The sequence below is a fragment of the Oreochromis aureus genome, linkage group 13 (genome assembly GCF_013358895.1).
Source record: "Oreochromis aureus strain Israel breed Guangdong linkage group 13, ZZ_aureus, whole genome shotgun sequence".
NCBI lineage: Eukaryota > Metazoa > Chordata > Actinopteri > Cichliformes > Cichlidae > Oreochromis > Oreochromis aureus.
This window is the reverse complement of record NC_052954.1, coordinates 18,317,415-18,447,817: the sequence shown is the minus strand read 5'-3', so window position 1 is coordinate 18,447,817 and position 130,403 is coordinate 18,317,415. Positions and strand designations below refer to the sequence as shown.

General features: G+C 40.2%; 5 protein-coding genes and 1 long non-coding RNA gene across 10 annotated transcripts in view; 2 read left to right on the top strand and 4 right to left on the bottom strand.

Moving 5' to 3' along the window:
• efemp1 (EGF containing fibulin extracellular matrix protein 1) overlaps window positions 1–14,633 on the bottom strand; it is a 20,050-nt gene extending 5,417 nt beyond the window's left edge. The window contains exons 1-6 of the mRNA XM_031735187.2: window positions 14,425–14,633; window positions 13,721–13,824; window positions 13,528–13,573; window positions 13,065–13,313; window positions 1,007–1,129; window positions 799–918 (exon numbers count right to left, since the gene is read on the bottom strand). Coding sequence (XP_031591047.2) covers window positions 799–918; window positions 1,007–1,129; window positions 13,065–13,313; window positions 13,528–13,573; window positions 13,721–13,801 — 619 coding nt within the window. The 5' untranslated portion in view covers window positions 13,802–13,824; window positions 14,425–14,633. The remainder of the gene's footprint in view (window positions 1–798; window positions 919–1,006; window positions 1,130–13,064; window positions 13,314–13,527; window positions 13,574–13,720; window positions 13,825–14,424) is intronic.
• A 15,613-nt stretch (window positions 14,634–30,246) lies between these two features.
• On the bottom strand, window positions 30,247–31,026 carry LOC116316573 (cystatin-D-like). Of its 2 annotated transcripts, none has more exons than XM_031735154.2 (3): window positions 30,691–31,026; window positions 30,468–30,618; window positions 30,247–30,346 (listed from the first exon to the last, which is right to left on the bottom strand). In XM_031735154.2, exons 1-3 carry the CDS (start codon window positions 30,883–30,885, stop codon window positions 30,285–30,287), a joined length of 408 nt encoding a protein of 135 aa, XP_031591014.2. In that variant the 5' UTR covers window positions 30,886–31,026; the 3' UTR covers window positions 30,247–30,284. The 2 variants fall into 2 exon arrangements, with proteins under 2 accessions (XP_031591014.2, XP_031591015.1); XM_031735155.2 differs by having other exon boundaries at window positions 30,249–30,346; window positions 30,508–30,618; window positions 30,691–31,021.
• Window positions 31,027–35,373: 4,347 nt separating this feature from the next.
• On the bottom strand, window positions 35,374–38,406 carry LOC120443401. 2 transcript variants are annotated; one of them, XR_005615417.1, is made up of 4 exons: window positions 38,330–38,406; window positions 37,731–37,747; window positions 37,557–37,597; window positions 35,374–37,463 (listed from the first exon to the last, which is right to left on the bottom strand). It is a non-coding gene; the product is annotated as an uncharacterized LOC120443401 (long non-coding RNA). The 2 variants fall into 2 exon arrangements; XR_005615416.1 differs by having other exon boundaries at window positions 35,374–37,597.
• Window positions 38,407–41,693: 3,287 nt separating this feature from the next.
• LOC116316635 (exportin-5) lies at window positions 41,694–53,731 on the bottom strand. Its single transcript, XM_039622158.1, has 31 exons — window positions 53,468–53,731; window positions 52,837–52,958; window positions 52,676–52,748; window positions 52,465–52,602; window positions 50,849–51,031; window positions 50,727–50,753; window positions 50,441–50,626; window positions 49,425–49,501; window positions 49,293–49,337; window positions 49,093–49,183; window positions 48,927–49,010; window positions 48,701–48,826; window positions 48,523–48,613; window positions 48,297–48,425; window positions 47,797–47,912; window positions 47,544–47,699; window positions 47,311–47,352; window positions 47,135–47,224; window positions 46,813–47,012; window positions 46,631–46,733; window positions 45,746–45,927; window positions 45,537–45,637; window positions 45,351–45,447; window positions 45,102–45,238; window positions 44,809–44,906; window positions 44,669–44,715; window positions 44,331–44,440; window positions 43,473–43,532; window positions 43,274–43,368; window positions 43,080–43,187; window positions 41,694–42,182 (listed from the first exon to the last, which is right to left on the bottom strand). The coding sequence occupies exons 1-31, from the start codon at window positions 53,567–53,569 to the stop codon at window positions 41,955–41,957; spliced, it is 3,444 nt and encodes a 1,147-aa protein (XP_039478092.1). The 5' UTR covers window positions 53,570–53,731; the 3' UTR covers window positions 41,694–41,954.
• Window positions 53,732–55,624: 1,893 nt separating this feature from the next.
• Window positions 55,625–94,770, top strand: tp53bp2a (tumor protein p53 binding protein, 2a). Of its 3 annotated transcripts, XR_005615376.1 has the most exons (21): window positions 55,625–55,762; window positions 56,086–56,253; window positions 67,875–68,022; window positions 68,987–69,100; window positions 71,009–71,079; window positions 71,733–71,834; window positions 73,142–73,316; window positions 73,508–73,689; window positions 73,781–73,945; window positions 75,646–75,693; window positions 76,925–77,108; window positions 79,149–79,271; window positions 79,417–79,538; window positions 79,666–80,056; window positions 80,522–81,363; window positions 82,072–82,209; window positions 82,318–82,451; window positions 82,624–82,790; window positions 82,908–83,107; window positions 83,197–83,341; window positions 94,755–94,770. XR_005615376.1 is itself a non-coding variant. In XM_031735164.2 (20 exons), exons 2-20 carry the CDS (start codon window positions 56,227–56,229, stop codon window positions 83,236–83,238), a joined length of 3,375 nt encoding a protein of 1,124 aa, XP_031591024.1. In that variant the 5' UTR covers window positions 55,625–55,762; window positions 56,086–56,226; the 3' UTR covers window positions 83,239–84,409. The 3 variants fall into 3 exon arrangements, 2 of the variants coding, with proteins under 2 accessions (XP_031591024.1, XP_031591025.1); XM_031735164.2 differs by lacking the exon at window positions 94,755–94,770 and having other exon boundaries at window positions 83,197–84,409; XM_031735165.2 differs by lacking the exons at window positions 75,646–75,693; window positions 94,755–94,770 and having other exon boundaries at window positions 83,197–84,409.
• On the top strand, window positions 89,598–119,354 carry LOC116316597 (semaphorin-4G-like). Its single transcript, XM_039621880.1, has 16 exons — window positions 89,598–89,897; window positions 95,387–95,706; window positions 102,959–103,107; window positions 106,052–106,114; window positions 106,244–106,342; window positions 106,548–106,641; window positions 106,732–106,845; window positions 107,887–108,041; window positions 108,953–109,128; window positions 109,738–109,882; window positions 110,666–110,888; window positions 112,220–112,335; window positions 112,448–112,602; window positions 113,098–113,156; window positions 114,421–116,688; window positions 118,447–119,354. Exons 2-15 carry the CDS (start codon window positions 95,574–95,576, stop codon window positions 115,416–115,418), a joined length of 2,679 nt encoding a protein of 892 aa, XP_039477814.1. The 5' UTR covers window positions 89,598–89,897; window positions 95,387–95,573; the 3' UTR covers window positions 115,419–116,688; window positions 118,447–119,354.
• The last annotated feature ends 11,049 nt before the right edge of the window (window positions 119,355–130,403 follow it).

The window sequence follows — 130,403 nt, the reverse complement described above, 5'->3', positions numbered from 1 at the left end:
TTTGTTAAATCACATACACATGTTTCTGCATAGATAGGAGCTGGCAGCCAGTCACAGGTTTTCTAAATATGCTTCAGAGATAAACATCTCTCTGTGACACACTCAACAGCTTCCTTTGACTTCAGGAGATTTACAGTGTGGATTCAGGTTGCTTGATAGCACGTGCACCTTTTGTTTGGTGAGGTGACTTCCTCCAAGGGTCTGCATGTCAGACTGAGGAGTGAGACAAACCCAGTCAGTGTGAACACTGGACTTTTTAAGCTAACTCTTGAGCTAACATTCTTCTACTCACATCTACTTAGTTACTTAACTTTATTTAGGTCATTATTAGCCGTATAGTTATATTAAACATCTATTAAATTGATCAGTCTAGAAGAACCACTCATCCAGTTCCAGGTCAAGAGGGCAGCAATGCGATCTAAGCAGAGATGGTTAGATTTCCCTCTCCCTAGCCACCTCCTGTAGCTCTTCTGGGACACACACACACACCAAGGTGTTCCCAAGCCAGCTGTGAGATGTAATCTTTTCAGTGTACCCCAGGTATCTTTCTAGGATGACATCCCCAAAAACCATCACCCAGGAGACATCCAGGAAATATTCAGATGCCCAAGCCACCTCTATTGATTATTGATTGTGTGGAGGAGTAGCCATAGTTGTAAGTGCTATTAAAGGTCAGCTTGATAGCCTTTACTGTATACATTACAAAAGTACAAAGTCTTGATATTGATGCCTCTGCAAATGAGAAAACGATGCACATACACACATACACACGAACAGCATGGATTTTCAGTGGCTTACCAACACAGCTGTGGTTGTTGCTGGCCAGCTTGTAACCTGCGTTGCACTCACAGTAGTATGAGCCTGGGGTGTTCACACACCTTTGCATGCAGTAGTGGGTCGTGGCACACTCATCTCTGTCTGAGGGTACACGAGAGTCATGCAGAACGAGTTTAAGTCAGTTAATAAAGAATCAGTTAAAAAAGCATTTTATATAATAAAGACTTACCGACACAGAGGTCTCCATTCCTTTGGTAGCCTTGAGCACACTGGCACGTATAGGAGCCTCTGGTGTTGTAGCACACCTGTTCGGGATCACAACTGTGACTGCCTGTCACACATTCATCTATGTCTGCAAAAAACACACACACATGCACACACAAACTGAGACAAAGCTGCATGCATCGATTATACAAGAACATATGGAAGACAAAGCAAAGGGACGTGTCTGGACCGCATGAGCTCTGTGATGTGTAAACTGTTTTCCACAGGCAGCAAAATGTGTGACCACTGACACCATCACATTACACACATGGGCATAAACACACATGTTCACACAGAGAGCAGGCGATTACATAAAGAAGGCTTTCATCAAGCAGCTCTGGGTGAGGGGAAAAACACAGATCATATCTTTAACTAACAAGACAGTTATTTGAAGAGGGAAGTATGCATGCGTGCGTGCGTGTGTGTGTGTGTGTGTGTGTGTGAGTGTGAGTATGAAAGAGGGAGAAACACCTCTACTGATAAGTCATGTGCTGTCTACCATAACGCTTTGCTCTCTCAACAGACATCCATCAACTTAAAACAGACCCAAACACATTCACTTTCTGTTTCTCAAACCATAATTCACATGTAGTGAGATGATAAAAGTACGGCAAGCTTTAAAGGGGGTGAGGATGAATTTCAGGAGCGCAAACCCAAAAATGACAAACCCACATTTACCTCCAAGATGTCTTAAAAAAATGTTGTCATATGTACAATCTGCATGAGCTGTAATCTGAGCTTCTCTGTTTAATGTCTTGGTAGCAGCTCTGGCCGCACGTGCATGTTAATACATGTGAGTGCCTCCCTTGAAACTGTAGGCCTTCCTGGTGTTTATAAGGAGGATGAGAACGTGACCTCCCACACTGTGTGGTAAAAGGAAGATGGCAAAGTGCAGGCTGCGGTGTTCAGCTTCCACAGGCGACCTTCCAGAGTTTACTCTATGGAAGAAACAAAAGCTAAAAGCACTTTTCTGGCATAGATAAGGAGCAAAGGTATCACTGTCTGGATTTTGAGGCATAAAGAGCTGCAAAAGGAGCTCCAAGTCAGTTTCAGTTTTGGTTCTTTTGTTTTAAGGCCGATGCTCTAGTGTGACATCCACTGGTTCTGAACATCATGTATAACAATTTTAACGACTGATTAAGCCTCCAAAACATGAGACACCAGTGAGACGATTCTATGTTTAATGCTGATTCTACAAACACATTTCCAACTTTGGTTAGTTCAGAGCCAGATCTGCTTAAAAAAAGGCTTTTCTCATGGTAACCTCCCAACATATACACACACACATACGCACACAAACTATTAATATGCCAATGGTGTATACTCTCATCTCTGAGGCCCACCAGCAGGCCTCTTGGGTGGTCTGATGCAACCCATCATATGCAGACAGCCACTGGGAATCGGTTTAACAGCATGACAGACAGTTATCCTCAATACCACACACAAGGGAAAAGAAGAGGGTACTATTACTCCATCGCTGTTTGGCACGTGTATAACTTAACAGTAGTCACAAGAGCCTGGAAGGTGTAAAGCTATATGAAAAACCTATAGTTGCACTGTGTCCTCTAGAAGACATGACATTACTAATCTCCCTGCAGCCTTTAGATGAAATCAAATACAACTGAAAAATAGAATAAATGATCAGTCGACACATTCAAATCAGTGCAGGACAGTTAAATGTTCTGTTGAACAAATAATTCAACTCATATTTCCCTTGAAATGTTTCATGTGATAGACCTGAAGAGGCTCATGCCCTTCCCTGAGTGCCTCAAATGCCTTATATTCCAGCCCCACAGCTTCCTCAACGAATGGGACTGATGCCGGTGAGAAATTGGCTTGATTTGCTGCACAAGAGCCCATGAAAGAAAAGCCAGACAGAAGGTAAGTTGTCTTCACTCCCTAAAGCAAAGAAAGGGAAGAGGGCTGAAAGGTTCTCAGCTCTATGGGGGCACAGTGATAGGATGAACTCAGTACATTAGGGACAAAAGCAGGGCTTATCTAAAGGTGCACCTTAGAGACAACAGGTGCAAACTGCATAAAGTGTGGAATGCACACATAAGGATTGTTGCTCATTGACCCACTTAGTAGAGGACAAAGATGAAAGCAGTGCTGCTCTGGAAAATCTGTGTTCTGATGTGGCTTGAAAGACATCTAGGAAAAGACATCCGAAAACAGCACCAAATGTCAGCAAGAAAGCAAATGCCGGGATACTGTCCCAATATCCCAACTCAAAGGCTCAATGACACTGCTGTCATTATATTCCAATGCCTCTGTCACTGTTAGTGCAGCATCCAGGTTTAGCCTGTTAAAGAAATCTAACTTAACCGATTATGGACAGCAGATTTCACACATGCAATGTATGTAAACACCCCCCAATTTGATCTTTGTGGTAATACCAATACCAATGGTATTACCACAAAGATCCAAAGGTCATGGGTATAAATACTGGGAACAATATATAGCCTAAACCTGGCGGCCAGCTGGGTTTTGCATGAGACTCCGGCTTCCTCCTAAAGTCTAAAACCATGAGGGTGAATGGTTGTCTGGTGACCTCCCTAAGGTGTACACTGCCTTTTGCTCAATGGCAGCTGGGATAGGCTCCAAGAAAATGGATGGATGGAGTAAAAAACAATCACCCTGCTATACTGTTTAAACCTGTGCTAAGTAGCGGGTAGTGGGCTGACTACGAGCCTTGACAGGTAAATATGCAAAGTAGCAACGCTGTGCGAGAAAAATTAGGTTGAAGTGGCTGTCAGAGAAATAATGGAAATGTAATCTTGCATATGTACAGCACGAAGAAAACGTCTAAACGAATGTCAACAATTACTTAGACAGAAGACAGCAGTCAGAAGCCAGGATCAAGTCCCTGTGACTCATAACCACACCTACTTACTGGAGGTATTTGGTGATTCATTTAGACTGGAAATGCCTTGCCTTCTGGCTATATAATAGATTCAGACAATACAAGTCTGAAAAAGCAGTCTTGTGTGTTCATGCTATCCTACCGCCAGACATCAACAAATCCGTGATATCAGTGAAATGCTCTACGCGTCAATATGGCAACTTGCCACCTCACCACACAGTCAGATTCACTCAAGGTGCAAAAGCATAGCTGTGTTTGCTTGGAACTAAACACAAACTGGCAATGCCATTATTTTTACAGTCATCTGAACATTAATAAATAGTAATAACAAATCAGTTCACAGTTTAACCTCCTTCTGATTGGTCCACACTGCATCCCCAGAGCCAAAGGTTTAATATTCAGGCCTGAAACATGCAGTTCCTCAATTGACCACTTGAAGCTGGCTCAAAAATGAGTTAATCCCCTACAGACTGCCGTATTAAAATACTCTACTTTGAGTAGAGAAACCTGCAAGCTGGAACTGAAACCTCTCCAAGGGGATGCCTACTGGATATTTCAGTATATCGTTTGCAAACAGTGTATCCACAATGATTAAATAAGGAAATGTTGTTCTGTATTTTATAATTATTATATGGTGTGCACGGACATGTCTGTAGTTCTTTGCTGGGGATCCTAGGACTTCCATATAATTTCTGGACACACATAGTTCCATGCAATTTTTCACCTGTTAATGGGTTTTCAAATGTATACTTTGGTCATCACTGAATGTGGATGAAGCACATTATCTCTTTTGTTAATGTTGTTGTATACATATATGTATCAGAAATGCCATGGACAGAAAACCACAGACTAAAACGCCCCCATTTTTTCTTACTGCCATGGCACATTAAACGTATTATATATGTATTTTGGAGTGCCTAGCTTCTTATTAATAGTTCCTTAAAGATCCTTGTTTGAGACTGTATTAGAGTTTAACATTATGAGAAATTAGGGGAACAGCCACTGTGACTAACAAAGCAGTCGCTGTTCAGTATTTAATGGGAAATATATTTTATGGAAAGCCTGTTAATATCGGCATTGTATTTAACATCAAAGTGAATTAGGACTATACCAAGCTAACCATTGCAGCTAGCCAGTATTAGCACTACTTTCATGTTCAAATAATGTGACATTAGCGCCAAAATGTTAAACTAGAATCATAACAGCAGTTCGCAAACTGACTTCAGGGGATAAGCCAGTGCTCATGGGCAGAATGAGCACCTCTGACTGAACTTAATGTTGACTTTCTTATGACTTAATTCAGGACAAATCTGAGCCTGAGCTGCTCCACATGTGCTAGCAGCTTCAAGGCTAGATGGCCACTCCTGATAGCAGCATTTGCTCATGTTCTGCTGCCAACAGGAATTACATCAGTGGATTTGGACTCCTTTTAGTGCGACTTAGCTGGCATGAGTCCAGCAACATCTATGCCACTGTTGGTCAGAGTGGCTCTGGCTACCTAAGTCAATGAACAAGGTGTCTGGGGTGTACAGAACATATGTTTGATCTGTGTCCCAGCATTTTCCTCAGCAAGGTGTAGAGACCATGAACTTTTCTAGTAAATGGATATGACTAAGTAGTTTGAATGTGAACAGTGTAGCTCCTATGAAAATTCTGTGTGCGGAAAAGTCAGAGTCATCTTCCCTCTCCTGGAAGAGAGCTTGGAGAGGTCTAAATAAAAGCATATGTGCTGAACACAATCCAAAGGTTCATTCACAGGAATATCTTGCGGTAACTGCTACTTTGTCACTAAACCTTTAAGGAGCTGCCAATACAAAGTTCCCCAAAACTTTGTGTAAGCATGTGCGTGTGGGTGTGTTTGGGGGGGTGGAGTGGGAGTTTATCCCACATTGGCTGGCTCCTAGGTCCCATAAAGTCTCCACAGTTTGCCATGCTGCACACTCGACAGGAAAACTGCAACAAGCCATCAAATGTGATGATGTGTTGCGTGTGGGGAGAAGTGACTGTTCCCCGAGGTCAGATTTTTGTCAACGTTTATTCAACATAGCTTGCAAGTTTCTTCCAAGAGCGATCCTGCTGTAACATCACAGGGAAAGATAAGGCTGTCCAGCAGGAGAGTGGAAGATGTGGAAGGAAAGAATGAAGAAAAAGGGTGGAGGTTTTTTTTTTTAAACAAAAACGGTCTTTTTTTAAGATTTGAAGTTAGATTTATGGCCGTGTGTGCATATGTGATGTCAGAGTTAAAACCTCCTTGCTTTTCAAGGAGATTAATTCTAAATGCCTTGTGGGAGCTGGGGGAGTAACGGGAATGGCGGCAGCTCAAAGAATGTGAGTGTGTGTATGTGTGTGTTTATGGATGAGTGGGTGTGTGTGCATCGGAGGTCCTGTTTGAGGTGCTCATTAAATGGCCTTTTTTAGAGCTGCTCATGTTTTATGGAATGGAGCGATGCACTCTAAAAAGGTGTATATATGAGTTTTAGGGGGGGGGGAATTTAATATATATCCAAAATAGGGACTAAAAATTATTTGGCTTGAATTCAGAACAATGTGTGGCGTGCTCCAGATTTATACGGACATGATAGGGCTTGTTGTAATTATCACTTGAGAGCGTTTAATCTTGTTTTCACTGAACCACTGCAATGGAAAGCAGGAGCTGATCCAAAAAACAAAACAGTTGGAGCCATCCTGCTGTTGGACAGCATCTCTGTTTCCCTCTGATTATTGGATAATTCAATCTTTGGGAAAGCAGGGGGCAAGACGCGCGATGTTAATAGCCCATAAAATTTCACAACGTCAAATTTATCAGCATGTCATACACCATCCATTGTAATATCATCTCTCGCTGCACTGCACGTTGTTTCATTTGTGTATAGTTCTCTCTGCAATGCAGTGTGAAATGCAGCTATCGCTGGCTTGAATGCAACCCCAGGACGAATGGGAGTGGTGGTGTTCCCCTTTCAAAGCAAGTCCAAACACAAAGCAGATAAGAAATCAAAGAATTCAAGACACTAAAATCATATATTCCGTGTATTTTCATCCGTATTAGGGCATGAAATATTTCTATGCTCTTGCTGATAGCACCACTCCCAAGATTCCCCTCTCATCGCTCTCATTGTTCAGGAGAAACGGGAGTTTTAGTCATGCTGACACTCACTAACTGATTTGTGAGTTTGTTCCACACGTTTGTAAAGGTCGGGCACGCTCTTGACGTTCTTGAAAATCCGTCCAGTGTGCCAGCCGCATTCCCTACTGATAATAATCCTTCCTGTTACTCTGAAAATGTCTAGAAAAACAACCAAAAAAAAGAAGTGCTGAGCAATTCTGCTGCTTTTCAGCGTGAAGAAGATCAGTCACTCTGCTCGCCTGACATGCCAGGAGCTGGGCTGCAGTCATTTACAGCCCTTAAAGGTAATTTCCGACACTGAAGGAGTGAAGCTGCAAACACGGAAAAAAACATGTTCAAAATAACAGCGGGATCATTCGAAGAAAAGCAGAAAAAGTGTGTTAAACATGGCTCGCGATTGCATGTGAGTGTCAACCAGCTGAGAGCGAAGAAGTGATTTATAGCAGCCCTGTGTCCCTTTCCATCATGAGGTAAACGGAAAGATCAACACATGTAAGCACATCAGAGGAGGAAGCAGCTGGCCGCTGGACAGGCACCGACCTCAGGGAGAATAATAACAACAACATTAAGCGCTTGCACCGAGGAGGCACGGCAAAGCTGCTTCCCCCTTTTCTCCTCTCTGCCATTGTTGATGTGATGGCAGCAAGGAGCCAGTAGCAAACCATAAGCAATAACAGCATACTGTACAGCAACACGGCTGAGGCCAAAAACAGGGCTGCCTGCATGATGGTTTGATTATATTCACAGAGGCTGAAAGACACTCTCTGGCAGCGTAAGGAAGCTGATGAAATACTGTCACCATGGTATACCCATTAAAAGATAGAAAGGCTGGAAATCATTCTGCAAAGTGTATTTTTAGATTCCTCATGTTTATTTTTCGTGGAGAAAGGGGGGGTCAAAACTAAGGCTGTAGCTGTTTAAATCGTTTCTATGGTCGAGAAATAGAAACAGTGTTAAAGGAGCTTTGTGTCATTTAACCGAGGCTGAGAAGTTGCAACATCAGCAGGCCTCCTGGCACTATTTACTAATGGAAAGTGAGTTTTAACTGTCAGAAATCTAGCATCTCTGAATCACTACTGCTGACTCTGAAACATAACTTGTGAAAGTTTTGTGCAGATGACATAAATTACCTGGCTTACACATAGTGTGGCCATGGAAGATCTCTCTGGTGGTCACAGTATTGCATGGTTTCAAAACTGCCTTTGCCATTTCTGTTCTGACATTACTTCTTACTTAATAGCCAGGTGCTGATTCGCTGAGCTTATATCCAATGTAGAGCAGTAACATGAGCTGGAGGACTGATCTCATCTCTAGGGAACAACTTGACTTCAGTTGTCTTTCAACTTCCAGAAGAAGTCATATTTTCCCTCCTCTATGCAGCACTAAGCAAGCAGATAAAGAATAAAACCGAAAGTCATGTCCTTAAAAAAGGGAGGGGGGGTCGAATAAAGACCTGACACAGGTCTGGGAAATGTATACTGTGTGGAAGGATTAACAATGAGAAAAGGCCGAGGCATGCCAAATTACACAAAAACCTAATTGAAAATCACTGACAACAGGTCTTATGATGAATACAAATCTGAATTTTTTGGTTAAAATCATCATCGGTATGTGTGCTGGAAGTCAGGAGAGTGATAACAACAGTGAATGTCTACAGCCATCTGTTAAACAGGGTGGAGGCTCTGTCATGGTTTGGGGTTGGATTTTACCTGATGGTGTTGAGATTCTTGTACTATTATTCTTGTACTACTATTCCATCGTTTAATACCATCTGAAAAACATCTGACTGGCAGCAGCTTTTTTTTCAGAATGACAATGATTCCAGATACACTGGCAATGCAGTATAAATATACCTAGATAGAAAATCACACAGTGGAACACAACCAGTCATGGATTGGCCTCCCCAGAACATTATTAAAGGAGTGTCAGATTATCTTGGCAGAGATCAGAACAAAAAGCACCTATTTCCTATTTTTAAGGAAAATACTAAAAATTAGGGTTGGCACGAGACCTTTGCAGAGTAATATACAAATAATCATAAAGCTAATATGAAGTGAATAAAGTATTCAATGGCTCAACACTAAATAATCCATTTAGAGCCTGACTCTGTAATTCTGTAAGGCTGTACATGCAGGCTGAAACACTTGCAACTGTAACAGAAATGCCAAAGTTATTACAGCTCATCCTGACAGGAAGTTGGAGCAAAACGTCTGTACCAAATTTCATGGTAATTCACCCATCTAATCTATCGCAACAACAAACTATTTTTGACCCAGAAAGCATGTGCAGTTCAAGAGCCCAAAGGTGCAGCTGCAGTGTAACAGGTGCAAAAGAGCCGGGCAGTAAAATCACAGGGCGCTAGGACAGCAGCATCGTGCAGACGAGTGCAAATCACGAGTCTGGGAACAGGTGGAAGGTATGAGCTTTGCTGGTAATAGATAGGTTCAACGGGGACAAAGGTGTGCTTCAGGTGTCTTACTGCCTGAGTAAACAAAAGCAGGTATGTTTTCATTAAACAAATCCTTTGTGTTTGATCCAGCGTCCTCCTGCTGAGCAGCAAAATTGCTGCATAATGTTTTAATCTAACATCTGGCGTATACTGTATCCGTTTGATTTTAGAGTTGAAGGCTTCATTCTCTGTGAAAAAAAATACAAAAACAAAACAAAAACAAAACGTTTTCCAAATTTCTGTCGCTTATTTTTGGAGGGGAAACAAACACTAACAAGATAACATCTAAAGGAATTTCCTGAGAAGGAAAAAAAAGAAGAAAAGCATTACAGCAATCTGTGTATCTTCACATCTTTTTACATTGTCCGTGGCATGGCAAAGGCTCATGGCTTGGGCTTGTATCATCAAGTGCAAATGCGAGGATGAGCCAACAATAAGTGGAACTGTAGGAATTAACTGTAAAGGTCAAATAGTGAAGCCTGTTGGCAGCATCACGCTGTGCTTTGCAACCACTGGGCTCTCTTTCTTCGCTCCGCTCCCTGCATTCCTGCTCCTCGCAGATCGATCCGATGCTTATCTGTCAAGGTGGTGAGTAATTCCTACCATCACAAAATATGGGAGCAAACGGAAAAAACAACCACGGCTAACATTCCAGAGATATTCCTCCCAAGTGCATTGCATCTGTGTGGAAAAATGTTATTGCATGCGCTTGGCCTTGTTCGGAAAAGTACACAAGTTCTCTGTCATGCCGGGCTTAACGGCCTTAATAGAACATATTTAGGAAAAATTTCCAGCCTCTGCAGGTGAAGAGCGTACAGGCAAAGCTGAAATTAGTCAGGCATGTAGGTGGTAATGTGGCCTACATGACCTCAAGAAACCAGACAGGTAAACAGGAGTGGCATGTTGCTTCATACTGCAGCTCATGAGTATCTAATTTAGAGATGAAAAATAAATAGGCTCCAGCCAAAGTATGTAAACTTAAGACCTGCAAGGAGAATAACACAACCCGCAAAGGCATAAGGTATAATTATCTGTCAAACATTATACTGAAGATGCAGTTAAGCTGAGATTTCTAAACTGTGAGGGTGTATTGTCATACAGTACACTTAAAGAATCTAGAAACAAGAGCTTCACACTTTTCTCCTGATTTATGACCGATTCAGCTGTCATTTGTCCGAGGAAGTGATCTCACTTGGAGGCATCACCTGGCGGGGTACACAAGTGAATGTATGTTGTATGTTTTTTGGAGGGTGGGAGGAGGTCGTGGAAACGTGAGGAATCATTAAGCTGTCATACATATAGTCAAGGTTCACAGCTTCTCTGCTTGGCTGGAGAAAGGTGCCAAGTTCCCCTACACTGTGTCACTACAACAACAACAACACACGGTTAAGCCTCTGTTCTCACTCGGGACCAAAGGGCTTTATAGCCCCCCTTTTGCAAACATTTTTCCACACAGGGATGACTGCTCAAGCTGCAAATCAAACAAGAACACGAGGCTGAAGAGTGTTATATATTCTGTGGTTTGTTTTGCTTTTAATCAGCATAAAGAATAACGCACTTAAGAGAAGCTTTTTTTCTGTTTAATTTGCGCTGTGGAAAATTGGCTTCATTTTTTGCAGCGCTGGTAGCTGACCTCTCTGCTATTCGCCACACACTCAGCAGTAAGTCACTGAAACAGCAAGCAGCTGCACAACCCATGACGCTGGTGCAACCTGGCTTGGTCAGTGCTCCGGCACTTCTGTGGTTATTTAGTCAGTGTCCGCCTTTCATCGTCCCCTTTGCCCTACCTGACTCTGCACTCCAGGTTTCCTCCGCAGAGTGGTGAGTTTGCAGGGAAGGAGCCTGATGTAAGCGCTATTTGATACACTGAGGTTTCCCCCCATTGAAAGCTAATGGGAATTCCTTTGGTAGCAAGATACGTACGTAGCTGTTCAGAAAGGCCACTGCGGTGCAAAAAAGAAAAGATAATTCTGTGTCCAAGAACAATTGGCTCATTGTAGCTCTGTTAACTGTAATGACAGAGAAACTGGAGACTGATGTAAACATGGATTATATCATTCGAGCAGTGAAAATATACGCCCACATAACAGCATGAGACGCCTTCCAGTTAAAACTGCAGTCATTTCAAAGCAATAACACTGACAGCAACAGCCTATCATTGTTTAGCCCATGCACTGAAACAGCTCACCAGTGAATAGGTATTATACCCATGCCAGCTCGCTTATGTGGTTACTTTAACTGATATGCTGCCATGTTTTACACTCTAATAAACCCTAATTGGGTTCCAATTCAGAGAAACACATAAAGCACCTCACACATATCTTTGCCCCAGGTGTAAAATCAAATTTGTTACTTTCACTGGAGCGCTGCGACCGCAAACCTCACCAGACAACCACACACCACATGGTGAGAGGAGTTTTTAACCACTGAACACATGTACTGTACTTTACTGCACTTTGTTTTTGCATTAGATTTATAAAGGTGCGTCTATCCCACTAAACTCTCGCACATTAAGACAGATGGTAACTAGAGGTACTGTATAGGGTTACAAATGATTTCAGATATTCTCTCTCTTCTGTGTGGCACAAAGTAACAATTAAGGGCACTATTGTGTGTGTGTGTGTGTGTGTGTGTTTGTGTGTGTGTTAGTGAGACAAAGAATGATTCTTCAAACCACTCCCTATTTGAGAAGATCAAAGAGTTTTTCTCAAACACAAGATCACACCCACACAGTCTTTGCGCAGCTACCAAAATCACAACCTAGTCAAGGCCCAGGGGATATCTACTGTAGGTGTAAGGGGTACATGTGAGCACATAGCTCGCCGCAGTTTTACAAAAGCGGCTTGATTTTCCCCCCGAAGCAGGACTTCAACACCCAAAACAAGAAGAATTTAAGGAAGAAGCTGAACTCTGGCCAAAAACATCACGCTGCGAGCAACCAAAGGGTTTTGAAAACATGACATCAGAGTGGAAAAAAAACAACAAAAAAATGAGAAGCTTGCAACACATCTGGCAGCTATGCATAGTTAAGCTGTTGATGACTGTCAGACAGATGGATGAACAGTTCACCTTTTGAGCTCTCAGCTTACTGGGGCTCTAAAGTCGTTAGCAAGTAATTATCAAATACCTGCGTAGCCCTGCCAAGTGTAAAAAGAGCATACTACTCTTTTTAAGGAGATAAAAACACTTTGAAAAACAATTCTGCCACTACACTGCAGAACACAGCAGCTAGGAAAAGGGGGGTGGCTGAAAGTGTATCTATATTTTTAGGGTGTAATCTGTCTCACAAAGGACAAAGACCTATAATATTCTGGAAGATTTAAAAACTCTTGAAGATAATGTGGCAACCATCCTTTTTAAACCTTTGGACTTTATTTCATGGTTACACCTCTAGTGCTGCTGACAGAGGCCAATTTCTCTCTTGAGGAGTATGTCAGCACCACTTCCTGAGATAACCGTGTGTTTACACCATGTGTTGCTGTAAAGCACTTTAAGAAAAAAAGGAAGCCAATTTTTCATGGTACCTCCCATAATCATATATCTGTACAGAGAGAGAGGGGGAAAAGTTTCTGGGTTGCTGATATTACCTTTGCAGAAGTTCTGCTCATCTGCAGCAAATCCTGGTGGGCACCGAATGCTTTGAGAAGGACCCCTCGGGGGCTGAGGCTGGTCTGGTGGGACAGCAGGGACAGGACTGTCCGGCAACGGCACCTGCTCACCGTCCTTACTAATATAGATGACGGCGCTCTTTGGAAGGCAGAGGTATCCACCAAAGTGGTTGATACACTGCATCCCTCCTTTGCATGCGTCGTCATACAAGGCACATTCATCAATGTCTGAAAGAAAGAAAGAAAGAAAGAAAGAAAGAAAGAAAGAAAGAAAGAAAGAAAGAAAGAAAGAAAGAAAGTAAGAAAGAAAGAAAGAAAGAAAGATATGCTATTTATGCTATTATTGTATTTGGATAAAGTACAACTTGCATTAAGTTTACATGGAAAAACGTTTAAAAAAAACCAAGAGCATAAAAAGCTACATAAATGTGTAATTTCTCACCTTTACATTGCTCTCTGACTCTGTCGTACTCATAACCCTCTGTGCACTGTGAAGGACATACAACAACGCATTGTTTAGTATCCTTTCAGGAACTCTCGAGCTGTACATCAGTAAATGAAAAGTTGAGCAGCATGCATATGTCAGGCTGTATTAAACACAGACTGACAGGTAGAAAAAAGGTACGCTCACTCACTGTAATAGAGATCGGCTCTTCAGCCTCCTGAGAGAGAACATGTGCAAAAACCGCACAAAGACACACACAGATCCCCAGCATGTCGACCAAACGTCGGAGAAGTACTGTAACGGGATGCGGAGACGTCAAGTGGATTGAGTGTGCAGGACCATTTTTGCCTGACATGCCGACGATTTTTAGTATCAATTATAACATTACTGATGGCATTGCTTAACGAGTCCCAACATTTCCCCCTGCTGACGTGTTGTTTATGTTGGCACCGCTCCAGGTAAAGCGACTTCAACCGAGTGTTTTTCTGTTGTTTCTTTCCTAAAGGATTAGTGCGTAACACGCGTAAAGATCGTGCGTAAACATGCCCCCTCTGTGCCAATCGGGGTTATGAAAATGAAGGCACGCAGACCTCGGGTTGATTAATATTTTGTACCTGCCAAATACACGTCTTTCCTCACACAAGCTGCCTAATCACACGGTAACAGTGCGTGTCTATTCTTGATTTTGCTTTGTTCATCACAGTTCAAGATCCTGACACTTGTTACTGGACAACTCCCTTAAACAAGCGAACTAGAGGAGAAACAAGTGCCACCGGAGTTTTACTCACTTGTTTCAACAGTTTAACATTTTTCACATTCGATGAATTGATTTCATTGTTGGTAAGAACGATGTGTGCAAGTGCTTCGTCATCCCGTGATGTCTTAGCTACATACCTGCAGTTACCTGCGGATATCCAAACTCTCCCGGCAAGCCGAACAAAACGTCCCGGCGTCTTTGTTGTTGCAAGTCCGACTGTGCGCGAAGCAGGGTGGCCTTTATCGTGCAAACGGTGTTGTGGATGTCAGATGCTTGGCGGAGTGCAAGCAGCGCTTAAATGATGAACATGCGGTTAGTACAGTATGACACACTGGGGGGCGGTGTACCGGGCAGGTTGACTCCGGGCTTTTCTCTCACCGGGGTGCAGTAAACCATCAGCAAGTTTCAGTGGCTCCCTCTATAGACTGATGAACAGTGAGGGAAGTGGATATTCTCAGAAAAACAGATAATACGGTATTATTATCAGCCAGTCATCTATTAAAACTCTTTTGATTGTAAATTCATTAAGAAAAATTCCTTTCACATTTTAGGTTACATGCAAAAGTTTGTGTTCATGTAATAACATATTATACACATAAGGACATCATAGCGGTATCACCCTCATTTCTTAGTTTGTTTGTTTTCTATGAGCCAATGTGGAGCTATAAGTCACTACATTTGTAGAGGCCTAAACTATTTCTATATTTTACTCTAAAAATGAGCCTCAATTACTTTGTTGGCTGTTACATGCAAACCCCTCTCATCCTGTGAGACCTCAGTGCCAGTGTTATGTACAGAATGTGTGAGCAGCAGGTGGTAAAATCAAATCTTGTGTTGAAGAACTCTGTCAGCAAGCACTACATTAGCCTCTAATACATTTCATGGTGTTTACAAGATGCCTGCGTTTTAGGAACATCTGCTGGATTGGCATGGCTGCTGGGATTTCCCATGGGGGAAGAGACAGCAAGCGATTGTATTTGTGTGCATGTACACATGCATGTGTGCCAGGAGCTAGCTGATATGAGCAGGGCTAAAATGGACTTGGCACCAGCCCCTTTAATGCTGACCCCCTGACCCTTTCCTTCGAGGGTGTTCATAAAAGAATTGAAGATATATTCTGCATGGCACAATATCCTCATCCTTCCTTTCTTTTGAAAAAAAAAAAGTAGATTCTCCTCAACCTCAAGAAACTAATTATATGAGTCATGTAATCACATTAAGATGTTCATATAAGAGCTGTGTTATTTCCAGTAGGTCTCTTCACAGGACTACTGATTTGTTTACAGATAATAATGCATTGGGGTAAACATTAGGATATGCACGCACACAACTTCACAAACATGGACAATCAAAAACAGAAATAACTGTACAAAATGTTTTACTCTTCAGTAGAATTTTATTGTACTTGGTAAGCTATTCAACACATGCACAAAAACAGTGAGATAAGACATTTCATTAGTAAGAAGCATTTTGAAACCGTTTATAGAGATTAATAGAAGATTTTATCCAAGACTGATGAAAGAGAGGATGAGAGAACATTCCCTTTGGTCCTGTTCCTCACTGGAACAAAATTAGACAGTCATGCTTATAAATCACAGAGGCGAGGCTGAGCTGGTTAGATCTCTAGGTGTGACCAAGTCTCCCTGTGAATGTTACTTAAGTCAACGAGCCCACCCCTACACCCCCACCTACCCACGCACACACACACGCACACCCACACACACATATTACAAAAGTATTATTCTAAGTAGTACAGTGCACAAATGTATTAAAAGAGAACATGCGAAAAACAAGTATGACCTACATTGATGCAGGTGTCCCGTTTGGACTCCAGTGAACAAGAGGGGAACATTATATGAACATAAACATACATTTAAATGCCAGAGTGATAGATTGGCCCTCAGCTTAACATAAGTACTGCTCTGAGTTTCACAACATCTCTGTGATCATTATTACCTAATCCCCAGCCCTCAGTGGTGACTAATATACATGGACGCACACACAAACATACACACATTCATTCTTGGGAACTGTGTGAAAAATACTAAGAATCTGTTTATTTTCCACATTTAAGAAGTGCAAAAAAAGTAAGAAAAAATCAAATTTAAAACCATATTTTGGGTTCATAAACGAGAAGAATATTATTCCAGGGGAAAATAGAGGAGCCAGCACTTTGTGACGTTTCTTTCGATGCTGAAGGCAATGCATCAGGTACTGTTGGCAATTGAGCATTAGCCAATCAGTTCCTGATGCAGTATCATCCACATCAGAAAGCTCTTCCTTCACTCCGACATCAGTGTAGGGGTAGCTGAAGCTGAATAATTTACAACACATTTTGATCTCACGCCAATATGTCCTAGTGGTGAGAGGAGCAATGCAAAATAACCCAAACTCATAACAACAAGCCAATTATTATTCTTTTCATCCTATGATAATACAATAGCCAATACTGTACAGTACACATCATCGTAAGTCAAGATGGCAGCAGAAGCATCTGGAAAGTGAATTCATGCAAATTCCAAATGGGCATGCATTATGAAAGAGCTGCAAGAGATGAGGCTGCACTTCAAAAGACTGTCGAAAAGAAATTTTTAAAAAGTGGGGAAGGGGGTTGTGAGAGAAGGAAGAGCAGACACAGAGGGTGTCTGTGAAATGCGCTTGTGTAATTGCAGTGACATCTTCATTGAGAGTCCTCCATCTCTTTCCTGTGTGCTCCAAAGGGCGTCGTTGACGCCGGTCGATGTGCAGAGCAGCCGAGGCGCTGTGTTTAGCATAATCCCAGAGGCCATTGTGAGAGCAGCTAGTGAACGACTCACAGTTGCCAGCTGAGATTTCACCAAAACACAGCAGAACACAAGGAGAAGGGGATGAGACAAGAAAATCAGAGGTGGAGGAGGGGTACAGAGAGGGGACAGGAGGGAAGGTAGGAGTAATGAAGAAAAGAATGCATGTGCCAAATATTACATTACTCTAAATCTAAAGGGTGATATTGTGTGCATTAGTGTTGAGGCTGAGGGTGGTGGTTGTCTGTGCTGAGCATTCAGCTTTCACAGCATCAAAGAGGAAAAGTGTGAAACATGCTTTCCTCCAGGTGGACTGCACCTGTTGGCCCTTATTCAGCACTGCAATTCAGTGTTTGCCCCCTTTTTTTCTTCTTTTAACCAGTCACTAAGTGTTTTGACTTGTAACAGTCAGGCATACAAAGATTAAGCTAAACTATTGCACGGCCACATCTGTTGTGTTGTGCAGTGATCATCACCCAAAGCTAGAAAGCAAAACCTGCTTTGATCACAGGTTCAGGTAGATGGACATTTTTTGAGCCAACCTTTGTGTAAACAATGTGGTGATTTGTGAAATGTTCAAACAATATAGAATTTTTCTTAGTTTGCATTGTTATTCATATAAGGAGAAAGATGACACAGTTTTAGGGCTGCTTTTTAAAGGAATATTAGACAAACTGCAGAATCTCTCCAGGTGATTGTGAGAAAATAGAGCACCATCACAGTTGCCTGCAGAGATTACTCAGTCAGCCTCAGAGTTTTCTCTCTCGAACACACATGCACACTCTTCTGTGGCGGGTATGTGTTATACCTATAAGAGTCAATTGGCAGCAGATGGTTAACACTGATCAGGATAAAGGATGAGGTTTGACCCCCCCCCACCGTTTCCCCAAAGGTCTTGTGTTACCATGGTGACTAGTCCAGGGCACGTGCCTCCCATTGTTGAGCCGTATTCTCCGGGGTCACCCACACGCCCAGTTAGAGGTCAGATGTCACGCAGGCCTCTCGCTCCGGTCACCACTCCGCAGCTTTCAGCCTCTGACCCCAACAAACACTGAAACAAATTAAGAGATGGGGAGAGGGGAGAAGACGATGACAAAATTAACCACATTTACTCAACAAATCTGCACGATCACATTCGGGTTCAGGTTATCCTTACAAAATCTGTTCTGAGTGCAGTGCAGTTTTCCGGGGGAGATGTACAGTGTAGTGGAGACTTCCTCTGCATGTTACAGTATGTCTCCCTCTTGTGGTGAAGTATGATAGTTTGAAATTTCTACATTTTATGTGGACTTGGTCTACACGTTGAAACAAAAATGCACAATATGGGGACATTCTCGTGGCTGAGGGGTTAATGCCTCACATGTCTCTCTTTCAGTGTTTCCCCTCTATACCAACACTGCACACACAAACAATAATATTGATGGTGAGATCTGAAGAAATCTGTCGCATGAAAAGATGCATACGATACTTTTTGACAGTTACTCGACACTTGTTTCTCGCCATTTTACAAGTAATATGACCACATTCTCATTCATGAAGCCACGAGGCTGAAAAGACTTTCTACCAAACCTTATGTTTAATTATCAAATAACTATCAAGCTAATGGACATTTACTGACCAGACTGGACACATTTTTGTAAGTTTTTTTGCCAGAGGTACCATTTTTTTCTTCTGAGTCTGAGTTGGGATATTCAGGTCATCGAGTTGCAAAGTGTTGCTCGGGCGTTGACAAAAGAAAAATCTTAAGTTTATTAAACGGAACAGGCTGACAGTCCACACTTTGTTAGGCAGTGAATGAACAGAGTGGTTTTGACAGGCCTAACCTCTTAAGCTTCGGGTCCCACTGAGCTCGGCGCAGCTAGAGCTAAATGCCATCTGTCCCAACATCATGAGGCCCCCCAACCTGTCCCCCAACAGTTTAGCATAAAATCATGCATTGCTGCTATTAAGAAAGGACACAAGATCATTCTAATCATCTGACATCAAAGTCCACAAATTAAAAAATTTGCCTCATTGCCAGCAGAAGTTTAGAAAAAAGTTTTAAGGCTCTTCAGGTTAAAAGCTTTGCATACAGTAGTGCTTGTAATCCACTTAATTTGGTTTTCAAAAGAAAACATGTAAGGAATATGCACTATGGATTACAAGCAAAACAGATGTCTTTGACGAATTCAATAAAAAAAAAATTAAAATTCTTTCAAGAGGTCTACACTCTTAAAGTTAAATAATGTTGCTGTTGCATTTCCCTCCCTGCCTTTATCTGCAGCCTGGGGCTTTTGGGTGCCTGCTACCTCTGCTGTGGGTTTACAGCTAAAAATAAAGAGCAGAAAAGTCAGAGATGTGGAATTAGAAGGAAAACCCAATGAAATAGTAGCTCTGAACTGATACCAGCGACCCCTGAATACAGTCTGTCCTGTTTTACGACTGCTGCACAAAAGTCTTCACAAATAAAAGTTGTTTTAAAAGCTTTTTTTTTTTTAATGGACATTTTAAAAAGTAAGGAAATAAAATGCAGTTCAGTTGTGTCAACCACAAATTACTCTTTGCTTCAGTTAATCTCTGACTGTTTAACAGTTTTTCAAAAATAATTTTATGCTTTACTGACTTCCACATACAGCACTGAACAATAAAATAATATCACGAGATGAACTTTGGTCCTCGTCCTTTCACAGTGTTGTCTGCTCCATTAGCTGTCATCTGATGTTAAGAGCAGAAACCAACCTTTGCGCCCTGTAGCTAGTGTGTGCGCGCTTTAGTACTTCATTAAGGTCTTGGACCTTAGCTGTACAAGCAATTGTCCTCCTCCAACAAAAAGACTGACGCATTGCATCAGTTGGAGGTAAATTTATCAAAGGAGGCACATACAATAGACACAGCAGCACAAATTATGAAACAGGTCTGTAAGGGGCCTCCTGGTGAGCCATATTGTACTGATTGTTGATGGTCCAGTTTGGACTGAATGACATGTAGTGACATTCAGATGGAAAATGACAGAAATAATGCTATACATGTACAGCATGAGTCAGTAAATGTGCAGTATGGTGAGCGGTGTGAAACGATGTGGCATTGGTGTACACGAAGCCATGCTGAGTGACACAGACAACCCATAGACCTCTTACAGTTGCACATTGGCTAAAAACAATTGGGATCTCCATGAACTGAAGTGACATGAGTATTTGTTCCAGCCTTTCCGTTAGGAGCTCTTCTGTAGAGGTGAAAGAAAAAAAAAACTGCACTGAGCGAGGGAGGGTAAGAGGGATAGTAGGATAAGGCGTGCGTACAACGAGGTCTGGCAGAGTAAAAGGGATCAAACTGCAATAGCACGAGCTACACTGAATTTGAGGGTGGGTTTATCTACTTACACAGCCATTTTACTCAAGCCACATAGCAATGTTAACTATCATAAAACAGGCAGAACATGAATCATGGCACAAAAATGTAAATGCACAATTGATCAGCCCTGAGATATTTTTTTTCAGTGCTAGCTGTGAAATAATTATGTGCTTTTATAAAACAGGATTACCAATTTTAGAGCCGCAACAATCGGTCAATTCCTCCACAAGTCTATTAGCTGAAAATTCAGCAATTATTCTGATGAATCTTTTTAGTAAAAATCACCAACAGTTCTCCCCATTAGGATGATTTGCTGCTTTTCCCTATTCCATGATGTTATTTTTTATACACTGTTTTAGACCAGACAAAAATAAATTAATTAATTAAATTAAATGAGTTAAAAAATAAAACAGATAACAAAACAATCTACTGTGAAGCACGTTTACTAGACTAGTTACTTAATTTCAGATAAAAAGGCTCGTGTACAGTACTGTGGAGACCAGTTTTAATTTGCCTGTCGTTCCCTTCAATATGAGCCTGGCTGCCATTTAGCCCCTGCACTGCAGTCTCACATGAAATGGACCGATGGCACATCAGACTGACTGTCCTCACCATATTTACATCCCATCTCCGTTATTGGATGCATAATTCCTCCACACATCTCTTCAATCTTGTATCACCCCCTGCTCCACAGACACACACACAACTGACGACAATTATAATTTCATATGCCCCAGTGTATCGGCCACCCAAGCAATTTTCTGCCATTTAAATGTGAATTTATGTCTCATGTAAATGCGCAGGGATTCGATTTAGGCCCATTGGAGGACTGGCCTTTTCCCCAAAGAGCTTACTGTTATAGACTTCTGGTCATTTCAAGGTCTCCGTTCATCACCTCGATTTCACAGATTGTATCGGCACTGAATGACATGGCACCACCTTATCAACTTCTCTCCTTACCCATAATATGGTTTCAAAAAAATCTGAATATTAAGTCAAACCATCTCTTACCTTGATCAATGCATCACCCTTCTGTTTTCAACCACCTGCTCTGCAGGTTTACTATTAATGAAATGTAATTAGCTCTTATTCGTGACTGATTTTGAATAATTAAATACGTTTTCATTGTCTAATATCAATCCCAGACATGTTTATGATAAAACTTTCCTGTCAACTTGAGCACTGCACTCCCTGACTGCGTGTAAATAAAAATGTTGAGTCATGTTTTAGAACGAGCCAGAAAAAAGGAGGATTCTCTAATGAAGAATATCATCTTCTCTCTCAGTGGGGATATATACTTTCAAGTCTGCACAATAAAACTAAAGCAAAAGGAAGAACAGTCGTACCTAATCATCAGTTTATTTAATAAACTTCTAAATTATGGGCTTCTGGTCAGGTAATTTCCCAAACCTATAGTTTCACCATTTTCAAATGAAGCTAGAAGAACTTTGCTATTTCTTTAAATGCCCGTTTTCCATGCTGACGATAAAATCTGTGAAAAAACATTTCAATTAAGTTCATGTTTCACAGGCGGTAATTGGCTGTTTTATTGGCCACATCAGAACATAGCAAGCAGTAATACATGACCTTTGTAAAGAGCATTTCTTGACAACCTGTTACTGTTTTACTTCAAATAAGTTTCTTCTTCATTCATTTAGAAAAACAAAGACTCAACACACTTCTAACTATACGCTGGGCAGTTTCAATTCCTTAATAAAATGTCTTCTCTACTAACACAATAGAATGAGCACATTTAAGAAGGCAGGTAATTTTTTACTTCATTTACGTACATGTGTGTGGTTGTTTTTTTCTGTGAGTGTAAGTCAGCTACTGTTCTAGTTCAGGAGATAAATATGACGTGAACCTTTCAGCTGCTCAAACTATGACTCCAAGATAAGACCATGACCACATGATCAATTTCCTGCTCTTATCACAATAATAACTAGTCCACCTGCTGCTTATCACATGCACCCTCCAAAACCCTCACCAATACTGCAAAATGCATAGCACCATCAGTCTACATTCCCTCATCTTATCCGAAACCCAAGGTCTTTACACTCAGTTATCAAATACAGCTGGCTGTTGCGCAAACCATCGAGTGACACTTCTTTTGATGGCACCTTTAGTTTCACTGTGAAGAAGAACGCTAATATTGATAATATTGGTCAAACCTAAGAGCAAAAATAATTGGTAGCTCATATTTGAGTCACTTTTTAGGCTGATGCCATGTTCAAGCAGACAAAAAGCAGCACTACACGGAGGCCAATAAAGGCCTACAGCAATAGTTAACGCCCCAGAAGCTGTACTCAGAAAGCTTACAGTACCTACAAGGAGGTGATGTTACAAAGCAGAGACAAGAGGTCTCCTCCATCTTTTACTTTCTTTTCAGAGCTACTGAAAGACCCTTTGGACACCACTCTAAACTGTTGTCTTCACTTTCATATTCAATACAAATTCACATTATAAACAAGAAACTGTCTACCAACTTGGGCTGCTTTAAAAGTTACACCATATAATTGTTTAGTATATAAAGTGGACTTCAAACGTTTTCTGGCAAGTACCATTTCAGAAGCAAAAAAGAAAAAAAGAAAAAAGAAAACTGAGATCTACACTATTTTTTTTTATCAATACAATACAAAAAGAATTCAAGATGAATTTTACCTAAATAAAGGTCACACAGCAGCATCAGAAAACTCTTGTTTGTTTCCCCATGAATTATTCAACTTAGTTTCACTTCATATTTTCACCTGGTTGTCTGCATCCCACCTGAAGTGGCTTTGTGCCCCACAGTTTTTAGAGCCGCTGGTTTAACAAGACATGGCACTGCACAAATGTGTTGCATGAGTTATGGTGCAGGGTTCAGACAATGTCCAGAAAAATGCAGTGTTGCAGGTAAAGTGCTGTGTAATTCCAACCCAGAGAGAGAGGACTTGAGGGACCAGCAAAAAAAAGCAATGCAGCTCACTGTGCATTTGTGATTGATGGTCTCTGTCTGTGCAATAGCTGACTGAGCAACATGTACATCTCTCTTATTCAAACACTTAATGCCATGCACACTTACAATAGTGTGCTCATACGGGCACATATGTATTTCAGCACAGTCATATGCGTCAGGCCTGCTATAGTGGCTAATTTAGAAGAGGGACCTACTGCATAACTACCATGTCTTAGGTTGGCGTCCGACTTTGGATCTTTGTCACACGTTCTCTGTCATCCACTGCACCCTGATTCATCGTGGTACACCACTGAAAGAAAAAAAACATGGAGAAGAATATCTTTAATCTTATGAAACTCTTATGAAATGTGTCCAGCATATATACTGTCATATTTTGTTGATATACAGGTCAACAACACCGCATACTGTAAAAGCATATTTCTGCCAATCCTTGATCCTGTCACGTCTCTGTTGTCTGGTGCCAAGACATGTCTGGTCTGGCTTTTGGCCAGGCTGGGCTGGTCGCCACCACGGCCCCAGCAGCCTAGCAGGCAGGCCTAGCTTAATGCTGACACATCGCTAACATCAGCCAGGGAGAAGAGACCTCTGGGAGATGCTGAAACATCAGCACAGCACCATTTCAGATATACAAGGAGGGATATACGTGCTCATCTACAGCAAAATTTAAGAAACTGCCACAGTAACACATAGGGACATTTTTTTAACACACAACATCCTCTTTGAACACTGAAGACTTGACAAGTGAGGCTGTTCACACTGCGTATTACGCACACTGACAGGGAAACTGTGGAAATGCACAGAAAAGGCCACACCCCTACAAATAAACCTATGATCATTCACATGAAAGCGTCCGATCATACTTTCCTTCCCCAACAAGAAAAACAGATGAAAATATTCACACGGCCATAACCAGTCACATTTTGCTGAAACTGGTGCATTATTGGTTTAAATTTGTGAATATTAAGAAAAGCATAATCTATTGCAATATTGTGACTTTAGGCACAAATAAACATTAAAGGTATTAACAACGACATATCACAACACCTGATCCCTGAAAAGACAATATATTTTCTTTTTTACGGGCATGTTTGGGGTAAACTAATCAAGCAGTGCTATTATTTCTAAAGGTAAAGGGCAATTCTAAACAATCACAAAAAAAAAGAAAATTACCTCTGAGCTTAATGAGGACAATATTGTGTAAACTAGAACAGAACTAAAAAAACGGACACTACTCAAACTCTTCACAATAGTGCTGTTTTTTCATTCACGTTAATACGATCATAACGGCTGCCCTTTGTGCTTAGCAAGCCATGCAGATGAGATTGGCAGCAACGAGCATGTCATCGATATGCACAGATATAACCAGGAGTGCCGCTGATTGATGATGCAAACCTTCTCCCTATAGCCTTGTTTGTGACCTCTGACTTCTTACCCCTTGAGGGGTTAAACTTATTACCCTTTGACTCATGTGACCTCTTCTTTGAAAAGAGCTAGATTGAACGATGACCACAGCTCGGGTCCTATTGGCCACTCGGTCTCCAAACTGCGGCCAGAGGGCTGACCATCCAAACCCTACAGGGATGTGACCCTGGCCCTGCCACACGCTCTGTGGATAATACTATTAACAGGTCAATACAAGCCTTAAAAGAAGGGGGGAAGCAAATGCTGCTTTAACCTTAAGATGAGCAGAAGAAAGGGATGAGGGGGAGATATGTGGAAGGAACACATTTGCAGGATGTATATGAAGGTTATTTGTCAAGTCTATTTGAACAAATGGTCACCAATTTGATATGCAAACAGAGATATAATGACCTCACCTGGACAAATTTTGGAAACCACTGAAAGTACATATCAGTATGGCTGCTCTGTTAAAAAAAACCAAACCCTGTATGGTCATTCACTGAAGGTGCGGCCAAAACTGTGTGCAGGAAAGCAACAAAAGTGAGCAAAATGTGTTCAGTTCATTAATTCTCAACTTAAATAAACCTCAGTGAAAGAACATGAGTACTTTATCGTATCTAATATAATAGAAAAATCAGTATTTGATTATGTGTAAATTTAGGATTCAAGATTCTGTTAAAAACAAAGAAATTGTCCAAGTGAACATTTTCATTAGTGTATAATATGAATGTAATAATTAAATGTAGCTCGATCTCCAGCATGAACCGAGGAGGGGTGTATTGGATGTTTGCCAGTAAACCACGCTACATGCAAGACATGTGCTCTCCCTCTCATACACACCCTCTACACGAGGATTGTTAGCTGTTTAATACCCATTACTGTTATTTCTCTCTAAGAAAAAGCATATAAATGAGCTTTTGTAGAGTGAAACAGTTGACTTATTGGTTAAAGATCTATTAGGATTTTAACCAATATGTCTTTATACTACACTTAAACTTTTTATGATGAATCAAACCAATATGCAGCATCACCTATTTGAAACTGTTGTTCTTAATTAGGATACTTCAAAATGAATGCTGTGCATTATCAAAATCATTAGCTAACTAAAGAAAATCCCCAAAATTCACCATGTTCATCTCCAACTCTTTGGCAGTCTCCACGGTCACTATCACAACCCCCAAAAAAAAAAATGAAAAAAATGAAAAAAATTCCTATCGCTTTAAAGACAAGTATATCTACTAGACTTGATTTGACTGAAAGCCTGTACTTAAACATAATGAATACACATATAGAGGGTGTACACAGGGCATACATAATGCGCTTTGTCTACCTCCACCCTTAAGAATTGAGTGCCAATAAAAATAATAAAATGCAAAAATAAATAATGCAACAAGCAGCCAAAGCCATGACCCCTATAAAATTTGTTTTGAAGAACGCATTACAGGATAATAAAATAAAATCGAGCTCAAACACATGGAGAGAATTCACTCTGCTAAACTTGTCAGACCTGCGGCTACAGTGCCGCTTGTAAACAACCCTACAAGCACACATTCAGCCTCACGCAAACGCACATGCAATCTCACACAAACAGCAGAGGCTCACGGATTACTCTGAAACATGAAGAGGGGGAAATCTTCAAACGGAGAGGGAGAAAGAGGAAACCCAAAGAAAATTTAAAAAGAATTTGCTCACAAGGCAGAAAGGGAAAAGAAAAATAATCAAACAGTACCTCCTATAGCATCCATGTCAGGAGAGAAGGGTGGGACACCTGCAGAACCTCGCATGTCTATCCAGAGCTCTTCAGCGACTGCTCCCTCACGGAGCAGAGTGTGTGTATGAGCCAGAGAGAGAGTATGTGTGTGTTGGTGGCTGAGGGAGGGGATCCTACCATCCTACCCCTCCTCCTTCGGACTGTGCCTCCTTAACAGGATGGAGGGGTAGGTGGGGCCACCGCAATAAAGCAAACACATACACACACATTTCTCTATGGTTGTTATGTCCTCGCATCTCTCACTCTTTCCCGCCTCCACACTTCCATCTTTCTGTCTCTTTCCAAGACTTGCTCTCTCCCTCCTTCCCTCGCACACTTGTTCTCGCGCTTCTCACCTCGTGTTTCCCTCTGAATCTCGGTCTGTCTGCCAGGCTCCTACACTCTCCCACTACCTTTCATCTCCCACCCCTCTCTACTCATTGCCCCTATCCCCTCCTTTCTCACTGTATCGTAATACTAACATGCATGCTCTCGTTAATCTGGAGGGGAGAGGGACATATGCTGTTTCTGGCTGGTGGTCTACAACCTGCTAAACTCCTGGTGTGTATGGCATGTGTGTGTGCGTATCCTGTTGGTTTTTAGTCTCATAATACTACAGTGCTAGGATTAGGCGGGACAGTCAGAGAGCATTGTATGTTGGAGAGGTGAAAAGAGAGAAGAGGGACAGCAAAAAAAGAGGAGCGGTGCCACGATCAAGAGCAGCAAAAAACACTTTTTTTAACCTTTTATAGTTCTTTTTCTGGGTCGCTGTACCAGCACCCCTCCTTTCCTTCATTCATCTGGCCACACAAGTCCCATCTGATTCAGGGAGTAGCCATCCCTACATAAATCATTCTCTTATTCCATTGGCCACACATTACATTCAAAGTATTGATTTTTTCTTCCCCCCCCCCGCTGCAGCACTGATTGCAAGGAAACCCTGCTCACTGGTCACAAACAGGAAGTGGAAAAACAAACCACGGGTGTGTTTCGATTGACCACAATGGCGGACTCAGAGCTTTGGTCACAACACTGACGAGGGGAATCTATGCCTTTCTGCACAAATAATGGAAATCCAACAACCAAGTAAAACAGAAAAAAATGGCAGTTAAAACCAGTTCAGAATGATTTATAGCCACATTATCCTCAAAACAACCCAGAAGGCACCACTAGGAACCATGACGTACATCTGCTTTTCAATATTTTCAGTCTACAGAGTTAATGTCTTAAGATTATTTCTTGTTACATAAACCATGCACTTTTGAAAACAAAACTCAGTTTTAAACAAACCATTGTCCTTGAATTCAAACTGACCATCAGAAGGGCAAATGCTGCTGTTTCCATGGCAGCACAGCTGACGATACTTTGAACTCTGACCTTATACTCCTGCCTTTTGCTCGGAAGCGGTGACCAACCCAAAGGGTCAATCAAAAAGGAGGTCAGCAGAGGTTGAATGGTAACGACTTCTCTCTGGTTACGCAATCACACCGTATCAACCTCCACCAAACAGCATCTAAGCATCATTCATCCTAATCAGAGCAGTGCACCTTCCAGGAGCAAAGAAGGGGGGATGCTGCATTCAGTATTACGAGACAGGTGAAAACCCCTGGGATCACACAGGGAAGAGCAAATATGAAAATCTGAAATAAGAAAAGAGGATAAAGCCACAACAGAAAGGAATCACTTATACTTGTGGACTCCCATTCATTCATGCAGCAGGCCTGTATTGATGTATTAATCGGTCTGTCACAGACCACTTTATGTAGTCATTTAGAAGCAATTTTGATGTAATTATCTTATATTATTTTGCAATTATGTGCAAGAAATTGCAATAAAATAAGGGAATGAGGTCAGTGAGCATGATTCAGCTGCATTTTCAAGAGGAATATGCACAATGTAATAATGGCAGGAAGGCTCTTAACTCATGGCATGCACTGAAAAGCCTGATTATTCGCATTACTCCAAATGAGAAGTATAAGAAGTTATAATAAGAACTATATAATAATTTATCCTGTAAGGTTCACACACAGGTATACCAGAGGCCTAAGATGAGTCAGCAGTTTTGTGTGATTTTTGTTTTTGTTTTTTTAAAGTGTAGCGACAGATCCCAACAACAAAAAGGTCTCATTCATCAGAGGGGATGGCGGACAAGCGCACCAACTGTATTTTATAGAGAATGTGGTCACATCTTGAAAGACAGAGTGGTAAATCTTTAAGAAAGGATGATACCGTCTTCTGGTAGAGAAACTGGGTTGGAAGAGAAGGGGGAAAGACAGATGAAGGGGTGGAGGGACTGATCAGAGGGGTGCCAGACACAAAGAGGCCAGGCCATGGCCGGTGGCACGCGATGGGCAGATTAACCAGCGTTTCCTCCCCTAACTGAAGCATTAGGACACCTGACTGAGTCCCGCCAATGGCAGCCAGCCAAGGATTTGTTGGGGGGGGGGGGGGGACAAGCTGAGGCTCGCCTTTCAGCACTCAGGCTCTGCAACTGCACAAAGACGGGTGGGGTGGTTTTCGCAGGGGGGGAAAAAAAATAAGGGGTGATGGGCTGGTGGCTTGGAGTTGGGAGGGGGGCCTACAAGCCTTACCCCTCACCATCTGCTGAACAGGCTAAGTGAGGACAGGGGTAGGGCCAGAGTGCGGGTGGAGTATGTGAGCGCGTGCATGGAAACTACGCATGTATCTGCGTGCACGCACCTGTTAGTGTGTCAGTGGGCGGGTGAGTGGGATGGCAGATGGACAGGGCATACTCCTGGCACTACAGCTTCAGTGTTAGTCATCCCAAATTAAGGAGCATCCCCCCTTCCCCCACATTCCTAACCCCTGCTACCTAATACACAGTGCCAGCCAATTCTTTATGTTTTGCTCAGTTTGATTAAGACATCCATGATTAGAGACATTATGAGCTGGGTGAGAGGGTGTGTGAACAGCTTATCCGTGCGGCTCTTTACTGTAATCAAAGCCAAACAGATGCAGTCTCATTGGTCCCCACGCCACTCAGGAATATCTCAGATTCTGACTTTGCAGACACATTTTATCCAAATTTCATCTTGAGCAAAATGCAGCAGAAATATGGATATATTTATACACACTAGCACACCACTGCTGCCCCAAACGACACATTTTCATACCATAATTTGATAATCCCCCTACCAGCCCCCTTGTTGCTTGCCTGTATTTACTCTCACACATGGTGATCTGTTTATTTCCCCCCCACATTTAGGAGGAAAAAAAAAAAAAAAAAAAAAAAAAAAAAAAGGGGGTCAGAGTGGCAGACAGTTCAGTCTTGCTGAGCAGTAATCTGAAAAAAATGCCTGTAATCCTCCATACAGAGCCCTTCTGGAGACCGTGGTTGTATGTGGAGGTGTAGCCTTGTCTCAGTTTAGCAGCCATGTGTCTGACCAAGCCTGACACGCAACTAGGTCCTTACAGCTGCCAGGACACACACTGAGAGATGAGGCACAGTAAAGCTGCCCCGGTCACTCACTGGAATAATTATGCCCTTTTTTTTTTACCCCATACAATGCCGAGGGACCGCAGGTCACTGAACTTATTCATCTCGGTGTTGGAACAAGTGGCATAAATGAGAGCCAATGAAATCATGGTTTATGATCATGCTATTATAAATTTATAGTGGGCACAGTACGCCAACTGGCACTCTTTCTGAAAGTTGAGATGACCAGACTAAAACAACGCTCACTGATAACTCTTTACTTGGAAACACCAAAAGTAACAGTATGAGTGTATTAGCTTTTATTTTGGTGGCACTCATTTTTAGAGAGAACACGTGATTTCTCCCAGGGGACTTCTACAACGACGAAGTGGCACTGGTACTCCTGAAACAAATGGCAAATTAGTACATTTAACTACTATGCCCATTTGAAGAAGAAGAAAAAGAAGAAAAAGAAAAAAAAAGGGGGAGGGGGGGTGCTTTTAGTGGGATTATGATGCATTTACCCCCTCGTTGTGTTATGCACCACCCAGTTCTTGAACTTGCCTTGCGTCTAGACTGGAAAGCACATGGCTCGCTGTCCGCAGCAGCGTGGCTTCTGCTGCACACAGTCTGCCCCAGCAGCATGTCCAGAATGTACTTTATTCCCGCAACTACCTGCAAAAAACATCAGCACTTATTCGTATCTTTTAAGTGAAAATTGGGTTGTGACTTCTGATGAAGTTTTACCTGAATTTTAGCCGATGTTATCGCCACAGTTTTATAAGCGAACGTCTCTCCTGCGTTGACTTTGTTGAATTCAGCCACAGCAAAACGAGCTGCCGTCAAAACCCTGGTGTCGTTAACCGGAACACTTCGGGGCTCCCCGGTCATGGTTTGTCCGGCGGCCGAAGCACAAACAAAAACACAAAACCAGGCAAACATCCTGAATCAAAACAAGTGGCTCCAAAGTTTATAAAAGACAGTCTCGGCTCTGAGTGTCTAAATTCGCGTTATATGCCGGGTTAAAACTTGCTAGGTAAACGCACACCTGCGTCCAATCTGCTGATTAACTGAACGTAAAAGAGACACGCGCCACTCAGAACAGTAGATTCGGTGTTGCGCGGCAACCACGTTGCTGAGCTACCGAGAAACACAAGCTACTACAGACTAAAAAAAAAAAATACAATGAATTTCCGTGGCATATTTATAATTTAAAACAACAATGTCACTGTTATAAAGACAAAGTATCAGTGATTACTTGACTATATGAAGGGTGACAAGGAAAAAACATAACAGAAACGCCAATAAAAGGGATAAAACCCCATTCTTCCTAAAGTTATTCACTCATTTTGTGTTTTGATCATGTGGGTAAGCCCAAAATCTCTCACGGGTGTTTCTCCTCAGACCTCTCCCCTTGAATCTGCAGGTCTGGATCAACTTGATCCTTATTTTCACAAGCTGACTAGAGATTTTATATTAGAACTACTAACTTCTATTTTTAATATTCTCCTTTCAAACAATGAGATCTCTGTCATATGGAAATCTGCCTATGTTCTCCTTTTATTAGAAGGAAATTACCCATCAGTTACAGGTCAATATTTAAATTTTAGCAAAGGTGTTTTAGCAAAGGTTTTCCAAAGACTTATCAATGAACAACTAAAATATTTTTTTTTACAAAAATTCTACTTTTTTCCAACATTAGTCAAGTTTTAGAAAGCAGCACAGCAAAATAACAGCTGTTGTTAATGTGGTGAATGTGTAATGGTGCAATGGACTGCAAAAAACATTGTGCTGTTCTTTTTCATGATCTGTTTTGACACAATTGATCATGACACCTAAATTGACAACCCAACACTGGCGTGTCTGCAAATGCTTAAGTTGGCTTTTACATTACTTGTCAGCTAGAACATAGTACGGCCCCTTTACTGCATTTCTTCTTCTTTTCTCCCAGTATCCAGTGGAGTTCCCCAGGGCTCCATATTAGCACCACTCCTCTCTTTCTCGATGCAATTAACATTAGCGAAAATTTATAAAATGTTGCATTTTCTTTTTATGCAGATGACACAGTTATCTTTGAGATCTTATATGACTCCTTGGCTTATATGACTCCTTGAGTCCTCAAATTTCAGATGCTTGTTAAATGAAGGCAAATCCAAGGTGGTGATGTTTTCAAATAGCAAAGAGTTAACAAATTTGCCTAAAATCAAAACCACTCAAGGGGGAAAATTGAAATGGTCACAATTTAGGCAAGTATTTAGGCATCATTACAGATCAAAAATTGTCTTTTAAAACCCAAACTGAAAAGCTTGTGACCAAGCTGAAATATAATCAAGTTTCTTTTTAGGAATAAATTTTATTTCTTGCTCCTGGTGTGGAAACACTTGATTTCTGCAACTTTTTATTTTTGTGATTATGGTGATGTGCTCTTTATGACCAGTACCATTGTTCTTTATGCTTTATTATTAGCTTGAAAATCATGGACATCACTGCTGGTTTTTGTAAATAAGTCTCTGCTTGGGCTAGTTATACAACCAGTGCCCCTATTTGTGTGTGTATATGTGTAAAAACCACAACCATTACAGGCTATGCCCTTGCAATAAATTTGAGCCAGAATATAATTAGGAAAAAAAAGGCTTTTAAATACACTGTCTCTTTATCCTGGAATAATCTACAAAAGGAGCTGAAACAATCAGAACTGAGGGAGTTAAAATCCATTTTAAAGGACCAAGTAAACTGTTTTCGTGGGTCAGTGTAACTGATATTGATGTTGCTCTTACAATGATCTGTTATTGTGTATGTTTAAAGATGTTAGTGTTTGCCATTTTTTTCTTTGTTATATTGTTATATGTTCCTCCTGCCCTCTTTGCCAGGTCTCTCTAATAACATTTACCTAGGTAAATCAAGGATATATACGTAACCAAGCTGAATGAAGGTCTCTTGTGTAACATTTTACTGGTGTGGTAAGCGATTTTACTTTAAATACTGCAGGGTCAGCTACTGGTTTCAAAAACTACGAAACACAAATCGTCAAACTCTGAGGCCACATAGAGCCCAGTGTGATTGCGAGTGAGCCCAACCAGTAAAATAATTGCATTAAAAAAACAGCATTCCAATGTTTTTTCCTATTTGTTTAAACAAGTAAATACTAAAAATGTCAAACTAAATAAATAAATTTTTTAAAAAAGTTTTAAAAAGAACTATTGACATTTGGAGCTTTTATACCTAAACAACAACATTATTTTATGTCTTTACTAATACTTTCCATATAGGTTTACTTCTATGTAGTAAAACTGGCAATACAAAATGAATAAAAGTGTTTTTTATTGAAAAATTGAAGTAGGTAATGACTTCACTGCACAAAGTTTTTACAATTTACAAAGCTATGCAGTGGGCCAAACTTAACCAGTTTCTAGCCTCTGGGTCGCATATCTGACGCGACTGTACTAAAACATTTACACAACAAGGTTATTAAAAGGCAGCCTCACCCGGGCAGAGAGAATTCCTTGAAATGGGGATATCAAAGAGCATTGCTGTAAATCCATCCTCAAAACTTTGAAGTCTGTGTTAGAAAGGGTACAAGCATGACAGTCCGGCATAAGACATACTGCAACTTTAAAGGGGCTGCAGGGTTACCATGTTAAATGCAATATCTGATAGAAAGACTGCAAAATAATGCAAAGCACACCTTGCCCGACCCGAAGCCTGGCAGCAGCATGTTCATGCTTATGGAAACGCTTCTATGTGTTTTAAAACGGAATATTTCATCAACTGCCAACTGTGACAAAAACACACAATAAATTATTTTCTTTTGTTTCGTTTCCCAGTATTATCACACACACACATTAATGGACATAAACTACAAAGTTTGTGAGTTGCATTTAAAGATACTACCAAATTAATACCAAAATGTGAAAAAAAAAAATACTTTGTTGCACTGCGAACTTCCCACAAGGCTGTGGTAATCCAAAATGTTGAGACAGTGTGTAGTGTGGGTGGGAAAATAGCATACTGAAGGTGGGTGCTCAGTTTATTTCACAGAAGCAAATGATCTTTTCAAGGCCAATATGAAAAAGATAAATAACTGCAGTAGTACTGCAACTAACCAGTGTTCCTACTTCCAGTTTATCTGCCGATTACCTCCCTGTTAATCAATAAATGGGTTTTCTTGATAAAATATCCAAAGATGGTAAAATGGTAAAAGGAACAAAACATGGAAAATCCTGACAACCAAAAACACGAAACCAGGTAACGTTTGGCATCTTTTCTTGTCAAATAAATGATTTAAATGACGAATTGCTTAACAAAATGACTGCAGAGTGATTTTCCTCTTGAACAACCAACCTCTTATTCCTGTCAGCTCTACACTGGCACAGCTAATAACTCTTTCAATGGTCACAAATATTGTATTAAGGTTCACTCAAAACGCAATCTATCATTTAATGAATCTCTTCTCCTCCTTTTGAAGGAGAAAATGTTTTGCAGCTGAGCTTTAAAAAGCTTTTAAAACTTGAAAATACTTCAGCAATTAGTCTCCAGAAAGAAATCAAAGGCAAACATATAAAGTTAGGACGTTGTGTAAAATGTAAATGAAGCAGAATGCAGTTATTTTCAGAGCATTTAAATACTCTAATTGTAAATAGCATAAAAGATAACATTTGAAGGTGAGAGCAAAAAACAGGGAATAAAAAAATGTATTTGATGCCGGCAACATATTTGTTTAGATAGAACAAGGTTGTGTAATGTTTAAAAATAACCACCGGCTGGAACATATCACAGCTAATCAGGTTAAACAGTAACACGACTGGGTGTTAGCTTACCTGCTAGGGCAAATGGCCAGCAGCTCCCGCACCTGTCCAAAAGAGTCAAATAATACAAAATGGTAATTTTCATCGAAAAATAACATGCCAGAGAGGCTGACGATTTTCAGAAGTAAACATGTGGAGGGGTTTACCGTCCCATGAAAGAGTACTCAGAAATTTTTAAAAATCAAATTTATTACTCAATTTAAACTTGCAAAGAATTCCCACATCTACGGTTCTCAGATAGCGTCCCACAGGCAAGTAAATAGTGCACTTACTCACATTTTATTCATTCGTACATGCACTGTCCACTTTGTTAGGTTCAATTGCTTGTTAAGGCAAATATCTATCTAACAACTCAGTGCATTTAGGCATGTAAACATCATGATCAAGACGACCTGTTGAAATCAAACGGACTATCAGAAAAGTGATTTGAGTGATTCTTTACTTGAGATGGTTGTTGGTGCCAGACGGGTCTGAGTGTTTCAGAAACTGCTGATCTGCTGGGATTTTCCCACACAACCACTCCTAGGGTTTATAGAGAATGGTCCAAAAAAGAAAAAAAAAGAAAAAAGAAAATATTCAGGGAGCAGCAGTTCTCTGTGTGAAAATACCTTGTTGATGCCAGAGGTCAGGAGAATGGCCAGACTGCTTCAAGCTTATAATTAGGACACAGTAACTCAAATAACCACTCGTTATAACCAAGGTATGCAGAGAAGCATCTCTGAACACACAACATCCTGAAATCTGAAACAGATGCTGACCATGTCCATCCCATGACCACAGCGTTACCCATCTTCTGATAGCTACTTGCAGCATTTCACAATGCTTAAATAATCTCAAACTATTTTCTTTTGAACATGGGAATGACTTCACTGTACTCAAATCATGTCCACAGTCACCAGAGCTCAATCCACATCATGGATTTACAGACAGCACATCTGCAGCGACTGAGTGATGCTATCGTGCCAATATGGATGAAAATCTCAGAGCAAATTTTCCAGCACCTCGTTGAATCTATGCAAAGAATTAAGACAGCTCTTAAAGCAATGCAGTACTAGTGTGCTGTACCTAATAAAATGACCAATTAATGCATACTATGACATAGCAGCATGATATGAGTGACAGTTATAAACATAAATGGCAATCATCTAAAGAGACACATTAGCATTTTAAAAGTGTGGCCTTTTTTTTTCCTTTTGTTTCCTTGCTTCGTTATTTGGCATGTGATTAAGGGCCACACATGAAAAAGACAAGATAAAGAAATGTTTATATTCCCCTGATACACGCCATGTTAAACCATTAAAAAATTAAAGAACTCACAGACTGTAGAGAGAACTCTATGCATAAGGACAAGGCCTAAAACCAGTATTAAACAGCTGTGATCTCTGGGTACTCAGAAGGCCCTGCATCAGAAAACAGATATAATTCTGTAGTGGAAATCGCTGAATGGGTACAAGAACACTTTTGAAAAACTGTATTTACCTTCTCATTGATTGCACTTTGTCCCTACAACAAATGCAAGTTAAAAGTTTCATCATCATCTGATGACAGAAAACATAATATAAACATAATATAGAGCTCATTTAAGATCGACAGACACAAAGAGGAAGTCTTTCATGTGGTTTATCCAGTCAAACTTTTTTGTTTTTAAAAATCATGGACAAAACATCGATGAGACTAAAGGAGAGGGACCATCTGGCTTGTCAACAGCCTTGGGTGTGGAGAGGCTTTAGTGAACATGGCACATTTAACTTGCACATCTGTGAAGGCACCATTATTGCTAACGATGTACAGAGCTTTTACAGCAACATATGCCGCCATCTACGTTATGTGTTTTTCAAGGATGGAGGCTGATGGCCCGTGACCCATTGAATTGGCCAAAAAGAATCAAACTTTAAGCAGTTAAAAGAGCAGAAAGGGTGATGCAGCACTGGTGGACATGCCAGTTTTTTACATTTAAATGTGTTGCTGGTATTAAATTAAAAATGTGCATATATTATAAATAGAAATAAAATACATGCCTTCAATGCTAAACAATTCAAAACTGTCTCAATAAATGCATTCTGTTTAAGCTGCCAATAACAGTAGTTAATTATGAACTATAAAAAACAAATAAATGGAAGAAATGTCCTAATCCCTGAAATACAACTGAAAGAAAACAAATATGAGAATTTAAATAAACCCCAGTGCTACAGAAGGATACAGGGAGATCTGCGACCAACTAAAATTCAGCTCTACCACATTTTCAGCAGTAATGAGGAAGCAGAAAATGAAGCGTAGCATTAATCACAGATCCTGTAATGATGCCATGGAAATGTGTTACTTGCACCGTCTAGCTCTGAAAAACAGACGGGCAAGACTTGACGTAGCTCAGACAGTGGGAAGGACAATGCATAACACTGACCTTTTGTCCGTTAAAAAAACAAACTTCCAGATAAAACTTTTACTAAAGAATGTGAAAGTGAAAAGAAGCCTGTTCTATACTGGGAGTGCATTCCTTAGGCAGATGACACCAAGATTAATTGGTTCCACTCATACAGGGTCGAGCATGATTGGATTTAACCTGGCCAGCACTACCACAGTGAATGCATAATCCAGACAACAAAGCACAGAGGTGGCAGTGTGATGATCCTGGGCTGCATGAATGCAAAAGGTGTTGGGGAAATGCCGTTTATAGATGGCGCCATGAATCGATACGCCTCACACGCTTCTGTTGGTCTACAGAAAACAAGCAGATGACGCATATTCAGGCACCCTAACGGTCCAAAGCGGACAGTTAAATTCACGGAGAAGAAAAGTGAAAACTTTGACCTGGCAAGTGTGCCGCTCTGCTTGAATCCAGCAAAATGCCTCTGGGGAGGAAAACAGAGCAACACAACCTCTTCAGCAAAGAGCAACTGAACAAGACGAAATCTGTCACCAAGAATGAAGATGGACATAAAAAGTACAAAAGAAAAACTGCACTGTTGCCAAAGGTGTACTGACCTTAAGATACGTTTCTGCTGTGGAGTTTTACAAGGAAACGGTTTTTGCAGGGAAATTTGGAGGATAAAAATTCAGTGTTATAAATTCAATGTCTAAAAATAGTTGGATTCTGATGATACTATATTTCTTCCATAGACATCCTACCGCTCATTGTCAAATTTTGCCATAAGACTTTAAAAGTAGTTAAAAATAGTCAAGCAGCAGCGGAAGCAGCTCTTTAGTGCATGATCATATTTTAGCATCACTATTAGTGATGCGCTAACACGTAAGCTGTATTTTGGTGTTGTAGCTGGTTTAGTCAGAGGTAACGCTGACTAAACCGTTTTATGTAGACATTTTATTGTACGCAAAATGCTATTCTGTAGTTGTAAAAGAAAAAGAAGTGTCTTAAAAATTCGCTATGAAATTTAAAGGAGTGGAAGTATGCGAATTAATGAAATAAATGTAAACAAACTTTTTTAAAAACTGTTTAACGACGGTCTCGTGACAAGTTTGGGAAGTTTTTTTTATTTGCGCGACATTAAACTCTTGGTGGCACAAAGGCCTGCACTCCTGACATATTAAGCCCAAGTACGCTTATTTGTTCATTCCTAACAAACCTCATCAAAACGGTAGAAACCACAAAACGCAATGGGGCGGCTGCCATCGATTCTTTACTGCTCTTCTTCTTTCCTCCTCAATGAGTTTTTTTTTTTTTTTTTTTTTACGGCAGCTGGTACATAGCAAGTGCTGCTTTACCGCCCCTACCGGTCTGAACGTGAACTGCCTTTCCTTAAGCTGCTGAGGCCAGGGGGATTTGTCTAAATGTGATTGCGAAATCTCTCCCGAATGGAATATTTCTCCATAATACATGCACCAACAAGATTAATATAGCGACTGATAAATGTGAATGTTTAGGCAGTTTTGAAGGACTATAAAAGCAATTAAACTAACCAAAGTTTGATGCAGAATTGAAAAGTACAGATTTGGCAATATAATGTGATTTGTGTTTACAGTCTCTCTCTCTCCTTCTTGTGTTTTTGGAAAATTCGACTACAGCGTGAGCATATCACCCTGCTTGTAAAAATCTTACACACCTTAAAAGCAACAGTTAATCGTATATTGTAGTTTAATATGCATAACAGACATAAATGAAGGTCTAATGGGTCAAGTTATGTTCAATATCCATGTGATTAAAATATTTGCAGTATTTGTTCACCTCAGTTTACTGCTTTACTACTAGATACTAGATTTGAACAGGAGATTTAATAAAAAAAAAATTAAAGATCTATTGATAGATTTTAAGTCCAAGCACAAAGAACATGGGAGTCTGAAAACACTCCCCATCTTTCAAGTATTTTTTCCCCCTTTCAAGATTTAGTTTCAGTTTTCAAAGCGACATCCCCATTAAGGTCATTTTAATGTTTTAGATGCTGCATCTGGAAATTAATTTATAGAAAAATATGTGAACATGTTGTAATTGAGAAATAAAAATTGATTAAATTAAAACAATCTTATGTACTATAAATACAGAAAAAAAAATGAAGATACTGGGTTTTTGTTTTTTTTTTTAAATTTATTCAAAAACAAAAATATAAACCACACTACACTTTTAAAAAGCCTATTTTCTCCTTTGTACATTACATTTTAGTGTTGAACACATTTTAAAAATAACCACATGTGAACAATCAGCACAAAGACAGGGAAAACAGTTTGATGATAAAAGGAAAACAGTTTTGATAACTAAGCAAGTACTTAAGCTTGCTTTAGGTTCAACAGCATTCAAGATGTAGAAAAAGTCTACATGCATTTGAAGATAGTTTAATTTAAAAAACAAAACAAAAATAAATCTACACTGCTTTGATGGCTCCATAAGAGCAAAACTCATCCAACAAATTATCCTGAAAAACAATTCCTTGGACAATAAAGGAATGTAGTGCTGGTTCACCTTTACAAGAACAACAGGAACACTTGGATTAAGCTACACATTAGTTGAGTCCACTGTTAAATACTCCTTAAGTTACATGTAATTAGATTTGTCAGACAACTGTCTGCTCACAAATTTACAATGAGTGTAGTATTATGGCACAGACTGAAACAGTATCGGGCTGTTTTCACATGTATGATCTGTGCTACAATAAATCATTCACATAAACATATCCCATTATTAAATTAATGTAATTTTATGTATGTATATATATATATATATATATATATATATATATATATATATATATATATATATATATATATATATATATATATATATATATATATATATATATATATATATATATATATATATATATATACACACACACACACACACACTTTATATACACACATTATATAGGAACATCACAGACAGAGGAACTTTGCCCCATTATAAGGAACATCACACTCAAGGTACCATCAGCACATCCTTCAGAATCAGAAAATTAATTCAAGCTGGTCCAGTCAAAACACAAACAAAAACAAAAAAACAACACCAAACAAAAAGTGAACAGAGTATTTCCCCATCGGTTCTTTCTTTTCGACGTGGGATGCAACAGCAGCATGGGTACCAACATATCTGCCAACACTAACCTCAAAATGTATTCTTTTTTCTTTTTTTTTCTTTACAAAAAAATTAAAAAGTCCACCTGTCCACATGCCATAACACAAATGCACTCTTTCCTTCATCGTACCCCAACAGGCTAACTGCACGCCGATCTGCTTTACTTGCTTTGCTTACTTGAATATGATTTACTGCAAGTGGCTACACTTAATAGTTCCTCTTGTGTCCTGATGTTGGGAAATGGAAAAACACAGCAACTAAAAATGAAAAAGCCAAAAGTAAAATAAGAATGCAGACAAGTCTTAAATAAAAGTACTCTTGTGGCTCTTTACAGCTTCTGCAGCCGTGCAAATATTAATGGTTAAATATTAATTAAGAACTTCATTTTGAAATAATGCCTACAGATTTCTGTAGCTTCTACAAATCTTTCATTTATGTGCAAAAGGAACTAAAGAAAAAAAAAGTCCTCTACTTTGCGATACTTGACTGTACAAATGACTAGCAGTTATAAGGCATGAACGGCGGCGTGGCACAATGTAGGTTACAAGAAAAGACGACCTACTGAAGCAACACGAGTGTTGACAGATACGTTAGGTAGCGCCACACTGCCCCAGCTGGAGGATGTTTAAGAGAGACGGTGCTCCGTATGCACAACTCCGTCTTCAGTCAGTGTGAAGTCTTGAATCGCTTTGTGTTCCTACAGGGCATCATTCTCGGGGGAGAAGAGAGCTGCCAGGCCCAGAGGTTCACTGTTCACTATATCCTTGTCTGGCTTCGGCTTTTTAAAGAGCGATGGAAGATTCCGGATATGAACCTCCTTCCTGAACTGCTGGCACAGAGCTTTCTGTTGGCAGGGGACAGGCAGAGGAAAGGTTAAACAGAGCTATCCCAGACCTGCAGGAAAGAATTTCATTAGACTGTCCGGCCCTGTTGAGCTGCTGAACATTTTTCTGCTGTGGAGAACAGAAGATTTACAACACAGCCAGAATCACTCTGCTGAGTAATGACTTGCACTAAAAGGCCAGTGTCTTTGGTTACTCCTAATGAGCCATCTACAGTCAGATATACTAGAGAAGCACTGCTCTCTAGTGGGGAAATGTAGCATTACCCCAACAGTTCCTGCAATAAGCTTCCCAACAGTCTTTTCTCTTCTTTTCCTGCAATCCAGCTTCCTGAACTGGTCAAATTGATTTCTGGGTCTCCTCTTTTCTCCAAACTTCTGGGCACTGGGGTCCATGAGTCTGTGGTCATACTGGTCCAGAGCCTCCAATCCACTGATCACACACACATTTGGGATCTGGTGATCATCACTAGCCACAGTCACCCTGAGGCGCACTCTCAGCTCCACATAGCCACGGGGACCACCACCCGCTAACAGCCCAAGGACACGAGACATTTCGAACCGGCAAAGAATACAATACAAGGAAGCAAGATGATATGAAACTTAAATTTTGGGAATGTATTACACCAGTCTCCAAAACAAAAGTCAATTTTACTTCATCCCAAAGACAGACGTTATTTGTCATGCAAAACTCTCAAATCTTCGCCAATTCTAGTGTTGCAAATTCTTGTTTTTTTTTTTTTTTTTTTTTAAGTTTATATCTTGAAAAATCTTTCATTCTGATCAAGACTTTTTCACTATAATCTGTCATTTTATAGATCAAAGCAGAATATAAACAACAGATTAATTAGTAATGAAAGCAAAATAAGTCCTCTAAAGGGTGGGAAAAAAAGAGCAAATATCTAAATATGTCAGATATGTTCACAATTTGCCTCACCAGGTTTTCATAGATGAGCATTGCCAACTGAGAGAGGGTAGAGCTGCAGACCTCATGCTGCCCATGAACTTGAAGGCCTCTGAGAACGCTGGTAAAGAACCACGTAACAGCTTCAGTAAGAAGATTACCCGCAACAACCTGGAGACAAGAGAAATATAAAGCAATGCAAGACATTCAGCCACCTCCCAGGTCAAAGATCGTTAGATTTTAGGGATGTGTTTGTTAAATCCTGCTTTCATACGGATGCTACCTGCTACCAATGTCCTGTGTATTTTGTTTTGTTGGCATTTGTTTTTGTTGGTACTCTCCTCTTTTGTTACACAGAATCAAAGAAGTCTTCGTTATACATGAATAACTTTAAGGTACTTTAGCCTTTTGTCACACCATCTTCAAGCACCCAAATGCAAAACTGACAGAAAAACACCAGATTAAAACATGAACGTGAACATTTGGCCTATACTGATGTTAAATTGATAATTCATCACATCTTTACAAATCCCTTAAATGACATCCATAAATATTGCTATTTAAAATCTTGCTATGTATTTTTCTGTAACCTCAAAAGGAATTCAATTTCAATTCAATTTTATTTATATAGCGCCAAATCACAACAAAAGTCGCCTCAAGGCGCTTCATAATGTAAAAAAAAAGTTTAAAAAAAAAAAAAAAAAAAAAAAAAAAAGTACTGTTGATGCTAACCACCGTTTCCTGTGTAAGCCTATAAATCTGTGCTATAAACCACCAATGTTACCCAACATAAAATCTCCTTAAATACACTAAGCACAGGCTTATGTTTTGGGTCATATATACACTGTGATGCTGAAATCAATCCTAAACAAATGCACAACTTATTCTTGCTTACGTAGCATTTCATTATAAAGTAGTCCTCAGGAACCTGCTGTGCATACTTGAGTCCCACATTTAAAGACATCTGGGTTAAATATAGCCAGACAGCTTGTGCATAAAAGCAACGTGTGTGATGAGAGCATTAAAAAAAGCTGCTGCCTTGTATTTAGGTTAGAATAAATGTGCTACCTGCCGCAGCAGAGTCCAGCAGACCAGGGAAGCAGTGCGATGACAGTTGGTGGCATCCTTCCAGGACAGTGAGGTAAAGGACAGGGTCAGCAGGGACATGTAGAGGTTCTGAGAAAAGAAAAAGAAGCATTACGTTTTTAATAATGTACAACTGTGCTTTCCTCTGAATGATATGTGATGCGTTTTAGGTCCACCTCATGCTTCAGGAGACATTTCCCCAGCTCTGTCAGCTCCTCTGTGGGCTGAGCAGGAGACACTGACTGCACTGAATCCATCATCATATCTTCCTCTGCAAGAGCATGTTTCAACAAAAAAAATAAATTAAAAAAAATAAAGAGATAAGCCAGAATAAAAAACATCCAATTGATTCAAATTCTCCAGTTTTACTCTTACCATCCATTTCCTCCTTATTGGCTGCAGGTTCGGATACCTTTCTGGAAATACAGGTCACAGCTAAAACAAAAGGAAGAGACAATTGTGATGTTTTGACAACTGAACTTCCACCTTTAAAAGCTAATCAGAAAGCTAAAAAAAACAAACAAAAAAAAAAAAAAACACTACACAGACACAAAGCCTTGGACATTCATTGCAGAATGCACAGTAAATTAAAAACAGCAAAAATCCTTAAACTATTTACCTAAGCTGCTATCAATGCACAAAAAGCTTCACATTCACAAAAGAAGCTCTCTTTAAATTACACTTCAAAATTACCAGCATTTCTGCATTGATCAGTGATCCAACTAAACTAAAAACTAAACACAAAGATTGAAAAATACATGTATTGATTAGATGCTCAATCGTCCAGGTAAGGAAAGTCATTCTGTTCACAATGCAGGCTGACATCCTCAATCAAACATTATCTGCCAATCACTTTGGCAGCAACATCCTGAATTTGTTTATCTGCCAATCAGACTTTGTTTATAAGAAGGGGAAAATCTCTACAAACACTTCCACTTTTAGCTTCTTAATTGGAGCACTCGACTCCAGAGAGCTCAGGGAGAAGTCATGAACACAGAGTTTCACATCTTTTCTGCAGCCCTTCTGTGAGTGGCTCCTTTATATGTTCAGTAATGGCATAAAAAGTACAACTGTTTGTTATCAGTTTAGTCAGATTTTGTTTAAATTAGGTCCAAAAACACCTCATTTAAACAACAAACGTTAGCTCCAAAAGCTCAACTTTTACAACGTGGCTAAAGTGCATTAGAATGAACATGTATGTGAGTGGGAGGCAGTACTAAAGACACTACTTACTGAGAAGTTCCAGCACCTCCCTCGTCAGCAGGCGTACTACTTGCTCTTCCAACATCTCCTGGGTCACCTGGCTTTCCTGACAAACCAACTCCTCCTCTTCGTGCTCACCACTAAAAAAAAACAAACAAACAACACACAAAAAAGGTGAATTATAAGGAAAAATTATATTCAGCAAAACTAAGCAGTGATTTTTTATTTTTTTTTTAAACTTCAATTGAAAAATTTCCATTCCAGATAAGAAAAGTGTTCATTATGGTCTATATTTAGGGCATATGTGTGTTATTTTTGTCTTATGGACTGAAAATTCATTTGATCACAAACACTGTGCCAAAACTTACTTGATAGATGTCCGCTGGTTGATGACCTGCCACCTCATGTTGAGTCTCTGAAGCAGTAATAAGAAACAAAGCCATGATATTTAGCACATTTTAGGCTAAAAAGTTTAAAAGAAGAGAACAGGGAGTATGGAGATCCTGACCTGCAGCATGTAGCCAAACAATGGTCCCAGCAGAGGGCAGAGTAGACTTTCATAGTACTCCTGGGGACAAGACAGCACCAGCTGCCTCAGAAACAGACGTACACTTGTCAAGGAAATGTAAAGTTTACATAAAGCTTTAGTTCAGTTTTAATTATGTCAGGTCTTGCAGGCCAGTGTGCATCACTGAATCGCTGAGGGGAGCATGGAGGAGAAGGGGAAAAGAACCTGGGGGGAGGGACTGACCAAATCAAATGGGGGGAAAAAAATAAATTTAAAAAAGCAAATAAGGATATGAATCATTGGGCGAAGTCTGTGATCGGGCACATGGTCGAGGGAGACGAAAGCAGAGCCAGCTATTCCTTCAGCCAACTTGTCGATGTTGTAGAAATCCTGCTGCATTGACACACCTGCACTTCCCAGGATTTGGTAGCTGCATGGATAAAAACAGCAAAATTGAAGGTAAATTTAATTTAACAACATGTAAGGTATATAAAAAGCCAAGAAAAATTTGGGGTAAAAGCTGTCAAAGCCACAGTTCTCACCAGTTATCATATAATGTGCAGAAAAATCCCTGCATGCGCTCTATCATGGTTTTACACACGGGAGAGTCGTAAATATCCAAAAGATGATGAGAGAGACCTGTAGACGGGATGCACTAAAGTTTGACCACAGTCTTTTTTAGGTGATTGCCAACTTCTGGTAAAAAGTGTGGACAAAACTCCTCTTACCAAGAACCACTTTCTTCTCACTATCCATGATCTCATGAGCTCTGCTGAACGTCTCACTGAGACGGGCCATGTTCTCAGGCAGGAAAAGACTGTTGTGGGTCCTGCAGTGAGGAATAACAAGAGGGGAAAGTCAATGATCAACATATCAGTATGGTAAAAAGGATAATTAATCATTTTTTACAAATTTTTGTAACATGTTATAAGCGCACCTGATTAGTGCTAGTAAATTGGGCAGCAAAATCAGAAACTGGGCAGTGCAGGGGTTTCTGTACATGGGAGCTCCAGCAGGAGTGTAGCCCACAACAAAGCCACCAGCCTTGGCCTCCTCCAGGTCTGCAGGCCAGTGCGCCCGCTTCACCACCGCCAATATGGCATACAAACAGAAGCTCAACTAGAGGAGGATTCAATTAAAAAGAAAATACAAAAAAAAAAAAAGGATTAAACAGTTACAAGTTACCTTGCTGCAACTAACTACAAGCAGTTTTTATCTGTTCTTATAACGCGACTGCCTTTGAAATTTTGTGTCATATCTATCACCAGCATTTTTAGTTTGTCAAATAATTTTGTTTATCATCAAATAGATTTTAAAAAAAAGTATTTCATTTGCCACAGCTGCATTCTGTGTTGATTTCTAATCAGCAAATTTAATCATGCTACGTTAGATTAGGTTAAAAGCCTTGCTACGTCTAGTTACAGTCACATAGCTGCTACAAAACCTCAGGGCCTACACCCAGATGGCTTTCAGCTTTGTTTATTAATAAAATATAAACTCCAAAGACAAGCCAAAAACTGCGTCAGAATTTGAAATCTGAGCTTTTGTGGCTGGTGCAACAAAAAAAAGAAAAAAAATTGGTGACACGGTGCATTCTGTCTGGAAAGATTTTCTTTGCTTACGTAATAAACAACTTACACAACGCCAAAAACAAGTTCCGTCGGTGAGCACGTGTACACACGTGCAACGTCTTTAAAAGGTCAAACAATGTCTGTTTCCCTTCCGACATTTTGTCATTAAACAAGAGTGAGACAAGCAAACCTACAGTGATCTCCAATGGCAGTATCCCTCCACATAAATTAGTTCACGCCTATACACTTACTCTCCCCCTATTAATGGCTGCTGTATCTGCATCTTCACTTTGCTCCGTGACCACCTTATCTGCTCCAATAAAGGACAAGAATGTGTCTGGGTTCCACAGCACACTGAAACACAAAGAAGAGAAAACTATCATTTATTGCTATCGTGTTCAATTAGAGGCAAACGGAGAGAATTCAAACTCACTGCCTAATCTCATTTGAAGTCCACTCTGCAACCACTGAGGCCATCAGTTCATCTACAAATGCCTTCTGCTTCTCATAGTCTTTGAACTGGTTACTGATGAGAACCAGAGCTTCCATCAGGGCGCATTTCTCCATGTGAGTGAGCGTGACTCCGCTCGAAAACAGCTCCTTCACATGATTGTAGAACATTTCAAAACAAGGCTGTAGAATGAAAAAAAAGGGCATCATTAAAGACACTGACTTACTTCTACACAGAAAAGTGTACTTCAGAAAGATAAATTATCATTAGTTATTAAGCTAATTGGAATAGAATAGACCATTACCAGCATATACTGTGGGTAATCCCGGCAGATTTTTATGATGGAAGAACAGGCGTGCCTCCTCACATTCTTCACAGCTCGAGTCCAAGGTGCCTGAAGACATCAGGAAGAGAATACATTTATTTTTTTCACATTTGTCATGAAAATGAAGTAAAAATGACTCAGTGAAGGAAACTTACTTTGGGTTCGTGATCAATTTCAAATGTGACAGCCTTAAAGAGCTGCAGGACAAAACAAAATCATTCAAAATCCACATTATTAAAAGAAAATCCTCCAAATGAGCTGTAAGTGTAAATACAAGAAACATCAAGCAAAAATATGTGACAAGAGCAACTTTCTGATTGATTTTTGACATTATCATCTACATTCACATAGTAAATGTTATTCAGGAACCAGTAAACGCACAGCTTACCTTGATGAGGACCTGTGGCAGGAAGCGTGGTCTGTGTATGGCCAATGGGAAAAGGGCAGAGACGTTGGTGAGCACACAGGACAAAATGAGCGGGTCTTTGGTGTCGTAGTTCAGCACGGCTTGCAGTAGCTCCATGCTCTGATCGATGGGTAAATTCTACAAGGCAGGAGGAGCGAAAGCCTTCATTATTAGTTTGACTACGATTACTTTTACACTGCCATTCCATTCTATTACAGAAAACTTGTTCCTTTACCTCCTCATCCACACTTTTAATGATCTGCGAGACCATGCACTCCATGAAAACCGTCATTGCATCCCACTGGACCACTGAAGGAGACAAGAGGGAACACAGGCCCTCTGCAGTCTTAGCTAGAGAGATGCAAAGTGAGAAGTGCTCATTCACTGCAGATTCAGCCATCAATATGGAAATGAAACTTGTGTTTAAGGATGTGCTGCACAAAAAAAAGTTGGCATCAGGGTCAATATCAGCCAATAATATATCAGCGCTTCCCCAATTTTCGCTGGATACTGGAAAGCTTATGTGTTAGTAGCAATATGAGTTTGCTATATCCAAACTGACTGCTCTAGTTTCCCAATTAACTCCAGGCCCAAATTACTGTAATATTATTACATATTTCACATGATGAATTAACTATCGGCATATGCCCATAAAAATCCCTTCAAGCAGTAAATCAAAACACGTGTGAAAACAGCGATCATTTCCTCTTTGGTATTGTGTCAAAGACTACTTACATGCGGTATCTCCAGTATCTATTGGACTGGTAATCTGATACTGTAACCATTCTGCTCCTATCCGGAAAGCCTCTAGAGGAACAATGCGACATGCGCTCCTCAAAACTTCCCCCTGCTGCGCTCGGAAAGCTGCGAAGCACCAAAAGAAACAATGAAACCCATAAAAGTATGCACAAAATAAAAGAGTCAGAACTACTGAAGCAAAACTTGAATCCCCGGTACTTACAATTAAAAAAAGAGTTGAAGTCCTCATCACTGTCAAAGTCCACACGGGAGTACTTGCAGCTTGGGTTATTGTCTCTAGACGGGAACCCAGCCTAAGGAGGGGAAGACAGATGAAAGTTATTAACACTTTGTTTGGCTTTAGGTCACACTGAATAATATTGCTGTCACCATGACCTCACCTTAACTAAGTTGGTCATGGAGGCTCTGAGAAATTTGACGGCCATCTCAACAACAACTGCATCCTTCGAAAGAGCCTCATGTCTGAACAAAGCTCCCCATGTCGCCATGGTTGAGGACTTTAAAAACTGCAGGGAAATAAAGAGAAAAGTCATTTTCTTTACATGCTGTTCACTCAAATGAAATTTTACTTCAAAAGGGTTTGATCTTTTTCCTCAGGTATCTCACCTGACTGGAATGCGTAGTGAAGGCTAAAAGGGCTTCCATGTACTTGCTGAGGTTTGCAGGTACTTCAGCCTCTACGTCTGAACCCTGAGAAGAAAAGATGAGAAACTGTTACCCATCTTCAATCTTAAAACAAATATCTAAAGTGCTTAAAAATGGCCAAACTTACCACTAATGAGCAAAGCTGACCTCCCAAAGCACACAGGACCTGACAGAGCCTCTTCAGGAAGATGTAACGCCGCTCCACCACCTCCACTGCTCTAGAAGTACACATAGAGGGCTCTGAGTCACGGCTAGATGTACTTAAAAACAAAGCAACAACAACATATCTTCTTTTGCTCTTCAGTAGGTGGATATCACTTTACTTACTGTGATTCCGTGGATTTCTGACATATCGCCAGTCCATCTGCAGACCTGTAAGCAGACACACGAACCATTAAATTGCAGTAGAAGTGGTAGCATGAAGCCTGCAGAGACATGGAGAGAAGCAGCTGTACTCACTGGGCTGCAGAAAGAATATACTGGATGGCCACATCATCAAACAGAAGCATGAATGGTTTCCTCTCTTCCAGCTTGCCCTGTGGCAGAATGACAGAATAAAAAAACACATACTGTTAATTGGTAGTGAAAAAAAATATAGCTTACCATAATGCAGTATTACTGGTCTGATCTGCCAGGTTACTCTAAATCCCCAAAAGAAAGCCTCTAAATTATCAAAAATAGAGTAGTTATTTTATTTTCAAAGTGTGTAAGGATTTAAAAAAAAAAGACAGGTTAAACAAATATTTTCCATCCTTAACACTCTTCTTACTCAGTGTATTCCCCATTTATCCAGGGGGAGGATTGAGTCAAAACGAGAATCCCACATGAAATTTCTGCCAAATCAAACATGCGGTTTTCTGTGCATTTCTGATCATTTTCACTGAGTTTTTGCTGAAAATATAACACTATTAATATGATCATTAAAAATGATAGTCAAAGTTCTATTATGGTGTTGATGACGTTTTATGACTCTGTCCAATAAAAGAAAAAAAAAAAAAACAAGTCAGTTATGATGACGATAAGGATTAAGGTCATCTCTACAGGTGACCTTAACCCTACCTACCTGGAACCTTTAGGAAATGGACTCATGGGCTTGTTCAGACTCATACCTTGTAGTCATTGTATGATTCACATGTCCTGATTAGGCTTGTGCATTGCTCATGTAATTATGGTTATAATAGAACAATGCATATAAACGTTAAGGCAATTAAAAAGCAAAAACCACAATTCTGGAGGACTTATTAGTATATTCACTGGATCACACTTATGAAAGCTGCTGGGAAAAGAAACTGGAAAAGCTTGCCTGGCAATTCTATCACCTCGTAAATGGCCACATGGTGGCCCTGTTGCTTTGGCTCCCCAAAGAAATCCAGATTTTCTTTTTCAAAAAAAAGGTTTCATACAGCAGTGCCTACTTGACAAACCGAGACAAAATCTCTTGAAAGCCATCATGAATACTTTCCCCAGCGACTCACCTTGCGGCTCATAGCAATGAGCAGACACTCCGCTGCTTCGAGCTGCAGCTCCGGCTCACTCAGCAGCAGACACAAAATCTCCAGCAGATGACAGTTTCTGGAGGTTATGTACACCAGAGAGACCCAGTCTATGTAGCCAGCGAGTGTATTCAGTGTAGCCACAGCAACTCGACAGTGAGCTCTCATCTGTGTGGATGAAAAATTAGAAGGGGACAATGTGAAGTAATCAAGTCGATTAACAAAGTTTAAAATATATTCAGGCAGGCGCGCACTGATGCTTTCTTACCTGCAGTTCATTTTCAGGAGAACCTTTCTAGATTAAAAAAAAAGAAGACCAATATTGTAAACTCAGTATACTCTTAAGTTTCTACTTTCTCGCAACATGAATGAGATCAGGACTCCACTAACCAGTTTACAATAGTCCTCCACATTAATTTGCAGAATGCCCATCATGAAAGTGAAGATGCTTTCCATGTTTTGGGTGAGTGTCTGCTGTATGTCTCTGCGTCTCTGGGTAGGCAACGTCTGGAAGGTGATCACATCCTCAGCCAGCCTCAAAAGGATCAGCATGACCAGCTCTGTCTGGGCCTCCTGTGAAAGCAAAGAGTGTTTTTGTTTTTTTCTTGATTTGCTTTTATCTAGCTTTAAGTGGCTGTAACAGCAGTTTTAAAGAGGTGCTTTGTGACAAATCAGCTTGGGATTGTCAAGAATGTGTCTGAATGCTCACTTTTCCATAAAAGATGCAATGATAGTTTAATCAAGTCAGACCTAATAATATTTAAGCATCCTTGAAAACATGGTACAAGTTTGACTGCTTGTCATTACATTAAAGGATAAGCATACACAAGCTTACAAATGCTTACATCTCTCTAGCATTTTAAGTTGTTCACCCCACTGAAAGAAATTATGTTTTAAAGAATGCCTGCATAAATGTGGGGAGTCTCAGGAAGCCTCAAAGCTGTTTGCTGTTTCAGCACCAATAAACATTGAGCAAAAAAAAAAAAAGAAGTCTTTTTTCTCAATCCATTAAACACTTTTAGCTTCAGACAACAGCAAAAAGCAGCCATGAGGGTTTACAAAGTGACAGAGTTGTATACATTTATCAAGCAGCGTATGGTGTTTATATGTGCGCAAGATTTTTTGGAGTACTTTCAATATTTTTTCAAAAAATATCTGGATAATATACAATCTTCAATGTGCTACAGACCAACAAAAAAGTCTGAGTGACATATACCGGTAGTATTTGGCAAGCTCAAAACTAATGGGCGAAGCTGCAGTGGAATGGTTATGTCTGTCTTTTATATACAGCCTGTTAAGTTTATGCACATAGCATAGCAGCATTAACTCCTCCTCCTGTCTTATTTTTGGTCTTAATGCTCAGTTCTCTATTTAATTCTGTTTTGTCACTCTGAATGCAAATTTCTTTTCTAAAGGTGTAAAATAAAAAAAGGACTTTTAAACAGTTATTAAACCTAATCAGGGTTTAAAATGACAGTGTGTACTCCAGTTAGGAGCGCTGACACACATTCAAGCAACTGCTTAATCAGTCTACCACATTCCCTTAACTACACACAGCATGCAGCTAATTTCCTAAATATACAGCGACCAACTTTAAAAAAAAATCTTTTCTTAACCATTACATATCCTTTAATATACAATCATGCTTAAATATTATTATAATACTGCACAAGTAGTTCAGAGTTCAGAGAGTGGGCATGTATTAATGACGGTGGGAGAGAAAAAACAAAAAAGTAAAACCAAGCTAGATCTGAATGTCTGAAAAGGGCTACAGTTTAGTGATAAAACAAGGAAGAGGAAAGAGGGTTGTTAGGTTCATGTTTGGAAGGTGACATTATCCCAGTGCCCAAGTTTACATGATGAAGCCATAGGAAAATGAATGAGTAATCCACGACTGGCCCTTATTTGCATGCAAGTTATTCCATTCTCATATTGAATCCATGCTGGCTGAGGAAACAAGTGAGATGAGGAAAAAGTGAGCTTCCTGCACCGCACAGGTTACTCACCCCTTGGCTAGTGAGAGTCTCCATCTCTTTCAGCATATCTGGCCAATGCTGAGGCCATTCTCTCTTTATCATTTCCACAACTATTCGTGACAGCGCATCTTTGATGTGGCTCTCCTCGTCCAAGATTGAATGAGTACCCTGAAAAGAGATAATAGAAGGCATCAGAGCAGTACAACTGTGAACTGTGAAGTGAAGTGTCTTTCACACTTACATTTGATAACAGTTGCATGGCGCTCTCCTTCAGGTGGACTTTCTCCTGTTGCTGCATGTCGTTCCATCTGAATCTGCATTGACACATTAGCTTTCTGTTAAACATGGATCCCTTATCATGCGTTTCTTTTATTAAATTTACTTCAGTCACCTTCCACTTACTTGATGATATGCTCTAGGATTTGCAAACCAAAGTGTCTCACTACTGCTGGCTGAGCTTTGTCAGCTAATTGTAAGCCACATGGGACACACAAGGAGCTCGTCTCTTTAAACTCTTCACAAAACTGAAGAGAAGAAAAAAGAAAGAAAGATCAGGAAATGTTATAACACTTTAAAGGAACACTTGTGTGAACCCAACACTACCATACACGTGTAATATCAGATAGCAACAGCTAATTCACAAACATTCATATAAATACTTGGATAGCAGAATGCTAATCTAGCAGCTAGGGTTAGAGTTATTCTTAGGGGCAGAATTACTCGGAATTTGTTAACTGGCCTCATTAAATCGAGCTCTGTCTTTTAACCATGTGGTTAATGGCATGAATATGAGTCCACATCAGCTCTGGTGTTGAGGTGATAATTGTGGCATGCCGGCTAGCTCGTAAAGCATATGGCTATCATCATTGCAGGTTAAACCAACATACATGAACCGTATGAACAGCGCTGTTACTAGGAAACTACGTATAATAGCCCAATTTATCTAGCTAAGCCAGTACATTATTCTCCTTTCACAAATGAATGACAAGCTCAGCAAACTTAGCGGCTAGCTAGCAAGCGTTAACGATGCTACCTTTAGGGCCTCCAGTCGGTAAATTTGACTTGTTTCTGCGTCCATAATCACATTCACAGCTTTCACAAGCTGATCACACATGGCGGCCACCTGGTCAGCCATGACTTCAGGTAGCGTCTAACACACTGTTGAGGCGAAAGCAACTCCCTTATGCAAAGCACCTGCAGTACAGTGAGACGAGCGATACACTCAGGGAGGTACCAACGTGTACAAAATGTGCTGCCGCTGCTGCTGCTGTTGCTTCTGCTGCCGCTACTCGCGCGTTTGAACACTTTGCTCGCCGTTGAGTGAGAATTCTGGGAGTTGTAGTCTAAGATTTTTTTTTAAAGATCGTCTATGTGAATTTAACCCATCACCTCATCGGAAATTGTCATATTATTAGCTACTTGAATTTTAAAAAATGTAAAAATGAAGCAAACAACATGGTTTACTTACAAAACTAGCAAAAATAAAATAAATCAAAATACAGGAAATGTCTTCATCACGCATGAGAAGTCATTACATGTATGTTTAATGAGACCAGGATGTCTAAGATAACATAAAAGACCTTCTATTAGTCCCACAGTTGGGAAATTCGCATGATGACAGCAGCAAAATCAAAAGAGCAGGAATACAACAAATAGATTCAGCAATAAACAGTAATTAATTAATTTAAAAAAATCTTTAACTATAATTCTACATAACAGTACAGGAAAATTTTACACTATAGAAATATACATTCAAATATAAGTAAATACTGTATATTCATACAGTTACACATGACTGTTAATCAGTAATTGTATTTGTGTTTATATCTATTAGCAATGTGCAGAGCTCTCAGGAACATATTCAAAGGAAGGGGTAAGCAAATAAAGAGTGGAATAGTCAGGAAAGTGAAGAAAGCAGACAGGAGTACAGGGACTACTTTGAAGAGCTAATGAGGGATGAGGACATGACAGGATAGATGACACAAACGTGGAAGTATGGCAATATCTAGGAAAGAGAGGAGTGGGCTTTTTAACCAGATTATTTAACACAATCCTGGAAAGTATGAGAATGCCTGAGGAGCGGAAAAAAGTGTACTAGTACTGAGTTTCAAGAAAAAGGGTGATGTGCAGAGCTGTAGCAGTAGACGGATAAGGTTGATGAGCTATAACACAAACACAAAGTTATGGGAAAGAGCTGTTGAAGCTAGGTTGAGGGGAGAGATGACAATCAGCGAGCAACAGTATAGCTTTACGCCAAGGAATAGCACTGCAGAAGTGATTTTTTTTTTTTTTGCTTTCAAAGTATTGATGGAGACGTAAAGAGAAGGTCACAAGGAGCTGAACTGTGTTTGAGGCTCTATAAAGCATATGATGGGTGCCAAGAAAGGAACTGTGGTATTTTAGGAGTGGCAGAGGGGGAGGGGGAGGGGAAGGGTACTGTAGGATATGTCTGAAAACAGCGAGAGAGTGGTGAGGTGTGTGGTAGCAGTGTCAGATGGGTTCAAGATGGGGATGGGATTAGATCAGAGATGTATGAAGTCCCTTATTGTTTCCAGTGGTAATGAACAGGATGACAGATGAGGTAAGGCAGGAGTCTCTGTAGATTATAATGTTTGCAGATGACACTGTAATCTGAAGTGAGAGTATAAGAAGAGAAGAAAGAAGAAGAACTCTTCTGATTCATAATATAGAGTGAGGCCATATGGGGTTTAGATGAAGCCAGGTAGAAATTTTTATTTCAGTATAAATCCTGGTTACAGCTCTTATCTGAAGCAAGTTACATTTTCCCAAGTTACATTAGGTGTTGCTTGTTTATATGCTATAATTCAGCTAACTGGTCATTTTAACTTTAATATTCATTCTTTTTTCATTCGTTAAGTTGTCATCTTTAAAAATTAATGCTTTTACTGAACCAAACTGTTTCGCAGCTCTTTCACCTTCACCTTTCAGTTTGTGATTACTGATGGAGTGATACCTCTTAAGTCTGTCCCGGCGAGGAATCATTCCTACCTCTGCTCTTTTAAGTTTAATCTGCTGCTGAGAAACTGCTGAACACACTGAATGTTTTTTGTTTGTTTGTTTTTGTTTTTTGTTTTTTTTGCACATGGCTTTAATATTAAGCGTGCGATTCTGATATTAAGGCAGAAGTCAAGGCACAAAGTAGACAAGTCTAGCCGGTGGGGGTGTTTTATGCTCCGGTGGGGGCGGAGCTTGAATTCCAAAGTGGAATGAGTTTCCTCTCGCTACGTCACTCTGGGATAGGCTGCAGGCGACCGAGCTACGCTGTCATTCAACGGGGTTTCGAGACGATTACCTACGTATTTTCTTGGTGAGTAAAACCTTTAAAAAAATTATTAAGTATTTCCCTTTAAACGCGTGTGTGTATCCCCACTCACAAACCTTGTTTGTTTTTTTATTTACGTCGATCCTCGCGCTCGCTTTTGCGAGCGTTACAAAGTTTTAAAGCGATGCTCGCGCAACCACAACGGAAACTTTTGCCGTGAAGGCCTCGTTATCTGTAGCAACAGGTCTACGACACGAGATGCAGTTAACTTTAGTGCTTTTTGTTTTTGTATTCTTTTTAATTTTTTTTTTGTCGAATTTAAGAGCGTAACCATGTTTTGTTGTGTTGTCTTTTTTTTTTTAACGCAGGACTGGATCCCCCCCCCTCCCTAAGAAGGAGAAAGTAGCCTTGCCTGTCGCGGCTTTAGGCTCTGGGATTACAGCGATCGCCAGTCCCAACAGCCTTCGTCGAAACTGCCTGCGGGGATTCATGTTGTGTGCGTTAGCTAAATGCGGTACGAAGCTAAAATGATGCCGGTGAGTTTTATTTTATTTTCATGGCTATAAGTTTTAACCTTGTCCCATTGCGCAATCCCCCTGTTTTCGATATTGTATCACGCTGCGGCGCTATCATTGTGAATTACCTGGGCATTTAAATTGAGGTGGTAAGTTGATGCGGTTGCTACTTTGTGTCATTACTATGTCGACACAGCCGTCTGTTGTGAAGTTTATTGGCTACCATAGATGCTCATGTTTGCGTTAGTGTGTGTTTGCCTCGTGTGATTGTACACCCATACAAGACTTAGTCACCTATAAACCAGTCGTAATCTCAAGTATTGTCGGTATATAGGCAGGATTCACCTGCCAGTTCTTGGCTGGCACTGGACCTATCCTCAGCTCTGGACTCCTGCCATGTCATCCCCATCATCTTCAACATCATCAGAGGTTCATTGCTTTTGCTGCAGTGCAAGGCTCTCTCTCTTTCTCAGCACTATCTTAGATGTGTGGCAGTCTGCCTGCATGTGTGCAGTGTAGAGAAACAACCTTCCTAACAAGTAGAAATGGTAATTAATGAGTAACGCCCCCCCACCCCCCAACTAGTAAACATTTAACCCTGGCAAATTTTATAATGTCCCAAATGTTTCATGGAAAATGGAGCTGCAACTAAGAAACAGTTTCCTAATCAGTCTGTGGATATTTGTTTTGATTTTTGGAAGCTGAAATGATTATAGACTTTTTAAATATTTTTTCCATAGCAAAATACAATACAGACTTTATAAACCAAAATAAGAAAACAATTAACCGTACTTCTCAAACCTCGCCCACTCTACCCCTGTAATACCAAATCAAGGATATGAACAGAGTCAGAGGTCACTGACATATTTTCTCAGTAATGTATAAAAATAAATGGTAATTTTGTGACATACATGAAGTAAACTAATAACATTACAGTTAGGTGTTAGTAATAACAGCTGCCACGCTTTCAGCAAAGGATTTAAATGATTTCCAGGTAGCATAGGAAGTGATTTAATCTTTTATCAAAATAGTTTAGTTTTCTTTGTGTTATTTTATGAACAGACTGTTTTAGCACGGTCTACCACAATTTTCTTTAAAATTTATCTTGTTTCATTAAAATAAATTCTACTTTATTCATTCCCAATTTTTGGGGAAAAAAACTTGAGGTGGTAAGTTGATGCAAAATAGTTTAAGTAAAGTAGGATAACTGTAAAGTAACTACCATATGGCAAAACAAAATACCCCAGGAAAAAGGGATGATATAAAATAATATTAATAATAATAATGATAATAATAATAATAATAATTACTTTAAAAAAGTAACTAGACCTGTTATTTCTATATTTTTTCCTTTAGTTTATCTCATTAATTTTGATTTGAATAATTCAGATAACTATGATACATGGTCATATTTTCATTTTGTCTTAATGTGAACAGCTGATGACACACTGTGTTTAATGTTGCGCCTATGTGTAGGATCTACTACTGTGGCCCTTCTCTCCTCAATCCTGTGCTACCTGTGTTCTTTCATTGAATTAACCATCTTAGCAGTGGAGAGAGTCGTGTTCGGATGACTCCTGTCTGGTGCATGACCTCAGTCTGCTACTGGCACATACTCATTTGTTATTGCCAAGCTTGTTTCTAGTGGACACTGATATAAACTGTCACCCTTACATAACAGAGCTGTTTCCTTATTGGCCCTTAATAATTACCCTGTTTGCTCCATCTCTGTCACCTGAGGATATCTCTCTATGTGCTTTTGCTGTAAATGGGATACAGCTCCTGCTGCTCGCTGATAAACACAAAGTGGTCTTTATGTAGATGTGTCTGATGGGAGGTATTGTTTTATAAATTACACCAATAGCCCATGACCCTGCTCGTGCTGGCTAGGGGCTTGTGGGGTAGTGAGAATGGAGTGTCGTAATTGCTTGCTGGGATGGTAAATAGGGGTCACTGTTTCCTGAGGACAATGGGCTGCAGGGACTCTTTAGCAGCATGCTGTGGTGGGTACATTGTGTGTGTTTGCCTGTGCTGTGCCAATACCCCGATAAGGGATGTTCACCCTTAATTAAACCGTGGCATGGAATAACTCATTTACTCCTGATTTACTGTTATCTCTCCTGAAACCTGCCTTTGTTCTGCAGACATGAATTAATGTCACATTTAGGCTTGAATTCTCTGCTGGTTTATTAGCCCATATTTTCTCTTTGTCCACTTTTTGACAAGATTAAATATACTCTATTGACGACTTAAAATAACAGAAACCAAGCTGGAAGAATACATTTTGTTTGTTTTTGTTTTGTTGTGGGGGTTTTTTTTTCTCTTCACATACCAAACACTTCCTCATTCCTCTCCCATGATGTACGTTGTTCGGTGTGTAGATTATCAAACAGATACAATTTTGTGCACCTGGCTTACATTATTTAGTTTTTCATTCTTTCACTGCTCACATTTGTACCATGTCTTGGTTCCACATCATCAAATCTCAGTGTGCCTAGACTTTATGGTGGTGCTTTGATGGTGGGAAAGTGAGCTAATGCTGTGGGAAGCCTGATTTTGCTGTATGTGTCAACAGAAACCCGAGCAGGCTTTCTCTTTGACTGCCACAGGCTTTGTGTTTACTCTGTGGGAGAGTTGTGTTGGTTACATAAGCAGATAGTCACATGTGATAGACAAGGACGTTCATGTTTTGACTTTATCCTTAAGAAGAAGATTGACCTTTTGTTAGCTGAGAGCAGTTGTGTAAAAACACAGTAGGCCTGTAATATTTTGTTTTCTTATCAAAGGAGTGCACAAAATAATTTCTAAGGTGAACAGGAAGTTCTTGTGAATGGTTGAACGCTCTGGTGACCATGTTGTTTACAACCACAGGTCTTATAGAGAAGCTGAATAATCTTCTTGAATGCATACTGTTAGACTGCTGTGCACCAGTGCCTCAACCACAACTTTACATTCACCTGGTTTCTGAGAGGAAAGCTGGTGTCAGATTACAGCAGTTGAATATAAAGTCATTCACTGGGAATGATCCATTTGAAAAGGATAAATATACATTAAAGTGGTGCAAAATTTCAGTAGAACTCACTTTCCCATTAGACAATTCTCTGTCTAATGTTGAGCTGCTGCTGCTGGATGAACAGGGAGGTCATGTGGGGTATAGGTAATGTCAGGAAGCAAAATGTCCTTTTGTATAAATCGTTGATATAGCTGACCTCTATCTGAAGTAGGGCTGCCACAAGCGATTGTTTTGATAGTCGACTAGTCACCGATTAGCGAAGCGACTAATCAGATCATGCATCCATTGGACGTAAAATGTACACCTGAAAATATGTTAACGTTTATTTTGTGACCCAGAAAGAATAATAATTGTAATATTAAAACTAACTAGCTGCCGCCATTGTTGACAACTGCGCTGGGCGGCGCTATGAATTCTGGAACACAGTTTCTTCTTCTTGAGGTTTAACGGCAGCTGGCATCCTTGTACATGCAGTGCTGCCATCTTCTGTTTCAGTCCGTTATTACACTCTTAAATACTACTACTTATTCCAGCGTCTTTTGGGATCTTACAAAGCTTCAAGCGACGCGTCGACTATTAAATTAGTCGTCGACGATTTTAATAGTCGACGTAATCGTGACTAGTCGACTAATCGTGGCAGCCCTAATCTGAAGAGCAACAATGATAAGGGAAATTAATAAACAGGAAGCAGCGAAGCTAAGACTGTAGATAATCAGTGGCATTCGGCAACTTCAAGGAGCAATGGGTGGAGAAAAAAAAAATGTTGACAACTCAGATTGGATGGATCCGGCCTTAAGGGCTGTCCACACAGGAAGCTATTTGTCATGCAATTGTCCCTGACGGGTGGTTGCTATGTAGGTACCCCCTATATAATGTATTTACCACCCCATCATATATCAATCACTGGTATTCTTTGCTCTCAAAGTTGAACAAAAGTTTAGCTCGGGAATCATCCACTGGCTTTTTGGCCTGTCACTGCTTAAAGTTGCTGAATACAAGTGATGCTCTATGGTCTCTGGTTGCCAAATTTCTGCTAGTCATCTACTTTGTTGAAGTAGTTAAGTGTTGACCAGAGAACCTACAACAACTTCAAGTGTTGATGGGCGAAATAACAGCTGATGACACAAAGCTCTCTGTAATTTCCATTGCTGCAGGGACTTTTTGGTGGAAACAAATTGTATAATTTAGTCCTGAAAAGTTCCTCCAGTAGCAAAGGTCTTCTGTACTGGTACGACTACAGTCATTCACTCTGCTGCTTCACCAAGGTTTCATTTTTACATATGACTGATTAAAGGTCACAAAGGCATCATTCACTGCTACATTTTGAATCACATTTGTTTTTCACATAAAATAAGAGTTGATAAAGGGTAATTTTGCATGCAGTAAAGTCCCACACAGTGGACATTTTTTATTCAGTTTTTGTTGCACTTTTCATATTTTAAGTATCTGTATTTTCTCTAATAACCTTCAGGCTGTGGCTAGTTCTTGGAACATCTTCATCCAAGAGTCATGAGGGATTGGAAAAAGGGGAAAAAAAAAAGGATACATCCTTTCCTTTCTGCTTAATTTTGACTCCCATTTCCCTTATCTCCCAGATAAGCCGAAAGTAGGAACTCTCTCATCACGTAGACCAGAAATAGAAGAGTATTGCAAGACCGCAGATTATGAAGTGATAGGCTAAGTACTGCAGTGCAGACATAGAGAAGAGGCTGTTGTGATGGAAGCTTTCTGCAGCTTCATGTACTGTAAAAGCTGCTTTTTTTCCCCCTGAATGTTGCAGCTGAATAAGACTACTGTGCTTTTTGCTGTTTGTTACCCCTGACCTTTTCTCCCGTGCCCCCTCATCCCTCTAATGCAGCACAGAAAACGAGGGAGAGGGAACGCGAGATGAAGAGAAATAATGCATAGAGCCGTTTCAGTTTCATAGAGTTTTCTGCTGCCTCGCCTTTTTGAAGGACTGCTAAGCTGAAACTGTGTCAGGCAGAGAGAACTAAGGCACGTTCACGCAGGAAGATGCTGCTGCAGTGTCTTACAAACCTTTGGTAATTAGATTCAGAGGTGACTCCGTCAACAAGACTTAGTTGACTCATTCGCTTACTACAGCAATATCGGTAATTGAAAGTGTGTGTGGACAGAACGTCCAGCAGCCCTCAGGTGACGTGCCCTCGGGCATAGTTGAAGATATGGCTTCTGTTATCTTCTGCTGCTATCATACTATCCACTTTCCCAGCCACTCCATTCATCCCAAGGCATTGTGTTACATGTTGCATATGTTTATATGGAAATGGTATTGCCTTTTAATATATTATTGTGAACCTGTCAGACAGTGCATCTCATTTATGTACTGATTTCATCCATATTCCTCTATGGCAGAGCTATTGTGCTCTATTATCATGGCATCATGCTGTGGGGTTCACGACTGCACATCTATTCTCAGTAGGTGTGCTTGCCAGGTGATCTATACTGTGCCCAAGCACATTGTGTGCGTACCACCGTGTATGAGTACAGCGTTAACCAGGTCTTCAGGCTGAAAAACAGGCTATGATACTGCAGAGAGAAGTAACTTCTACAGTGGACTGTTAAAACGCAGGCAACCTTTGTTAAAGTTTCTTTTTATATTTATTTTTATTTATTTATTTATGTAGTTTAAATATTTCTAGAAAAAATCCTTAATTGGGGTTGACAAATAACACTTCTATTTTAAAGTTAATGTGCGAGCAAAATAAAACACTTCAGTTCAGTGTTTTCTTTTAAGCACAAGCTGTTTGTATTTTTGTCTTTTGAGTCTTCGTTTTTTTCCTGGTTTTTAAAAATGCTACTTTAAAGGGAGATCTGTGCCATTTAGACTGTTTCTTTGCTAGTATGTTCATATTGGCAATGCATTCATTGTTCACTAGCACTCAGTCATGAAAATAGTTTTGTTACAGATCCAGTTCAAAACTGCATTGTACAGGAAAAATGTGGCATTGTCAAATTTCAGCCAACCACAAAAAAGTCAAGTACTTGCAGAGGTGCCCTGAGTTATGTGTATTAGTATGTACGTATTATACATGATTTTTTTTTCATATCAGTTAATATCGTTGTGTATTATCATATAAATCAGATCACAATGTCTTCCAACTGTTTTAAATTGTTCAGAAGCAACCTCACAAAAAGACAAAAAACTATTTACTCACTACAGAGCCAAGTAACATTCAGATATAAATGAAGAAAAACCTAAAGAAAACTGACATGTTTACTCATTTGTGGTCCGCTTATGCTCCTACGAACACAAAAAAGGGGGCAACAAGTGCAGTAGTGTCTCAGTAAAGTGAGCAATGAGGCTCATGTATAGTTTAGATGTGCGACTTGACAACCAATTCGATGTACTAAAGTCTGACACAGCTGTTCAGCTCTGTGTACAACTGGGAAAGGGATGTGCTAACAGTTCTCTGAGAGAAATGTTAGCACATAAACTACTGTCAACTGTTCCTCCAACACTGAGGGACAACCCAACCTGATGTGTTTCTAACTCTGTTCCAGCCACCAGATTGGTTCAGCACAGCACTATTGTCATTGCCATTGGCCTTTCGTGCCAAAACGTGGATGGAATGAATTCTATTGACTTTATATTGACTGCGTCTCGTTTTTCTATCAAGGAAAAGTTACTTTGTGAAAACTGTCTTTATCTTTTTTCACCTAGCCCTATCCAAAGGCTAACCATGTCCAGTGTTGCTGTGGGTTTTTAGTTGTGCTGATGTAAACACAATATTGATTTTTGAAGAGTAAACAATCTGGAAGTGGAGATGTTATGCATGTTGTCATCCCTCCATTTTCTTCCTCCCTTGCACAAGAGGTGGGGAGTACACCCCAGACAGGTCGTTTGTCTGCAGGGCTAACAGAGAGATGAAAATTCTTGACTCTACTAGAGTATCTTTATATGAGGAACCATTCAGAATAATGACTCTATATTTTATACTGGGCCCTTTTGCAAACAGAAAGCTTGACCAGCAGGTGGGTAGGGCTGCTGCTGTTTAAGGAAATGCTGTGTGTCCAAGATGACCATATTAGGGATATCCAATTTCAGTGACACCCTGTAGAACCAAGCAGTAACAAAACTGGCCTAGTTGAAACAGAAACAGCTTTTGACTCTGGGATTACTTATTTAAACAATGACCTTCTTCTTGTATGCTTGCTATGTTTAATTTGAGGTTCTATAAGTGTGACAGTTAAAATACATGAGCAAGGAAAGTAATAATGGGTCCTTTTAATACTTCACCCATTAATAGTCATCAGGGGATGGGTGTGGAAATGTAACTTTGGTTATATGCTACTCTTTGCATTGACAGTACATGAGATACCGCGTTTTCTGTACTTGTCTATTGGAAGCTAATTATATAATAAATTCTCTGTGACAGGACTGACTTTCATTTGGTAGTAATTGTGATATTGCAGAGTAATTGAATTATAGTACAATCTCGTGTGTTATTCCTGGAAATTGGAAACTGCAGTGGCATGCAGTTTTGATCACTCTTAACTCAATATGTGACCAACTGCATCTGGACAATTACCTTAAGAGACTCTTGCAGGAGGATTGACCCTCAGATGAAGAGAGTAGATTTTCAAGGTGGGACATGAAGAATGATATGCTTTTAGGAGTCAAATTATCTAAGGAGTATTTTTCTAACTTCATTTTCCTTTGACCTGTTCTAACCTAACACATTGAACATCAAGAGACAAAATGCCTGTAAACTGTTCTCTCTGTGTCTACCGGTCTGTTGCTGCATGTTACATGAACCTTATCTTAACAATCAGTGGGAGTGCCACAATCACACACACACACAACACATTCCTTTGTGTAATTGGCTACGGGTAGTGTGCTGATATTCAAACTCAAGTCATCTCAGAGTGCCCTATCTGAACTGGAGAGGCTTGAAAAGCTTGTTCAGGTCTGCAGCCTGTGGCATCTGCTTCAAGGATCCAAATTATGCTGCAAAAGGCAAAGAAAATCAGCATTTTTTATAAACTTCATAGCTTGTCTGTTCAGTACCCAGAATTTGACAGAATTGTCCTCCACCGCCCTAAAGAGACTGGAGCTCATTTAACTTGGATACAGGAGAATCGCAGACAAAGAAGCCACTTTCAGTGAAATAACCCAGGATAGCATATCTTTGTTTTTTTCCCCCTGTGTCTTTCTGAACCTTTTAGCTCAAGTGTTGCCAGCTGCAGTCACTCTCCTACTCTTAGATGTCTTCCTCTTGCAGTGTCTTTTGTCTGAGGTTTTGATGTTACAGCCTTTCATGTCAGAGAGAGACACAGTCTTGTCAGTGTTGTTGCATCTTGAACAAAGGATCCTATGCCGACTCTTAAAATTGTGGCAGTTTATTATTATTTTTAATAATTAATTAATTTTTTTGAGAATACGTGGTCAGTTTATTTTGCACCTATTCACCACAGACCACTGTTCAACCTCCAAGAAAAAAAGATGATCCTATAAAATAGTAAGACATAATGGCCATAGCCTAGCTGCAAGCTAGCGTGTTTCAGCTTATTATTGTCCCCTGAGCCAGAAGGCTGTTAAAAGGCTATATTTTTATACAGCGGATTAACGTAATCCCTGCGATATAATGACCTAACCATATAGCTGCCCCGCTTTGAGGGTATCTACAGTGTAGACAGCAGTATTATGGCCACATTTCTTTGCATTGGCTATAATTGTCCGTTTGCAATTCTGAGCTGCCACATCACCCTCAATACCCTGGGAGCCAGGTTTGACTTAGCTGATGGTATGATGGAAATAGAAATCTTTTGCTATAATAGTGAGCCACAGCAGCCGAGGCAGCTTGTCCCTTCTCCTTCCCCAAGGCTCTTTACCCTCTCTAAAATAAAATAGGAAGGGAAGTGCAATTCAGCAATTGCTTCTGTCATCCTCTCCACACCTAATAGAAAGCAAGTGGAGCACATTTTTGTCAAACATTGTCACATAAAATCATGATATTGCCAGCTCCCTTCGAACTATATAAAGCTACGCAAAGCAGTATTTTCTGGTAGGCTGTTGAGCTACTGTGTGTCTATTTTGCATTGTACCTATCAGGCTGTTATTGAGCTACTTAATTTTACTTGCTGCTGTATCAATGAATATTTAATGAACACTCAATTTGTTTGGCTGAGTCAAACACCTAGTTACGGTAATCTTGCCTGTCTGAGTAGATGCGCTTCTTAAAACTTGAAGAGGGTCTGCGGTGTAGTTGCTTATTGTTGAGTAGACCATAAATTATAAAGATGTAGACATAATGATGAAAACACTTTTCTGATATTTACTGCAGCACATTATAGTATCTGTTTTTTGTTTTTTTTTTTGTTAGAAAAATAAATTCCTGTAATTTACTTCGCATGCACTGCTTTGTTTGTAATGAAAAGTCTACAAGACCTATCATTTTGAGACATTAAAAGGTTTGCAAGGATCAAAGACAAAAAATGAATGAAAGTGAATGTGTTTCCACACGTCATTTTGAATGTTTCAAAGTTTCCAAAACAATATGAAAATTGGCCTCATAGATTTTTGTATTTGTATTTATAGTTTATACACCGTTTGTACCATGTGTGCTATATTATAGCGAATAAGCAGTGACCACATGCTTTAGGTGGATGAAGGTCAACTGCAAAGTGCTAAGTCATCTAGATGGATAGTTGAAGTGAGTACTGGTGGTCTTGGGTCATCAACTTTAGTGCTGCAGCAAACTGGATTTTAGTGGGGGCGTTGCCAGCGTCCGAGATTATATTCTTTTCCCATCTGTGGTTCTCTTTTTTCCTACTATCTGTCAGTGCTCTCTTTCACTCTCCAAATATTAATAGGTTCACTTTAGCCCTTTGGATTTCTGGGAAGTTTTCATGATGTCAGCTTCTCATTCTGAAAGATCTACGAATTGTTTTTTTGAAATCATTTGATGAAGGCAGACTATATGAGTGATTTTAATTGTGTTTTTTTTAGCATGAATGCTTAAACTATTCTAATTAACAGACACAAAAAGCCCCTGTTTTAGTTTTACTTTCCAGGGTAGTGTTCTGCCACAGAGGGTAGTCTTTGGTTAGAAACACAGCTTTCTGTTTACAGCTTTCTCTTCTCTACATTACTGACAGGCATGACTCACAGCTGATTTGCTCTATTCATGAGAATCTTTCATTTGCACCCCCATTGATTCTGCCAGTTGAGTCAGGTCCTCTGACTCAGGCCAGTGCCCGTCGATTCCACCTTCTCTGTAATAAAACAAACCTCTGGTTGTAGATGTTGCTTAGGAGATCTTCAGAGGAAACATTTCACCTGCCCACTCACTTATTAAGCTTATTTGAGGAAGAAAAGGGGGATAAAGCCCCTTATCCTAAGGCTGTTGCGCTTTTGCGCAGTACACACCACAATTAAAAAGCAACCCAAATACTTTTGTTTCTGCACCAGCTGCTCTGCATGCTCACCCCCTTCAAGTTCTTTGTGCCTGTGACCTGGCTGACCTCATGTTCCCACCGTGGCCCCCGTAGGCATGGCTATTCACAGCAACTCAGAATAGAAAAACCTGGCAGTGTAACCTGGAGGTTCTGGACATTTAAAACAATACCACTCTTACAGTTACACGCTTTTCAGGATACTCTGTCTGAAGTCACTGTGAAGGCATGACACTGTGCCAAAACCTGGGTTTGAAACAAAACAGTTCAGTATGTCAAGGCATGCAATATCCTAAGACACCTTTGTTATAAAATTGGTTTTATTGCTGCCTTATCAACTCCTATTATGTGCTCATATTACAGATTGGGGGCATATTCCATTACAAGCCTTAAGCTTCTTAGCACTTATCTTTTTATGACTGTATGATACTCGTACACTCACTTTTGATGTTTGTGTTTCCTGTCAGCGATTATTTAGGTTTTGGAATATCACAGACATTTCAGATGCATATTTTTTTAAATCATCTGTGAAGGCTTTTGTTTGACTCAGCCCTTCTTACTTTAATTGTTTTGACAATTGCTGCCTATTATAGCAATAAAGATGAGTAATATCACATATAAGTATTGATTTTTAGAGATGATTTTAAAAGGTTGTAAGTGACTGTCTGCATTTGGATCCTTGCTGATAGATAGCTAAATTTTCTGCTCAGTTTCAGTGTGTTTATTTTCTGCAGTAGCTCGAGGCATACAAATTCCAATTTATTACAAACGGCGTCATTGAGATTGCCCATTTCTCTGTAGATTGATATAAACCAGCCTTGAGCAGCTGTCAGTCACACTTGCATAAGAACCTAGCGGTTTGCTCATTCAGAGTGCTTGACGGGGTTTTTTAAGTGTGTGTACGTTGGGATGGAGGGATCTCTCACAGTGGTGACAGCACTAGTTAGTGAGTGAAATGGAATTTCAAGATCTGGCCTGTGGTTTTTCTGTTGACACAGTGGTATGAGGCCTGGGGAGCAGATCTGCTATCAGTGAAGCTCGCATATTATACAACCTATACAAACAATGCGCCGAGATGAAATTGGCCACCAATTCCAGAGAACTTTTATGTTTACCTTACTTCTGCTAACTCTAACAGGATCCTCTCGCTTGTGATCTTAATTAGCTCTGTCTAATCTACCGGGTTATCTGCTTCTCTCTCCTGCTGTTCCAGATGTTCCTGACTGTATACCTCAGTAACAATGACCAGCATTTTACTGAGGTTCCCGTTACTCCGGAGACACTGTGCCGGGATGTGGTGGACTTGTGCAAAGAGCCGGGGGAAACGGACTGCCACCTGTCTGAGATGTGGCGTGGATCTGGTGAGTGACAGTGCTCTTTTGTTTGTGGAGTATCTGAAGGAACAGGAGTCGGTGTGTGGACACATTTGGGTTTTTATTTTATTTAGACAAAAAGTGCTTTTTCTCACGTCGACCGCTTTGTGGTTTGTGATTAGCTTTGTGGTCATCTGCTAGGCAGTTTTTAAAGTGTTTGTCTCTTTTGAGTCTACCATGCAAATAACGTAGAGCCCTAATCTCTGCATCAAACACAAGCGCCTAAACATTTCTTACATCTCTCGTGGGAGGTGGGGAGTGACATTGAGATTTCATGCCTGCCTCATTTTCACCGTTTCTAAGAGTCAAGGAGTATACAATATCAGAACTCAAGGAGCCAGGCTTCATAGCCGTTTCCATGGTGATACTGCCGTAATAGTGAAAAAGTGCCAATTATTGTGTTTGAGTACTTCCAGGAGTGGTCTGAAAGGAGATTGATGAATACTGAAGAGATTGTCTCATTTTGCACCCATTCACCACAGGCCACTTTTAAATCTCCTTGAAAACACAGCAGTGACATTTTGCATCCAAATTAGATGTAAAGTTATAAATTGTATTTAGAATATTTTACTTAACTGCTTCATTTTGCATTCCTACCATTATTAAAAGATCAGTTTCACTCACCTCTACTTAAGCATAATGTGTCAGCTCATTTGTGTAATGAAATGCTCAAAGAAAATGTCTGAAGAACAGCTGATGAGCTCAGTGCCAAGAGGCATAATTGACAGCGCGTTATAGTTGTTTCCCCTGAAGTCATTGCTTACATAGATCAACTGCATGCAAACTTTGTTGACAAAATGAATCATCCTTCAATTTGGGTTAGACGGGATTCACTGAGTAAATGGCATGTGCAAACTTCACATGCTTTCGTGTTTTAGCCAATCCAAGTGAAATATTATGAAAACTTTTCAATATTTATTTGTGGGCTAAAATGTTTTATTTTGACTTGCAGAGAGACCTGTAGGTGATGGGGAGAGGATGCTGGATGTGCTCCAACGATGGGGACAGCACAGATCAGAGGTGCGCTTCTTTCTGCGTCACAACAGAGCCCCTAGCAGGGAATCAGGTAAGCAACTGTTTGCAATACACAACAGATAATGAAAAGAGGCTTTAATGTGTGATACTTCTCTGTCTTTATAATGCACTATTCACTCAATAAACACTATGGTATTTTTCGAACGTTTATCCAGAAGAGGGTTTTATATTCGGAGCCCTCAGATCCTTGATCCTTGCTGGAATCAGAGTGTCCGAGTCACACTATCATAAGTCTGTTACTTTTCAATTTTCTTATTAACACAGAAAACTCTAGTATTTTTTTCATAGACTATCCTCTCAACCCCGAGTTGTATAACTAAGCCCTTTTTACCTCTCACAGCTTGAGTCTGGCCCAGGGATTAGGTGGCTGTTTTCCCTTTCTGTTATCTTAGCCCGCTCTTGTTTTCCCACACTGAGAGCTCAGCTCTGATCATTATTTGCAACACAGCTCTGTATTAAATTTTTCAGTTACTGCATTTTTATGCGGGTTTATTTGGTCCTGTTGCCGTGTTTACATTAGTTACGGCAGTACGGATGTACTCTGTCGTGCCCTCAGGTTGCAGTCAGTTAAATGTTTATACTTCCCCGATACTGTTCGAGCATGTTCTTTTTCACATGTCGGAGGATAAAATGGAATGTCACCAATCTATTGGACTGCCAGTACATTTGCACTTCTTTTCATTAATCTAATGTCATGTCTGTGTCATGTCTGTGTCATAAGCAGCCCACTAGATTTTCTGTAACAGCTGCAACACTAATTATACTTTTTACAGACCTTTATTTTCAGCATAGCATGAATATGAAATGCAATCATTAACAAACAGGCACAGACAAAATTCTCAAGTTACTGGGGAAAAAATAACATGACTAGTTTGAAGACTGCCCTAAACATGAATAATCTTACTTTTCTACTATACTATTTTACTATAACGCACACACTCGGTAGTTAGTGACAAAGAACTAAACCTTTGGAAAGAAGGCCGAAAGAACTAAACTTTCAAAAAAGTTGTCATGCTTCACCAGATTCAGTGCCAGTGTGACAATGACGCATAGGCAACAAAATGCCCCAGAAAATTCTGGGTGTACTACTGCTCTGTCATTGACTTGATATATCTGCATGAAGTGAGGAAAATTAACGTAAAATTAATCACTGTGTGAATGTCTGAAAGCTGTGACTATAACAGTTTGCGTCACTCTTGAGCTTAGCAGTGTCTTACATTCCCATCAACGATTAACCAGCATCTATTCAACCAGTTATTTCGCTTCTGGAGCAGCAACCAATGAGGCTTTGATCTATTGGCTTGCATGAAGCCCTAATCGTGGTTGGTCAATCCTCTTTAAACCACATATGGATTATAAATAGAAACCAAAAAGCTTCCTGTACTAACAATACTGAATGTTAAAAATTCTTCACATTGATTTTCAGACATCTGTTTATAGCGATTAGTTTGTATCTAACTTGCATATTGTATGCTAGCAGTTAAACTATATAGTAAAACTATTATGGGCTTTCATCATGGGATAATACTTTAGGGATAGGACCCAGATTGTCAGACATGCATGCCAAATGCCAGTAAAACGGTTGGCTACATGGTTATATCTTCCTAGACAAGCATATATACATGCAGTAGTGTACCCACCCCACTAATAAATCATTATGTATGAGGTTGAATCCCAAGAGATTTTTTACAAGTTACAAAAAGCATTGAGGTAAAGAAGTTAAAATAATTCAGTACTAGCCTTTTTTTCTCCTGGTATACACCCTCTTCTATAGCATGTCAAGACAAACCTATAAGTCTAAATGTGTATGATTGTTTGTCAGACACTGAAGGGCAAAAGGACAACAGGAAGTTCCAGCCATTTTTTTTCTTGTTGATCTTTCATTTCTTTTAAGGTGCTCTAAATTTTAATGAAATCTCCACTTATTTTGGTTACTTAGGAGGATCAAGAGGCTCAGATTCAAAGAGAAATGGAGTGAAGGGTCCCCCAGACAGAAGGATGGAGAATGGGGTGAGTTATTAACTTTTTTTTCTGACAAGTGGTTGAAATGGTTTACACTATTTTACATTGCTTTTATTTTAATTTGAAATGAAGGTAAAAAACGGCAAAATTTTTCTCACTTTGAATGGTAGCTGATGTGAATAATTTGAAACATGTCAATTTGGAACAATGTCTATTTTTTTTATATTTTACTAATAAGGGTCATGCATTTAGTATCGGCATAAAATCTTCACCCAAAATGTAATTTCTTTATACTTAACGAGTTGAAGTTAATTGTGTGCTCTGGGATACTGATTAGTTCCATTCAGTTCTCACATCCTGCAGTGTTTTTCTGCAAAATTAATTAATTAAAGTTCATCATAACATGGATATGACTGCAAAATGATTATTCAGCTGAGGATGTCTCCTTGGGGAATAAATATTGTACAATGAATTCTGAAATCCCCCAGAAATGCTTAAACTGCTCCCCCTTTTAAGGAGTATAACTGAAACTAAAGAGAATCTGATGTTTCAATAATCTCCCCGCATATGTTTTGCATTTTTGACTTTAGGGCTCCTGTTGTAATTTTATTTTAGACTTTTATAGTTGGAAAAAATTCCTTCAGGTTGAATATATATTTAAAACATGAATGTGTTTCTTTTTGTTCTTTCTTTCTACACAGGTGGCAACGCCCCGGATGGACATGACGCTGGCTGAGCTACAAGAGATGGCTGCCAGACAGCAGCAGCAGATAGAAGCCCAACAGCAACTTCTTGCCTCCAAGGTGCATAAAAAAGTGCAGTAGAAAGAGATGGGTGCCTATAAGAGATTAAAGGGTTAAGTGGAGACAGTATTGAAGTCAATACTGGACTAAAAATGAGTTCATTTGAAACATTCTATTGTACTTATATAATGCATGTTTATGTAGAGTTTGTGATAGACGGGTAAGGCATGGGTGGATATGGGCATAGTTTCATTTGAGAAGCCTGAGACAGTTTACTGTGCGGGACACATCTGATATCTAAACTTGTTTTTTTACTTTGCTCAGGATTTATTGGTGACAGCAAGAAAGATATGATAGAAAATAGGTGTGATATAATGAAATACTTAACTGAGTGCTTATTCCTTCTATGTTTTTAATTTTTTTGCGGAAGCACTTTAAAATGTTTCTGTTCTTCTGAATCACCCACACAGTATATGCTGTTTTATGGTAACTTTAAAAACTTTGTAACTTTGTCTTCTTTTACTTCCTTAAATATGCCCCTAGGGCTGTGGTTTAGATCCTTTAGGCATTTAAGCATTCACTTCCAAGCACCTCAGCACAGTATAACAAGTCCAGGAATGTGACTTCCAAGTAGTCAAGTACAAGCATTACATGTACACTTGACTGCTTGGACTAAATAAAGGGGCATTGTCATCATCACCTGACCCGTGGCTGAGTTGTGCTTATCTTGGAACCTGTTGGGAGAGCTCTGTCATGTTTACGTCATACCATGTCACACCTGAAGAGTGATGATTGATTCTGAAACCAACCAATATGTAAATACCATTGCTAACATTTAAGCTTTCTGTAGTCAGAATTTGTTCGATTTTTTTTTTTTTTGGGGGGGCTGGATCCAGTGGAAGTAATGCAAACTATCTCCCTCTCAAGTCATTCTTTGCCTCCTTTGACAATCTGACTGCCCCCCACCCCCCCACCGACCGATTAGTTTTCAGTACTTTCCACAGTTGCATCTGTTTCTGCTATTTAACTACCTGGGAATAGCTACAGTCAAGGACTTGTGGCAGGAAGTATTTTGCACTGAAAGCAAGGGTTATAGGCAACCGAGTTATCAGTGACTTCATTTTTTTTCAGTAGCATTACATTGTGCAAACATCATAGAAGGAAAAATGTACCTATTGTCTGTTCAGAGGAAGACGAACCAGGAAAAACTTCTTTAAACTATCAGTGGCCCTTATACGTGTAGCCCACAAACATTTAAGCAGTGTACATAGTGCAGTCATGCCTGAGGAGGGATGTGTTTGTTTAATTATATATTTTTTTTAACAAGTCAAGTGCTCTGCTTCCCCTTTGCTCTTTCTTGTCTCTAGGAACAGCGGCTGCGCTACTTGAAGCAGCAAGAGCAGCGTCAACAGCAACAGGCATCTGAGCAGGAGAAGCTCCAGCGCCTCAGAGAGAACATTGACAATCAGGAAGCTCGGCTCAAGAAGGTCCGGGCCCTCAAGGGTCAGGTGGAGCAGAAACGTCTCAGCAATGGCAAACTGGGTGAGTTCTTTGACTTTGAATTCACAACTGGATGCCTGCTAAGAGTATGGTGTGAACCATGGAAGTTTCAAATTTAATTGGATTAAGATGCGCTATATTTCTCTGACTGTTAACATTATAGTGTTTGTCTCTCTTTGCATTCTTTCTTCTTACCTCTGTCATCATCGCACTCAATCCCTCTCCCTTTTCAGTGGAGGAGATAGAGCAAATGAATAACCTGTTCCAGCAGAAGCAGAGAGAACTAGTGATGGCTGCGTCCAAGGTGGAGGAGCTCAGCCGGCAGCTGGAGTTGCTCAAAAATGGCAAAATGGATAACTTCCATGACAACCAGAGCTCGGTTGCAGAGCTGGACCGCCTCTACAAAGAGCTACAGGTGTGAAGTACTAAAGGAAAATTCAAGTCCAAACATATTACTTGTTTAAAATTAGCACAGTTTTTCATTTGTGTTTATGTTGGTTGGTCAGCTGAGGAACAAGCTCAACCAGGATCAAAACTCAAAGCTCCAGCACCAGAGAGAAAATCTGAACAAGCGCAACCTGGAAGTGGCTGCGATGGACAAACGGATCAGTGAGCTCCGAGACCGGCTGTGGAAAAAGAAGGCAGCCCTGCAGCAGAAAGAGAACTTGCCTGTAAGTATTACTGCACCAAAACTACATTTAAAAACAAACAAACAAACAAAAAAAACCCCATCGCTTTAATTGTTATATGGCACCCTGACAATCTTTCAGGGTACTAATTTTAATTTCTGGTACTAACTAGTAGAAATGCTTTTGATCAGAACTCCACCTAGTGGCCTCGTGTTAAAAAACTGTTTGTATCTCTACTTCTGACATTCTGAGCTCAAGCTTCTCACACTTTCTTTCCTCTGTTTGGAGATGGTCACGTGACACTCCCCCCACCCCCACCCCTCCTCACTCACTCAAAGCAATCAGTTCCTATCTGTCTTTTTCCAGTATTGGATCTTGGTGGGAAAGGAAGGTTGTTCTGATCATATAAAGGAATTGAGTTTGATTTCTCACTCCCACTCCACTCGGTTGTGTTTTCAGTCCCATTTGAGAGAAACAAAGCCAGAAGATGAGAGAGGAATAGTATTTGCAGACTTCCTATCACAGACATGCAGGAATGTCAGTGAAGATGCTATCTATTTCTGGTGGGGCTTATAAACATGAAAAGTGGAAGAATTCAGTTTGAAGGAAACCTGCCTTTTTAAGAAAAACGTTGCAGTTTTGAACTGTCTTTTATGCTAAACATTTATGGCAAGATTCAACACAAATTAAAAATCAGAAGGCTGAGTAAGGCAGTCTGTGGTGGTAATCCTGTTTAGTGTTGAGGTGTCAGATCTGATCTCACTCTCTGGTGTCTTTCTGCTCCTCTCTCCCCCCCTTCTAAAAGATGTTTGAAGGTTGCCATGGGACTGTAAATAAATCAACATAGATTTTTATGAAACAGACTGTGAGAAGAAAAATTACCATATTTACTACTTGAGGTTAAATCTGAGGGTGGACAAAATTAAAAAAAAAAAAAAAAAAAAATAAAAACATCCTGATTGGTATTGTGCTTTCACCTTCTGAATTACATGAGTCACTCTAATCTGTACTCTGTGCACTTATTTAATTATGTTCTCGTAATCGGGGCTTTATTGGCTTTCAGCATGAACTTTCTATTACAACTCAACCTTTTAACTACAAATATAATTTTTCATTAAAAGCTGATACAGTCGTTTGTTTGTTTTATCGGTGTTTTTAGATTCAAAATACAGCCTCGTGAGTATTTGGTTTGCAGTATTTACTCAGCCAAAACAGTGTTGAAGATTAGACGTTAAAACATAAATAATACATGTTAGAAGGAAATGTAAATCTATTTTAATTTTTTAGATAATGAGCAACTCGTGCATTACTTTATAGCCTTCTGGCCTCTTTTTTTAATGTCATATGTAATAAAGGAGAAGCAGTACATAGAAAGATGTTGATGTGTGCGTGTGTGTTTGAGAGGAAAGCTTGAATAGGGGCTCGTGAGGTGATTTACCCACACCCTGCCTAGAATCATAATGAGTGAGCCTTTTTCTCACCAGCACAAAGACACACTCCATCCAAGCTGCTCTCTCCTCTTACTAAACAGCAAGCATCCTGCTGACATCACCCAGCAAACACATCTGAACATACTGACCAAGAGGTAGTGTGAGAGCTGCCAGCTGAGAGTCATCTTACACCATCTTAGTCACATACTTCAGAAAACAGTGACAAGGGCCAATACTGGATAGGGGAAAAAAAGGGGGGATTATTTGGTATTTTGAACTTCTGTTGCATGTTTGTGCTTTTGTTTTCTCAAGAATGGCTATCCTGGTAAAGAGAGGGCTTCAAAAGAAACTCACCTTCAGGTAACTAAACTAGTATTGCAGCTATACATATGTACCTGTTTGATTTCTAAACTGAATGTGACTCGGCTCTTCAGACTTTGTTAGTTTTTGCATTTGTTTAACTTTTGTTGCTCCATTCATTTGATGGATGAAACCTACAATGGTCATTTTGTTTTAAAGGGACACAATGTAGGACCAGCTTTTGTTGAGCTATTGGCTTGAGCTGTAAGAACTCGCACCAAGTTATAGGTGAACATTGATCAGTCAGTTTTCTATGTGTGGATAATAAAAAAAGGCATGAATTGCTGTGTTTATATTGAAGGTGCTGTCCTAACTTAAATAAAGCAACAACATTTAGGAGACTGCTGTGCTGTTCTGGAGTCATTAGAGCTTAAAATGTGGTTTGGTTTTTTTGTTTGTTTGTTTTTTTATTTAAAACATTTTTTTTCATTTGTAATAAGTAAACATTGTAAATATGCAAATAAACTGTATTTTATGTGTCTGTGTGATATAGTAGTTCAGCAGTAACTTAACAGCCATTGCTGAGAAAGTAACTGGATATCTATGAAAGTGCTTTAAGACACTAAGGTTGGAGATGTCAGTCAGCTATTCCAGCATTTTTGTTCTGGATTATAACACCTGCTTATTCTTGGGTTTTTGCCTTCTTGTGGCATTTATCAACATTTGTTTCTATATGACAAATCCTACACACTTGGACTCCTTGCCTGGCCATCTTTAGGTTTATACACCACCAACTTGGATAAATACAAAGGTCCCACACTAAGGTTCTTGAGAGTACACTTCACAAAACAAATTATCATTCTGAAAAAGGCTGAGCACTTCCTTGCTCACAAGAATTAATCCATGTTTTTTTCTATCTTTGGGTGGGGAGGAATAAAAACACGGCCTGCTCTGGCACCACGCACAGGCTAAAGTTAACATTTCACCCACCTAGTAGAAAGAACTTGTATAGGAGAATATTCAGGTTTCCCATTTTTCATCCACTGTGTATTTGTTTAAGTAATCAACTTAAGTGCCTTTCATTTTTGAAAAATAAATTTTTCAAAATTGTTGTCAGCATGTTTTCTGTGGACTCATTTCAGCAGTTTACAGTTTTGATTATCATTCTGTCATTTATGTTCATTTGTCTAAATATTGTATTCCCTTTCTGTGGTCTACTGTAATACAGGCTCTTTAAATTGCTCTCACTAACCAGTCTTCTTTTTACTTTCTGTACCCTTTCACTGTACAGTTGCCCTCCGATGCCCAAGCCGGACAGCAGTCGGGTCCGTCTCGTGTGGCAGCGGTCGGTCCGTACATCCAGTCGTCCACTATGCCGAGGGGCCCAGCGAGACACGATTTGCTTGTAAAACCTGCCTACCCAGACGGCACTGCCACCCTCCCAGCCCACGAGCCACAGAGCAAAGCGGGGACAGGTGAGCATCCAGACCGCACAGTCTGAAGTGTTGCTGCTCTTAAAAGTTTTTTCCTTTTCTGATTTTGACTCAAATGTCATGCTGTCATTTTTACATCACCAGCTAAATTATGTTTCTTGTTTTTTGTTTTTTTTTGTTTTTTCAGTTAAGTAGGTTTTGTTAATTTCAGCATGATGATGGGTAAAAGTCTTCACTGTTCAGTAAAGGAGTAGAAAAGTGCTATATAAAGAGCAGTTCATTAACCATTTACCATTTACAGCAGGAGGAAAGGAGTTTGGGACACCTGCTGGTTGTGATGTCTTTTTGAGCTCAGAAGGTAGCTAGTTACTTCCTGGGTGCTGTGATCTAGCATGGCTTAGCCTGAGTTTCACAGTCTTTTTTTTCTTTTTTCTTTTTTTAAACACTTTTTTAGGTTTTGAGTGAAGTAGTTTGAGTTTTTGTTTTGCCAAAGTGTGTGCCTCGCGTGCCTTTCTTAATATAGATTCAGAAACAGCTATACAGAAAATTATTTATACCATAAGAAATTAAAGCTCCAAACAATGATGCTTACCTTTATTTTATTAAGGCTGCAAATTAGTCCCAACTGTAGTTGCTCCCGTGCTGCTTTAAAAGCAATCTCTTTCGTATCTTGTTACATGGTAAACTGGGGACAGCACTAAGGTGTGTTTATGTAATGGAAGTGAAAGTGTGATCCAACCAATGAGAGACCAGAGCAACATATTGTTCTTTCTACCATCCTCCACACTGTAATTCCTTCTTATGTGCTTCATCTCTCTATCTTTTGGGATGAGAGAGTTACTCTCTCATCCCAAAATTGGTCCATCAGTAAGACTTTGTGCCAGCAGTATGCTTCAGGTTATTAAAAATGAATGATCCAACACCAAAATTAGTCATTACAAAACAACAACAGAAGAAATCATCATCTCATGTTTTCCTATTTAAAGCAATTTCACATACCAAAGGTGATTGGAACAGGCATCTCTCCAGTCTGTTGTGTTGTTGCATGCATTTATTTCTGCATGCTGAGTTGATTTGCAGTATGGAAAGAAGAGAGATAGGGATGGGCGGGGATGAGAAGGGATCTGCTCTTTCTATACTCCCATTCCCATTTCCTCTCTATCAGGGACGTTGTGCACAGTAACAGGCAGGCTCCTGGGGGTTGTGCTGCTGTCTGCATGGCCCCTTGGGGGGGGTGGCAGGCTGGGCCCATCCAAAATCATGTTTAGAACCAGAGGAGATCTGGAGCTTTAAGGCTACTTTGTTTTTTTTGTCTTTCGAATGCATCTTCCTCAGAAGCCATGTTCTTGCTTAAGCCTCTGAAAGAGCTGCGGGCTAAAAGAAAAGGTACACACTTGTGTTTGTGTGTGTGCACGTATCCGCTTCCCGATATCTTTGCTTAGATGTTTTCATTTTTCATGACTGTTATCTTCACCAAAAACAAGTTTTTTATCATTTCCTTGCTGGATCGTTGATCCCGTTTGCTTGTTTTGCTGCTGTTTGTTAAAGCGTGCTTATTGAGTTTCCTCCTCAGTTCTTTTTCTGCAGCTCTAAATGGGTCAGTTGGAACAAACGCATAACCTTCACTTGAACTGACATCCTGGGTGGACTGTGACCAACCCAATCTGGTCTGGTCTGGTCTAGAAAAATATATGGGTCTGTTGGTGTATTTGTACAGCCCTTCTTCAGATGGACCATTTAGCACAGGCACTGTGATGGAAGTCATGGTTTTGTTATGTGTTGCTACTTTTGCTAGTTGTAAGATACCCCTCCGTGCTTTTGTGGCTTATCTGACCAGAGATTTCTGCAGACATGCAAGCGAATGAGCAAATGAAGAGCAATGCAAAATGCCACAAAATCTGTTGTTGTTTTCCAAAAAAGGTTTGTTATGTATGACACTGCACAACACAAAGCTCTATGAACTTTGTGTTTATAATGAATGAATTTCTGTGTTGGTGCTTTAGTTCATTATTTCTTTAAAATCCCCTGCATCTCATTTTATACTTACTTTATCTTCTCTGTCCTCTTCTGCTGGCTCACCAGGTCTTCAGCCAGGGAAACTGGCAGAGTGGAGTTCTTCAGGTCCAGAGCTCAACACCAATGGTCATGGTTCTGCTTCAACACTGCCACGAATGAACTCTCACTCCAGCTCCAACACAGACCAAGGTAAAGACACAGGCACATACTGCACATGTGCAGAAATAAAGTGTAATCCCTTCCTGTTCCTATAAAACGAGATTTACTTTTTAAAAATCTCAAACTGTGTTTAAACTAATTTCTACATCATCTTCTCCATGTGTTTTGTGGCTAGATGATTCAGAATTGAAGAGGGACAGGAAAGTGCGTCCATATTCCATGTTTGAGCCAACAGAGGCTCCGGCTGCCTCCCTCCGCAAAAACCAGAGCAGTGATGACCTTGTCAGGGATGCTCAGGTGAGGGGGAATGAAAACACACTGTTTATGTCATCACGAGAAAAAAAAATACTAGAAAGATTTGTTAATACCTGTAGAAATAACCCTAGCTAATTTACTATCTTTCTCTTTCCTCAACTTCCATCAGTCGGCTCCCAAAGCTCCAGTCAAGGTACCTCCCCCTGTCCCCAGCAAACCGAAAGGCCCCGTTATCGTTCCCTATGGCAAACCAGGCCTCAACACAGGCACCTTCCCTAAAGCCAAGCCTCACGGCCAGCAGCCCCTCACCACCCAGAGCCGCACCCCTCTCCCACCATCACAGAGCCAGACACTCCCTCTACCCTCCAAGCAGGACACTCCACCTGCAGCCACGGTACGGCCCTTCACCCCAGACCTGCCCTCCTCCAAACCGCAAATCGTAGCTGCCAGCTCCATTTACTCCATGTACACACAGCAGTCGGGTTCAGGAAAGCCTTTCCCAGCTGGTGTGCAGGGTGCTCTCAACAGGGTTCAAAACCGCACCAACGGATTTGTCAGTGGTAAGAATATACATTAAGCATCTTTGTGTACACAGTTGATGTGGATGGATTCATATATAAAAAATGAAGTTTATCAAGGTCCTGAGTCTGTCCTCAGAATCTTTTTGTATTCCACACTAACTCTGTAAAATAATATAGCCCATTCATTTAATGAGGAAGACGAAACGGAAAAAACTTACAACTTGTTGTAATTAATGAATTAAAATAAATACAAAAAAAAAAAAAAAATCATCAAATACATTGTTATTATGAATCGCAATGTAATAATAGAAAGCATAATGATTTTGCTGTGACATGGTGAAGGCTGCTGTAAAGAAAATCCATCCTCTGATTATCAAGTTAGTAGAAGTAGAAGGGAGAGAAGTGGTGAAATTTGTCCAAAAAAGAGCTATGCACCAAAAGATTTCTTTTTTTTTTTTCCCCCCCCCGCTGTCTTAAACACTTGTTTCCTGTTTTTGTTTGTAGTGTATGGTAAACCAGTGATCTCCAGTGGAGGCTCCCAACATCCAGAGAATCCATACTTAGAGCGTCGCTCCCCAGCCCCAGAAACTGAAGTTGACAACAATGGAACCAACAACGCAGGCTCTAGCTCATCTGAGGGGCAGCAGCCAGAGACAGAGCGCATCCCCCGGCCGCTCAGCCCTACCAAGCTGCTTCCCTTCATTTCCAACCCCTACAGGCAGAGCGATGGTGACCTGGAAGCCCTGAGAAAGAAACTCTACAATGCCCCACGGCCTCTGAAGAAACGAAGCTCCATCACTGAACCAGAGGGTCCGGCAGGGCCCAACATTCAGAAACTCCTTTATCAGAAAACTACCCTGGCAGCTATGGAGACCACTGTGAACACACCAACCACTCCAACATTTACTGGAGAAGCAGTGAAAGCGGTGGAAGGATCAGCCGGACCACATGGTTCAATCCTTCCGACTGGCACCGAAAACTACCCATCAGAGAGAGGACAAACTCAGGAACCCTCACAGACCACAGGTATCAACACTCCACTTCCAGCCTTTACTGAACAGCCCTACACACCGCCGGCCATCCCGGAGACTGAGGAAATTATTCCCCCTCCTCCACCATCCCACCCAGCCCCAAGGCCAGATGATGCTCTTTTCCCACCGCCACCACCTCCTGGTCTGGAGGACACAGAACCCAGTTTGCCCCCTCCACCTCCAGAAGGCTTCCTGGAAGAATTCCCCCCATACCCACCACCTCCATACCCCAGCGGAGCAGAGCAGGACAGCTTGGGAGAGGACACCTTCAACATGAAAGCACCTGAGGTTACTGGACAGGTCACTCTGCCACCGGTATGAATCTTAATCTGCAGAATCTCAATTATAACATGGCTTTTAGCGGTTTGTTTTTGAGAGAAGAACTATTCATTGCAGTCCACAGGAGACACTACCTGTGTTTGTATTTGTGCTGCGTGCATTTTGTAAATCCTCTCACATGTTTGTTAGGGGCACATCATGAGTTACACTTGGCCCTACTGAACAGCAGTGACCTGCTCTGGTGTTATATAATTGAATAATCACCATGAAGTACTGCTATTGTTTCAGGAGAAAATGGGCTTCATTCTGCTCTCTCTAAGCCGATATCCACCCCGCTTTGCACAGTTTACGCATTCTCTTAAAAATAAACACCAGTTTACTTTTTCTTGTTGCTTAACTTCTTAAGTGGTTTTGATCTTAAGGTAACAGGTTTTAACACTGAGAAATCAGTGTTATGACCCATTTTCCACCCCACTCCCCTCCTTTTGTCACCTCAATTTGAAAGCTAAAGAACCTTTTTTTCCAAATCGGGTTGCATAATCGTGGTGTTGGAGAAATTAATTAGTTTTTTTCAGCATGTGTTCATAAACTGGATTAGCTTGCTGGAAGCACAAGTTCCTCATTTGCTTTAAGCCCACACTGAGGGCAAGAGCAAGTGGACGTCTCTTCTCTCTGAGATTTATATTTCTCTTTTGTGCTGTTCAAGATCGTTCATGTGATACACTATTATGGTTGTGTCTTTAGGGAAAGAGGACCAATCTGCGCAAGCCTGGTTCTGAACGTATCGACCACACCATGAGAGTCAAATTCAACCCACTGGCTCTGCTGCTGGACTCTTCTCTGGAGGGAGAGTTTGATCTGGTTCAGAGAATCATCTACGAAGTAAGAAATCTTTCCCACAAGCTTGTTATATATTATATTGTCACTCCTGTTGGTAATCTGCTCTGGTATTATACTGGTATTTCACTTCTCGTGGCTTCTGAATCACAGGTGGAAGATCCAAGTCAGCCCAACGATGAAGGCATCACTGCTCTACACAATGCTGTCTGTGCCGGCCATACAGAGATTGTAAAGTTCCTGGTTCAGTTTGGTGTCAATGTTAATGCCGCTGATAGTGATGGCTGGTAAGTTCATGCTCGCTGCTAGGCACGTTTATTTTATTTTTGCTTTTTTGGACATTTTTAAAGTACTTCTAGCGATCTTTACTGTTTTTCTTTTTTCCTAATACATCTCACATTTTCTCGTCTTTGTTTTTCTTTTTTTTTTCTTTTTCTTTTTTCAATTAAAAAAAAATAGGACACCTCTTCACTGTGCTGCATCCTGCAACAATGTGCAAGTGTGCAAGTTCTTGGTGGAGTCTGGAGCAGCAGTGTTTGCTATGACTTACAGCGACATGCAAACAGCAGCTGATAAATGTGAAGAGATGGAAGAAGGCTACACCCAGTGCTCTCAGTTCCTCTATGGTCAGTGAAAGCTGTTTTGTCTCTCCATTATTGTTTTCCTGTCTTGTGAATGTTGTTTTTTTTCCTCCCTCCCTCTTTCAGCAAAAACTCAGTGTTTAAAATGTCATTTTTCCTCAGGCGTGCAAGAAAAAATGGGTATCATGAACAGGGGTGTTGTCTACGCCCTTTGGGACTACTCTGCTGAAAACCCTGATGAGCTCTCGTTCCACGAGGGAGACTGCATGACCATCATCCGCAGGGAGGACGAAGATGAGATCGAGTGGTGGTGGGCGCGCATGGGTGACACTGAGGGTTACATTCCCCGCAACCTCCTAGGGGTGAGTTATGAATCAGCGTATTATCAGTCTAGTATTCTAGGTGTTAAAATGTGGAGTATTGATATGTTTTTTGTGTTGTCCTCTAACAGCTCTACCCCAGAATAAAACCAAGACAGAGGACGCTGGCTTAAAATACAGGAATCTCTGCACATTTCCACTCTGGCAGAACTTTGAACACACACACACACACACACACACACACACACACACACACACACACACACACACACACAGGCTTTAATAGACTGGTGAAGAAAAGGACACCTTGTGAGATGATAAGATGAGGACAGACCAAACAATATGAAGGATCAAATGTTTCCGGCACTTTTCTGTATCGACAAAAGAGAGGGAGTCACCCTTTCTTCTTATTTTTTTTTCTTTTCCTTTCTTCTTTTTAATTACAGGTCATACTGTGTGCTTATGACATGAAAGGCTTTCTTTTCATTTATTTCCACTGCTTTTGTATTTAGTGTCTGGAATGTTGTCTGACGTCACAGTGGGATGTAAAAGGAACAAACAGTATTTTTTATTCATGAAAAGTGATTTTTACACTTTGGAGTAGTCTTTTAGATCTTATGTCTGGAATACTGGTTATTTTCTAACACGCTTGGGACTCTGTGTTGCATGAGGTTGATGAGTGGAGGGTGATGATGATGCTTTTGAAACACTCTGTTACTGTGACAATCTTTCAGGGCGTATTTGTCATCGCCTGTGTTAAGTCACTGTGCCTCTGTACAACTGCCCTGGAGCTGTAAAGTTTCAGCCGTGACCACTGCTGTTCTGGCTAAACAATTAGAAGAAGAAATAACAGCTGGGGGGGAATACAGCGCCGAAGCTGTTTGCTTTATCTCTTGCTGTACGTTCTGTGGTCAATGACACCTCAAAAGCTGGCCTGCTTTCCTGCAGTTGCACATGGTTGAGATGCCACAGATGATGTGTATACATGTGTTTCTGTAATAAAAGTTAGCTAAATGTGACTGTAGGAGTTATTTTATTACAAAACTTCATAAGAGGCTGTCTGAGGACACAGGAGATAACATGCAGTATGAGTTTGACACAGCCATTCTGTGAAGACAAAACTATCACAAACCTTTTCCAAGTAAAATCAAGTCCTAAAAGCAAAAATAAGAATTAAAATAAGATGTAACTTGAAATATCTCAAGACTCAGCTCACCACACATCAATCAGTGCTGATGTATTTATTTTTTTTGTTACTTTTTTTCCCCTTAGCCATTTTGTCAGAATTGTAACCACATATGTATTGTAGTATTTCAAACATTTACAATAAAAACTTTGTACTAAGTCGCTCTAACGTGTTTTCTTTTCAGGTGTCTTACAATCAAAAGGAATCAAACATGAATTAACATTTCGCTATACATTTATATGCACAATAAAAAAATGATGTAACCAGTGTGGGGAAAAAAGATTTTTATGGCCTTGTTACAAATTATTCGCTGCCATCTGCTGGACAGTAGTTGGCACTACATAGTGATTTTCTCGTCTTTACAGGCTCTGTTAGTCATTATAAAGCGTGGACTCAAGATTTGAAACTGATGTTAACACAAATATGTGCAGTGGTAAACAGATGAATGATGAGTAACTTTCACTGACTTGAGACAGAGACCTTTTCAGTGATTCTTTGTGAAGATGCCAACAAGGAGCTGTTTGTGTACATGCCCATCTTGCATCCATATCAACACACATAAACAGGTGTACCTGACAAAGTGGTTACCTATCTAATCAGCCAATGACATGGCAGCAAGTCGATGCATTTGGTCATGCAGAAATCAAGCGTCAGAATGGGGAGAAAAAGGTGACAGAAGGGAAGAATGTGGCATGATTGTTGGTGTCAGAAGGGCTGATCTGAGTATTTCAGAAACTGGTGATCTACTGGGATTTTTCCAAATATCCGGTGAGCACATCTCCTCTGGATTAAAATGCCAACCTTTATTCAGAGTCTGAAAGATTAAAAGGAAAGCGCAAGAGGGTATGGAGAGCTGATTTGTTTTTACCATTCCAAACATGACTTGTAGCTATATTAAACAGAAATACTGTACAGCCTATTAATATGAGGATTTTTTTCTGGGTATTTTCTTACTAAAAGACAGATGTGTGTCATCTGTACTGACTCATCTTAGGACTGACAAGAGAAAAGTGTTCTATATCGCATTAATTATTCTACTGTGGAAGCAGCACAAACAAACATTATTAACAGTAACAAGACATTAGGGACACTGAAAATCCCTCTTATGTTACACTTCAGTGTGTTAAAAAAATTACTGAATGTTGCAGGATAATGACTTCATTTCCTTTTAATCACCTTTCTCCAAATGAGAGCAGAGAGTATGGTCCCAGCAGAGTGGAGCCAAGGAAAGAGCATTATAGTTGGTGTACCAAGTGCTATGTGTGATATTTCTTCTTCTTCTGCAGGGTGAACAAATAATAGGGCTGACGTAGTGCTGATGAGCTAATGTTAAGCCTACAGTGCACTTATATAACGTGCTAGTGAGATGCTTATTACATGTTTGTTACCTGATTATTACAGTCCAAAAGAGAAGAGCCATCAGTTCAAATTTAAGCGGATGATGCTATTCAGTTTCGCTTTCTAAATTTCTTTATTGCTAAAAGTTCAGAAATCTGTCACAATCCATGTAAAACTGTCACATTACATTAGAAAAGTGCAACTAGTTAATTCCACAAAGAGAAGAAAACTTCAAAGCCACAGCAGCAGCACAGTTCAGCTGATCAAACAGCCTGTCCACAAAGAGAACAGGTCCAGCAGAGCTCAAAGTGCAAATCAACTTTGATCATTAATTTGAGATGAGTCATTTTTTTCCCCACAGTATTGGATTTTAGGTGCCTGGTAAATCCCATTTTAACAGTTATAACTCAATAATGTCTGTGGAAAATATTATTATAAAATATACGTCCGTGGTGGGCTTATATAGTATAGTATACAGTGAGATCATCAGCTTCTTCAAGTAGCATGTGCTAATGACAGATAAAGATACCTGCTAAACAAAACAAAACAAAAAATCTGCTCCATCTGTTTGTCCGCAGCTCTCTAAACCTTAAATTGGTATTGTAAACGGTTAAACATGCTGAATCTTTGGAGTTAATGGAGCAGGGTATGCAAAATCCTTGCTGAATTAAAACAAGGAGTTGAGATAAATGGCTGAATTCAGCAGCAACAGTGCTCTCTGAACATGACATACTGCATCCATTATCGGTGCATGCATTCATAATAGATTAAAACTTCTGTATAAGGAAGTGTATTATGACAGATAGCGGCTGCAGTTCTCTTTCATAATTCAGCTCCAATTGATCTCTGCAGTCCAGCAGAATGAGCCCTTTGTGTTTTTATGTGAAGACCTGCAGGGCTCGTGCATTAGATTAAATACAGTCCTACGTATATCAATTCTTGGGATAGCAACAGGGGAGAGTGTAGGAACTAGTTTTCCTCACAGACGCCTTCATTAAGTGTATAAAAAACATTCGCATTTCAATTCATATGAGAAGTGAAATCCTCCTCGCCACGAATCTTACCTCATCTAAAAGTGCTATTTTTAACCAGGGGTCTGGACAGGAGCAAAAGCGATAGGCATGAGAGAAGAGATGGGGAGTCACAGGAGCAATTGCATCTGCATGCCTGGATGTGGGTAATGTGACTCTTCTAGTAGCACACAAAAAAGGAATTTATTAAATGGGACAATTGTAGCAAAGACCACAGGAACATCTTTAGTTTCAAACACATGCTGTTCTCTGCAGTATGCAAATATACATCTTGCGCAGCCACACAACTTTTAAAGTTGGTGAACCCATGCACCCACAACATATACTTAATGCACACTTTATTAGGTGCACTTGTTCAACTACTCATTAATGCAAATAATCATCGAATGCATCTAAACAGCAGTAATCAAATATATTTTGACATGTATATTTTGCCGGTATAGGAAGAATGAGGAAGAAAAGTTTTTTATATCACTTTTATATGTGGCGCACTTGATGGTGCCAGATGGGCTGATCTGCTGGGATTTTCCCACTCAACCATCTTTAGGGTTTTACAGAGTGGTCTGAAAAAGAGAAAATATCCACAGCAGCAGTTCTCTGGGTGAAAATGCCTTGTTGATGTCAGATGTCAGAGAAAGGCCATACTGCTTCAAGGTGATAGGAAGGCAAGTGACTGAAACAACCACTCCTTACAACCAAGGTATGCAAAAGGGGGCTTGGGCTAGAGCAGCAGAAGACCACACAGGGTGCCACTCCTTTGAACATTTTTCCGCTCTCCTGATTGGAAAAACGTTGCCTGGTCTGATGATTCTCAGTTTCTGCTGAAACATTCAGATGGTCACACTTTGGCACTGATACAGCATGGATCCACCCTTCCTTCTTCTGTTTTTTTTTAAATTTATTTCATTTGGTTCTTGAATGAGGTAATCAGTTATGTTAACCTAATCACTGTTCAGTTGAACTAATCAGTGGTTTTGCATCTTTCTTCTTAGATTATATGTTAATGTATGCAGCACTGCGTTTCTTGTACCTAACCAGGACTGTCCTCCTCACTAAAAGTTGATGGGATTCAATTAGGGTCAGTATTCCTCCTAGTTCTGCAGTCATTATTAGAGCACAGTTCGAACTACCTGCTGATGTTTCGCTTCTTTAACCCTGAAACATCTCAGAGTGGTGGAGCAGCAGTTGAGATGTCTCCTTTCTACGCCCTGCAGCTGGCCCTGGAGGTATAACTTCTGCAACCAACTTTTACTAGGAATGTGAAAAGCTCCATTTAAAGGAAGGATAAGTGATGACAGTCTTGGTCAGAGAAGGTGCAGAGGCGATTTTCTCTGGGAACCTGAGAGCACGGTTGAGATCCACTCCCAAGATCAGCTTTCACCTCCCAGGAACACTAGGGACCGTGTCTACTGTGAGCTGGCGTGGGCCTGATCCTCCTTCCTGATGAAACGGATCTGCCTCTGGGATGTTACTGCACTGGTGCTATTTCCCTCCAGCCTTGTACCTCCAGTATTTTGGCCAGGTTATGCAGAACCCGGATGTGCTGCTATCTATACCGGCAGCCTCAACAGAAAGGCCCACATGGCCGTTCTGTTGAGTATCACTTCCCAGGCTGTCCATCTCCCTTGATGCTGGCCAACAGCCTTGATTTTGTATGAATCCTCTCCCACCTGCATCACCTCAGAGATAACCAGATCTTTTCCCTTCTTCTTGTGGGCTTTGGACCACAACTTGGGTGTGGGCCCCCACCCAAGACCCATCCTGCCTGGTTGAGGCACACCTGCAATCTCCTGGTGATTCAATAAGCCGATGGCTTATTCAACTATCTGCGTCTCAAGATATGAATAAAAGTCTCGTCAGAACATTTACATTTTTTTTTGTAGGTAACTCTTAAAGCTTTTATTTTTTATTTTTTATCAGTAAAATATTATTTTTTAATGAACTTTTATGTTATGTTATTGTAGTTTTTTTTTCTTGTATTTGTTTATTTTTTATTATTTTTGTTTTGCATTAGTATTGAAACTAAGGACAACCTTAGTAATTTGTGACCTTACCGAATTATAACCAGGATTATAATTATAAGACTAATGTAACAGACAGTGGTAGAGTCTGTGTAAAGCTGAACTGCATCATTTTGTATTACAGAGAGTGGTTTGTTTTTCACCAGACAGTCGGGAAAATAGGAGAAAATGTGCTGCAGGGAGCAGGACTGCTGCAGTCTCTCATGAACAAACTGAAGGTCGACAGGCTGTGTGCATGTGTGTGTATGTGTGTGAGTGTGTGTCTACATCTGAGAGATGAACTACTGAAGAAACTTTATCTTTCACACTTGTAAGCATGACAAAATGTACTCATAAGGTGAGATGTAATCTCTATTTTCTCATATGATGTATTCAAAATAGAGATTAATAGATATTGTTGAGTTGGTTTTCCCTCAGACATTATCAGGATATTGTTTTCCCAGTCATGAGAACAATGTTATCTCAAAAAGCTATACTGATTAAATTTACAAACAGCATTAAATGCTAAATAAATGCTAGCTTAACATAATCTTTTTCTCTTTGTCAGAAAATACCAAAAAATACAAATATCTAACAAAATAACTTTATTTTTATATTAATTTTATTTACTGTGCACATCAATTAACACCAACACTTGTAAAAGTGCCAGATTTAACCACACAGGTTTTTTTTCTTTTTCTTTTTTTAAATCTGCAGGCCCTGACAGTTTGGTGGCATTTGTAAACAGTGAAAGAAAACTAAAGGCATCTGTGTATATGATGATAAAAGCAGACCCACAAACATAAAAGTCCACTTATAAAAGTAAAACTTGTAAAACTTGTCAGTTCAGCTCTGTGTAATTTTCTCCATGTACGCTAGGTGTCAGTGTGGAGCCACGGCACAACTTTAAATGAACTCGGTTGCTTTTTGTTGCCCACCTTTTCCCCCTCCACTTTACCTCTGTACAGCAACTCCAAGTGGAGGTGTTTGATGGGACAGTGAAGCAGTATAACAGCAGTATAGCCGGTGATAAAAAGACAAAGAAGTCTCTTGATTCAGAGTAAATAAAAAATAAAAATAAAAAATAAGTAAGCGTCGCGGGAGGGCGGGCCACCTGTGACGGCAGCTGAGTGGACGAGCTGCGAGTCTGCGCCTCTGTCAGTGCTGCGTGTCTTTCAGCGGGTGTTTGTGAGAGTGCACAGGCAGGAGTGTAAAGTCCACTTGGATTATCTGAAGCTCGAGGAAACATACATATCTTTTTCTGCGCACGAATACAGGTAAGAGAGCCGAAACACTACCTGATCTCTGCAGGGATACGAGATACCTATTAAATATATGATTTAGGCTCCCGTGATAATACCTTTATATCTCTTTAGTGTCAACGGCGGTGCTATAGTAAGAGTGTTAAATGTCTACAGCGTGATTCTCTTTAAACAAATTACTCCTTTCAGTTATTGTTATACAGATTTCCTACATTATATTTCCTACATGTTTAAGAATACTTACCTGTCTATTTTTCTTCTTTCTTTTTCTCATTTACACTAAAAATAAATAATTTCGGTTCATTTCTGTGTTAAAATTGAGTCTTAATTGAGAGCATACTGCGTTATAACTTAGTGGATAAGTGCGAAATCTGTTTTGCATATGAAAAAAGCCAGCTGAGCAGCTGTGATCAGAGCAGTTTGAACACACCGTGATCGTGTTTAAGGTGCTGGAAGAGGTTGATTGATCTGTTAAAGGTGGCCATCTCCTATCCAGCCATAGTGATCTAATCATCATTAGGCCTGCAGTTAAACCTGTGTGGACCCGCTGGACCCGCTTATCTACCTGTCTATTTAAAAAAAAAGAAAGAAAAAAAGATCATGACTTGAGAGGTAAGAGGAAGAAAACAGTTGGAAGACATGTGCAAAGAAAGGTGTTATTGTTATGCAGATAGTGTCCTCGATGGTCCCTTCTTGTTTTACTCAAAGGATTGGTGAGCCATTTTTTTGTTGTTGTTTGTTTTTTGCTCCTGCATTATTAAAATGTTGATTTTTAGTCCTTTCTAACCATGTTTTCTGTAATGCCTTCAGCAGCGGCCTAACTCAATATTTTGCTGTTATTGAGATTTAGCTCAGTCCAAAGGGACAAACTTGATAAAGCTGTGTGAAAACAGGAAGCCCAGAATGAAGTCGCCACCTTTTATTAATGAAAATTAACAGATTAGCCTCCTGGTTCTTTCTGCATCGAGGATTTTGTGTGTTTAGTACAAAATTATGGTCTTGTTTTGCCTTTTTACTTGCATGCCTATGCATCCTATTTTTTTTTTTTAGGGTGTCTCCTCAAATTTAAGTGCTCAGCGATAGAAAAGGTTGCCGGCAGAAAGATTGTTGAACCTTTCTGATGCAAATCTGGATATTTTCCCCCTAAATACTAGATTAAAATTAATTGCAAGGCTGCTGCTGAGTTGAAAGATTCTGACAAATACCACAAACAAGCTGCAGGATTATCGATGATGGCAAACAAAATCTTAATAATACAAAGCATTGCTTCTGTCAGAATGACTCCAGTGTGTTAAAGGTGGGTTTAAGGGGCTCACTGTACCCCGATTGTACAAAGAGTAAATACTACAGTCCTCTGAACAAATGGAGTTCAGTTCAGCTGGCGTCCTTTTGTGACTCTGTGAAATGAGACTGTTTTAAAGCAGTCTGACTGCCAGTTGAAGCAGAGCTCAGTGGCTTTGACTGTAATCTTTTCTACCATTTGTTACACTCACACACGCACACACATCCAACTCAACAACAGAGTTTGGAGTCCTGTGGGACCAGTGTTGTCTGTTGATGGAGCTGTCGCCGCTGAGCTCCAGTATTTTCTTTTCAAGCAGGTTTATGGACGCCTCAGTTGGCTGATAAAATCCATTTCCGCGAATGGATGTCATGGGACAGAGAGCCGTCAGCGAGATCAGGAGGAAGGCAGATTAGGAAGGTCGTGAGCAGTAGAGCCTCTGTGATTTCCCCTGGATTCGGCTCATTTCGTTTTCAGCATTTCATTCTCATTTCATTCTTTCAGCGTTTCCTCAAAGTTTTGATGGTGTGCTCTGTGGCCAATTAACAGCTGAAAGCTCCTGCATTCATGGGGTCCGAGGTACTCAGAGGACGTCAGGAATAATTGATTTTAGATGACAGAGAATTGGGAATGTGACAATTATGGGATTTTTCTCTGCACTGCTGGACTTTCTGACAGTATTTTACCTCCTTGCTGACTGCTTTCTCTCCTCTCTTTCATATTTTCTTTATCTTACTGTCACATTATGGTTTCATTTCTGCGTGAACAAACCCCTGCTCCTCTGAAGATTATTAGACCACATCAGGACCGCTGTGGCTGGCTGACTGATTGAAAGGATTTGCACCATGACAGCCCATTTGAGTGATTTTGTGTGCGTGAGTCAGATGAATGACTTATTTCGATCCCCTCGGCGCACCTCCTTCACCACCTTTTAGGAGGAGCTCAGACAAAAGTGGGAGCCAAGTTGATGCACCTTCAGTGTTTGACAGGTCCCATGAGGGGTAGCACATGCTCAGAGGGGAGGCAACAGAAATAATTAGCTTTTGCCAAAGTAAAATTGGCAGTAAGGGAGCAAGATAGAGCTGTGAAACCCTATAAGAACTTTAAGGTTGGTGGAAGTGTAGTATTTCTCAAATGGATTAACTCCAGGAAATAATAAAACATGTTTTATATTATTTATATAGATTTTTCCATTTGTAGTACTTGTCCGCTGGTTATTCACTCAAGTTCAGCAGAAATACTTTGAAATCTGTCACTTTTGAAGATTTCATAGATTTTTTTTTTTGTCAAAATAAAGAAGCATAAAGGACTTTGTTTCTTCTTTTCTATTACGTTGAGGGAGTACGTGATCTTTTTAGGAATCTTTTTTAAATGCAGCCGACTTTAAAATACAAAAGCAGTTTTTGTCAATCAGATATAACAGTTTGTTTTATGTTTGAATGTTATGCACCATTGAATGCTCGTCATTCTGAGTTTCAGTTGTATAAGTCACATGGTTTTTAGTCAGGAGTCTTGAGTTTCTTAAGTTTTTTTTTTTTGACTTATCATTGTGCAAGTCTGAGAGGCACTAAAACTTCTTGGTTAGGTTAGGGAAAAATAGGTTTGCTTTACTATATTCTACGTGCACTTTTTCATATGATCGCTAGAAATCTCCTATAGTATCAGGGTTCTTTTATGTTTATCACAGATTACAGTGAATGATAACACGTCTGCTGGACTATCAGAGAGCTTCCAGGAGGGCTCCCACTGGATGTCCATATCTATGGAAGTGATTACAGTGCCATTCAATTGAATGACAACAATAAAAATGAGTGGTCTGACAAAGTACTGCATTTAGAATGATTAAAGAAACAAGCGCGAGCAATATATCCCCGACATATGAGAACATTTTCCCGAACATTTTTCATGTTTATTTATTGCTGCACCTTCTATATGATGGTCAGACTTGTGGCTGCAAAGCTTTTTGGCACACAGACTGTGTTTCAGTAACAATCCTGACTCAGAAGTGCGTTAAACAAGCGCAGAGTTGTGTATTATCTGTTTCCCCATTATTTAAAGTGTCTGCGCTTTTGTAAACTTTCTACTGTGTTATTATACACAATTGCTTTTCTTTATGTGTATGTGTGTTATATGACTGCAATGTATGTTGTGTATGGTATATACAAGTTCACTCAGGCCCCATTTAGTAAAAAAAAAAGAGTATTTCCAGTTATAGTCATTTATATTTGGATGTATTGCTCTTTTCTGGGAATGCCTCAGCAAGATTATTATATAGAATCACAGGACTCTGTGCAGAAGTTCAATTCTGACTCGTTGACTGTGCCAAAAAGCTGCAAAACGAGCCCAAATCATCATCACACCACCACCGTGCTTGACAGCTGGTATGAGGTGTTTATGCTGCTATGCTGTGTTTGGACATTGTTCCAGACGTCTTGTGGTTTGCTCAGATGCACCTTTGAAAACCTAAGTCATGCTGCTATGTTCATTTTAGAAAGAAGAGGCCTTCTTCTGGCAGCCCTTCCCAACAAGTCATACTTGTTCAGTCTGTTTATAATTGGACTGTCTTAACCTTAAAATGATAAATGAGGCCTGCAGAGTCTGAGACGTCGCTCTTGGGGTTTAATTTTTTTTGCAGTTTCTCTGAACATTGTACGTTCTGATCAAGTGGGGAATTTGCTGGGAAGTCCGCATCCACCTGAATGCTTCAGGCCAACAAACTGCTAGAATTTCTGCTTTTGTGGTCACACTTGCTAATGATAAACAAGTCAAGTGCATTTGATTTGCAGCACCTGGCTGCTACTTACCCTCTTAACAACTATGAAAGCAGTAATTTTTCACAGGATGGCATAAGGACCTGTGCAAACTTTTTTTTTTCACATGATTACATGAAAATGGGGGAGCTGGGGTGGAGGTGGGTTGCAAAGCAGCTTGTAGAGACAGCAGCAGCAGCTCTAGAGAGGCTAAAGCAACCTTCTTTGAAATGCACTGATTGGATGAACTGGCTTTGTACATTAGCCTGCCAGTTCATTAAAGTCTAATTACCTGTCTGTGTGCGTGTACATGTTCCTACCTACTGTTAACCTCGCATTTCGTGTAGTTTCTCTTTTGTCCGCACCTGCATGCTGCTGTGTTCATCTTTAATGCTATGCAACACCGAAGCCAGCTGTTGTCATGGTGTCAGCCTTGAGGGACTGCTGGGACTTTCTGTGAGAGCACACACATGGTTTCTCGTGCTAATGGCTTCACCTTTCTGCCCGTTTCTTGCCGCAGCCTTGTATGTGTGTGTAAATAGATTTGTGTTGTGCATGCCTATGCTCACAATGTAAGGAACAAATAGGCTCCCTGGAGAGTCACCTGTTTGCAGCGCTGGAGGCATGTTTTGTTTGAAAAGAAAGTGCTAAAGAGTGTGACTGTTTACATTTGGAACCGGGAAAGCAGTTCAAAAGGTTTTATTCGTGTGTGTTTAAATGAGAAGCCGAGAAAGGGTGTAAGTGAAAGAATGGTGTTACCATAAAATTGGATAATGCTGGTAATGAGTGTCTGTCAGTGTTTTCTCAGTGCCTGTGTGTGTGCACTGGTGCATGGTATAGACACACACATACACACCACCTCCTTCTCCTCTGCCCACCGTCACTCCTTTCCCTCTCTGTAAGAGGGTCTGGCGGAACAACATTGGCATTCATATCACAACACACACATATCTTTGAAATGATCATATTTCACAATCTTTCCACTCATGCATTTGGCTCCCGTCAGGTATGTCTGCTGTTTTGAGCTGGCTTCACACCTCATCGATCTGGATTGCTTCACATCGCAGTTTAATCTTCAAGTGTTTGCTCGTTATATCGGCACGTAGCTCTTGTTTGACAGTCGTTGTTTGGTTAATGATATTTTCAGCCCTATGTTTGTATCCGACAGCTGCTGCTCACACACACACCGCACTCTTTGCAACATGTAAAGCCAGACCGGTCTCGGAGGGCAGCATTGATCTGCGAAAGCCTCCAATATTTTACTGAGCAAATCCACTTTGTATCTCTTTCATATCTCTGTCGTCATCCCTGTGAAATTCTTCCACATCAGCTCATTTAATGTGTTTGAATTCTGCTGTTTAACTTCACCGGCTTTTCTTCCTTCTCAACTTCTCTGACTTTTTTAAGGTGTCACATTTTTAATCACAGACTACTGACGCTGTTGGCTTTGTGTTTTCTTTCTTTTTTTTCAGGTTTCTTCAGCGTGGCGAACGAGAGGCTGCTCGCTTTCCTCCGAGAGCGTTGGTGTGCTGTTTTGTGTGTGTGTATTTGTGTGCAGGGGTGTTTGTGAGTCACAGGGTGAATATGCCAGTGTGAATGCCTGTATATACATATACATCCTGATCGGAGAGTGTTTGTCCCGTGAGGTGCTCGGCGGAGATGCAGCGAGGTGTGTCCTCTGTGGTGCAGCTGCTGCTGTTGCAGGGCTGCTTGTGTGCCGTGGCAACCGGCTACCTGTTCAGGACACCCCTGGACCTGGATGTGACGCCACGTGTCACTGTGCTAAACAGCGGTAAGGACAGACATGAACACGTGTTGCATCTTGCTTTAAAATCATCAGTACCGAAGTTTACTCCACCATTAATTAGTGAACTGTTAGAAGCTGTTTGCAATCCATAATTACAGACACAATAATTTAAGTGAACTAATTAAATGTCGTATGAACATTGCATTTTTAATTTTTTTTTTACAAATTCAATAATCATGCACAGTACAGGCTGGAAAATGTAACTTTCGAACTTTGTAACCTGTGGCGCCTGTTTCAACCAGCTGCTGAGACTTGAGGAGAATTCTAGGATGTCGTAATTGACCAGCCCTGTTCAGGTCTAAATGGGGTTGAGGTCAGGGCTCTGGCTTTGCCGTTATAAAACATGACTTCTCTGTGTTTTCAAGCATTCTGTTGTTGTTGTACTTACACATTTTGGGTCACCTCCTTGTAGCATCACCCAGACTCAGGCCTAAGAAATCGCTTGATTTAGTTTTGAATTCATTGTCCCATAAATTATTGCAAAGTGTCCAACTTCGGAAATGGCAAGGGAACCCGAAACTGTGACATAGTGATGAGGTTTTGGTGCTGGTGTGCAGTGCATTTCTTTCTTCCTGGTTTTTGCGCGACTTTTTTTTTTCCCTCAACACTATCTCAGAAATATTGCGAAACAACATTTAAGCCGGTTGTCTTTTGAAATCCTTAAGGATCTTATGTCATTTTTTTTAAAGCGTTCCTGCACACAGCATTATTGACACATAAACAAAGATAGTAGCAAGTCAAGATTTCTGTTTTCCTGTTGCCCTTTTCTTTTCTTTTTTTTTTTTTTTTTTACCTCTTTCAGAATTGCACATTGTGTTCTTGGTGTACTCTTTGCAGGACGCCCACTCGCAGGGTGTGGAGAGTAGCAACACTCCTGGAGTTTCTTCATTTATAGACAGTTTGTCTTATTGTGGACCGGTTTTTAGAGATGAAGAAGTAAGCTTTTAAGAAACTGCTAATCTCTCTAATGCTCCTTTAAGTGTCCTGTAAAAAATGTTGTTTAAATTGACCAGTTTTTCTTAATAAGTGCAGAGTTAGTCAGAAATCAAACTTTGTGTGCCCTTATAAATAGGAAAAGTGTTTTCAACAACCCAGCATAGGCTGGATATAAAAAATATCCACTCTTAATAGTAAAGGTGGGGTTTAAGGGCTTTAACTATCTGGTTGAAAAAAAGTTTGAACAGAATCAAAATACTTTATTAATCCCTAAGGAAGATATGTTTACAGTTGCTCTAAGACAATAAGAACAGTAACAGACTGAACTAAATTAAATAATACAATATATTACAAAGTTTAAGAAAAAGCGTGTAACTATTGCTCTGTGTACTGTGCATTAGATAGAGGAGTCGTGCAGGCAGGAATGATATGATAAATGAATTATAATATAAAATATATATATATTTTTGTCTCATCATGAACACACGTGTTTCCATTTAAAGTAACAAGTTGCTACCACATAGGCAGATTCACCCCTAGCTTGTCACTTATCTGATTTACAAAAATGGCTCGAATGCTCATCTCAAGGCTTTGAATAGGAATTCCTAAACCAATGGGTGATATTGCCTTGGCATAGGGGTTCACTTTTGTTATTCATCCTGAACTATGAGTGATCACCCGTTGTAAAGATGTGAAAATGTACCACTGACTGAGATGTAAATCAGACCACATTTTAATGACTAATCGCTGCAGAAATCCTTGGATTTCCAAGCATTGCACAAACTTTTGAACTGTAGATAAATAGCTGAAGATGACTCATAACTCCGTATTTATTTCGCTCTTTACGTGCAGTCATCAGTCATCTTTTTATTAGAAAGCTGCTGATTGTTTTCTAAAAGTAGACTTTAACAGAAAAAACTCCTCACTTGTCCCTTTTTCTTTCTGTGCCCCTTTCTCTGTCTGGTTTTCTTTCTTCTCTTTTATAGCACCTTTCCCTCATTATCTCCTGAAGCAATGCTTTTCCGTTTCTATCCACTCGCTCCTCTATACCTCAATGTGTGCACACAGAGTTTAATATACCCTCGCTTTCCCCTAACACCTGCTTCTTCTGTTAACCATGAGGATTTATTTTATCCGGCTGTGATTATTATTTACTTACCTCATGAGTGATGGCATGTAGCCTGAGGTGCTGCAGAGACAGAAGCAGATGAGTGTACGGTGTGCGTAGGGCTCCCTGCGGAGCATCCAGGGCGCCCGACACCGCTGTAGATAGTTGAGAAGCACCGTAACCATGACAACTGTTGTGGTATTGCACAAGTCGATGGTATAGAGCATTTTTTCCTTTAGTTCACGTATGGCAAAGCGTGCCGTGCGGTCTGATCCCGGACTTTATTTGTCGACGCACAGACGTGTGAAAGGAATTTTCTCACGTTTCCACTTTGAATGGCACCCACATTTCCTTCTTCTGCTAGAAATACTCGTAGAGCTGTATCACTCCTCTTCTTGTCTCTTTTTCTAAGCAGTTGTACTTCACACAACACATCACCTGCTCACACTCATCCCATGCCTATCTTTTTACGATTCTTGATAGATATATCTCACTTTCATCATCAGTTTAATCATCGGTTAGCACTCACTCAGCCCACAGGTCCTCCCACACAGCTCACCCCCTCGCACTTCTATCCTCTCCCCCACCTCCCCTCCTTGCTCTGCCTTTACACTTAAGCTCTTTTGCCCGATTTTTCTTCATTAGTTTGTACTTTTTCTGGTTCACTGCCCTCTTTTTCCATTTCTTTATATTGCCTCCACCTTTTTTTTTTCTTCCGCATCCCTCCTACTGATGGGAAGCCTTCGATATGCAAACTTGCCTCTAATCCTTTTAATCTCTGTGTTCCCTGGCAACCTAAAGTCAAAGCTACAGAAACCAAAGGTGGCAAGAGAAGTTACACATACATCTACAGTCACTCCCAGTCACTCATGCTTGGGCTTAAACGTTCCCTTTTTTCTCTTAAGCAAGGTTAAACCATTCAGGTGTGTTTAGAGATAATTAATTTGATGTCTTTCGGCACTCAGAAAGTTTGGAGCAGCTGAAAGATTAAAAGCTGGCACCATAGCGAAGGGCCATGTTGCGAAAAACACTGAAAATTGGCAGTACATGTAAATACATTTTTATTACACCCACTGAGTTAACCTGTCAGGTATTTCGGGAATTTGCCTCCTTTTGGACGCTCATGTTTAGGAATCTTACACACATTTTATTTGAATTCTCTCAGCCATAAACGCGCCTGAGACTCGAGTGTGAGTTTGTATGCAAGGCCGTCGCCACGTCACAGTCCAGCGCCTTGATGTTCATAGAGTATGCTGGCGTCCCTGAGCACAGCGTGCTGTACAATCAGCTGAGATCCCTCCAAGTGTTTGCTGAGTAAATAACAGTATCTGAGCTCACACCTTTTCTTTCCCTGTAGACTAACTCAAATGTGCCTTTTCTCACCTGATCCTGTAAGCTAAGGCTAACCTGTGACTCGGGATGTTATTTCGTTGTAATAAATCCCAGATAAACCCTCCCTCTGCTGCTCTGTTTCCAGTTACCTGGCATGCCTGTCGCACAAGCTTACACACACAGTTCATTGTGTGCCCTAATGCCTGGATTACACTCTTGAAATATAGGCACTGTCTCCTGTAACTCATTGTATTTACTCACAATGAGGTACTCGTATCACATAGGAAAGGTTGTTACTCTGAAAAGACCGTACAGATGATAACCTTTCTCCTTCTGCTGACAGTAAGAGAGAAAAGCAGGCACCTGATCACCTAGGAGCACCTTGGGATGGCATCTGACTGTTGCTGCTGCTGAAGTGAGCAGAGTGGATTGTGTTTCGCAGCAGCTGATAGGAATCTTAATGACGGCTTACTTTGAGATAACCATGCAATCTTCAGGCGAAAGTGAATAGGCTGAGGATCCAGGAAGTCTGACAATTTAAAATTTGTCTCTTGTAGTCAATAGCAGTCATAAAAAGTGGCTCACTTTTACATTTATATGGCTTAGTTATTGTGCTGATTGTAAAACCTGCACCGGCATGTCAGATATCTTAATTAGATGTTAAATAAAAAAGGTGCATCACAATGGTTGTCATGTACTTGGACTCTTTGTGTCCAAGAAGTGTAGGCATGTGCACGGGTACTCACAGTGGTGTTAGATTACTGATCAGCTGCACTGTTGCAGCAGCATGAGCGAAACGTCTACTCATCCAGATCGAAGTAACTGGTCCTTTAAATACTTCGGAGAGAGATCCCATTTATAAACAAACAAACAAATAAATTAAAAGAATACCTCAAGTATTTCATGAACCAAGTCTGTGTTAGTTTATGAAAATTTTGACCACGTGTAATCATAATTTGTCTAACATTCATGCTTAAAATTAAGCAGAAAACATCAACGACTGAAAAATAGACAAGAAAAATCTGTTTTGCTTTAGGAAAGACTAATTTTCGACTTCATGCTTTTAATGACACTAAAATAAAATCTGGGACAACTGTGCCGCTCAGGGCTCAACCTGAGGACGGAAAGTGTTTAACAAATGATTTGAGTGTAATGCGGTGACTATTACAGCTCATCTGTTTGTGTGTAGAAAAGTACAGACTGTACAATAATGATTTCTTTGGGAAGTGTCATTATATACTTACCAGCCACTTTATTAGGTATACAGATATACTAAGTACAGTGAACTCACTGACATTTTAAAGAAGCCAGTTTGAGATGATCTGAGCTTTGTTACATGGGATATTATCCTGCTGGAAGCAGCAATCAGAAGATGGGTACACTGTGGTCATGTGAATTGTTGATACAAGGCAAGATCAATCTGGCATTTGTACCGTTTATATATTTAAATTTGGACCCTGCGATTTGAATGTCACAGACTTGGCAATATTTTTCCAATCTTCTGTTGGTGAGCTTGTGTGAATTGTAGCTATAGTTTCCTGTTGCAGAGAGGAGAGGTCCTCTGTGTTGTCTTCAGCTGCTGTAGTCCATCTGCTTATAGATTTGTTATGTTGTGTGCCCAGTGATGTGTTTCTGCATACCTCTGTTGTAATGAGTGTTTATTTGAGTTCATGTTGCCTTCAGCTGGAAGCAGTCTGGCCATTCTCCTCTGACCTCTGGGATCATTAAGGCATTTTCACACAGAACTGCAGCTCACCGAATATTTTCTTTTTCTGACCATTTTCTGTAAACCGTGGAGATGGTTGTGTAAGAAAATCCCAGGAGAGCAGCAGTTTCTGTCTGCTGGCACCAAAAACAATGCCATGTTCAAAGTCACCAGGTTGTCTTAGACATGTTTACGCGCCCAAATGCATCGAGCTGTTGCCGTATGATTGGCTAACTAGATATTTGCATTAACAAGCTATTGAACAGGTATACCTATTAAAGTGGCCTGTAAGTCTATTTCCATGTGTGTTTATGGGTTCACATTGTGATGCTCGAGCAGCATGGCAACCTGAGAGTGCTCGGCAGTTTGCAGCAAAAGTTTGCAGCCTTGCTGATTATTTGTTTAGATCTTCCGTAGCTTTCCAGCATCTCACGACTGCTTTGAGCAACTATATTAAGTATTTTTGAGTGAACCCTCTTAGTATCTTGTCCCGTCAGACAGATGCATAGCCTGGAGAAGTGGATGGGGGGAATTTACATAAACAAAGAAACCTCAAACCACAGAAGTCTACAGAAGGATGTTACGGTTAAACCCTTTTATACCTCAGAGTAAAGATAACATTTAGTATTCAACAAGTGCAAGAAAACCTGCGAATTCTTACATTGATAATACTGGAACCATCAGATTTTTTTTTTAGCAGACCTCGTGATAGGATTGTATAGTCTGTTGATCCACTGGTTTGCCACAAGACTTATGAGGTATTCATGGTATTAGAGTGAAAGTATTTGATGCATTTTCTTAAAATTAGTTTTCTATTCACGGATATTTAAAGTGTCATTCTGTTTGTGTGCGCTATAGTTTCTGGGTTTTCTTAGTCACAGCTTGGCATAAAACTTCCCGATTAGATATAGAGCTAGCGATCACTAGCTCTAAGATGTATACCACAAAACCATTTCTTTCCACAGGCCATCACTCGATCATTAGATCATTCGATCACTCACGTATTGTCTCTGCTTAAACATTCACCATACCTGCTACAGAACCAAAGCCTGATGCATGTCCTGTTTGGTTGTATATACCAATATACTGTCAAGTTTAAATCTATATACTGTATCTATAGCAACAAGTTATCCATCCTTCAATTATTTCATAATTTATTCCAACATCTTTGCACTCTGGACTATGCTGTACATGTTGGTACTGTCTGTGAAGAAGGCAAAGAAAAACATGTAGCTCAATTCCTTGTATTTGTGCACATTCTTGGCTAATAAAGCCGATTCTGATTGCAATGAAGTTTTTTCAGCCACGACACCAGCAGATTGAAATTTAACAGTTTTCTCTACCTCACTTAAAAAAAAAATCAACGTTTTTCAAAGAACTCTCTCAAAAATCAAAGAACAAGGTCTTCTTACCACTTTGCCCCAGTGTTCGAAAAATCCCACAGCAAAGAAATCCATCAAAGAAGATGAAATTCTGTTTCACCTTTTACCTCAAACAGTCAGGTTTGATTGAAAACGCTATCACTCTACAGCTTTTAATATGTCCCGCTGTGATGGCCGCGACTTTCTAAAGGCTTTCAGGGACAGTGTGGATTCATTCATTATTTTTGCTTCAATTTATCACCTAAACATCCAAATGGCACTCGAAATTGCTTGATTTTGACATACAAATTACAGTAATTGGTTCTGAAAATACTTCAGCAGACAATTTTGCCCATTGCTCGGAATTTCAGGATGTATAACTGTGCACAGAAGATGCCTTTTTCTCTGAAAAGTGTACCTACAGTTGTTCCCATAGAGACGGACGGTGTTCATGCTGAGATGTACCCAGGTGGTAATATGTAGGCATACATACACAGTTATGGTTGATATCACCCAGAAAAAAAGGTGGTTAAACCTACCAGTCCTCCAATGGATGGCAAATTATTCTTTGTGCCAAACTGCTGTTCATATAATAAAGAGTATGTTTGACAAATTAATGTCTCTAAAGAGTTTTTAAGGTCATTAGGAGCCGTTATACATAAAAAAAAAAAAAAAAAAAGTAGTGTTTTTTTAAAAAGTAGGGATTTGCATATTAGATAAAATTACGACAACAGTCGTAACAAGGAGTTACAGATAGCCACAATCATTAATGTCCTCTCTCCTCTACTCTCCTAGGTCTCCAAGGCTGCAGGCATTTCCAGTCGTCTGCAGTCAACTACAGCACCATGTTGCTGGAGGCTGACAGTGAGCGTCTGTACGTCGGGGCCCGTGGGGCCGTATTCGCTCTCAATGCCTCTGACATCTCAGCCGGCTCTGCTCTCACTGTGAGTTTGTTTGTTTGTTTTCCATCTTGCTGCATGTTGTGTGCCTCAGCTGCCACATCCTTACCTCTGCCACAGCCTCATTTGCATTCAACATCGCAGGAACCTTTTGAGGCAACAATATTTCAGTCTGAGGCAAAAAGCATTCCTCTGTCACTCGTTGTAGTTCTGTATGTGTGTGTGTGTGTGTGTGTGTGTGTGTGTGTTGTGTAGTTGTTAACACAATAACTCACAGGACTATCTTGCTGCATAAATTAATACATTAAAGAGAAAACGGTGAAGAATCAGCTGCTGGATCGTCTCACTTTAAATAGATCCAGAATTTATGGTGACACCACTGGCGTATGTTGACACAGAAATAGTTCCCTAATTCATGCAGTAATTAGCATAACCTATAGCTCATTTCTGCGCTGCTTTTTACACTCACAGACTTTAAAACTGTTCCAAATGCAAAATTGTGAATATCTATCTCAACTCTGGGATCTTTCGTTAGACATAAATTGCTATTACAGCCCTAACAAATGGTCTTTTTTGGACAAAGAAGCAAATTCAGATGCTAATTAATATCATAGGCTAATATAACTGTAGGGTTGGTGACTGTAAGAAGACATTTTCCTTTTATTATCAACATCAAATTTGTAATTTTTTGTTCCGCAAAACCCATTTTTTGCACTATTAGAGACTGAAGTTAATTCATCTGTGAAAAAAGCTTTGTTAAATGACTATACAGCATTTTACATGCTCAGCTATGGAGCACCCCGTTGCTTTGCTGCTTTGAATTCTTTCACAAAATAATGCAATTTTGTTCATATGTTAAGTAGTCTTGAAATATTTAAAAGCAGTAGGAAGCACATACGCTTTCACACAGGTACGGCGGCTGTTGTTCATAAAGAAAGCATCAAATTTTCATCATAGTCTCTTTTGTATTTCTGACAGGGAAGCTGCAGCGAGCGTATCTCCTGCCCTCTGAAATTTCGAACATAACTCCGAGACCTGTATTCAATAAAGTATTCTTAGCATTACCCCACCAGGACCACTAGAGTTAAAATCAGCACTCTTAAATATTGCATTCAGTTTGTGGCGACTTTCAGCACTGTGTGCTCTAGAATAAGATAATTAGTGTTGACTGTCTTCAGTAAGAACTGAAAGCCCTTCTTCATATGTCATGTTACTTTTGTGCATCTAAAAAATGAATTTACTGTCATTTCATTAAATGTAAAACCTTATTCATCACTGTTGGACATTTGCAGGGTTGGTTAGCAGAGCACAAATATGCAAGTATGCACAGGTAGTAGTAATTGCCCGTGGCTAGACACTACTTGGACTTCCTTAATAGTAACTCATCTACATTACAATCCCCTTGGAAATGCTCTTTCCACACAAAGAGGTGACTGACTGTTACACTATGGGAAAAAAATTGAAAAAAGTCAAAATGTCAAGGCAACGTGATTTAATAGATTTTCTGAACTGGTGTTGACTTTACTTTGAAAGTGTTCAGGAAACTTGACTCATCTTGTTCAGCTACTTGTTACTAATATTCCTGTGAGGTCAACAGTAAAATCCAAGCTTCAGCGGCGAGTGTTATACCTTCACAAAACACATAAATTCTTGTTGAGTAAACAGACTCAACTTGAACCCTTTTCCTTGCAATTTTCAACTCCTACTTCATTTCCATCAGCACCTTGATCTGCATATTTGGACCATATTTATCTAGCAGGGGTTGTGACACCCTGCGTAAACCTGTCTTTGTGTTTCCTCCCAGTTGTGAAACGTGGGAATTTTGCTTCTGAGGCGAATGTGCTAACCCCTACATCCTTGCAAAACATAATTTTTAAGCTGAATTTCAGCAGTGTCCTGTTCAGTTTATTTATTAATTTATACATTCATTTATATTCTTATATAAAATTATAGCAACATAAATGTCTTTGGAAGGTTCATTTATTTTGACAATGTAAGAGTTAGCATGCTTGTCAACATGTGAAAGGTTCCCTCTTTGCAGCTAGGAAGCAACACAAACCGAGCCTTGTGTGTGGGAGTCATAAAATAGTGTGCTCTCACTGCAGGTATCAAACCTGGATAAATGGAAAGGTTGCATTGGGAAGGGTTTCTGCTCTAAAAAATGAGCCAATCCCCAAAATTTATTGTTAACTTCAGAGATATAGTGTAATTAGCTGAACAAGAAAATCCATATTTTACAGTGTACAGGGTACTAAATACCCAGGCTTAAATGACTCACCTTTACTGCTGTTTTATAAACCTTGTTTGAGGTGCAGTTATATGGTCTGTGATCTATGCCATTATGTGTTGTTTTTGGTGTATAAAATTGATGAATGCTGTGGCCTTTGTGCAGCCCTGGTGGAATATTCCAGTCTCACCTCAGATGGAATTTTGCCATTGGTGTGAAACCACAAGTGGAAAGTTCCTACTGGTGGAACACCAGTGAAAAAGTCTCCTCGATGAGGGCTTGTATGTTGTTTTTAAAAGAATTCAAGTTAAACACGACCATGCTAAGAGAATAAAGGCACTTGAAATTTTCTCCAAGCGAAAGCGTGCCTTGGAGTTCTTTGATGTTTTAGCTGCCATGCTCCTTTGTTTTCTAGCTTGTGACAACCTGGCATTAAACTGGTTTGCTAATTATCCTAATACAGCAAAAGTTTGTGCTGTAAGGAGTGGCTGCAGTCATGTGCGCGCCGCTCCTCTGTCTTGCTGTAAGAATTTACTTTCATTGTTAAAAAACAAACAAACTCGCAGCTGTCTAAGAACACAACAAATTCAGATGATGATAACATTCTTAATGCGTGCACTGACGAAGCAAAAGTAACGTTATCAGAGTTTATCTGCTGTCACATCTGTGACACAGTCCAAAGGGGTTTATGTAGGTTGGTGATATGAAGCCATCCGTTTTTGGTGATCTCTGTCTTACTGTATGTTATCTGGTGTGTTATAGATTGACTGGGAGGCCTCCCCGGAGCAAAAACATCAGTGCCTGCTCAAGGGAAAAGACAATAAGGCAGGCATTTACAGCACTTGTTCTTCCACCCTCAGCCCTTTATTGGTTTTTTTTGGATATGGGTCTATTTTATGTGTTGATATTAGCTCGCTCTTTGCAATATGTTTTTTTTCCATCTTCTTCTTTCAGACCGAGTGTTTTAATCACATCCGCCTTCTCCAGAGGTTCAACTCAACTCATCTCTACATGTGTGGTACTAATGCCTACAGACCCCTCTGTGCATACATAGTATGTACATATATGCTTTTTTTTAACAGCAGTGCAAATACAGCATATTTAGAAATTGTATTTTTTGCTTTATAGATGTGACCTTTACTAAAAAAGAAAGCGTGTGCTTTCTGTTATTTTCCAGTGTTTTGTTTGTAAGTTTTCTGTGATTAAAAGATACCTTTGTGCATGGAGTTTCCATATTCAAATCTTTGCTCCTGTACAGGACGTGGAGAGATTTGTGATTTCATCTCAGCCCGAAGAAGGCAGAGACAAATGCCCCTACGGCCCCACAACAGGTTACACTGCCCTCATTATAGGTAAGCCAGTTAAAATACACCAGTCTCTCCTAAAGCACCAATAAACAGCTGTATAAGATGGTAAACTGTTTTGTTTTTTTTCTCTTCCAGACCAGCAGATATATACAGCTTCCCAGTATGAGTTTAGGAGCTTTCCAGATATCCGCCGCAACTCTCCGTCTCCCACGCTGAAGACAGAAGATGCTCCCACACGCTGGCTGAATGGTGAGTTAATCTCCTGGCACGATAAAAGCTCCTTTAGCGCGTTTGGGTGGCAGAATGGTGCAAGTGGACAGGGGTTTGAGCAAACGGCCAGCTAACGTCATGTTAAACCTCCACATGACCTTCTCTGCTGGAATATCCTTGGTGACTCACATACTCCTTCAGTTTCAGTGGATCGGTGATGTAATGGTTAACTTTAAGACTGCTACTGATTGAGGTTTGTAGTCCAAGCTTGTAAATCGAACACTTTGGTTCGGGCTCAAATATCTCAGCAATCATCATGAAGTTGGCCTTCATGTTCCTGTCAGGATTAATCATTATGATAATTTATTAAAATCTTATTAAAATACTTTGTGACATATGCTCAACATTGCAGTGGTCTTGGACAAAATACCGTACTCCAGTTTACCCCTGATTTGCCTATCAGATTATGCATGTATAATAGTTAAAGTCCATGTGCTGTTCACTTGCTGTGATTTGTGCCCATGTGAGAAGGTAGGGCAGGTATCTTGTGTGGGTGTTGTGTGTCCCGCCCCCTGCATGCTCTACCTATTTCCAGTAGTGATAACAGAGTTCATACAGTCTCCTTGTCGTGTGCTGCATATCTATGAGAACAATGTTGGTTCAATATCCTGACTAGATTATTCTGACATTGTTTGGAGTTCATAGGTGAACTCCAAACAGGACCAAGATAATCCCAGATACAGGTCAGAGACCAGGACAGGATTACAGCTGTTATATAGAGTCTTATTGATCAGGGCAGATGTAAGGCAGTGTCTTATGGTGCTTATTCCTTTCAATAATTGGGGGAATCAATGGGTAGTTATTACCTGGTTGGACACACAGGGGAAGTGGGGAGCCGAAGCCAAGGGATCCATAGCAACAAGTGGATTAGGGTGGCCTCCAGAAGAGACTAGAGTAGCAGAGTCTACAACCTGGCGTCGTGGTGGAATTGAGAACACAGCTGTGTTCAGTGTTGTGTAATGTTTAAAAGACTTTTGTCACATTTACAATAAGTGACTCTCCTTTTATCCCCCCTTGCAGAGGCAGACTTTGTGGGTTCGGTCCTCGTGAGGGAGAGTGTGGGCAGCAGTACCGGTGATGACGACAAGATCTATTTCTTCTTCACTGAAATAAGCCAGCAACAGACACCAACCTACAGCCACAGCCGGGTGGCACGAGTTGCTCGGGTTTGTAAGGTGAGTGCAGATTGAAAGAGGTGCATGAGATATTTTTCATGTGGGAGTGAAAGATTGCGTCAGGCTAACTTGAGTGAAGCTTTAGCTTATGATAGAAGAGAGGGCTGTAATAGATGAGGGGCTGGATAAAGAATGCATTTGGAACAAGGCCCCAGTGTAATTAGAAGAGCAGACTGTGAAGCTGATGAATTGGTTACAGAGGCAGTGTAACTCGGAGTGAGACGGATGGATGGTTACAGGTAAGACACAGACTATTTAGCATCGTCTGCTGCCTGTATCGATAAAGTTTTAGATTTCCTGCTGCCTGGTAAAGTATCAAGAATGACAAGAGCCAGCTGTACTGTTCTAACCTTGTTTTCTCCTGTGGCGCCTTTAAATTAAGTCAGCTCGCAAGTTCTCTCCTTGAAAGCAGGGCAAAGTATTCATCCTAATAGCAGTGCCTTGTGGCTACATGTGTGACACTAGCAATTTGCCCCAGGCTGAATACATTTTAAGGTTAAAATCAAAAAGCTACATGGTGCCATTTTTTGGATTTTCCATAAGACCCGCAGCCTCGAGTGAAGCTTTTTATATAGTGAATGGGTGTTGAGATGTCTCTCTGTACGTGTGGCTGTCACATCCAATTAGAAACTCACTCTACTGTGAGTGCTTTCAACCTGCTGAGGATAAACACACACACATACACGCAAATCTGTAAATTACAGTGGTGAGTCTTACCTATGGGAAGCTATAAACTTATTGAATATATCGTTATTGCTTTCCCTTACCATCTGTTGTGCTCATCAGGAGCTTCATATCCTCTCGTGTGCCACCTTGAGTCGTGTTCAGTCTATTTTTCTTTTATCTCACATCACCCCCCCATTCTCCCTCCTCCCTCTGTTTCTCCTTCCTCCTCACCTGTCATCCCACAGGAAGACCGCGGAGGACATTTAACTCTCCAGAAACGGTGGACGTCCTTCCTCAAGACTCGGTTGACTTGTTCTCTTCCCGAGTATGATTTCCACTTCAACATACTGCGCAGTGTGTTCGCTCTGCCTGGCCAAACGCCGCAGGACACGTTCTTCTACGGCATCTTCGGCCTGGAGTGGTGAGTGCGAATTTGTATGTTGCCAAGATCGCCGATCGACAGGGTCTTTGAGGATGCAAATGCAAATGAGTGAGATGGAGATGAAAGGCAGCAATCGATCCGCTGAGACAATCAAAGACGACGTGAAGGGACAGGATGAAAGACAGAAGGAATTTCTTTATCCAGGCGATGTGAAAAGAAGCTGATTGCAGAAGTTTAACAGTAGTTTAAGGAAGAGTTGTACTCAAAATTTAACAAGTGACACTACATCTATTTGTAATACTGTCCATGGTTAGGATGCTGCTCCTCACCGGCTCCGGCTCTCCTTTCTCTTACCTCAGGTCCGACAACACTTCTCTAAAACCACTTACCTCTCTCCTCCTTCTCTTTTATTCTTCCCAGACAGATATAACTTTTAATCAGCTTCATACCATCTCTTTCAGCGTTCGTCTCCTCCTCCCTCCCTGCCCCACGCTTTCATCCCATTTATCTTTTTCTATCATTTCATCGAGGTGACTCACTGATCTACTGTACTTCTACTGCTGTCACTATGGAAACCCTGGGTTTACTGCTGTTATTGTTCGCGGCTCGCGCTCTGGTCTTTCTCATTGTGTGAGTTGATGTCTTTAGGAAAAACGTCAAGGCGTCTGCAGTGTGTCGGTTCACTCTGTCTGAAGTCCAAGAAGCCTTTCAAGGACCTTACATGGAGAACCAGGACTCTGGTTCTAAGTGGAAAGAATACACTGGAAAGATCCCCGACCCGCGACCTGGAACGGTAAATGCACACAGTGGCCACTGAATCCCTTAAACATACTATAAGGAACACAAATAACGTCTCCCTAACAGAGAGCAGATGAAACCGATGCAAAGCGAAGATTCATAAAGAGACGACAGGAATAGATGAAGGGAAAATAATTGAGAAAATGAGTGGCGGCCTCAAGGATGAAGCTCAAAACACAACCAGCTTATGTCACTGAAAACCATTTCCATGGCGATTAACTGAAGCTCGCAGCTTGGGTGACAATGGCTTAGTGCAGCAGCCAGGGCCGTGTCATCGTTAGCAGGAGCAGACATCATCCACTGCAGTGTCACTTCAACACTTTGTGGGACTTAATTTTAACTTTGCTATTAAATGGAAAGGAGAAATGGTCAAGGGTTTTAACTTGGGAGCGTGAAAGCCTCTTAGAGGAGTTGGCTGAAATGATTTGAAAGGAACAAAGAGAGGAGGAAAGTCGGTCCCTTAGTCAGGTACAGAGGAAGCTGATTCACCCGCATGTCAGCACAAGCCAGCTGCTGAACCCATGCAGGCTCATTGCAACCGAAGTAAAAAAAGTCACATTTTCCCCAGACACAGTGTTTCACGGTCTTGCATTTTCGTCTTGATCCCGATTTTCCCACAAGACCATCTCTAAGCTCTCTGACACCCTCTCTGCCTTCCAGTGTTGGCCTCTATTACAAATCAGCCAAAAATACCGCTGTTCCCTACAGCCCACATCATGCCTTCTTACTTGCTCATCATCTCTTCTCTTGTTGTGCTCTTTGTCTTATTTTCCTGCAGTGTATAACTGATGCTCTGAGGGCCAGAAACATGAACTTCTCCACTTCCCTGCCTGATGATGTTCTGAATTTTGTCAGGAGGCATCCTCTGATGTCCAAGCAGGTCGAGCCTGCAGACCGACGCCCCCTTTTGTTTAGGAGGACCACAGACTACACACACATGGGTGTACACACGGCCCAGGGATTAGATGGACAAATTTACTATGTATTGTACATGGGCACAGGTGTGTATGAATTCAGATTAGGTATTAACTTTGCAGCCAGTTAAATAATTAGTTTTTCTGTATTGTTGTCAAAATAAATGTGTGATAACTTAAGCTTAGCTTGGTGTAAAAACTGAAAACACAAAGCTTGCCTTGTTCCAGAGAAGATGAGGTCCTTGTGGCTTATGAGAAGATTCAAGACCCTTGCTGTCCCTGGAACCAGTCCACCTGCATATCATTTTAGACTTCCTGTAGTTCTTGTTCAACCAGCTTTTCATTTGTTTCTCAAGAAACAAGCAAAAATAACAAGTCATCCTGTCAGTGGTTTTTCAAGCACTGAGCAAGCAGCTCATACGGGAAATATAAGCAACATTTGACTGGAATAGAAAAAAAACCCCACTTAAATCTGTACTTAGCGGCTTTAAGGCTGAGCATTGATTTTTGAACACAGTCTTGTGTCATCCTGGTCCACTGCCAACTTGATGTTGCAATTCTACTTGCATGTAACTACACATTGTTTCAGTTTGCAAAACATTCTGACGTAGTCAAAACTCCTCCTTCTCCTGCCTCTCCCTAGCACAATGCTGGTACACTACAGTAAATTCATTTTATCTGTTAATTATTTTTTTTTAGCCTTTTAGACATTAAAAACTGTCTAACAGCACAAAGTGCCTGTCATAAATAAAAGCACTGGGCCAGTGACGCATTACACCTGCAGGAACTGCTCTATGGTTATGGAAATCCACGAAGCTCCCGGCACATCATTTTTATGCTGATGTTAATGCCAGAGGATGTTTTGAACGCTGATGCTTTTGATTCAGCAGAGCACTGACAACTTTCACTAGCTGTGCATGGCCAAACTCCGTGAACCGGCTCTGTAGCTTTACATGAGCTTCCACTTCTTGACTGAGTAGCTTTGTTTTCTAAATTACTCCAATGCAATATTACTGCTTATAGCCGATCATGGATTATCTAGGGGGATATACATTTCGCGCACTGATTGTAAAGGCAGGCTGCATGGTTAGCTGCTTAATTTTCAATACCTGCAGCAATGGGACTCAAAACACTTGAATTCAAAGATTAAGAGTCTGTGACCCAATATGTTTGTCCAAAATGATTTTGTTTACCTGTATTCTAGCACCTATTTATGTAAGTAAAAGGAAAGAACTACCTTCAGTGTTTGCAATACGAAATGGTGAAATGTATATTAATCAATGGATAAATGAGAGGTAGGAATTCACCCTATAACCCAGTGTCTGATAGACATGCACATTTCATTCAGCTTGTATTACAGTGTGTTTTGTGTTATGTATAGTGCTTTATTTCTAATGATTCCCCTTTGTGTCACCCAGATGAAGGCTGGTTACACAAAGCCGTAGACATCAAAGGTCAGCTGCACATTATTGAGGAGCTTCAGCTGTTTGAAGAGCCACAGCCTGTTAACAATCTACTGATATCTGACAAACAGGTAGTGACCGATGCACAGACAGCCACATTTATTAGATGCAATTTCTGCTTTAAACAGAGTTATCTGTGTCCTACATGTCCTATACAATATATGACTCTTGTTTCTCCCTCAGTGGAGTGTGTACATGGGCTCTCCATCAGGCGTGGTTCAGCTGCCACTCTCTAGCTGTGGTAGATACACTTCCTGCTATGATTGCATCTTTGCCAGGGACCCGCACTGTGCCTGGAACGGAGCAGAGTGCGTGGACGTCGTGATGCAAGCAGACAGGTCAGTTTAAAAGGGTGTGTGTGTGTGTGTGTGTGTGTGTGTGTGTGTGTGTGTGTGTGTGTGTGTGTGTGTGTGTGTGTGTGTGTGTGTGTGTGTGTGTGTGTGTGTGTGTGTGTGTGTGTGTGTGTGTGTGTGTGTGTGTGTGTGTGTGTGTGTGTGTGTGTGTGTGTGTGTGTGTGTGTGTGTGTGTGTGTGTGTGTGGTTAGATCAGGTGATTAAAGTGCCTTTTTGTACGTTTGATCTGAGTAAAGTTAAAGTATCAGCATGCCCTGTCGCACTCTCACACTGTTGTGTAATTCAGTGCTGGCAGAAAGCAGATGGTTGTGATCGTAAACATAGCCTGTGTACTTTAGGTGTACTGATTATTCAGGAAAGATACGCTTCCTCTCTAGAAAGCAGATATCGAAGCAATAAATAGCTGACATTCTTATGTTAAGGTGCCTGTTTATTCCTCGTACTGATGTACCTATTGTTATGATTTATCTCTCTTCACAGATCCACATTAATCCAGGATATCCAGCATGGCACCGAGGGATGTGAGAACACACAAGGCGGTACGCAGAAATCTCATCTGCTCCTCAGTGCTGCTGTTCCAAAAGAAAAAAAGAGAAAAAAAACCTTAATGCTTGAAAGGGAAATTAAAAATAGAGAACGCTAGGAAGGACTCGAAAGACGCATAGTTGTCATCAGATGGCATGAAGGCCTCTTTGAAAGTTGATTATGCGCACTGTGTTGGCAAAATCCTCTCCTCCCTTCTTTAATCACATTTTTGCCATCTCTGGAGAGAAATCTGTTTGATATTCAAGGCAGGCGAAGTCCTTCTCTCACTCCTCAATTTCAATCTGATAAAGTGTAGCTTCTTCTGCCCCCCTCACTCCCTCGCTCTGTGCAAGGTAATGTGAGGGCAGGAATTAAAAGATTTGTAATTGGAGTTCATGCCTCAATAACTTTGGCCTTTGATGCAGTAGATGTAAAGCAATGAACACATATATATATATATATATATATATATATATATATATATATATATATATATATATATATATATATATATATATATATATATATATATATATATATATATATATATATATATATATATATATATATATATATATATATATATATATATATATATATATATATATATATATATATATATATATATATATATATATGTATATATATATATATATATATATATATATATATATATATATATATATATATATATATATATATATATATATATATATATATATATATATATATATATATATATATATATATATATATATATATATATATATATATATATATATATATATATATATATATATATATATATATGTATATATATATATGTGTATATGTATATATATATATATATATATATATATATATATATATATATATATATATATATATATATATATATATATATATATATATATATATATATATATATATATATATATATATATATATATATATATATATATATATATATATATATATATATATATATATATATATATATATATATATATATATATATATATATATATATATATATATATATATATATATATATATATATATATATATATATATATATATATATATATATATATATATATATATATATATATATATATATATATATATATATATATATATATATATATATATATATATATATATATATATATGTGTATATATGTGTGTATATGTTACTAAAACGTGTCTGTGGCTGATTTGTGGGTTTTCTTGTGAAATCTGTGTTTCAGCACATGTGGGCTTGCTTGTGTTTTTCAGATGTTGTTCACCGGAACCGCTCAGTGCGGGTGGGTGATGACGTGCTGCTGCAGTGTGAGCTCAGCTCCAATCTGGCGACGCCCCTCTGGATGCTGGACGGCAGACAGGTGCAGGGGTACGACCTCAACTCTGGTTTTAGAACCGGCACAGATGGCCTGCTGATCATTGATGCCCGGCAGGACCAGAGTGGCTTGTACACCTGCTACGGCGTTGAAAACGGTGTAAAGGTTGCTATAGTTACCTACAATGTCACCATCCGGTTGGACCTGCACCCTCCACCGCCTGTTGATCCAACTCATGGCTTTGCCATCACCAGAGCACCCAGTGAGCATCCCCCGACAGAGAAGAGCAAGCCTCCATTGCTGAGCCCTCTTCTCCCACACTCAGATTTGCTTTCCCCCAGGAACATGAAGGCCATCTACCTGTCCCTCATCACTATCCTCGGAGGCCTGTGCGTGGTTCTCACTGTGGTTCTTATCTACGTGGGCTTCTGTTTGCGAGTAGGCCACAGAGGAAAGTACTCAATACGGGCTGCGGCTGCGGCCCACCAGAGTGGTAAGAAGCACCACAGGAACAGGAAACAGCACAGAAACTCCACCACCATGGAGCTGAAGACCATCTCGAGTCACTGTAATGGCAACGGCATTTGTAACGGAAGTTCGAAGATGCATAATGGCAACATTCAGGACGGAGGCTTGCTACAGATTGTCCCTGGTGAGGGTCACACTTCACCCAGTAATGAACCTCTTCCCCCGGCACCGCCTCTCCCTCCTACACCTCAACTTACTTCGCCAGGGTGTGACTTTTCCAACGGGTTGTCGGCCACGCTGCCTAGTGTCCTGAGGAGGATGCATGGGAACAGCTATGTGCTTCTGAGACAGAGTGACTCTGAAAACATGTCACCACCTGGTTATTCCTTTGCTGAGGAGCTCAACAAGATCTTAGAGAAGAGGAAACACACTCAGCTGCTGCCCAGGCCGGATGAGAGCTCTGTGTAGACAGATGTAGCTTCCCCTATAGTGGGCGTACTGCTAAGTGTTCTTAGCTGGTGCCTGTCACGTGACTCATTATTGCTGTTGTCTAAAGCAGTGAAAGAGTCAGAAATGAGACATTCCTATTTTTGAACTGCTTGTCAAACTGAATTCCCCAATTTCCCAATGCGCGACAAATGAGAACATAAATCCCAGTGAAGGGGCCGAGCATGAAACAAAAAAAGAGCAATCTACCTCACCTCAAAACTGCCCATAAGAACAAGTGCAGTCAGTCCCCCGTCTGATCTGAGTGTCATGTCTGAGCCCTCTGCTCCACAGAGCACAAAGCGGGATGCACAGGCTCCAACAAGTCAAATTGAGCCACACTGGAATATGAATACATGTGAAGAGTCGATTCAGACCGGAGGGCAGCTAGCCAGAGTTAGTTTATGCACAGATGGCCTATGCATTTTTAAAAACGTGAAGGGGGAGAGGGGAGGGAATGTGGTGTGCAGTGTTTTTGCTTTTAACTAATTGCAATAACCAACACAAAATATTTTACAGTAATATAGGACTGGATGGCACATAACATTTACACCAGCCATCAATTGGTGAACTAATCATTATTTAATATTAACCCTGCTTAATGAAATATTTCTTTATTTACTGATTTATATAATTACTAAACACATAATGCACCACTTTTAGTAGATAATAATATTAATTGTTTATATGTATTATTTAAATTGCAGAAAAATTAATTTGTGTTAATTTGTTGATAATCCAGGTGATGCTGTCAATGCATCATAAATGGTTAAAACATGAAGCAGTGTGTTAGCCTTTAATACTCCAGTTTAATTAATATCTACTAATTCCTACAAGTAGCCATTAGAGTCCACATTACGTGCAAAATTCATGAGGGATTAAACTTATTAAACCCTTAGATGAAAGTGTATTAAATAGTGATTATTTCACCAAGTACTGATGGACATCCCGGGATAATATGTGACAGTATTATTAATTTTAGTGCACTTTAAATGCCAGTAATTTTAAAGTCATTGTTATTAACTCTGCAACCAGCCAGCCAGAGGAAGTTTTTTTTTCTTTCCCCCCCTTGTCAGTGTGATGAGTTGCAACTGTGCAGACCTCAGCTGTGTCTGCTGGACCTTCTCTGACACAGTGGGTCAGGAGAAAAACACTGACTGAGCCTGAATCCACCGCTGAGTGACACCCTGCATGAGACCGTCACACAGAATGACAGACTGCGGGAAACAGAGTTCGCCAAGAGCGTTCCAAGGTTAATAGTCTTTATATTGCACTGATACATCTTCTGCACAGGCTGTTAGCCAAACAGGTACTTGAGGCTATGGATCATAGAGATAACCACCCCTCATTCTTTATATTTTGTTTCCAAGGAGCCAGACTTTGTTGTAATTGTTTATAAGTGGTTTTTGAGGAATAGTTCTGAATGTCTTCAAAGATTTTCTTTGGGCATTGGCTGCTTTTTTCACTCTTTTTCAGTCCAGTCCTTATACATTTTCATAGGAATGCTTTTATGTTTGGTTCATCCCTTGAATTTGATGTCTCTTTATCATTTATAGGTCACTGTTGTCTACACATAACAGACAACTTAGTAAAAACACATCTGTCTCCTGTGTCAGGAAGCCATTCTTAAGGAAGGGGCACAGTGAGGCTGAGGTGTACCAAATTACACAAGATCTGGACTGGAAATCAGTACCAACAGATTTAAAATCTTTGGTTCAGATCATTATCAATATGTATGGAGGAGGTCAGAACAGAGGCACAGTGAGTGTCTACAGCCATCTGTGAAACACCGTGGAGGCTATGTCATGGCTTGGGGTTGCAATTCAACAACTGGTGTTGGCAAGTTCTGAAGGCAGAAAAGTGCCATCAGATTTTGATCCAAAATCCAACAAAAAGGTTTGAATTTTTTTCAAAGACCTGGAAAACTATTCTTGAAGACAATTTAAGAAAATTACAGAAAAGTTTGACTAAGGTAGTTCAGGCTTGTCTGAGAATCATGGTGGTAACACCAAATATTGACTTTCAAACTCATTAATTGTGCAAACTCTTTTTGCCCTACATGCTTCATTTTCATGGATTCTTGCATGTTTCAATAAACTGCTGCACCCATTTCCCTAGCAAAACTTAAAGAAATGAGGTTTGGCTCAGGACTTTTGCACAGTAGTGGACACATAGTTTCTACCCACCTGTATGCTATAACAGCGTGTCAATTGGATCAGCTTGGTTATTAATAATTTGTGGAGGAATGTAAGCTCACAGATTCCCGATTGAAAACATATGCTATAAACTCATTCACAGCTGCACTGTCTTATCTCCAACAAATTTACACTCTGACAGAATAATTCATTTATGGGAATAATCCAGCCATGCAGGAAATTAAAACAAATTTCTCTTGCATCAATGATTAATGTTTAGACTGATTTGGCCATTATGTTGCTCAGTCTCACTCTCAGTCCTTTTTATTTCCTTAATCCATCTTCTCTTGCTGCATCTTCAGCTCCCATGCCTGAGCGCAGTATTAATTAAACAGTCGTCTTATGACGAGGATGGAGAAACTGAGTGAGAAGTCTCCCCGGACATTTACATTATGTAACACTCTCAGGTTTCTAATTATTTTTCTCATACCCCCGGGCATGGGGTGTGGTTTTCCATTTAATTGCTGTACGTCAAGAAAAGCAAAAATAACTAGAGTGTAAACAACATCATGATAAACATGAGTGATGAGCATGTAAAGTTGTACGTGTGATTGAACTTAACATGGCCGTGATGTCAGGAGGCCAGCGTAGCTGTGGCTTGAGCTCGCCTTTCCAGTCAGCGTCACTAATCAAAGACAAAAGGAGAAGAATGTAGCTTGAACACTTCACACATTAAAAGCCTTCATTAAAACCATTTGACCTCGATTCAAAGCACAACACGAGGTGAACACAACTACAGGGGTTTGATGTGATTTGCAGTTTTATTCGACTGCAGTGGAAACGCTGAATATTTTTGCCTTCTCTCTCGTTTGTAGGTGTGATGAGCACAGGTCAGTTTGAAGCCCACTTAATTTCATTCCCGAGGATACCATCTCCCAACCAGTGTCAGATGGCAAAACTGGCTGCAAAGATGTTCTTTAATGAGCACTGAAATCAAATTTTCTGTCGTTAGTGGACAGCGGAGCCTGAAGCGAGGCTGGATAAGGGCTTCAGCATAAGAGTCTCTGCCCCAGCAGCAACAACTGGAAAGGAAATTGTTGGCTCCCGTGTCTTACCGAGCAGCATTTCTCCTTCAGAAAGCAGCTGCGTGCGTGTTTATGTGTGCGCAGAGTGCCCTTCCCTCTGTTTCATGTAATAACCTTTTTTTCCCCTCACTTGCTGCATGAATTGTTTCAACACTGTTTCTCTTTAAGTAAAGGACAAAGAAAACTAATTTTACTATTAATCGAAAGTGCCAAGTTTGTTGTTTTGTGCGCCTATTTTATCCCTCAAAGAAGCTGCATATTTATTTTGTAATTTTGTACATTGTATGTTTTGGAATTTACTGTCAATGTTTTGTGTCAAAGTGCCACTTGTTAAACAAATGCCTAACAAAAAGGAGGATCACACTTTGCCTGTGTTGCACAAAATGTAATAAATAGAAGCACGGTAGACAAACAAAAAGCATGCAGAAGCCGTACCAGCACCACAGAAGTGAATATTTATAACCTACTAAGGGAAATGAAAATGCACCAAATTATATATAAATCTCACAATATTCCTAATGTCTTAATTAGGGATCGTTAAGCTTTTTTTGTCACTGTAATTGTTTTGTTCTCTGTTTGCATGCTTGTGCACACAGCAAATCCAATTCTTTTATTAAGCTAACACAAAGAATTAAAAGGGAAGTGGGTTCCTTCACATTTCAGTCATGATGAATTTGAATAAAACTTTCTACTTCAAAGACTTCTTCATTTTTGCTTTTGCAGATACAAAGGTAGATGAAAGAAATCCTACCCTTGTCAAAGCTTTTTTATATGTAAGAGGAGAGAGAGAGCGAACTATGCAAGCCTGCAAATATTGTCAGTGAGGCATCTGCTTTGTAACTGGAAGCAGGCTTGAGTTCCTGCAGCAAGCGCAGACTGGTACGGAAAGTTTTGCTGTGAGGTTGATCGGCTCGGAGCCAGCAGGCCGGTGCTGTTGATTAAAACCAACTGCATAATGTGCGTCATGTGTCCAGCAAAGGCATTAAAAGACAACGTCCAATGTTGGAGCGTTTATCAACGAGCAGCAGGTCTTGCATTCACAGTGCACCTTTTGAATTTACTCAATCGGAATGCTACAGTGCAGAACTACCCTCCTCCCCTCCCAAACAGATCTCTCCATCATCCATAAGACCTTTTCCTTCATTTCTGGGATTGAGAGGACAACACCCAGTTTTCACACAATGCATTTACTGTAACACATTACCAACAGAAAACAAGACGCCCATAACTAGGACAGCCGTGTCGTACGCCCACAGAAACACACCCATGGAGGATTTGTAAGAGTTCCAGGTACCTGCACTGTGTACAGCTTGACGTGTGATTAACAAACTGTCATGGCTGGTGTGTTACTTGCGTAATGCACCCGTGAATAATCAGTGTCAACAGGAGGAGCTTGTTCTCTCAAGTGGTACATTGGAATAAGTAGTGTAAAATTTACAGGTTAATTTCAAAGGGCCCGCTCTGAAATGTTGATATCGCAAAGCGGTTTTATGTTGAACGACAGAAGTGTAGGTTTAGTGCAGCTTTTTGTGTTTGACGGAATTTACACATCATCAAGACTCCCACGTGGAGACATGTAGGATAAAGGCTGCACCAGAAAGGAGCAGGAAAAAATGTGGTAATTTCATCATACCTTTTAGGTTTAACTTCACTACTAGCAGCTAGAGAAGACCGCTTTGATAGACAGCACAGTACTGTACTGTCTATCAAAGCGGTCTTCTGATGGACGCAAGCCATTACTTTTCTAGACTACACACTTTGAAGCCTCAACATTAGTATTTTGGCTGATGTCATGCCGGGTAAGCTAAAAGTTACCTTAACTGGAAAAAGGTGGTATAAGTTATAATGGTTATAGTGACAGAAAATGCTCAGTTACTCCAGTTAGCAGCATGAACCTCAAAGAAGTTACTCATACGTTAAATTTGGCACTTTGAAGTCACCACTCTGGTATATATATATTTTGATATATATATACATATATATACATATATATATATATATATATATATATATATATATATATATATATATATATATATATATATATATATATATATATATATATATATATATATATATATATATATAAACACCCAGCACGCCCCTGCGGGTGGTTTATCCTTCAAGCTCGGGTCCTCTACCAGAGGCCTGGGAGCTTGAGGGTCCTGCGCTCTTCTGGACAGAGATCTCGGATGTTGTTCCCGGGATCCTCAACACCTGACGCGGACCTTGTTGATCCAGGCGACGTCCGAGCCGGCATACCTATATCATATTTATCTGTCTCGCTCATGTCTGCGGTAGGCTCGCTATAGCATATGGGGGTCTAGCCTTAGGACCCTTACTGGATACAGACGCCCCAGGCAGGAATCGAACTTGCGATCCTCTGCTCCAAAGGAGAGGCTTATCAACTAATGTCGGTACTAGCTAGAATAGTTGGTTGACAAGCCAACACGGAAGTGCCTTAACCCTGCATTCTTTTTAAATGTCTTTAATGTAATTATTATCTAAACATTTCCAGACAGACATGAAGATATACAAAAAATATGTTTTTTTCTAGCAAACGGGGGTTTATCACATCCAATATGGCGGACAAATCTCAAGAAATGTGTGTATAATGTCACGTGAGGAACCTCGGAAGATGACTTTGGGAAAGTGGCCCTCTGACTTGAACTCTGCTGAGTTTATAGTTTCAATTGCTTGTTTTGGATCACACAGAGTAAAAACTCAAGTTCATTTTGTAAACTCTCACCCTATGAAAGCTTGGATAAGCTCCAGCCCCCCGAGAATCTGATAAGGATAATTGGCAGACAATGGATGGATTGATCGTTTTCCATGTTTGAATGATGAAAATTATTTAAGTCTGTGAAGTCTGACTGCCTGGTAAGGTTACATTTTGGGGAGATCCTTAAGTCAGACTTAATCCACTCAGTCCTGTATGCATGTGTATAGTCCTCTCTGTTGCCCTCTGTCTGTGCTCCTTTTGCATATTTGCTGCAGCTTGCTTTTGCATTTCCTCTCTTTTTACACCTGACAGTAACACTGAAATGTCTTTACAAGCAACATAATTAAAACAAACATAGCACTGTAGACATACAGACAATGACTGACATGGCCCTTGTCGGTTAGATTTGAACTGTGTTGTTGTGCATACTCACTCATCTGTTTGTGCTCTGTGTAAAGCACTCACTCCCATAGAAATAACCTGACAGGTGACTTAATCTGAGATTAAAACAACGATTCTATTCATAGACTCGATTTGCATCTCAGGGGAAAATGATTTCCACAGATCTTTCTCCTTTCTGGTGAATCAAAGCTGTAGATATTTGATAAATATCATCCAAGCAGAGACAGATGAAAGAGATTTCAGTGACACATGAGGATAAAAAATAGATTTTAGCTTGCAGACATCAATCTTTCAGTATATCAAGGTAACCTTCAGAGCAGAATGTGTAGAGAGGTGCGTGAACTGTCTAGGTGTGGTTGATAATTCCCTCTCCTCTTGTTCTTCTCTTTTGTTTCCGGTGGCTCTGCTATCTCTGCTCCTCTTTGTCCTGTTTATTCGTTGCTTTAGACACGAGCAGCCCTGCTTTGTGTTTCTTGAAGAAGTGTGTCACTGAGCCAACTGAGGAAAGGACAAATAGCTTTTACATGACTGTCTGCTGATTATTACTCACTGTTTTGTAATGAGGGTACAATATAACGATGATAGTGGCTGACACTTTCACCTAACGAGCAGGAGATCCCTGGTTTGATCCCAGGAGGAGACACAGATGCGTTTGAAGCTCTGCCAGAAAGGGCATCCGGTGTGAAAATCTGCAAAATCTGCAGAGCTACCCACTGTGGTGACCTCTTGCGACTATAGGAGAAGCTAAAAGTAGCTTTGGCTGAGGTGACTTTAAAGTTTTTCGTCTAAAGGTTCCCCATCAATCCTCCTCATACCTGCTCGACTGTCCATTTGAGGCCTCAGACTGTGATATTGAAAATGTCAGTCACACAGACAGAGGTATGAGAGTTTTGATGGTCAGGATAAATTACAGGATCTAGCCTCTCTCTCTCTCTCACACACACACACACACACACACACACTAAAACACAGTACAGACTAGGCTGCTGAGACTGTCGCAGAGTCATCTTTGACTCCTTCACAGTAGTCAAGATTAAATGCCTAAAGAAAAGAGAACCAAACGTTAAGTCTCTTCATTGTGATGCCGCTCAGAGCACGCTGTTGTTTCTTTGTCCAGCTACTGTATAGCAAATAATGCTCCAAATATCCAGCCTCATAAAAATGTTTCCACTCTGAAGAGGCTGTTTGGATGTCACCATTATAGAAAGCCTGTGTATTAGACTGACAAAAGGAAAAGCGTGACACACTGCACTTTTCTTCCCCAAAACAAACAGATACTGTGCTTGTTCAGGCCAACAAGCAGATCCTTGCCTCCTCCCGGACCGGTTTGACGCCAGAAAAGCCACGCGTCTCTGCTGTCACACACAACACTGGCATATCAATCAGCTCTTTATCTGCTTCCTCCACATGACTCAGCCGACTCACTGTCTGTCTGTCACAGTTTCTTCAGAAACAGAAAGACATATGCCTGTCAAAAGTCAGAGAGGTTATTTTGCTCTGAGTACCCCTTGAGATCATGATAGGAGATTAAATGATTGGTTGAATTATCCAACTGGCCTTTAAAGCCTATTGGTTATGTTGTAATGGGAGGTATGGTGAATAAACCACTGCTGGCGTTGTTCTGGTTAAAAAGCAGCCAATTTTATGATTTTTCTCGACAGCAGCCAACAAAATCAATACAAAGGCAGCTTTTTTCCTTTTTTTCTAACAACAAATTCATCAAAAGATCCCCCAGGGTTCTCTGTTCATGCAGTGGGAATGAAGGAAGTAACAGGAGACTGAAATTTGAGCTGCAGCTGCTACCAGAGAGAGTACATGGACACGCCCAGGTGTCCTAGTGACACATCACAATGACTTCTGACACACACACACACACACACACACACGTTGAAATGTCTTCTTAAACTACTACTACATTTCCACTGCAGAGAGATGTTTTGATTGCAGCTCGCTCAAGTTTCACCTGAAACTCAGTGAGTAATATGAGCAAGCGTAGGCTGACACGTGATGCTGTTTATCTTGATTTCATTATAACAGTTTCAGATTCAAACAAACACAGAGACTTCCTCTCAGGTGTTTGTGTGTGATTATGCTCATGTAAGAGGGGATTCATACACACAGGCAGCTGATATGTCCTGGAGAAACGGAAACTAAATGTCTAATCTTTGACCTTTGGACTTTTTGGACTCTGTTGACACTTGGAAGTGTTGACAGCGTGTAAACCAGCTCAGCACATGTAGTTAAGACTATCTGTCTTTGATTTGATATGTAAAGCGCAACCAGCAGGAGTGAGCACGTGTTTAAACTGGAGATACATTTTATGGATGTGTAGTCAGGATGCTTGGATCAGTAATCAGTGAGATTTCAGTGTGTGTGTGTGTGTGTGTGTGTGTGTGTGTGTGTGTGGCTTTGAGCTGTGAACCATGTCAGCCTTTGGACTGTGGGCTGGGCTCACGCCATGTGCCATGTAGTGTTTCATTCTCACTCATGTGGCGCCATCTAGTGTTTTTCTCCTCTCCGTTATGTCAAATGCACCGTGCGCCGTTTACCACTAGAGGTTGTTGACAGCCTGCTTATAGAGCATACACCTCTGCCAGCACAAACTCTGATATTGTCTACCTTTACAAATTTAATTGTAGTTTCTGTTTGCAGAAGACAGACCTCGTACTTGTCTGAAACGATAGAATCTCTAAAGAAAACGTAACAATCGGTGATGCCTTTCATTTTACTGGTTTGTAAAGACTTGTGCTACTGCAGGTATCACCTCTTTCTATTTGTTTAGTTCAGCATGTAGTAAAAGTTGTAAAAGTCTTTGTTTTAACCTGACTTCATTGCTTAAGTGTGGCAGTTATGTCTGAGGAGATTTCCTCTGATTGTTCCAGTCTGTCATCGTACCGTCCTGTAAGGAAAACGCAACTCGGCTGGACAGAATGAAACAGGGCTGGGGGCTGGCATAATGAATAACAGACTGACCTTGACCTGCCATCAATCCTTCATGTGTGCAAGCGTCCAAACTCATGAATGTGTCACTGAACCAAGGTGAAGCAGAACTCCTGTCAGCTTTGAAGGTGACCGTGCCCTCCAACCTTCCTGTGCAAAAACACAATTAACCTTCCCCAGAAGCGGTAAAGAATCAACACAATGTGGTACTGTCCTAGTTTTGTCTCCTGAAACAAGACAAGCAATTTTCTTTACTTATGCAAGGCAGCAGCTAAAGTTTAAACGATATGTATGTGCGCTTTTGTGTAGCCAAAAGTGACGATTAGGGTATGACATTGAACATTAAAATGTAATGGTTCAAACGGGTACTCAGACTCTTTGTTCATTAAATAACCATCTCAATGAGGTAATACAAAAAAGTTAGGACGCTGTGTAAAATATAAATAAAAACAGAATGCAATGAGTTGATCAATTAAACCCATATTTTGTTCACAACAGAACACTGAAAACACAAGATGCTCTTTTTATACCCAATCATGTTACTGACCTGTGGCCAATTAACTGAATTAGTTGCAAAATGTTCTTCCAGCTGTTTCTTTTTAGCACCACTTACTTTTCCAGCCTTTTGTTGCCTCTGTGTCGACTTTTTTTGTTCTATTGTATATTAAAATATGAGTTTGTGAGATTTGCAAATCATTGTATTCTGTTTTTTTTTAAAGCTTAAATAAAAGCGTCCCAACTTTTTCTGTGTATGACTGTACAATATATTGTAAACAAACAAACAAACAATGAATTAGAATCTGTAATGAACTACAGCTAAAACTACAGTTTTCCTTTGAAACGTAGTGAATCAGAAAAAATACTCAAGGACAGGGGTCCCCAATCCCAGTCCACGAGGGCCGGTGTCCCTGCAGGTTTTAGTTGTCCTTGATCCATCACAGCTGATTTAAATAGATAAATGACCTTCTCAACGTGTCTTGAAGTTCTCCAGAGGCCTGGTAATGAACTAATCATGTGATTCAGGTGTGTTGACCCAGGTTGATGATCTAAAACCTGCAGGGACACCGGCCCTCGTGGACTGAGATTGGGGACCCCTGCTCAAGGAGCTAAAAATGACACCACGTAAGTAAATGTACAGTCTGTGTTTTCTCCACTAAGAAGTAAAATTAGTGAACTAAACAGTAAACAATATCTAAATTAAAAAAAAATTTAGCCATTCAAACAAGGACATGTCTGACTACAGGCTCAAAGTCCAGAGTGTTTAAAGTTTCTAATCTGTAAAAGGACAAATTTGCTTTTTAAAAAAATGTATTATTTTGGCTATGAAAGTCTGATCACTATAGACTGAGAACAGAAAGGAAAAAAATGGCTGAGGCTGTTAATAAGGAAGCAGTGTTGTAGACAAATTAATGTGCAGTATTGCACAGCCACAGTCACACCATGCTAAGAGGAGGGAAGTTGGACTGGTGGCTGGTTAACTAACCAGATCGCTCTCTTGTTGAACAGTGGGCGCCCTCCATTCATAAAAACAGTCTCACTGCCTGAATATAAAATCTCTTTCACGCTGGTGTGAGTGCAGCTCTAATGAGTAAGACTAGATACAGACACACATCGACACTGAAGTTGTGCCGGGGTCCTGGCTCTTGTTTCACTGAGTGTGAAACACAATCAACAGCAGGAGGGAAAAGGCAATTTCAGGCTTCAGCGACGAGAACACTTGTCTGTATTTCAGTGTCATTCTCGTTTAGGGTGGATGGAGAAATCAGACGCAGTGTGTGTTTGCGTGCTCACGCGCGTGCGTGTGGGTCTCATTTCTGCTGACTTACACCATTTCCTCCCTCTTTCCATCATTTTGTGCAGCCATTTATTGGAAGACACGTGTTGCCAGCGCTGTCTAAACACTGTCAAATTATTTCACTGGAGCAATCTTTGCCCCTGACAGTCACTGTCTCTCTGTATAATGCTGATGGCGGGTAGCAAGCACACTGACCTAATAGTCAGTGGGTAGTCTAATAGTCTTGTGGTACATTCACATTAAATCACAAATATTCATTCATTTACTTTTATTCTTTGCAGCAGCCTCATTTTTTTAATGCTAACTTGAGAATGAACAAATGTATCGCACCATTTAACTGATAAACAGAAAAGCTATACAAATATTTTTCACAATGCATTTCTACAATAATTATTTTGTTTCATTATTTAAGTTTCTAACAGGACATTTTGTCCACTCAGCAAATTTGTTTCAGTCTTATTTACCCTGAATCAAAACTGAAGCCACTCTCTCACTACCCCATTTAGATTCCCTTGTATTCACAAAGATCACATTTTGCCACTAGGAGGAGTGCTAAAAAGTCAAAACTACAAGTTTCTTCCTAAGAGCTTTATATAAAGCTGCTAAGAGAAAATCTTGGTAACAAAATCCAAAGCTTAGAGATGGCCAGATTTGACTCCATCAGCTGTGAATGACATTATGTTATAGTCATGTGAAAAGTACAGTTTTCACGGGGCTTTGTGCCTTCCTGTGAAAAAGACAAATGCACCCTATAATTCATTAACTTGTAGACCCACCTTTAGCAGCAATGTCTTGAAATAATCTCCTTATGTATGACTTTATCAGTCTCTTACATCGTTGGATGAATTTTATCCTGCTTTTCTTTATAGCAGTGCATTGAGATTCACCTCATTTGTTAATGCACGTCTCTCTTAAGGTCTCACAACAGCATTTCAATCAGGTTAAGGTCTGGACTTTGACTTTAGACCATCACAAACCCTTAATTATTTTCATTTTCCACCATTCTTTTGTAAATTTGCTTGGGGTCATTGGTTGGTTGTATGACCCAGTCTTGACCAAGTGAAATGTGGCCTCACATTTGACTCATTTTGACTTTGGAATACTTTGGTATACAGAGGAACTTGTGACTACAAAACAAGCCCAAATCATCACTACTCCACCAATGTGCCTGAAAGTTAGAATGAAGTGCTGATGTGCTGTGCTTGGTTATCTTCCATTGGTGCTGTACATTATGCCATCTTCACTTTGGTTTCATCTGTCCAAAGGAAATTTTCTCAGAAGTCTTGTGGTTTGTTCAGATGCAGCTTTGCAAACCTAAACCATGCTGCCATGTTCTTATTAGACAGAAGAGGGCATTCTACTGGCAACCCACACTTGTTCAGTCTTGATTTTTAATTGTACTGTCATAAACTTTAACGTTTAACATGCTGACTGAGACCTCTAGAGATTCTGAGTGTTGCACGGTCTGATCTTGTTGGTGAATTTGCTGCAATGTTCACTCCTGGAAGAATAGTAGCGTTGTGTCAACTCACACCTGAATGCTCCAGATGGGCAAATTGCCAAAACTTCTGCTTTTTTAGAGGTGCTCACATTTTCTTGATGTTTAATTAATCAAATGATTTCTATTATGAGCACCTGGCTGCTACTTACCCTTTTAATTCCTATTGCACAGTCTTGATAAACCCTTTTCACAGTGTTTGAATACACCTACCACACTTAAACCTGCATGTTGGTTGAACAGTCTGTGTGGGAGTGAAATATTTTCAACAATACAAAAAAACATATTAACTCCAAATGCATAGTGACATGAAATTCATATCCTCGTGGTGCTTTAAGAAAGGAAAGACAGAGTGCACGAGGAGCAGAGTACAACTAACTGCTGGTGTAACTCAACGGGAAAAGTGGTAGACTAGTCTTGTCGGCAGGCTGTCAGGGTCAAAAACACAAACTATTGCTTCCTGTGAAGTAAGACCCACTGCGGACTGAACCAGATATGCAGAAAAGACTTTAAAAGGGTCTGTTGTAAAAGGCATCCAAAAAATGCACATAGGATCCAAATACTATCTAACAAAGGAGTGAGGTCTGAAAACATAACTATGTACATGGGGGTTAGTGGGAAATTGGAACCAGGTGAGTTTGGCAGGGAGGCGCCTAAGAGCAGAATGGAAGTCTGAGGACATCTGGTAGCAGGAATGGGTGTTACAGCGTCATCCGGTTTGTTGATCAGAAATGTACTTTGAATTCTGGTGTTTGAACTTGACAAGGCCAATTTTCTTTTTAACTGATAGATTTTTAAAATGAGAATGTATTTGTGATAGAGTCAGTGCAGCTCTGTGAACTGTGTATTTAAAATGTAACATTAAAGATTTGCTGGTAAAATTCAGGTGCTGTCAAAACTGAGAAACCGAAAAAATAATGAAATATGATACAGTCAAGTACCACATTACGAGCAAATAAGTTGAAATGGATTTGAGATGATTTTAACAAGTCAAAAATAAACGCTTAAACATTTTAACTACATAGAAAATTAGACAAAAACACAAAGCACTTCAAGTCTTGCATCCCTTACCATCACACACAGATGCCAGAATACAAACAGCAGAGGAAGGATGATGCAGAGATATCAGTTTTAAAACCCTCACTGACTCTGTGCACTCACCTGCACACACACAATTACCTATATAACTTATGTTATAAGGACATAGTCAAGTGTTTGGACTTGCCTCTAATTTGGGATAAGCATAAATTCATGCATAAATCACATTGCATAAAAAAAAAAAAATTACCATGAAAACTTAGTTATGGTTATGAGTATTTTCAAGAAATTATTCCAAGTCATCTGCATGTGACAGGATAAGCTAGAGCGATGGTAGCGTTAGTTTAGGCACGCGTTTGTGTTTGTGTGTTTGTGTGTCCTATAAGACAGATGTTTAATTGAGTTAGAGGATCGTGCTTCAATCCTGGATTAATGTCCCAGTGGACTGTCTGAAAGGCAATGGAAGGGTTTGACCCAGCAATGGCACACACACACACACACACACACACACACACACACACACACACACACACACACACACACACGCACACGCACACGCAACACAGCAGCACGCAGACAAAAGCCACACAAAACTGCAGCATAAAATGATGAATAAATCTGGGTGGGAGTTACTGCTCTGGTGATTGATTATCAGAAACAACAGTACCAGGTGCCCAGTCAGCAGGGAGCAATTAATGACTTTGTGTGTGTGTGTGGTTGAGAGCCAGTATTGGTGAATCCACTTGTTACCTTCACAGGCTACAGTGACTGCATGTTCCTGTGAGATCTGCATTGCAGCAGTTGCGTCCGTCTCGTCACCATCTCAATACCTGGCTCCATAACCGATGATGCAGTTAGTCAACTGGCTAATGGGAACAAGCCCTGTGCTTCACTAGAGATCCATCTATTTTTATGAGGGAGCGAAAAGCCATCAACTTTAATCACCGAGATCTGTGGGGAGGTCTCACATTAAGCTGCTCTCATGAAAAAAAAGAATTTGGAGAAATGTGCACAACAGCAGAGAAACTGAAGGTGCCAGTAGTTCAAGTAGTTCTGAATCAAGACTCATGCTTACTATGTTTTACTGTTTGCCGTTTTTCTGAAAGTGAAGGTCAGAGCATCCACAGGGTTAATATTAGTGCATTTCTAGATTTTACAGCACCATAGAAACCTTTTCTTGTTTTTCCTTTATGAATTCTCTTCTTTCCTTGCTCTCTGATTAAGGTCTGTTATGAGCCCATGGCTGACCCTGAGGCTCCAGTAAAAACACGAGTATCTTCTTTTGTACTTTCCCAGTCCTTCTCTTGTGCTCCTTGGGTGAAATATGAAGCACGATATGAAGATGAAATGAT

Excerpts from the sequence above, each read along its gene's own strand:
- LOC116316573 (XM_031735154.2), bottom strand. The coding sequence starts at position 30,885 with ATGTTTGCCTGGTTTTGTGTTTTTGTTTGTGCTTCGGCCGCCGGACAA. Across the intron at positions 30,619-30,690 it reads TAACATCGGCTAAAATTCAG|GTAGTTGCGGGAATAAAGTA; the intron begins GTAAAACTTCAT and ends TGTTTTTTGCAG. Across the intron at positions 30,347-30,467 it reads GTGCATAACACAACGAGGGG|GAGTACCAGTGCCACTTCGT; the intron begins GTAAATGCATCA and ends CATTTGTTTCAG.
- LOC116316597 (XM_039621880.1), top strand. The coding sequence starts at position 95,574 with ATGCAGCGAGGTGTGTCCTCTGTGGTGCAGCTGCTGCTGTTGCAGGGC. Across the intron at positions 109,129-109,737 it reads GGCATCTTCGGCCTGGAGTG|GAAAAACGTCAAGGCGTCTG; the intron begins GTGAGTGCGAAT and ends TGATGTCTTTAG. Across the intron at positions 112,603-113,097 it reads GTCGTGATGCAAGCAGACAG|ATCCACATTAATCCAGGATA; the intron begins GTCAGTTTAAAA and ends CTCTCTTCACAG.
- tp53bp2a (XM_031735164.2), top strand. The coding sequence starts at position 56,227 with ATGCGGTACGAAGCTAAAATGATGCCG. Across the intron at positions 56,254-67,874 it reads ACGAAGCTAAAATGATGCCG|ATGTTCCTGACTGTATACCT; the intron begins GTGAGTTTTATT and ends CTGCTGTTCCAG. Across the intron at positions 79,272-79,416 it reads CAGCTCCAACACAGACCAAG|ATGATTCAGAATTGAAGAGG; the intron begins GTAAAGACACAG and ends TTTTGTGGCTAG.
- LOC116316635 (XM_039622158.1), bottom strand. The coding sequence starts at position 53,569 with ATGGCTGACCAGGTGGCCGCCATGTGTGATCAGCTTGTGAAAGCTGTG. Across the intron at positions 44,441-44,668 it reads AACCAGCGGACATCTATCAA|TGGTGAGCACGAAGAGGAGG; the intron begins GTAAGTTTTGGC and ends GTTTTTTTTTAG. Across the intron at positions 43,369-43,472 it reads CAATAAGGAGGAAATGGATG|AGGAAGATATGATGATGGAT; the intron begins GTAAGAGTAAAA and ends ATGCTCTTGCAG.